Below are 120,281 nucleotides of genomic sequence, written 5' to 3' on the forward strand. Positions count from 1 at the left end.
GTAGGCCAAGTTGAGAGGCAGTTTGTGCCGCAGGGTCAGCAAGCGAGCTTCGTGGCGCAGTGGGGATTCGAACCCAGGGAGAAAGGGAGAAAGCTTCCTGAAGTGGCTCATTTTCCTCTGGCTGATGGAGGGGGCCAGGCTGGTCCCCCCACCCCCATGCTCACCACCTTGATTTTCTTCCAGGGAGACTGTTTCCGCTTCCCTCCCCCCTATGGCTGCACAAGCTCTGCAAGCACCCTGCTGTTTTGCACAGCTCCTCGAGGGCCGGCTGCTGGAAGAGGGCGCCGAATTGATTAATTAAATGAAGAAAGAATGGATGCTTTATTACTTTTGATTGCCGCAAATCAAAGCTATGCAACTGCAATTTGCATAACTCGCGCGGGTCCCCCAAGTTCAGCTCTCCTCGGAGCGAGATTTGGGTTACCATGGTGCGTAATAAGAGATTTTTCTTTCTTTTCTGAGGCTAAGTGGCTCGCCGCTCGCTGTGTCCTAGTGACCCACTTTTCAGGGTCGTCGTGAGAATGTCAGAAACAAGGGATGCTCTTATTCGTCACTCCCCCCACCCCACCCCCCGAGCTTTTGGGAAAAGAACCAGCTCTAAATCCTAAATATAATTATGGATCCCCCCCCCATTGCGCAAGAGTGAAGCCAGATGCTCCGCGATCCTTTAAATTCTGCCGCTTTCCCCGGCTAGAGGCGAAGGCAGATGTCTGTCAGGCAGGCTGATGAGAATGTCAAGCACTCAACCCAAAGAGGCAAAAATAGTTTTAAAGGGATCTCCAAGGAAGAGGCAAAAATGGCAACCCCCGAGGAATCCGGACCAGTGCTGTCAAGTATCCCGTTTTCCCCGGGATTCTCCCTTATTTTAAGCAGTTTCCCGCTGCTCTCCCTTATTCTTTATTTCCCTTAAATTTCCCGTTTTTAATGGAAGCAGCTCCTCCCCTGCTGGCCAGGGACTGGGTGGGAAGACCTCGCCTACTTGGAGAGAAAAGCCTCAGCCCTCAAAGCAAGTGGGAGCCGTTTCCCCATGCTTACAGGGGGGTGTATTCCTCCCCCTGCATCAGCCCCTATCCGTTGCCGCCGAGCCCCTCAGCCGGGCAATAGGGTTAGCTGGTGGGCGGAGCCTGGCTGCCTTTGAGCAGCTGCTGCTTCCTGTCCCGTTTTGATGGGATCAGACAAGAAGACGATGGGGCTCCATCGCGCGGAGCACATGGCTGCCCTCCTCTTTGCTCCGCTCCGAGCCCGAGCCCGCTTGGAGTTTACATTGCTGCTCCGCCCACTTTTGCTTCTGGCTCCGCCCACCACTGACATGTGACTGTCCCCGGGATAGGTGAGACTGCTGATCCCTTATTTTCAAATCCGAAAGTTGACAGCTATGATCCGGACAGGGTGTTAGATGAGGACTCGCTGTGGCACAAAATGCGCCCCTTTGAATTAAGATTTACAGGAGGTAGAATAGCAGAGCTGTAGAGTTGGAAGGGGCCCCAAGGGTCACCCCAGAAAGGAGGAAAGGGAATAAAAAGTGTTGTCCCTGCCCCCATACCTTCCATGCAGGGCTGGATTTACCGTAGGTGTGATGAGGCCCTAAGCTCCTGAAGGTAACGGAGCCCTTTATATGTCCAGCTGTCCTTTGCCAACAAGAAATTGTCACTGTTTCTGTGTGTGGAATATATGCTATATGGTAATTTATGGATCTAAAGCCATCTGCACATGTTGCCATGCAAGCGGTCCATGCAGAATGTCGGCACCCTATATATAGAAAGGAGCAAGGTAAAGGTAAAGGGACCCCTGACCATTAGGTCCATTCACGGACGACTCTGGGGTTGTGGCAATCATCTCGCTTTACTGGCCGAGGGAGCCGGCGTACAGCTTCTGGGTCATGTGGCCAGCAGGACTAAGCCGCTTCTGGCGAACCAGAGCAGCGCACGGAAACACTGTTTACCTTCCTGCCAGAGCGGTCCTGTTTATCTACTTGCACTTTGACGTGCTTTCGAAACTGCTAGGTTGGGAGGAGCAGAGACCGAACAATGGGAGCTCACCCTGTCGCGGGGATTCGAACCGCCAACCTTCTGATCGACAAGGCCTAGGCTCTGTGGTTTAACCCACAGCGCCACCCGTGTCCCTAGAAAGGAGCAAACCAGTGATATTTTAGGGAGCAGGCAAGCAGGCGGGGCCCCTTACTAACATCATAGGAGCCTACACAACACAAAACACTGTTGCTGTATGTAGGTTTTATTTTATTTGTTTTTTATCTTATATTTTGGAAATGCACATCCAGGTTTTTTCCTTCAATTTTTTTTGGGGCCCCCAAGAGATTGGGGCCCTAAGCTTTAGCTTGTCTAGCTTATACATAAATCTGGCACTGCTTCCATGCCCTACACTTCAACCCCCCACCCCTGAATTATGAAGGGTGGAAGAGGCTGTCTTTCCTTCACTGAATGCTTTTCAATAGTTGCGGTTGTTGCATCGCAGAGGGTTGAATTAGATGGCCCTTGGGGGGGGTCCCCTTCCAACTGGAAAGCTCTACGATTCCATGTGCAATTCAGATTTTTCGCGTCACTTTACATACGTTTTTCACCGAGCCGCGTTCGTCATTTTACCGAGGGCACTTCGGGGATATTTGTGTGTTTAAATGCAAAGATTCAGAAATGCTGCGTTAAAAAAATACCAGCCGCTCACTGCTCAACGAACAAAGGGGGGTTAATTCTTAGAGGGACACACAGGAAGGCGCATTCTGCCCCGGACACTGTGAGGTGAGCCGACTTCATTAAAGAGATAATTCAGTCAACACCTGTGGTCTTGAGATAAGGTTCTCAGCGCACATCCTCAACCGTTTCCCAGGGACCGATCAGTCACTTCCTCTGACAAAAAAAAGAGATTCCTCTCTGGGATGGAGCAGCAATTTGGATGCACTGAACGTTCCCCAGTTATCTGGGCTGTTCTAAGGGATTCGCACGACACCGATGCACATTCGTACTTTGATTAGCAGGAGCAAATTTGCATTTCCTTCCCTTCCTGCGATGGAACGAACCTTCAGCCGACAGAGAAATGGGACCCAACATCAGTTCAGAGAGGTTTAAGGCACCTGTGCAAATAAAGGTTTATAGCAGTTTCCCTGAGCTGACTGAGGTTCGGTGATGGAATGACTGAGGTTCGGTGATGGAATATCTGCTGTGCACGAAGAACGCACCAGGTTCAATTCCTGATGTCTCTAGATAAGGCCGGGCGGAAGCGACATATCTGAAACCCTGGAAGAGTCACTGCTGCCAGTCGGGGTTGACAATATACTGAGTCTGATGGACTGAAGGGCTGGCTCGGTCTAAGGCAGCTTCTGGCTGTGGCTCTTTGAGTGCATTGCAGTAGTCCAAGCGGGAGATAACCAGAGCATGCACCACTCTGGTGAGACAGTCCGCGGGCAGGTAGGGTCTCAGCCTGCGTACCAGGTGGAGCTGGTAGACAGCTGCCCTGGACACAGAATTGACCTGCACCTCCATGGACAGCTGTGAGTCCAAAATGACTCCCAGGCTGCGCACCTGGTCCTTCAGGGGCACAGTTACCCCATTCAGGACCAGGGAGTCCTCCACACCTGCCCTCCTCCTGTCCCCCCAAAACAGTACTTCTGTCTTGTCAGGATTCAACCTCAATCTGTTAGCCGCCATCCATCCTCCAACCGCCTCCAGGCACTGTAGGACTTCCTGCCCGTGGCTGTCAAGCCAGTGTACCACACTGTGATAAAGTATGAAAGGACACTTTCTTTTGTGGACCGGTAGAAAGAGACCATCAATTTCTGTTTGACATTGTTCTTACGCAAGACAAACTTGAGAGCAGTACACGTGAAAAGGATCTAGGAGTCTTGGTAGACCACAAACTTGACATGAGTCAACAGTGTGATGCAGCAGCTAAAAAAGCCAATGCAATTCTGGGCTGCATCAATAGGAATATAGCATCTAGATCAAGGGAAGTAATAGTACCACTGTATTCTGCTCTGGTCAAACCTCACCTGGAATACTGTGTCCAGTTCTGGGCACCACAGTTCAAGAAGGATACTGACAAGCTGGAACGTGTCCAGAGGAGGGCAACCAAAATGGTCAAAGGCCTGGAAACGATGCCTTATGGCTTAGGGAGCTGGGTATGTTTAGCCTGGAGAAGAGAAGGTTAAGGGGTGATATGATAGCCATGCTCAAATATATAAAAGGATGTCATATAGAGGAGGAGAAAGGTTGTTTTCTGCTGCTCCAGAGAAGCGGACACGGGGCAATGGATTCAAACTACAAGAAAGAAGATTCCACTTAAACATTAGGAAGAACTTCCTGACAGTAAGAGCTGTTGGACAGTGGAATTTGCTACCAAGGAGTGTGGTGGAGTCTCCTTCTTTGGAGGTCTTGAAGCGGAGGCTTGACAGCCATCTGTCAGGAATGCTTTGATGGTGTTTCCTGCTTGGCAGGGGGTTGGACTGGATGGCCCTTGTGGTCTTTTCCAACTCTAGGATTCTATGATTCTATGAAATTACAACCTCCTCTTGGAGAAAAGCTCCTCATTTATCGATTTGTTGTCAGGGAAGGAGAAGGAAGGAGTGACCTTTCTAGTGACCCCCACATCTCGGCTTAGCAATTCCAAATGGCGCCTGGTGCTTAGCTTTTAATAAGTGATAAGAGTGGAATGGCAGATTGACCATGGAAGGAGATAATAATGAATTAAGGACAGAATACAGTCAAACCTCGGTTCTCAAATGGCTCCGTTTCCGAATGTTTCGGTTCCCAGACGCCGAAAATCCAGAAGTAAATGCTCCAGTTTTTGAATGTTTTTCGGAACCCGAATGTCCGAAACGACTTCTGTTTTGAGTTTCCCTATTGAATTGAGTCTTCCGCTTTCAGTTTTCGAATGTCTTCCGTCCGAAAACCAATGCAATTTCCAGCATTGTGCTGCGCCAGTCCGGCCCACGGACGATCTCTGTGGGAGTGATCCGGCCCATGGCTGGTAAACCTTGCCAGCCCAATGTAGGACTATGAGTTCCCTTCATCTGTACACTAGATCTCTGTTGATGCAGCCTAGAATAGCATTTGTGGTTTTTTTGCTGCTGCACCACAATGTTAAGCTTGTGGTCTTCTAAGAACCCTAAATACTTTACACATGTACTACTGGCAATCAAGGTGTGCCCCATCTTATATTTGTGCAACTGGTTCTTCCTGCCAAAGTGCAGAACCTGACATTTGTCCTCATTTTGTGTCTCTTTAAAGAGAGAGCTGCCTGGTCAGATTGAGTTGCAGAAGGCGATGCTCATGGGAACTCACAGAATCCTAGAGTTGGAAGAGACCACAAGAGCCATCCAGTCCAACCCCCTGCCAAGCAGGAAACACCATCAAAGCATTCCTGACAGATGGCTGTCAAGCCTCCGCTTAAAGACCTCCAAAGAAGGAGACTCCACCACACTCCTTGGCAGCAAATTCCACTGTCCAACAGCTCTCACTGTCAGGAAGTTCTTCCTAATGTTTAGGTGGAATCTTCTTTCTTGTAGTTTGAATCCATTGCCCCGTGTCCGCTTCTCTGGAGCAGCAGAAAACAACCTTTCTCCCTCCTCTATATGACATCCTTTGATATATTTGAACATGGCTATCAGATCACCCCTTAACCTTCTCTTCTCCAGGCTAAACATACCCAGCTCCCTAAGCCGTTCCTCATAAGGCATTGTTTCCAGGCCTTGGACCATTTTGGTTGCCCTCCTCTGGACACATTCCAGCTTGTCAGTATCCTTCTTGAACTGTGGTGCCCAGAACTGGACACAGTCTTCCAGGTGAGGTCTGACCAGAGCGGAATACAGTGGTACTATTACTTCCCTTGATCTAGACGCTATACTCCTATTGATGCAGATAGGGATCTAGTTCTGACAATCGTAAAGTCAAAAACAAAGGCTTTGCTTCTGCAAGAACAGAAGAGCCTGATTTCTGGATTGGACCAAAGGCATGTCCAGCGTCCTGCTCTCACAGCGGCAAACCAGATGCCCATTATGGGAAGCCCACAAAAAGGCTCCGAGCACAAGAGCAACTCTCTCCAGCTGCCAGTTCCCTGCAACTGGGATTCAGGAGCATCCTGCGTCCGACAGTGGAGGCAGAGCTTAGCCATCAGGGTCAGCAAAGGTTGTAGGAGGAGGTTAGCGAGAGGATGAAATTGCTGACACTTATTGTCCATATCGTGTGTGTCTTAATGGGAATTCCCCCCCCCCACAAAGCCCCTGTTTTCAGTATCAGATGCCCTGCTCTCTTTCAAAATTGCCCAAAAAGCTGGTATGGGCAAGTGGTGGCTTGTCTGAGGCTTTTTCATTCTCAGCTCTGCGAGGCAACCCAGAGATACATGCGGGAGAGAACACCTCTTACTGAAGCGTTTTGTGAAACCTGGCAGGTGGCGTTTGCAATGGCCCGGACAGGCATCCTTTTTTTCTTGCTTCTGGGGGGCCTGGTGTGCACAGACTGATCCCTGCTGCTGTTTTCAAGAGCAGGGTGCCATTGGGCCAGTAGGAGCTCACGCTAATTTTCTCCTTTCTACACTTCATGGTTGCTTATTATGTGGCAGAGCAGAGCCTGCTGTTTACTGACACCAGAACAAATGACTGGCCTGATACGAGGAAGGAAACAGCAACCAGGTAGAGGGGTGTGTGTGTGTGTGTGTGTGTGTGTGTGTGTGTGTTCATGGCAATCCTTCAGCGGCTGCACGGTAAAGAGAATTTGACAAGCATCTTGGAAGTCACCTGTTTAAAAATGTTGTGCTGGCTCGCAGGATGCTTTAAAGCCCACAAGGAACAAATTCTTGACATGCAAAGAAAAATTCCACGTGCAAGCTGTCAAATTTGTACGGTTAGACTGTTGTTGTTGTTTAGTCGTGTCCAACTCTTCGTGACCCCATGGACCAGAGCATGCCAGGCACTCCTGTCTTCCACTGCCTCCCGCAGTTCGGTCAGACTCATGCTAGTCGCTTCGAGAACACTGTCCAACAGTCCAACCAAGGTTAAATTAGTAGTTCTCAAAGGGCGCAGCACGCCACACAGGTGTGTCAGGAGAGGTTGGCAAGTGTGACGGGGAGATTCAAGGACAATCAAAGAAACATCTAAACATTTCAGTGCAGTATAGTCTAGTAAAGTCTAAAGATCAGAAAAGAGAAAGGCTACTTTGTGCTGATGGGTTGAGTTTGTCTCAAATCAGACCTAATACAAATGAGATTGCCTGGCAAAAGCAAGCTCACACCTCTCAATGCGTTTGCATACGTTTCTAATTATATTTTGGGAAGGATTACGTAGCTGCATTGTTTCCTGGTTTCTGGATGCCCCATCCAGTTGTGTTCTATGGGAGCCAGTGTGGTGTAGTGGTCAAGAGCGGTGGACTCGTAATCTGGGGAACCGGGTTCGCGTCTCCGCTCCTCCACATGCAGCTGCTGGGTGACCTTGGGCTAGTCACACTTCCCTGAAGTCTCTCAGCCCCACTCACCTCACAGAGTGTTTGTTGTGGGGGAGGAAGGGAAAGGAGAATGTGAGCCGATTTAAGACTCCTTCGGGTAGTGATAAAGTGGGATATCAAATCCAAACTCCTCCTCCTCCTCCTCCTCTTCTTCTATGTTATAATAAATCAAGCGCTGGCGTGCATTGTTTCTTTTTGTTTCCCAATGTATTTCTTATCAATGAAAAATTCGGTGTGGAGCCAGCAGATTTTCATTCTGAAAGTGTGGGGCAGAGGACAAAGCTTGAGAACCAGTAGATCAGGTCAAGCCTTGCCTTTCCCAGAACAAGAGACCTCTTTCCCTTGGTGCGATTGAGACCTGGCAGGGCCCCCAAGAGAAAAAAAAGGGAAGTGATTTCGCCCCCCCCCCAAATGCTCCCAACCAACCACTTTACCGGAAAGTCTGACTGCCTTTTTGGGATGAATGCAATGGGGTGAAGGAGGAACAACCTATGAATAACCACCACCCTTCTTGCAGTTGAAGGAACACTTCAATGGAGCTGCATTCACAGAAAACCTGGGACCCAACCTAAAATTAAGATTTACATCATGGGTGGAGAACCTGGGGCCTGCAACTGGCCCGGCCCAGGCTCCAACTTGGCCTGAGAAGGCTATCTATGGCTACTAGCCACAGCGGCTATGCTCTTCCTCCACTGTCAGAGGCAATATGCTTCTGAAAGCCACTTGCTGGGAACCACAAGCGGAGAGAGTGGCTGTCGCACTCAGAACCTGCTTGCAGGCTTCGCTTGGGGGCACTTGGTTGGCCACTGATAGGAAGAGATGGTGCCTAGATGGGACATTGGCGTGGTCTAGTAGGGCTCGTCTCATGCTCTTCCTTTTGCGCTTGTGCTGAGGACAAGTGCATTTTCCCCCATGTGTTCGATTCCATCAAGCCAGAGCGAGAGCCGGAGAGAGCCACCTCTGACCCCCCTCAAATGAGCTGCCATGCTCCATTGCCCTGGCGGCCCGAAACAGCAACCTTGACATTTTGCGGAGAAGGAAAGGGACCGTTTCCCCTCCGCTGCCTCCTCGAAGTCAAACGGGTCGAGGCCTCCACGTTTGTTGCTGCTCAGGCAAAGCTCTTTCCTTTGTTAAGAGGCAGCTACGGGGGACACAAGGAGGGGGGTCACCCCCAAAGAAAGGGGGAGAGGCAAAGAGGCAATGTGTGACCAGGGATCAGTCTTTAAGAGAGAAGGCAATAATTGGAGGGACCTAGCGGCCACTAAAAGCATTATCTACCCCACGACCCTTTCGAGAACAGGGCTCTCGGTTGCAAAGGCACTTTGATAAAGGAAGTATTGGGCAGGTTCAGGTTTGACTCAGATCAAATCAGACCTTTGAGCTGTTCATTGTCTCCCTCCAATTGGAAAGATCTCTCCCGATTAGGCTTTCTTTAGTGTTGGTAGCTGGATCGGGAGCAGGACGTTTTCCCGTGCAAACCAGATGCTGGACATGAGAACATAAAATGACTCCGCCAGGTCAGGCCAAGGGCCCATCTTGTCCAGCATCCTGTTCTCACAGTGGCCAACCAGATGCATGTGGGGAACAAGAAAGCAGGACCTGATACTGACAAGCTGGAACTTGTCCAGAAGAGGGCAACCAAAATGGTCAAAGGCCTGGAAACAATGCCTTATGAGGAATGGCTTAGGGAGCTGGGTATGTTTAGCCTGGAGAAGAGAAGGTGAAGGGGTGATATGATAGCCATGTTCAAATATATCAAAGGGTGTCATATAGAGGAGGGAGAAAGGTTGTTTTCTGCTGCTCCAGAGAAGCGGACATGGGGCAATGGATTCAAACTGCAAGAAAGAAGATTCCACCTAAACATGAGGAAGAACTTCCTGACAGTGAGAGCTGTTTGGCAGTGGAATTTGCTGCCAAGGAGTGTGGTGGAGTCTCCTTCTTTGGAGGCCTTTAAGCGGAGGCTTGACAGCCATCTGTCAGGAATGCTTTGATGTTGTTTCCTGCTTGGCAGGGGGTTGGACTGGATGGCCCTTGGGGTCTCTTCCAACTCTAGGATTCTATGAAGCTTTTACAGATGTTGCAAAAGGCCCTTTATCACAGAGGCACATCATCTTGTGAAACGCCCCCCTCCCCAGCGAAAGTAGGATAATGCACAGCCATTTTTGCCTCGTGCACAGAGATTGGGGTGAAATCCTTGCCCCTGTAGGTGAAATCCCCAACTCCCAGTTTGTAAAGACACAGGCAAACAGCAAAAAACAAAGACCTAGGTATTTATTAGCAGGAGCTTTGCAGAGGTCGCACATCTCTCACAAGCTGGCTCTCTGATCTCCATCTTTGGTGGCGTCTATGAATGCAAACCACAGAAAAGCCTTAGCGTCAACCCAAGGGGGCGGGGGGCGGAACTTGCTGCACTACAACTCCCACCAGCCGTAATCGATGGGAGTTTGAGCCCAACAAAATTTGGAGGGGCCCTGCCTCTGCTCTAAGTTCATGAGGACGAAGCAGTCCTGATCTTTTGCAAACATTAAAAAATATATAGCTTACATCATCCAGGAAAGGCTACTGCATTTGGATCTAGGATCCCCTCCTCTTTGGTGTCCCTGCCTCCTGGGGAGGGGGGGACATTTGTAAAATAATGCTGACTCTCCTCTGATGGAAGGGGCTGCAGATATTGACACCACAACCGATATTGGCACTGTTTGCATATTTTCTGCATCGTGGCTGAGTGGGATTCTGAAAGCAGCACATGTTACAATTGCCGCCTCTTTCTCTCCCTGCGAAAGAACGAGGCAAAGATGCGCCACTGACAAGCGTGTTGAAACAAAAGAAGCCAAACTGCTAAAACCAGGCAGAATCCTTGAAAAACAACAACCTAGAGTGGTCTTAAGCTCCCACAATGTAGAGAGGGCAGCTGAGTCAGGGTTCCTCACAACCTGGGGAGTAGGGGTGAGGTGGAGGTTTGGACAAGAGGCAGGGCTGAAAGCCAATCAGATGCAAACAGCTTCAAGAGAGCAAGCTGCCCGCGAGCAAAATTATCCTCTTAAGTCCTCCCTGGCACAGAGGGGGGAAAAGGCTAATGCACGCACTCTTCAGCCCAAGGCAAGTTGATAAAAGATCTCCGCCTCAAGGTTCTAGTCCTCTTGAATGACCCTGCTGATAAAAAGCAGGTGCTCGTGTATGAAAACCAATACAAACCATAGAATCATTTTTTAAAAAGGGTGATTGTTCATTAGAAATAGGGGGGAAAACCACCCCGGTGTAAAATGGGACGGCACTGAGTGCAAAAAGGCAGGTTTCAAATTGCAGGCAGCTGTACTCTTAAATAAAACCAGAGACTTGAAATGAGCTCCCCTGGATTCTGCATTCAAAGGCAGTTAATATTTCCAACTTAAATGGCAAGAAGAGAATCCCTTGCAAGTTAGAGGAGTCTAGCTGCAGAGATTCTGGGACCCAAGTGGGGGACATCGCCAGCTGGAGTGGAACTTTTTGCTCTTCACCCGCAAACCAGACTTTTGCAGCAGGATGTTGCCATTCCCCTGGAGAACTGATGTTCCAAGACACAGCCGCGAATGCTCCCAGCTCCACCCGTCTCTCAGTCCAGCCTTTTCACCATGTAGGGCCCATCCAGTTCGTAGCCGATCTTCCTGTAGTAGTCCCTGGTGCCCACACCTGTAAGCAAAAGCGTGGAAATGGGTCAGTGAAAAGTGCAAGGAGTGTTTGCAAGAGAAGATGCTCCACGCAGGGTATCCGTCATGGACTGGTTGGATGCAGAGGGATGGTGGGAGAAGCCGGTTGGGGAACCAAGATGGGAAGAAGGATCAGAGCCCGGGGAGTGGTGGCGGGACAGTGATGAGCGGTCAGAGGGAGAAGAGGGAGGAGACTGGGGAAAGGAGACGTCGGAAGCAGAATGGATAACAGGGCTTAGTGAGCTGGGAGAGTCGGTGGCAGAGAGAAGTTCAGAATCAGAGGCAGCAGATGAAGCGGGAGAGGAGGCAGACCAAGAGGCGGAAATGAGTGAGGCTGGTGAAGAGTCACGGGGGTCTCTTGCACCCATCTCCCAGTGCCAGAAGAGGCATGAAAAGGGCAGAGGAGGGGTTGGCTTCATGCAGGCACAGTCTCCAATTGCCTGGAGAGGAGGAGACTTCGATGGCTGCGGGGAGGAGGGGACATTCAGTCTCGGCAACTGATTTCAGGAAGTAAGACCCACAGGGAATGAGCTGCTGTGCTCATTAGGTCTGACCCTTAGCCGAGTCTGCGGAGATGTTGCTTTTGCCAATAAAGAGGTAATTCCAACTTTGAGCTGTGTGGTGTACTAACGGGCGCGCTCTGTGACAGTATCCCAACTTGCACAGAGGGTGTCCCAAGAGGTGCTCCATAGAGACCATCCCAACTTACTTGAGATTATTTCCTGAAGCGGAAGATAAGCCATTTTGGAATCAACATGGCACCTGGCCCATCAGACCTCTTCCGTTGCTGCTCCCAACATGCAAACCCAACACAGTAATGTCTACTGCATAGCAGGGGGTTGGACTAGATGACCACAGGGTCCCTTGCAACGATTCTATGGTGCTCCAGTCTTCCCTAGCCTGCTGCCTTCCAGCTGTTTTGGACCACAACGGTGCTGCCTGGGGCTTATGGGAGTTGTAGTGCACAACAGCTGGAAGGTGCCAGGCGGGGGTGCATGCAGCTCTACTCTGACTGGCAGAGCCGCTTCCTAGATCTGCCGTGCGCTGCCACCCGAGATCTTTTAAAACTGGGAACTGAACCTGCGGCTTTCTGTGCCTAGAAGAATGTGCCCTACCACAGTTTGGGCTGACACATGCAAAAACACCCACCCGTTTGCAAGAAAAGGTGCCCTCTTTTTGAACTGCAAACCATCCAAATGCACATTCTGGGCTTCCACTGAGGGTAGGGGAAATGAAATGAATTTGGGGGGGGGGCAGGAAAGACTTGAACCCGGATTCACCTCTCGTTTCTTTTTAACAAAAGAAAAGGAGTGGCAAATCTGTGGAAGGAGCCTAGATGCAGAGATCATTACGGAGGACTGAAGAGGCTCTGTCCCAGTCCTGGCCTCTCCGGGGCCCACTTGGCTCATCCTTTATCTCCACTCCAGAAGCACTTCTGCGTTCCGAGGCCACAATTAATTTCCCCCCACCCACTCCTTGCGTGGGAAGGGGATTTGCAAAACACAATTGTCTCCCACAAAGGCTCCTTCCCTCCCTCCCACTCCTCTCCTCTGCTCCTTAATCAGATCCTGCCGCGTTCAAATCTTGGCTAAGCCCCGCTCTCTCGGTGGAGGAACAGCGGCTCTCCGTTAGCGTCCAGCGGAGAGGCAGAACCATTACAGGATAAACAACAGCTGCACACACCCCCGCCGGGCTGAAAGTGGCACAGAGTGCTTCCAGGACCCCTCGCTGGAAGTTTGTTCGAGAGCTTTATCCCGGCGGAGGCTGCACGGTCAGGGCAGAGAGGGCGCTGCCTCGCCAAACTCAGTCCACCTTCAGTCAGCCCCTGCCCTCCATCTTAGTTACAAGCCCAAGGCGTGGCAACGAACTCTCAGCTTCCTCTCCCTTAGGCCGCATTCGCAACACCCATTCCAGTAAATGCATTCCCACCGAAGAATTCTATGAACATGAGAAGGCAGGCAGGATTCGACCTCAGGAACAACTCTCCCCTCCTGTGGTTTTCCTCCTGGCTAGCAGCCACCCATAGTCCTCTCCTCCTCTGTGAATCCTCTTCTCCTTCTCCTGTGGGAGGGAGTTCCACTGACTATGACTTCGACTGGCTGGCTAAACCAGGGGCACGTAGCCGATGGGTCTCAAGCCCTTGGTGAGTTGGGGGCTTCGCCTGCTTGCAAAGACAGGCTCCGCCGGGTTGAGCGCATGAGACAGAGAGTAGGTCCAATCATCAAGAAGGTGGTTTCTGCACGTGCCGTACAGGGAAGCGAGGGGCAGGTGGGGCTTGTCCACCTGGAAAGGGAGCCCATCTAGGGAAAGGAGCCCAAGCTGGCAGACCAGGACCTCCACACACACTGCCCAGGCTTGTGTGAAGTGCTTCCTTTTAGCCATGCTGGGTCTTCCAACACTCAGCTTGATTGGGGAGCTGTAGTTCATTGAGAGTTTATTTATGGTAGACCATAAACTTGACATGGAACGTGTCCAGAGGAGGGCAACCAAAATGGTCAAAGGCCTGGAAATGATGCCTTATGAGGAACAGCTTAGGGAGCTGGGTATGTTTAGCCTGGAGAAGAGAAGGTTAAGGGGTGATATGAGAGCCATGTTCAAATATATCAAAGGATGTCATGTAGAGGAGGGAGAAAGGTTGTTTTCTGCTGCTCCAGAGAAGCGGACACGGGGCAATGGATTCAAACTACAAGAAAGAAGATTCCACCTCAACATGAGGAAGAACTTCCTGACAGTGAGAGCTGTTGGACAGTGGGATTTGCTGCCAAGGAGTGTGGTGGAGTCTCCTTCTTTGGAGGTCTTGAAGCGGAGGCTTGACAGCCATCTGTCAGGAATGCTTTGATGGTGTTTCCTGCTTGGCAGGGGGTTGGACTGGATGGCCCTTGTGGTCTCTTCCAACTCTATGATTCTATGAGACTTGTTAGAGACACCCCCCCCCCCCAAATTCTCCTCCCAGAGCTACAATTCCTAGAGATGTTGAGCAATCCATCTCTTTTCCCAGGGAGCTCTGGGAATTGTAGCTCTGGAAGGGGAATAGGCTGCAGGTTCCTCACTTGAACGTCTTGTGTGAGTGCCTGGAGGCGGTTGGAGGATGGATGGCGGCTAACAGATTGAGGTTGAATCCTGACAAGACAGAAGTACTGTTTTGGGGGAACAGGGGGTGGGTGGGTGTGGGGGAATCCCTGGTCCTGAAAGGGGTAACTGTGCCCCTGAAGGACCAGGTGCGCAGCCTGGGAGTCATTTTGGAGTCACAGCTGTCCATGGAGGCGCAGGTTAATTCTGTGTCCAGGGCGGCTGTCTACCAACTCCATCTGGTATGCAGGCTGAGACCCTATCTGCCCGTGGACTGTCTCACCAGAGTGGTGCATGCTCTGGTTATCTCCCGCTTGGACTACTGCAATGCACTCTACGGGGGGCTACCTTTGAAGGTGACCCGGAAACTACAACTAATCCAGAATGCGGCAGCTAGACTGGTGACTGGGAGCAGCAACCGGGACCACATAACATCGGTCCTGAGAGATCTATATTGGCTGCCAGTACGTTTCCGATCACAATTCAAAGTGTTGGTGTTGACCTTTAAAGCCCTAAACGGCCTCGGTCCTGTATACCTGAAGGAGCGTCTCCACCCCCATCGTTCAGCCCGGACACTAAGATCCAGCGCCGAGGGCCTTCTGGCGGTTCCGTCACTGTGAGAAGCAAAACTACAGGGAACCAGGCAGAGGGCCTTTTCGGTAGTGGCACCCACCCTGTGGAACACCCTTCCATCAGATGTCAAGGAAATAAGCAGCTATCCTATTTTTAAGAGACATCTGAAGGCAGCCCTGTTTAGGGACGTTTTTAATATTGCATAGAATCATAGAATCATAGAGTTGGAAGAGACCACAAGGGCCATCCAGTCTAATAATAATAATAATAATAATAATAATACATTTTTATTTGTACCCCGCCCATCTGGCTGGGTCTCTCCAGCCACTCTGGGCTGCTTCCATCAAATATTAAAATACATTTAAAATATCACGGATTTTTAAATGTATTTTTAAACTTCCCTATTTTTAAACTTCCCTTAAATGTATTTTTAAATGTATTTTTAAACTTCCCTATCACGATTAAAAAAACTTCCCAACCCCCTGCCAAGCAGGAAACACCATCAAAACATTCCTGAAAACAATACAATGCTGTATTGTTTTGGCATTCGTTTGGGAGCTGCCCAGAGTGGCTGGGCAAGCTCAGCCAGATGGCAGGGTACAAATAAATTATTATTATAGTATTATATGCCCTGAAATCCATTCCCTGGGATTTTTTAAGCAGGAAGGAGAACGGGCACTGCAATGTTGACCACCGGACTGCTCTCCAGTCGGTCAGGCTGCCTCTGCGAAGTGCAGCCACCAAAATTTTGGGGTCTCTGCTGGGTCACAACAAACCCTCCAAGCAAACCGCCACTCCTGGGAAGCTGAAGCTATGCCTGCTTTGAGTTGTGTTCATGCCAGGAACTGGCCTGCTCATCCAAGGTCTCAGAATCTTGTGGCTCAGCTAAAATGCAGAATTAGCTGGGAGTTAGGTATATTCGCCTCTCTGAGTGACGCACACTCGAGCATCAGGCAAAAAGTGGAGGTCAGTGAAAAGGGCATCCTATTACCCCTTTCTGTGCCTTTGTGGCTGCAATTCTCATTCAATATGTGGAAGAGGGTGCTTTTAATAGAAGCATGGAACTGTGGAGTAGCAAGGGAACCTCTATCATGTCAGCATACAAAGTGCTGTGCAATGAGCAGCTCGTCTTACCCTAACAACCCCGATGAAGTTTAGGGTTGTTAGGCAGTGAGAAGCTCAGGGTCCACCCAGAGAACTGTGTGGAACAATCACAACCACCTGAAGATGGTTCGCCCAAGGTCTAAGCACGCAGCCCCACTGAGATTTTAAATAATATGCAGTGTTGACTACCAGAATCCAACAGTTTATTTATCTTCCATTATACTGAAAGATGGAGCAAGCTTGTTTTCTCCTGCTCCGGAGGAAAGGACTCGAACCAGTGGCTTCAAGGAGATTCTGACTCAATATCAGGAAGAACTTTCTGACAGGAAGAGCTACTTGACACTGGAACGGATTTCCCTAGGAGTTTGTGGACTCTCCTTCCTTTGAGGTTTTTAAACAGAGACTGGATGGCCATCAGTCATGGGTGCCTTAGTTGAGATTCCTGCAATGCAGGGGGCTGGACTGGATGGCCCTTTAGTGTCCCTTCCAACCCTAGAATTCTCTGATTCCAACATCCTCAATCATTCCAAAACAGACACACCTCTCTCATTCTCTTTTAAGAACGAGTCGTGTTTAGTTTGAGGGTTGGTCGATGAGAACGTGAGAAGCGTCTGCCGGATCAGGCCAAGGGCCCAACTAGTCCAGCATCTTCCTTCTCACAGTGGCAAAACCAGATGCCCGAAAGGGAAACTGAGCGCAAGACAAGCGCTCTCTCTGCATGCGATTCACAGCAACTTGTATTCACAGGAATATCCTGCCTCTGACACGGGAGGGAGCACATCACCTTCTACTGCATGACCTTGTCTAATCCTCTTAGCAAGAAAGACTTCATTACAGAAGTCAGATTACTCTCCGGTTTGCCTACGTATTTATGTTTCGTCAGCATCAAGCACGTAAGAGATGCAAAGCCTTTTCTCCTGCTCCTGCTGCCCTGGATGTGCGCTCATGTGGGGTTTTCGTTATTCAGCGATGAGAAAAAAGTCTATCGGAACATGCTCAGAGGCATTCCTGAGAACGTACCGTATTTTTCGTTCCATAAGACGCACCTTTTTCCTCCTAAAAAGTAAGGGGAAATGCCTGTGCGGCTTTTGGAGCGAATGGTGGTCCCTGGAGCTGAATTGCCCAGGGGCCAAAAGAGGATCGTGCTTTTTATTTTACAAAGAGAAAAGGGAGTGTTGAAAGGACCCGCTCAGCAGCTGATCAGCAAGAGATTGGGAGAGAGATAAGAGTCCCGGCTCCCTTTCAGCCCCGCCCTCCTTTGTTGAATGTGCTGCAGAGGGAGGTTGTTTGTTTCCCCAGGACATGTGACTGGCTGATTAGATTATCTGTCTGGAAACTGTAGAAATGGCTCCCTTTCCTTAAGATTTTTCAGAAATGTGAGTTAAACCTCATAAAAATGGGGCTTTTCCTCTTTGCTTTTCCCCCTTTGCAAAAGGAGCTTTGCTTTTCCCCCTTTGCAAAAAAAGCTGCAAAACCTTTAGCTGATCCTCGGGGAAAAAACCCAGAGCTTTTGCCTTTGCAAAAACAGCTGCAAAACTTTTAGCTGATCCTCAAAAAAAAAAACCACACACAAAAAGGGCTTTTAGAGGAGGAAAACCAGAAAAATATTTTTTCCCCTTGTTTCCTCCTCTAAAAATGAGGTGCGCCCTATGGTCCGGTGCGTTCTATGGAGCGAAAAATACGGTAAGCAGAGCCAATAGGGGCGCATCTGGCCCAGCATCCTGTTCTCATAGCGGCCAACCAGATGCCCCAAGGGGAAACCTGCAGCAGGATCTGAGAACAATCTTCCCCTCCTGTGGTTTCCAGCAACTGGGATTCAGACGCATCGCTGCAGAGGCAGAGAAGAGCCATCCTGGCTAGTAGCCATCGATAGCCCTCTCCTCCTCCATGAATTTGCCCAGTCCTGTTTTCAACGTCTCCAAGTTGGTGGCCATCGTTGCCTCCTGCGGCAGGGAGTTCCATAGTTTTAACTACGCGCCGCGTGAAGGATTCCTTTCATCCCTCCTCCCATCTGTAGCTGAAAAAAGTCACCCTTGGTTCAAATTAAGCCACACTCGATCATTTTAGCGCTAAAAAGGACTCGATCCATTTCAGATTCCAAAGGAAAGGGAGGACACAACAGTTGCCGTTACTTGCATGCAGGTGGAAGCTTAAAGTGGCCCCTCTGCCCATCAGGGATTCTTCAGCTGCGAATCTTGCGTCGCAGGTTGTTGGGTATGTTTAGTCTGGAAAGGACAGGCGACATGAGAGCCACCTTCAAACACCTGAAGGGCTGTCGCATGGAAGATGGAGCAAGCTTGTTTTCTCCTGCCCCGTAGGGTCGGACCCGAATCAATGGCTTCAAATTATGAGAAAGAAGATTCTGACTACGTATCAAGAAGAACTAGAGCTGTTCGACTGAGGTTGTGCACTCTCCTTCCTTGGAGGTTTTTAAGCAGAGCTTGGATGGCCATCTGTCAGGGATGCTTTAGCTGTGATTCCTGCGTTGCAGGGGGGTTGGACTGGATGACCCTAGGGGTCCCTTCCAACTACAGTTCTATGATTCTAGCCTCCCTCATCCTCCTCTTTTCCCTACTGCAGCAGCAACTCCCCCCACCCAACTGATCTGCTTGGTGCAGCTGGGGGGCGAGGCGGAGCGGCTGCGGCGTCATTAATGAAATATTGCCGTCTCTCTAGGAGACCAATGAGATGTAATCGCTCCATCTGGAGCTCTGTGGTGGCTCCGAGATTGTTTTCAATGGCACAAAAGGAAACCTAATAGATGCGTCCGGAGCGGTGCTGATGGCAGACCCCCACCAAAATAAAACAAAAAGCCTAAGCGAGATGGAATTAGCCTGCAGATGGGCAAGAACACCCAGCCTCCCTGACGCCCAAATATTAATGTCCGGATGCTGATCATTAAGCTGCCTTTTAATGAAGTAGAAAATTCGAGCGTAAACTGTTTGCCATTTCAAAATCCATACCATACGTTTCCATCATTAGCTCTTCCTTCTTGCAGAGGGGGCTTATTTCTATTTATTTGCCTTTTATTTATTGCATTTCTAGTCCACTTCAAAGAGGCTCAAGATGGCGCATATCAGGGTTTCCCAAACTTGGGTCTCCTGGCATTTTCGGACTACAAGTCCCATCATCCCTGACCACTGGTCCTGCTAGCTGGGGATGATGGGAGTTGTAGTCCGAAAACAGCAGGAGACCCAAGTTTAGGAAAGCCTGGGGTATATGGTCCTCTGCCCGCCCCTGTTTAATCCTCACACCAGCCCTGTGAGGTAGGCCAGGTTAAGAGAGGCAGTGACTGGCCCAAGGTCACCCAGTGGGTTTTGTGGCTGTGCGGGGATTTGAACCCTTGTCCCCAGGCACTAGCCTAACACTCTAACCACTACACCACGCGGGCTCTTATGCCAACTTTCCTCCCATTGAAATGTCTCTCTGTGTGTGGACAGCATGAAGATACTGTAGCCTGTATTCCTGGCTCAGGTTTGCAGCATAGCTGTCAAGTCTCCCTTTTTTTGCGGGAAACTCCCTTATTCCAAGCCGTTTCCCGCTGCTATCCCTTATTGTTGATATCCCTTAAATTTCCCTTATTTCCGGGAAGGAGAGTTGGAGTCCGGGGACTCCTCGGGTCCCTGCATTTCTCAGCCCTGCCTGCCTGCCTGCCTACCTCACAGGACTGTTGTGGGGATTAAATGAAGACTAAGACCAGGGAGCTCCTTGGAGAAAAAGGTGGAATATAAATACCTAATAACAAACAGACAGACAGACAGATATATAAAGAAGAAGATAAAATAGATGAATGTTTCTCGGCAACAGGTTCTCAGATTAAGCATTGCTGCCCCTAACTGGAGGCAGAGCAGAGCCAACCTGGCCAGAAGCCATGAGTGGTCCTCTCCTCCTGCATGAATTTGCCTAATCCTTTTCTAAAGCCATCCAAGTTGGTGGCCGTCGCTGCTCCCTGTGGCAGGGAGTTCCAGAGGTTAACCGTGTGCTGCGCGAATAAGTGCTTTCTTTTCTCTGCCCTGATTTCTCTTTCCTGGGAGCTCTTTCCTGGTGTAAATTAATTTGTAGCCTGGGGGGGATTACCGTGGCGTGGACTGTGCCTGAGAACCGTAGACTGTCCCCGGGACGGGAGAGGGTGCTGGTGCCTTATTTTCAAATCCGAAACTTGACAGCTATGGTTTGCAGAGATGCTCAGTAATTCCTCCGCAAACATACCCCTCTTGGATACCCAATGCACCCAGCCGCTTTCCCTTTTGCAGTTGCAGGACAGCCACCGTCCTTCCAGCGCCTGCGCATGGAAATCATCGCCTCTGATGGCATTGCAGGTCTAAGAGAGGAACAGGGGAGTGAAAGCAGGAATCTGCTCCGCGTGCGGAAGATCCTGGGTTCGATCCCCATTTTAAAAGGGATCGGTCAAGCGGAGGAGGCCCTGCAAAGCCAGTACTGGGTAGAAGGGACAGCGAGGAGTAAGGCAACTGAATGTGTGCTTCGTCATTCCATGGGGAGTTACGGGGACGGACTCAGCAGGAAGGGAGCCTCGCAGGTAGTCAACCCTGACGTGCAGGAGTGTCTCTCCGCGGTTTCAGGTAGTACTTCTTTACACATTGCGTAGTTGGAACTATGGAACTCCCTCCCACAGGAGCCAGTGATGGCCGCGGATGGCTTTAAAAAGAGGACTGGAAATTAAGGCTATCAATGGCTCCTAGCCACAGTGGCTATGCTCCACTTTTATGGACAGTGGCAGCCATGCTTCTGAAACCCAGCTGCTGGAAAGCACAGGAGGGGAGGGTTGCTCTTGGATTCGAATCCTGCTCGCAGGTTCCCCAGAGGCACGTGGTTGGCCGCTGTGAGAACAGGATGCTGGACTAGATGGGGCTCCCATTGGGCGGATCCAGCAGGGGTCTCTGCATGTTCTTATGTGGAAGATTTCTTCGAACAGAGGGCTTGTGGTGTGCACAGCACGCCTCCCTTTGCCCCCCCCCAACGAACACAGAATCACAGAATTGCCGTGTTGGAAGGGGCTGCAAGGGTCATCTAGTCCAACCCCAATCTTTTGCCCTACGTGGGGCTCGAACCCACAACCCTTGAGATTAAGAGACTCGCGCTCGGCCGACAGAGCTGCAGATATTCTGAGGTTCAACGGCAGGGAGGAGAGCCGAGTCCCCAGTCCCGCCGCAGCTCAATTTCCCCCCCCCCCTTTTGTTCCTCAAAGGAGCTGGCCAACGAAGGGGCGGCCAGCTCGGACGTCATCGCTTCCCGGACTCCTCCCCTCCTTCCCAACCCCGGCGGCTGAAGTGCCCACTCAGGCATCCAGCATTTCTGGCCTGTGTCCATGTTAATTTTCTACTTGACGGCACACAAATCGAAATCTGGTCTGGGGGAAAGCTGATCAGCCCCGCTACGTGGTAATTAATTCGCAAGGCGGGCCCCCCTCCCTCCACCTGCCCCAACGCTGCCCCACAGGAGAGGTGGGACGTCACTGAAATGACGGTGAGCGGGGGGGGGGAGGATATTTTTATCTCCCCTCCCCACCGCCACTGGCTCACGCACAGACCCCACATGAAATAGGAAGGCATTAAACATCTTAGAAATGACTAAGGAGCATGTTGCAAACATTGCTGGACCTAAGTCTCTTATCAGGGAGTGATGGCATGCCCAGAGCATTTTTCTTTCAGTGGGGAAGGGGGAGAGATCGGGGGCAAAGGGGAGTCCTGATCCGTGCCTGGCTGCTCCTTTTGGTTATCCTTTCAGCTGGGGAGTCCTAGGGGCTGGGGAGTTGCAGAAGAAGCCTACGGGAGTAAGGGGGCAAGGATCTAGAGCAGCATTAGGCAAGGGGGGCAGGATTAGACAACTCCAGGGAGGAAAGGGCAATCAATGCAGGGGCGGCGGGGCGCCCCAGGTTCCATAATGGAGGGGGTGACAAATTATCAAGGAACAATTTTTTTTGGGGGGGGGGAGGAATTGATTTTTTTTTTTAAATGCCTGCTCCGAAGTTCTTATCTTACTATACTAGGGATTATATAGCTATATAGGAAATTTCATGCCTATCGGTTAATATCTTGACCCTCCTCCACCAAAATAGCTGTTCACTTGGCTGTTTTCCTATGTCGTGAAGGCTGACATTTCAGTTCGGGAGCACTTACTGTTCCCAACCCTAACCCTGTGGAAAGCCATCTAATTAGACTTTAATTTGATTTTGAGATGTTTTTAGGAGGTAATTTAATTATTGTTTGATTTTATACCAATGTTATGTATCTGATGTTAGCCACCCTGAGCCCGACTTCGGCCGGGGAGGGCAGGATATAAATAAAAGGTTTTTTAAAAAAATTATTACTTGTTATTATTCCTTTGCAAGAAGTTATGAAATAACGTAAAACCATTTTTGCAGGGGGGGGGAATCAATTGGGGGGGGTTGACAAGAAATTTTCTGCACCGGGTACCACCTGACCTTCCTATGCCTCTGCGGGGGGGGGCAATTCCCCCCCCCCAGGTACCAATTTACCTTGCCACGCCCCTGCATCAATGGCTACTAGCCAGAATGGTAGGGGCAGATGGGGCTCGTCCACCTGGGAGAAGGAAAACTCGGAACATCTTTGGGGAGAGGAAAAGGCTAAGGAGTAAACCCTACACAAATCATAGAATAGAATCATAGAGTTGGAAGAGACCACAAGGGCCATACAGTCCAACCCCTTGCCAAGCAGGAAACACCATCAAAGTATCCTGACAGATGGCTGTCAAGCCTCTGCTTAAAGACCTCCAAAGAAGGAGACTCCACCACACTCCTTGGCAGCAAATTCCACTGTCCAACAGCTCTTACTGTCAGGAAGTTCTTCCTAATGTTCAGGTGGAATCTTCTTTCTTGTAGTTTGAATCCATTGCTCCATGTCCGCTTCTCTGGAGCAGCAGAAAACAACCTTTCACCCTCCTCTAGATGACATCCTTTGATATATTTGAACATGGCTATCCTATCACCCCTTAACCTTCTCTTCTCCAGGCTAAACATACCCAGCTCCCTAAGCCGTTCCTCATAAGGCATCGTTTCCAGGCCTTGGACCATTTTGGTTGCCCTCCTCTGGACACGTTCCAGCTTGTCAGTATCCTTCTTGAACTGTGGTGCCCAGAACTGGACCCAGTATTTCAGGTGAGATCTGACCAGAGCTGAATACAGTGGTACTATTACATCCCTTGATCTAGATGCTATACTCCTATTGATGCAGCCCAGAATTGCATTGGCTTTTTTAGCTGCTGCATCACACTGTTGACTCATGTCAAGCTTGTGGTCTACGAAGACTCCTAGATCCTTTCCCCATGTACTGCTCTCAAGCCAGGTGTCACAAATCCGGAGTGGAGTCCTTAAGGGGGATGGATGGTGCCTTGTACGCCTCCTTACGGCAACTCTTGCAGCCAGGCTGGTGCCCAACATCTTTCTCTGCTTTCCTCTGGAGCACATCAGCCAGGGTGAGAGGGGGGTCATCTGGGAAGCCCAGGACCTCCATGCGCACTGCCCAGGCTTGCACCCCGGGGGGGGGTCAAGTCTGGTGCTCCTAATGCAGTTGCTTGACTTCACCCCTGGAGGTGCTCTCCATTGTTTCTCAAGACGTACAAATACCGATGACAACAACAACCTGCAGGATGGCTATGCTTTTCCTCCCTGGCGGGAGGCAGCAATGCTTCTGAGTACCAGTGGCTGGAAACCACAGAAGGGGAGGCACCAGACACAGGTTGGAGGGAAACATTTGGAGCCGGGAAGTTACCCCAAAGGCTTGCCCCCGCCCTCGTTTTAGATTGAACTTCCTACTCTCAGAGATTTCTCCTCTGGGTTTCCACCCAAGCATTCTCTTTCCTGCTATAAAAGCGCAATTTCTACAGCTTCCTTAATCTCCTCTTTCTTGGAGAATGCCTAGGAAAGGGTAGATGGAAATCTGTCGGTGGGATAGCTTTGTCTTAGGGCAGAGGTGGGATTAGAGGGTCTCTTGAAACGATGCTAAACTAAACGTCACAGCGCCACCCCCCCCCTCCAACCAACCGAAGCTTCGGCAAAAGAATGCAGCTTTTAAGAAACACTCAAAGGGGAAAGCCATGCCTCTTTCCAGCCCAGCGCTAAGTGCTAAGTGCCCCCCTCTCTCCTCCCACAGGATCCACCAATTTGGCAAATCGCCGGCTGAGAGAGAGAGAACGAACTTCCATTGCCTGATGTGTGGCTAAGTTAAGAACTTAAAAGACTTCACGGGGGTCTCTATCACAATGCCAGCCCACGCAAGTGTCACGCTGGTTCAATATGGGCTCTTAAGCTCTCAAGAGCTTCCTCTTATTTGCTTCTTTTATGGAGCAAATGAGATACAATTACGAAGGATAACCACTTCTTCGGCATCTTTGGAAGAAGTCGAAAAGAAAAACACAAGTTTCCAAAAAATGGCACTTCGGGAAAGACGGTCTCCGAAGTCCAAATGGTGGGGAAAGATTTACTCCGTTGTCAGCTCCATTCACGAACAGCTAGTCCAAATGGGCAATGGAGATCCCTCAGCTTGCATCGCGCCTGGGCATTCCCCAACCTGGTGCCCTCCAGAAGTTTTGGACACCCACCATCCTTGTCTGGGGCTCATGAGAGTGGTAGTCCAAAACACTTGGAGGTCCCCAAGTTGGGGAAGGCTGACCTATAAGCACGCAAGAAGAGTCTGCTGGATCAGGCCAATGGCCCATCTAGTCTAGCATCCTGTTCTCACAGTGGCCAACCAGATGCCCCTTGTGAGAAACCCAGAAGCAGGGCCCGAGAAGAAGAGCACTTTCTTCCCCTCTACGGTTTCCAGATTTTACTTTCTTGGGTTCCATGATCACTGCAGATGGTGACAGCAGCCACGAAATTAAAAGTCGCCTGCTTCTTGGGAGGAAAGCAATGACAAACCTAGACAGCATCTTAAAAAGCAGAGACATCACCTTGCCGACAAAGGTCCGTATAGTTAAAGCTATGGCTTTCCCAGTTAGTGATGTATGGAAGTGAGAGCTGGACCATAAAGAAAGCTGATTGCCGAAGAACTGATGCTTTTGAATTCTGGTGCTGGAGGAGACTCTTGAGAGTCCCATGGACTGCAAGAAGATCAAACCTATCCATTCTGAAGGAAATCAGCCCTGAGTGCTCACTGGAAGGACAGATCCTGAAGCTGAGGCTCCAATACTTTGGCCACCTCATGAGAAGAGAAGACTCCCTGGAAAAGACCCTGATGTTGGGAAAGATGGAGGGCACAAGGAGAAGGGGACAACAGGAGTGCCTGGTGTGCTCTGTCTGGTCCATGGGGTCACGAAGAGTCGGACACGAGTAAACGACTAAACAACAACAACGGTTTCCAGCAACTGGCATGTTCTTGTGTTCTTAACATCTTAGTCCCGATCAGGGTGGATTTGATTTAATTCAAACTGATTTAAATCATGATTTAAATCACTAGTCAGTAAGGCTCAGGGTGGATTTAAATAAAAAAAATCCGATTTAAATCAGATTTTTTATTTATTTAAATCCACCCTGAGCCTTACCGACTAGTGATTTAAATCGTGATTTAAATCAGTTTGATTTAAATGAAATCCACCCTGGTCCCGATGCATAAAATACAATGATCTGCAGTCCCTCCAACAGTCCCTGCAGATTACCACCCACCCAGCCGACAAATTAAATAGCTGACAAAATAGCTGACAATTTGCATTGTTTGTAGCACACACCAAGGAATCTAACAGGCAAGGCAAACTCTCTGCAGGGGAGACCAGCACCATGCTCCTGGCCAAGCAGATCTGGCTGTTTTTCAAAGGCAGGATGGAGATGAAGGCTCCATACCTCTCTGTACATACATATGTATATGTATGAATCAAGACTTCCACTCCTGCTGGCTGGTGAGGGAGGCCACGATAATTTCGCTGCTGCATTGTGAACGCTCAGAAAGGTGGTTTGGAGAAAGGAAGGAGGAAAAGAAAATATCCCATCCCACCCACCCGCCTCCTGAAATTAACAAAGCCAGATAATCTCCGCCAGCGCAAGAAGTCAACCCTGCCTGCATTTTTATTTGTGATAAAACCCCACAGATGAAGTTGAGCGTTTTAGATTGCATTTCCCAGGTAACAGCTGGAAATCCTCTATTCTTGGAAAGCTCTTTGACCGACTCTCTTTCCCTTTTCTTTCTTACAGCCCAGTTCTGAATCCCGATAGCTTCGGGGAGGAAGAGAAAACGCAACCGTCTGGTTGGGAATATTGCGCTCGCTCAAAGAAGCAGGCAGCTAAAGAAGCCCGCTCAACACAGAGCTCACACTGCGGCTGCATCTCCCCGCTCCCCAATCGGGGAAGAACAACGTTCCCCTTTTACATTTCCCACTGGTGCATGCTCAGGTTGGCGATATTAGCATTGGAACGAGACCCTTGCCATGCCTATAACCCTCACAAGGAGAGAACGGTTACCCAATTTCCACCCGGTTCATTCAGATACAGTCTCAAATTGGCGTCAACGAGCCCTTTCGCTTAACAGCTCCTCTCTACTTTCTGTCACGGTGTGCTTTTTAGCCAAACGGAGCGTTCTCATCCCCAATAGAACTCATCGAGCGCAGCGGCCGGGTTAGGAGGGAGGCAGTCTCCCTGCTCGCCTCATCTTCAATCTTCTGGAGAAGAGAAGGTTAAGGGGTGATATGATAGCCATGTTCAAATATATAAAAGGATGTCATCTAGAGGAGGGAGAAAGGTTGCTTTCTGCTGCTCCAGAGAAGGGGACACGGGGCAATGGATTCAAACTACAAGAAAGAAGATTCCACCTAAACATTAGGAAGAACTTCCTGACATTAAGAGCTGTTGGACAGTGGACAGTGGGATTTGCTGCCAAGGAGTGTGGTGGAGTCTCCTTCTTTGGAGGTCTCTAAGCGGAGGCTTGACAGCCATCTGTCAGGAATGCTTTGATGGTGTTTCCTGCTTGGCAGGGGGTTGGACTGGATGGCCCTTGTGGTCTCTTCCAACTCTAGGATTCTATGAGTACCACTCATGAAACTCATGGAAAGGATCAGAACAGGCCTTTGAGGAAAGCTTCAGGCAACCGCTTGTCGGGATTCTCCTGCTCTGGAGGGTAGGACTCGAACCCATGGCTTCAAGTTACAAGAAAGGAGATTCCAACTAAACATTAAAAAAAAAAACTTTCTGACAGTAAGAGCTGTTTGGCACTGGAACAGACTCCCACGAGAGGTGGTGGGCTCTCCTTCCTTGAAGGTTTTTAAGCAGAGGTTGGATGGCCATCTGTCATGGATGCTTTAGCTGGGATTCCTGCATTGCAGGGGGTTGGACTAGATGACCCTCGGGGTCACTTCCAACTCTTGTGATTCTGTGATTATTATTTTTCTTCCTTCTGCTCTTGCCGAAAAGGACAGAGGCCTTCCTGAAGTCACAGGAAAACAGCAATAGAAGGTGCATTACCTGGCCTGCACCAATGTAACACCATTTTAAGATCTGACTTTAATACATGCAATGGTTTAAAATGGCAGATTTGGACAACATAAATTGTATATTGCGTTGTTTTTCATGTTGGCTGGAGAGCCAGTGTGGTGTAGTGGTTAAGAGTGGTAGACTTGTAATCTGGTGAACCGGGTTCTCTTCCCCGCTCCTCCCCATGCAGCTGCTGGGTGACCTTGGGCTAGTCACACTTCTCTGAAGTCTCTCAGCCCCACTCACCTCACAGAGTGTTTGTTGTGGGGGAGGAAGGGAAAGGAGAATGTTAGCCGCTTTGAGACTCCTTCGGGTAGTGATGAAGCGGGATATCAAATCCAAACTCTTCTTCTTCTTCTTATTGCCGTTATATACAGTGGCAGACCAGATAGATGCCTTTGGGAAACCCGCAAGCAGGACCTGAGCACAAGCGCCCTCTCCCCTTCTGTGGTTTCCAGCAACTGGGATTCAGAATCATGGAGGTCTCCAACTGTGGAGGCAGAGCCGAGCCATTGTAGCTAGGAAGAAGAGTTTGGATTTGATATCCCGCTTTTCACTACCCGAAGGAGTCTCAAAGCGGCTAACATTCTCCTTTCCCTTCCTCCCCCACAACAAACACTCTGTGAGGTGAGTGGGGCTGAGAGACTTCAGAGAAGTGTGACTAGCCCAAGGTCACCCAGCAGCTGCATGTGGAGGAGTGGAGACACGAACCCGGTTCCCCAGATTACGAGTCTACCGCTCTTAACCACTACACCACACTGGCTCCATCCATAACCCTCTCCTCCTCCATGAATTTGTCTACTCCTCTTTTAAAGCCGTCCAGATTGGTGGCCATCACTGCCTCCTGTGGCAGGGAGTTCCACAGGTTAGCTACATGCTGCGTGAAGGACTTTTATCTGCCCCGATCCTTCCAAAATCCAGCTTCATTGGATGCACGCGAGTTTTAGCATTATGAGAGAAGGAGAAAAGGCTTTTCGCTATTCGCTTTCTCCATGCCATGTATAATTGTATAAACCTCACCTCCTACTTGACTTCTCTTGATACGAAAAAGCCCCAAACACTGCAAACTTTCTTCACAGGGGAGTTTCTTGCTCCCTTTTGCCCTTTTCTGAACCTTTCCCAACGCTGCAATATCCTTCCTGAGGCGAGGCAACCAGAACCGTACTCGGTATACCAAATTTGGTCACGTCACAAATTTGCACGACAAGATTTAAATTTGTCTTGGCCAGTCTCAACAGGAAGAAGTAATAACAATTTGAGACTTTGAATAACCACAGACCAAAAACAGATTAAAACTCGCATCCACTTTCTAAATGCCTGGGTGCACTTGCCTAAACAGGAATGCTTTTAGCAGGTGCTGGACAGTACAGGTAAATGACCGATTTGCTCATGCCCAACTGGCGAGTGACTGCGCATGTGTGCATTGCGGCGACTAGGAAGTGGCTGGAAAAGGGGTCGGAGGGCGTTACGCATGCTCCGCCATTGTGGGCGATGACCGGGAACACAATTCCTGTGCAAATCGGGGATTGCAAATCAGGTGCCTGCCTGATATCAACAGTGTTCGTAAAATAAAATAATCAAGAGTGAGGTATAAACAGTCTCGAGAACCGAAACGTTTACAGGAGTAGGAGAAAGTCTTTGGAAGAGTTTGAAGAAGAAGAAGAGTTTGGATTTGATATCCCGCTTTTCACTACCCGAAGGAGTCTCAAAGCGGCTAACATTCTCCTTTCCCTTCCTCCCCCACAACAAACACTCTGTGAGGTGAGTGGGGCTGAGAGACTTCAGAGAAGTGTGACTAGCCCAAGGTCACCCAGCAGCTGCATGTGGAGGAGTGCAGACACGAACCCGGTTCCCCAGATTACGAGTCTGCTGCTCTTAACCACTACACCAAACTGGCTCTCGAGGGCGGGCAAGGGAACCAAATGGGAGGGGGGAGGAATGGAGTGTGCTGCAAGGGGGCAGCGTTGAGCCAGAGCGCGACACCTCGCGCAATTTTGCTGCAGGCCCCCCCCCCCCCGTTGTTAAAAGTGGGAGGCAAATTTGCCTGGCGTACCTGAAATGACGGCGATCTTCCACGACCCATGCTCTTCCTTAGCGATTCTCTCCGCCTCCTCCATCAGCAGCATCCCAAATCCCTAGAGAAGAGGAAGGAAGGCAGGTGAGTGTGTGTTCCAGATTGCAAGGAACTCGTAATTTAGGGATTAGCAGGGAGTTTGTTTGTTTAAAAAAGCTCTTGCTGGTGGAATGGGGGAACGGAGGTCACAGAAGTACTTGCGGGCGGACGTGAAAAAGGCAGCGTGACAGCAGAGATGATTAATAAAAAAAAACCACTCCAAATATTTCTCTTTTGTTTCCCAAGTAATCTTGAGGTGGTTTTGCTGGGACATGCCAGCTTGCAGTGCAGGAAACCTCTGAATGCACAAATGGAGTCTGGATTTTAAAAATTTATTTAAACAAGGGTTGGGTAACCTTCGAAGGGCCAGGCCACCTGGCCCCCAGAACCCTCCCCAGGCCACTCCCTTCCCTGGCTGGAATGTGCTTTTAAATTCCCATACTGCTTCTCGCTTGTCTGAATGGGGGACAGAGAAAGGTGTGTGCGGAAACCAGCCTGCTGTACAGACATAACATTAGCAGCTGTGGCTCCGCCCACTTCCCCCTCTGGCTCCACCCACCTCTGACACGTGGCCCTTGGGAGGTTGGCCAGAAGGAAATATGGCCCTCAGGTTCGGAAAACGGTCCCTGCCCAGCTTCAGCCGAGGCAGCTTTTCCCATGCTCCAAGTTTTAATCGTATTAGCGTTTCAAAAGTCTTAGTTACAGGTGGGTAGCCGTGTTGGTCTGCCATAGTCAAAACAAAATCGAAAATTCTTTCTAGTAGCACCTTAGAGACCAACTGAGTTTGTTCCTGGTATGAGCTTTCGTGTGCATGCAAAAAAGCTCATACCAGGAACAAACTCAGTTGGTCTCTAAGGTGCTACTAGAAAGAATTTTCGAAAGTCTTAGGTTGCTATTAACTCTACTCCTTGATAAATTTATTGTTTTATCCTTCCTCTTTTCTGCAAACTGCTTTGAGGTTTCTCCCCCTTTCTCCGTCAAGTCTTGCAAAATAAAAACAAGGTAAATAAAAAGGCACCCCGAACGGGACTTGCCGTAAACCCGCTTTCAGGAGAGTCTGGCGTTTGCAAACTACCGCCCGGGGTGTTTGCACAATTTGCGGCCAGCTTGCCTAAAATCTGGAGGCACTCGGGCTCCTGTTGCCTTTGCGGCTGCCTCCCAAGTGCAAAAAAACGGCAGTGCGAATCGGCCCGGGAAATCCTGCAAGCCGCAGCTGGGAGGACGATTTGCAAAGTCTGCCTTTGCTGCGTCCACAAGGACAGTCGGAGAGGGTTTCTGAAGTGGGTGCAACCGTGCCTCAAACAAAAACGGGCCCATCTGCATGGAACAAGAGCATTATTCTCGCACACGGGGGGGTCTCTCTTATGCGAAACATACCAGCCTCTAGTATACAGCTTTGGGGAAGAAGTGAGTGTGTGTTTATTTGTGTGTGTAGTGTGGGGAATATTCATTTTTAGGGTACTGATGGCTGCCCCCCCCCCGCCAATAAACATTCCTTCAGCCCACATTTGTGCGTCACGCGCCCAAGTCTCCATTTCCAATCTATTTCAATTTGTTAGCGCTGGGCTCCAGTCAATTGATTTTCCTCCCCCTTCCACCTTCCACGTGCGTCAACCATTTTTCCGCTGCCGGCTTTAGAAATTTCGCTTTCAGGAGGTAAGCATTCATTTTCTGCTCTCTCTCTCTCTCGCTCTTCTCCTCCACGCCTCTCTCCCCCCCCCCGGCCAAACGCGCAAATTCCATTTTACCGCTTCTGCCTTGTTGCCCGGAGTCATTACTATCAAACACAGAAGTTGCATCCTAATGCACATGCAGCAGGCGGAGAACGCTTAATTTAAAACAAAACCATTCAAAAATAAAAATAGAAAAAAACCCACACGAAGACAATAGTGAAATTAAAACATCAGCCCCGGAGGATTCAGGTGGAAAGGAAACAAGGAGCGTTCCTCTACTCCACCATCTAAAATTATTATTTTGGTAATTGTATTTATTTACATCCTGCCTTGCCCGCCTGAGACGCAAGGCAGCTTACACAAATTAAAACAAGACAGATAAAATGCGGAAAGCGTAGAAAAGCTTGCAGTCAGAAAAGCAATTAAACTCTAATGGAGTTAAAATAATATTAAAAAATATTTATTAAAATACATTCAATAAAAACGGGGCAGCACTATTAAAAGACCTTCCCTTAACAATACAGTCAGTTCCCAAAGGCCTGCCGGAATAAGACCGTCTTCACCTGCCCGTTGCAAGTACAGCAAAGAAGGAGCCAGTCTAGCATCTCTAGGAAGGGAGTTCCAAAGTTCCTTGGAAGGAGCCACCACAGAGAAGGCCCTCTCCCGCGTCGCAGCCAAGCAGACCTGTAAGGGGGGGTGGGACTGGGAGAAGGACCCCCCCCCAGACCCCAAAGACTGGGCGGGTTCATATGGAAGAATATTGATAGAACTGTGGAGTTGGAAGGGGACCCAAGGGTCATCTAGTCCAACCCACTGCAATGCTGGAATCATAGCCTGGGCCTAAAAGCCCAAAGGGCCTGGCCACTGAGGATCATATTCAAGCAGTACCTGTGCTTTGGGGTGTTAATTGTGGCATATTTACTCATCTGTGGTCCATGTCTGTGTTTTAATAATTTTTGAAATATTGTTTTAATTCTATTGGAGTTTGATTCCTTTTTAAACAATTTTATATGAATTTTACCTGGTTTATTTATTTATTGGTAAGCTGCCTTGAGTCCCCACTGCGGAAAAGGCAGGATATAATGAATATAACAATGATTTTTATCACTAACATGCTTTCCACCCTGGGCTCCTTTGGGAGGGAGGGCAGGATATGAATGAATGAATGAATGAATGAATGAATATCCAACCCTCTCTGGAGCATAGGAGATACCTGGGGCCACGTCTCAGAGCAGTGTTTTTCAACCACTGTTCCGCGGCACACTAGTGTGCCGCGAGATGTTGCCTGGTGTACCGTGGGAAAAATTGAAAAATTCAAGAGAATTACTTTATATATAGTCAATATAGGCACAGAGTTAAATTTTTTAACATTTTCTAATGGTGGTGTGCCGCGTGATTTTTTTCATGAAACAAGTGTGCCTTTGCCCAAAAAAGGTTGAAAAACACTGTCTCAGAGGACAACCTTGAGGAACAGGCTGATTCCTTATGGGGTGCTCGGGCTCCAAGCCACCGCTTCAAACTGTGCCTTGTGAATTATGTTTATTTGCTGGGTTAGGGTTCTCTGGGTCCCTCCTGCTGCCAATGAGGAAGGGATTGACCCCAGATAGCGCCCTTGGGTGCTGTGGTGCCCCATATCTGGAATATTCACCCGTTACATTCACTTGGGTTTTTCCTGGCCTTCGCATGCGCCAAGATCAATGTAGTTTCTGCCGTTGAAATTTTTTTTTTACCTGTCCTGCTTTTAAATTGGTTTATTTCTCTGTTTGCGCGTGTTCGTTCTTCTTTGAAATATAACAAGATTTTTATGGCCCACTTCTCTCACGGGCTGAAAAGGGGCGTTAAAAGGAACGTGGTATAAAATAAATAACTGGAAGCCAGTGAATCCTGAAAAATGCCAACTAACTACCTAGCTGCTGTGCCGCCATATCTGAATATTCTTCAAAGACATGCAATGCATTGCGCAAGAAAATAAGGAGAGACTGCTGGATCAGGCCTGGGGCACAGTGGCCACCCAGCTGCACATGGGAATACTGCAAGCAGGATTCGAACACAAGAGCAACTCTCTCCCCTCCTGTGGTTTCCAGAAATTGGCATACAGAAGCATTGCTGCTTCCAACTGTGGAGGGCATAGCAGAGCCAACCATAGCCCTCTCCTCCATGAATTTTCACCTGGCGCCTAAAACTACTGGTATATAATGAAGGTGCCAGAGGGACCTCCCTGGGAAGAGCGTTTCATAGAAATAGACCACCCCGATCTAGTTAATTTGAAAATTATATATATATATAGGGAGGCTTCAGGTACCTGGTGCTGGAATTTCGAGGGGTCCCGGCTGCTGACGGGGACCACGCTCCCATAGACGTGAAGCTCTCGGACGATGGAGACGCCCCCCTTCAGCTCCGCGCGGAACGTCTCCTCCGAACACTTCCGCAATCGCAGCAGGCCGATCAGGATGTCCTGCTCTGGGTCCTCATAGGATAGGAAGGTCTCCCATCCGCCGTTGGCCACGTAGTCTCTCCGGATCAGTTCAACCTGTTCGAAAGAGAGGAAGAGGAGGAGAAAGGCCTGAGAAGCTGACTAAAAAAATAAAATAAAATTGAGGTGGCAACCATGGGGGTGATCGTAATTGTGCAGCCCTCGAAGGAGCCCCAAGTCAATTTCACGGCCGTGCAGGCAATTGTCTGCGTGGGGCTTTGAGCGGAGCGTGTGTGTGTGTGTGTGTGTGTGTGTGTGTGTTTGTGTGTGTGTGAAATCGCTTCACATTCGTCCGCCTCGCTGCAGATGGATTTTCAGCAGCATCAGATAAGAGCTGAAGGTGAGATTATTGTATTTTCACACAAGGGAAGCTGGTGTTGGAACTTTAAATGAGAAAGCATTTGTGGAAATCACACACCCATGCTTCCCAAAGACCCTTGGCAGGTCAGGCATTCAAGGAAGAACGTCCTGAACATTGCCAACATTAAAAGAGAGAGAGAGAGAGAGAAGAAAAAACAACAACCGAAGGTCCAGACCATAAGACCCTCCATGGCCTTCCAGGATCAATTATGCTCGATCAATCTTGCACAACTTTGTGCACTCCAGATGTTTTGACTGATTGATCTGCATTTATTTCACCTGTTTCTATGCTGCTTTCCACTCAAACGAATCCTAAAGCAGCTTACAATCAACGATCAGCAGCAACATAATGAAACGTCCAGTTGTTGTTCAGTCGTGTCCGACTCTTCGTGACCTCATGGACCAGAGCACGCCAGGCACGCCTATCCTTCACTGCCTCTCGCAGTTTGGCCAAACTCATGTTGGTAGCTTCGAGAACACTGTCCAACCATCTCATCCTCTGTCGTCCCCTTCTCCTTGTGCCCTCCATCTTTCCCAACATCAGGGTCTTTTCTAGGGAGTCTTCTCTTCTCATGAGGTGGCCAAAGTACTGGAGCCTCAACTTCAGGATCTGTCCTTCTAGTGAGTACTCAGGGCTGATTTCTTTGAGAATGGATAGGTTTGATCTTCTTGCAGTCCATGGGACTCTCAAGAGTCTCCTCCAGCACCATAGGAGTAAATAGGAAAGTAAAATAGGATTGCTTAAACTGATTTCATATGTGTGTATTTGTTGTTCAGTCGTTCAGTCGTGTCCGACTCTTCGTGACCCCATGGACCAGAGTACGCCAGGCACGCCTATCCTTCACTGCCTCTCGCAGTTTGGCCAAACTCATGTTAGTAGCTTCAAGAACACTGTCCAACCATCTCATCCTCTGTCGTCCCCTTCTCCTTGTGCCCTCCATCTTTCCCAACATCAGGGTCTTTTCTAGGGAGTCTTCTCTTCTCATGAGGTGGCCAAAGTACTGGAGCCTCAACTTCAGGATCTGTCCTTCTAGTGAGTACTCAGGGCTGATTTCTTTGAGAATGGATAGGTTTGATCTTCTTGCAGTCCACGGGACTCTCAAGAGTCTCCTCCAGCACCATAATTCAAAAGCATCAATTCTACGGCGATCAGCCTTCTTTATGGTCCAGCTCTCACTTCCGTACATTACTACTGGGAAAACCATAGCTTTAACTATACGGACTTTTGTCGGCAAGGTGATGTCTTTGCTTTTTAAGATGCTGTCTAGGTTTGTCATTGCTTTTCTCCCAAGAAGCAGGCGTCTTCTGATTTCGTGACTGCTGTCACCATCTGCAGTGATCATGGAACCCAAGAAAGTGAAATCTCTATGTGTGTATAGTATTTATTTATTCATTCATTCATTCAGCTGTGGGCGATTGCCAAATCCAAGCTACGCGTTGGTCGATGGAACTGCTGGGCTAAGCTGGCTAAGCTGGCTCTGTATAGTTTTATTTGGATTAATATTTAATTGTTTTTAATGATTGTTTTTTTCCGTATGTCACTAGTGATTCTTGCTTCTATCTGTAAGGTGCCTGGAGTCAGGGGAAAAGGTGGGATATAAACAAACTGCTACTACTAGGAAGCTACCTTATCCCGAGTCAGACTATTGGGTGCATCCAGTTCCATATTGTCGACCCTGACTGGCAGCAGCTGCCTAGAGTTTCAGGCAGGGAATCTGTCCCAGTCGTACCAGAAGATGACAGGGTCCCATGCAAAAACAGCTGTAGTTTGACAGGGGCTTCTCAGCTTATTGCTGGGTCATGCTATCGCGTGGAGCGTTCTGCAAGAACCATGTGGGCCAAAAAAAAGGTCACTTAGCAGCGCTTGGGTCATCAGGTGACTGACAAGTGGCCTGCTCCGCCCACCGGCCAAACTTGGCCTGCAACTCCCCACCCATTTTAAATGTTACAACTGAAATACGTTTGTGGCAGTTCTGTCAAGTATCCCATTTTCCCCGGGATTCTCCCTTATTTTAAGCAGTTTCCCGCTGCTCTCCCTTATTTTTTATTTCCCTTAAATTTCCCGTTTTTAATGGAAGCAGCTCCTCCCCTGCTGGCCAGGGACTGGGTGGGAAGACCTCGCCTACTTGGAGAGAAAAGCCTCAGCCCTCAAAGCAAGTGGGAGCCGTTTCCCGTGCTTACAGGGGGGTGTATTCCTCCCCCTGCATCAGCCCCTATCCGTTGCTGCCGGGCCCCTCAGCCGGCCAAGGGTTAGCTGGTGGGCGGAGCCTGGCTGCCTTTGAGCAGCTGCTGCTTCCTGTCCTGTTTTGATGGGATCAGGCAAGAAGACGATGGGGTTCCATTGCACGGAGCACATGGCTGCCCTCCTCTTTGCTCCGCTCCGAGCCCGCTTGGAGTTTACATTGCTGCTCCGCCCACTTTTGCTTCTGGCTCCGCCCACCACTGACATGTGACTGTCCCCAGGATAGGTGAGACTGCTGATCCCTTATTTTCAAATCCGAAACTTGACAGCTATGGTTTGTGGTGGAAACTCGCGGAATATCTTTGTAATCACGAGCAGTCAGGTGGCATATCCTCCTCCCTTTTCCACCCTCAGTCTTGAAATTAGCAAAGTAATGCTTATCTATGGTACATGCCGAAAGGAAGATGTCCAGCTGTAATAAGTTGCTGGTGAGGAAGATACAATTAGTTGAGAACACCTTCAGCTGCCAATGATCTTAGCCAAGCCACACCCAGGTGCCTGACCAGTTGGGAATGGTACCTGATAGCCAGGTGGAATCAATCAAACCTATTAAGTTAACTATATAAACAAAGGAATGGAGGGGACCGATTGGGCTTCGCCACAGACCAGGTACTGTGGGTTTCCTGGCGTGGGGGTCTCTCTCGCCGCTCCTTTGGGGCCCCGGGTGGCAGGAGGGGAGATTGTGCTTGGGCTTTTATCAGGTATGCTACATTTGTCTGCTGTTGATTGTATCTAGAAATAAAAGCATATTTGTTCTTCTTCCATTGGTGTGTTCATTGGATCCAGACTCCAAAAGAACCCTGCCCCTTGGCGGGACAACATTCACTGTTTTTTGGACTAACAAGCTGACTCGGGGAACTGTATTTTTTGACATAGATTATAGGCAAACCCTCAAGAGTATGGTGTCCAGGTCAAGGGAAGTCATAGTCCCTGGAGTCCTGTGTCCAATTCTGGGTGCCACCATTTAAGAAAGGTCTTGACAAGCTGGAAACTGCGCAGAGGAGGGCGACCAAGAGGATCAAGGGTTTGGAAACCAAGCCTTATGAGGAACAGTTGAGGGAGTTGGGTGTGTTTAGCCTGGAGCCATGAGATAATAGTCATCTACTAATATCTGAAGGGCTGACACGTGGAAGATGACGCAAGCTTGTTTTTTCCTGCTCCGGGGTAGGTGGATTAAAATGACAAGAAAGGAGAACTTTTGGGGGAACCTTCTGATGGTAGGAGCTATTCAGTGGTGGGGACGCACTTCCTCAGGAGGTGGGGGACTCTCCTGAACTGGCGGTTTTAAAGCAGAGGTTGGATGGTCCATCTATCAGGGAGACTTTAGCTGCGATTCCTGCATTGCAGGGGGTTGGACTAGATGACCCTCGGGGTCCCTTCCAATGCTACAATTCTATGATTCTTGCTTTCTTGGTCTCCCTGTCTCAGTGTTCACAAAAAATAATTTTGATGTGGTTTTGTGAAAAAATCACAGAGAGAGAGAGAGAGAGAGAGAGAGAGAGAGAGCAAGGCCTGCTGAGAAGGAACAAGTTTTACCTGATAAGGTCTCACTTTGTGATGAATCTCTTGAATTCCGACTTCTCTTGTCCTCACATCGCGACACTAGGTGGGGGGAAAGGAGAGAGGCGGGTGGCAATTATGCAAGAGAGAGACAGACAGGATAAGGGACACTGCACTCCCCATAATCACCTCCAGAGTTTAAAATGAAGTTGGGATAGACTTCTTAACCCGATCATTTCAAATGGGGAGGCTTCAAAATAAAAATGCTCACCGATCCGTCCCTAATGCATCTCTGGGAAAAACAAAAGCCCAATCCTTGGTGTTTCAAGATGCAAAAAAAGGACATACTGATTGGCACCGGTTTCGCTGAGCAAATATGCATCTCAGGAGAAAATGTGCCATTTGATGTAAAGCACCAAGGCACAGAATGAGGTGCTAACTCTCACTGTGTTCCATGCTGGAGAGAGATAGAACCGGAAGGCAGAGCAGTAATATAATGATCTGCAGAGAAACTCTTGAGCAAGTTCCTTCGGAATGCAGGAGGGGGCTATTAATGACAATTTCCAGGCGCAGAAATCTGATGTGAGTAAATAGGGAGGGCGTCAAAAGAGTCCCCTATCTAGAACACCTTGACCTTGACCTATCAGGCCAGGCAAACCACCTGTCCTTGGTACCTAGACGTGTGACATCTTCAAAGTATTCTGGATAGGCATGGACAACTCTCACCAGCCCCGACTACTGGCCATACAAGCTGGCAGAGATGGCAGTTTGGGTCCGAAAACATCTGGAAGGACACATGCTAGCCATCCTGCCTTAAAAGATAAAGTTCACAGCTTGGGAATTAGTTCTGACTGTTCAGGTGATAGATCTGGGCCACAAAGGACACCAGATGTGACCCTTCTGGGAGAGAGAAAGTCTGGCCACTTGTAACCTGAAGGTTTGCAGAACTTGAGTAAGACCGCTGCAGTGCTTTGTGTGTTGGGCTGCCCTTGAAGACCAACTAGAAGTTTCTGGTGGTCCAGAACTTCACTGCAAGAGGCTTGATTAGGATTGGTCCAAAGGGTCATAACATATTAGGCCAGTTCCTAACGACCTGACAGTGAGAACTTCCTGACAGTGAGAGCTGTTCGGCAGTGGAATTTGCTGCCAAGGAGTGTGGTGGAGTCTCCTTCTTTGGAGGTCTTTAAGCAGAGGCTTGACAGCCATCTGTCAGGAATGCTTTGGTGGTGTTTCCTGCTTGGCAGGGGGTTGGATTGGATGGCCCTTGTGGTCTCTTCCAACTCTAGGATTCTATGACCTGGAGCAGGTCAAAGGGTTGGTTTAACCAGCATCACCTGTCCTCACATGCCTCAGGTGCTGCTGTCTCTTGGTCACGACCCATTTCACCCCACGGGAAGGATTGCCTGTTGAACTCTGGTCTCGGGAGAGCCACGCATGGGGCAAGCCTTTTATCCTTCCAGCGCCAGGCGAAGAACCTTTTCATATTTATCCGAATCTGTTATCTGCTTTTTTTTATGGCCGCTGCCATTTTCAGCTGCGCCATTATAGTCTGATGACGCTCTTGTTGTTTTATTTCTAATTGCAAGCCATTCCGAGAGCTTGACTGTGAGCCGGTGGGCAGGATATTCATCTTCATACGCACATAAATGAATGAGGATGCAGGAGGAAATGTCTTTGCCTGCAGAAAACCAGATGGAGTGAAACCAGTGTGCGGACGGGATCTGTGATCTAAGGGGGTCTTCCCCAACCTGGCGCCCTCCGGAGGTTTTGGGGTACAATCCCCATCAGCCCCAGCCACCAGAGCTGTGCCAGGGCACCAGGGTGGGGAAGGGTGACCTTAAGGAGAAAGGACACCTCCCCACATCAAAACAAGCAAATATAAGTCATGTCCAGAACTTCTCATGTCCAAAATGTATGAAGTGGCAGTTTAACCAAACCTAGCTGTGTTGAGAAGTCTGTGGATTCTCACTGTGCTGGGCAGACCCTGCAATTAAGATCTAATCTCTGATGCACCCACACACCAGTTCTGCGTTCTTGATCTGGAAGCTGCAGCGAGTGCAGAATTGTTGTTGTTGTTCAGTCGTTCAGTCGTGTCCGACTCTTCGTGACCCCATGGACCAGAGCACGCCAGGCACCCCTATCCTTCACTGCCTCTCGCAGTTTGGCCAAACTCATGCTAGTCGCTTCAAGAACACCGTCCAACCATCTCATCCTCTGTCGTCCCCTTCTCCTTGTGCCCTCCATCTTTCCCAACATCAGGGTCTTTTCCAGGGAGTCTTCTCTTCTCAAGAGTGCAGAATGCTGCAGCGCAATTGCTGACGGGAGCGAGGTCTCGTCAGCATGCAACACCTGTGCTCAGAGGTCTGCGCCGGCTGCCGATTTGCTACTGGGCCAGGTTCAAGGTGTTACAGGTGAAACTCGAAAAATTAGAATATCGTGGAAAAGTCCATTTATGTAAGCAATTGTTTTCATTAGCTACTGGAGTTCCAGTTACAGGTGGGTAGCCGTGTTGGTCTGCCATAGTCGAAACAAAATAGGAAATTCTTTCCAGTAGCACCTTAGAGACCAACTGAGTTTGTTCTTGGTATGAGCTTTCGTGTGCATGCACACTTCTTCAGATACACACTTCTGAAGAAGTGTGCATGCACACGAAAGCTCATACCAAGAACAAACTCAGTTGGTCTCTAAGGTGCTACTGGAAAGAATTTCCTATTTTATTAGCTACTGGAGTTTAATATATGAGATAGTCTCACGACATGCAAATCGAAATATGTCAAGCCTTTATTTGTTATAATTGTGATGATTATGGCGTACAGTTGAAATTGTGAATTTGGGGTTCTCATCAGCTGTGCGCCATAATCATCACAATTATAACAAGCAAAGGCTTGACATATCTCGCTTTGCATGTCATGAGTCTATCTCATATATTAGCTTCACCTTTTAAGTTGAATTACTGAAAGAAATGAACCTTTCCACGATATTCTAATTTTTCGAGTTTCGCCTGTACTATGAGTATGCAAAGCCCATAGCAACTTGAGATCAGATCACCTGCGAGATCCTCTTGCCCCACATGCACCCATTCGAAGCCTTTGATCTGCGGAACTGCCGCCGTTAACAGGTACCACGCAAGACCCGTTCTGCATTTGCAACATCTTGATCTTCTAGTGTGGCAGCACCTACACTTGGGAACTCCCTGCCTCTTGACACCAGGCAGAGGCCTTCAATTTTTGCCTGCAGAAAACATCCTTGTCTAGACAAGCCTGCCTAAATGTTTTAGAAAGCTGGTGCGAGTTTTAATCTGCTTTTATAGTCTACTGTTATTTTAACTTCTCAAAAACTCTTTAACTGTTATTTCTTCTTAGTGACAATTTTACTGTTTCGTTTTTTTCCTATATTGCTTTGAGGTTTTTTTTGTTTTGTTTTTACAATTGAGTGTTGCATAATTTTTATGAAATGAACAGACATGCATGTCCGGATTTGATCAGCAGAGACTTCTCTTCCAATCGTAAGAGCAACGAGCCATCATAGAATCCTAGAGTTGGAAGAGACCACAAGGGCCATCCAGTCCAACCCCCTGCCAAGCAGGAAACACCACCAAAGCATTCCTGACAGATGGCTGTCAAGCCTCTGCTCAGGTGTCCCGGCTGAGTTTGAGGGGGGGGGCAAGGTGGCGTAGTGCCCAAAAGACCATGCAAAATTTGGAAATGTTTCCCTGCCCCCTGCCCACAAGCTCTTGTTGGGTGGGGGGCTGCAGCCCTACTCCTGTGCCATTCCTGGGAACAAAGCACACTTCACACGGGAGTCAGTTCATCTCTGGAACAGGCAGGAAGGAGACATCAGAGAAGATCAATTGGAACACCACATTTTACCTCCGTCCCCAGGTCTTTCATCCTGGCCAGAGCGAGTTCCCTCAAGTTACCGTGCTCTACTCCAGAACTGACGAGAGGCATCGGAATATCCCTGAAAGCAAGACAGTTAAGAAAAGGATGACAAACAAGGACAAACCCACAAATCATTGACATGTTTTCCACCGGCAATAATAATAATAATAATAATAATAATAATAATAATAATAATAATATTTCTACCCTGCCCTTCCCAATCCAAAAACCGGGCTCAGGGCAGCTAACAACAAATATAAGACAATGATTAAAACAACTTTAAAAACAGCATAAAAAACAAACATCAGTGGGATCACCAGGGCTAACTGGCCAGGTTAGTCATGCTAGGCCAGTAGGGAGACCAAGGAGGAATTTTAATGTGGGGACCCAGAAGGGTTTCTTCAGAAAAAAGGGAAGGGGAAAAGGAATAGGGGATCAGGCTAGATTGAAGGCCAGGCGGAATAACTCTGTTTTACAGGCCCTGCGGAAGGAGGTCAGGTCCCGCAGGGCTCTAGTCTCGTGGGACAGAGTATTTCACCAGGTTGGAGCCAACACTGAAAAAGTCCTGGCCCTTGTGGAGGATAACTCGCTCTACGCGGGGCTGCCCCTGAAGCTGACCCAGAAACTCCAGCGGGTGCAGAATGCCGCGGCGAGGCTCCTTACCGGGTCTTTGCCGCGGGACCACATTCATCCAGTGCTCTACCAGCTGCACTGGCTCCCGGTGGAGTACAGGGTCAGGTTTAAGGTGCTGGCTTTGACCTTTAAAGCCCTATGCGGCTTAGGACCCTCGTACCTAAGGGACCGCCTCTCCTGGTATGTCCCGTGTAGGACCTTAAGGTCCTCAAATAATTATCTTTTGGAGGTCCCAAGCAACAAAGATGCTAGGTTGGCCTCAACTAGGGCCAGGGCTTTCTCAGTATTGGCACCAACTTGGTGGAACAGTCTATCACAAGAGACCAGGGCCCTGTGGGATTTGGCATCTTTCCGCAGGGCCTGCAAGACGGAGCTGTTCCACCGGGCCTTTGGGTTGGTTTCTGTGTGATACTTATGCTTCATTCTTTTATTGGTGGGCTATTTGTAAATGAGACTGCAGTTTTAATTTGTATTTTAAATTGATTGTTTTTATGTTTTTGCTGTGATTTTAATTAGTGTTAGCCACCCTGAGCCTGGTTTTTGGCTGGGAAGGGCGGGGTATAAATAAAATTTATTAATATTAATATTAATATTAATATTAATATTAATATTATCTGGCCTCTTTTGGGCCTGGGAAGTATGCCAATGAATGGCAGCTGCTGAGCAATAGAAGTGGTTCGAGCGCACTTGGGTTACACTTGGGTCCTGCTTGCACGCCTCCCTTTGAGCCACCTGGTTGACCACTGGGCCTGACGGACTCTGGGCTCCATCAACAGAAGTCTAGTGTCCAGATCAAGGGAAGTCATAGTCCCTCTCTATTCTGCCTTGGTCAGACCCCACCTGGAATCCTGTGCCCAGTTCTGGGCACTGCAATTTGAGGAGGATATTGACAAGCTGGAAGGTGTTCAGAGGAGGGCGACCAAGAGGATCAAAGAATCTGGAAATCAAGCCTTATGGGGAACGGTTGAGAGAGTTGGGTGTGTTTAGCCTGGAAAAGCGGAGGCTGAGAGGGGATATGAGAGCCAGCTTTCAAATATCTCAAGGGCTGTCACATGGAAGAGGGAGCAAGTTTGTTTTCTCCTGCTCCAGAGGGTGGGACTCGAACCAGTGGATTCAAGTAACAAGAAAGGAGATTCTAGCTAAATCTTAGAAAGAATTTTGCGACCGCCAGAGCTCTTTGACAGTGGAACGGATTCCATGGACTATATGGAACTCGCAGAGGTGACCGGGAAACTTTGTGACCAGAGGGACGACGCAGTGGAAGAAGAGTGGAAGAAATTAAAATTGTATTAAAAAAATTATTGTATGATTGAGAATTAGATATAACTAGGAGGAAAGCTAAGCTGTAGATCTAGAGTAAGGTTAAGTGTTTAAGATAGATGATTATAAGTTAAGAAAAATAGATAATATTGAATATTTAAGTAAGTTTTATATTAAAATATGATTTGGTAAGATGTTTAGAAATTACTAAAGATGATAGACAAGGAACGCAGGAGGAGGAGATAGGAGGAAGTCTATTACAATGTGAGGAAGAAATATCAGGTATAAGATATATATGTATGTTGTTACGTTTGTTTTTGTTAGTTTTAAATATGTATGTAGGTATGTTTATTTTATGTGTTAAAAACTGTCAATAAATATAATTATAAAAAAGACAGTGGAACGGATTCCCTCGGAGGTTTTTAAACAGGTGCCATCTGTCAGGGATTCCTTAGCTTTGATTCCTGCATTGCAGGGGGTTGGACTGGATGACCCTCAGGGTCCCTTCCAACTCTGCAATTATGTGCTTCTATGACTTCCCCAAGCCTCCATCTTTCCATCTGAGCCACTGCACAAGTGATTCTCACAGCTGCAAATAAATTGTATAAAGATCCCGGGGAAGCCAGTTGTTAGAGGCCAACAACTTCCTAAGTTTGCTGGGGTCTCCCTCAACTTGTTGCATGTTTCGTTCCGTCCCAAGGACAAATCATCTAATTCCTATGTTCTCTCTCGCTACAGCCTTGGCTTGTGGTAAGTCGATTTTACTTCTGACTCACACCAGACTCCATGGAAGCAAGGCACAGGTCTATGGCGCTCTAGAATCAAGACGGACACAGACAAACCTCCCACTTGTTATTCAAACCTCTTTTCTCCCTACTTGTAAAGCTCTTTTAAGTGGATCATTGTGAAGCAAGGCGCTCCCGAACAAGGCAAGATGTCCTGATGCATTTTTAAGACTCTTCTCCGTGACAAAAACACTGGCTGAGCATTAGTCTGGGGGACAGCTTGACAATTGGCAAAAGGACCCTCTACTCACAGTCAGCAGAGACTGATGGAGGAGTTGAGGGTAACAGCCATTCGCCGGCAAATCATTAGCTTAATCGCTTTGGGGCAGCGGTGAGTGATAATTTAGGCTTCACAGACGTTATAAGTGTGGAAGAAGAGAACATTTGAGGCTGCCGGGGGGACGGGGGAAAGGACTCAGCACCACTTCTGGCTGCTCGCAAGAAATCAGGCCCAGCGGTCCACCTCATCCCAAACTCTCTTCTCTCAGTGACCAGCCAGATGCCTATGGGAAACCCACAAGCTGGATTCAAGCACAAGGGAATTCCTCTTCTCCTGTTGCTTCCTACAACTGGTATGCTGACTTCAGAGGCATTCTGCCTGCGGGGAAACTTGTCAGTGTGCATATAAAGGGAGGTAGGACAGAGCCATTCCCTCTCCTCCTCCATGAATCTGTCTAATCCTCTTCTAGGTGGGCGGCCATTGCCGTCTCCTGTGGAAGAGAGTTCCACAGATTAACTATAAACTGTGTGAAGCCCTTTCTTTTTTTATTCAGTTCTGAACATTTCCAACATTCAGATTCATTGGGTGCCCACAAATTCCAGGGCGATGAGAGAAGGAGAAAGAACTTCTCCTTTTCCAATTTCTCCACGCAAGGAATAATTTTATAATCTTCTGTCACGTACCCTTCTTACTCACATATTCCCCCCCCCCAAAACCCCTATGAAGTTCCAATTGTTGTAACCCTTAGTCACAGAAGAGAATTGATTATTTGTGTTGCCTCTTTCTGAACCTTTCCCGACTCTGCAATATCCTTTCCGAGGTGACGCAGGTGGAACTGTTAACAGTATTCCAAACATGGTCACACCGTGATTTGTATAACGGCATGACAGTATCGGCAGTTTTCTTTCCAATTCCTTTCCTAATGATCCCCGACGTGAAATTCACCTTCTTCGCGGAGATGCGGCACACCGGGTCGGCATCTCCATCGTGCTCTGCGCGGCAGCCCCAAGGGCTCGCTCCCGGTCTGCCACCGCCGGCTCAGACCCCGTGAACGTAATATGTGAAATTAAGATTTCACTTGGAGTTGCATTTGCTGTTTTACTGCCCATTCGCTCCATGCAGATGGGTCCTTTCGGAGCTCCTTGCAAGCCTTTTAATTTCAACCGTGCTGAACGATGTGATGTTGTCGGCAAGCTTGGCTACTCTCCTGCTCGCCCCTGACTCCAGGCCATTTGTGGAGAAGGTAAAAAGCACAGGTCCCAATGACAATGCCAGCCTGGAGTCGCTGGCAGAGCGGCCGGCCTCAGCCTGGGGTCCCCTGGTGCTGCTAGACTACAACTTCCATCATCCCCAGCCCACCCAGTCAGGGATGATGGGGGTTGTAGTCAAACGACTTCTGAGAGCCCGAGGTTGGGGGAGGCGGATAGAGAGCACTAGGCTTGATCTGAGGAAACCTGGGTTCAAACCCCGGCTTGTCCTTCAGCTACTCGCACACACACCTTAACCAACCTCACAGGTACAGGTAGGTAGCTGTGTTGGTCTGCCATAGTCAAAACAAAATAAAAAATTCCTTCCAGTAGCACCTTAGAGACCAACTAAACTTAGTTGGTCTCTAAGGTGCTACTGGAAGGATTTTTTTAAAATTTTTTACTTTTGTTTTGACTACCTCACAGGGTTGTTGTGAGGATTTTTGTTGTTGTTTAGTTGTTTAGTTGTGTCCCTCTCTTCGTGACCCCATGGACCAGAGCACGCCAGGCACGCCTGTCTTCCACTGCCTCCCGCAGTTTGCTCAGACTCATGTTGGTAGCTTCGAGAACACTGTCCAACCACCTCGTCCTCTGTCGTCCCCTTCTCCTTGTGCCCTCCATCTTTCCCAACATCAGAGTCTTTTCCAGGGAGTCTTCTCTTCTCATGAGGTGGCCAAAGTCTTGGAGCCTCAGCTTCAGGATCTGTCCTTACAGTGAGGATAATATGGGCTAATTGCATCTATGCTACTCTAAGCTACATATCAGTGTTTCCTGAACGTGGGTCTCTCATCAATGCTAGACAGCTAGACCAATGCTCAACAATTTGCAGGTTTGTCTTAAAAAACCTCAACAATTTTTGGGGTTTTCCCCCCTGGTTTTTACTTTCTGAAATATGGCAACCATAGATCTATGGCAACCTAATTTGTCCACAGACTATTTCAGTGGGTCCTGGTTGCAGTAGTTTCACAGAAGCATAGTGTACCAACTGAGCTATCCCAACTGTTATCAACTCATCAACCCAGAAGGCTTTAAAAGAGGAACAGGCAAATTCATGGGGGAGGAGAGGGATACTGATGGTTACTAGCCAGGATGTCTTGGCTCTGCCTCCATGGTTGGAGGCAGCGATGCTTCTGAATATAACAGTTCCTGGAAACAGCAGGAAGGGGGCTGTTCTTCTGCCTGGGTCCTGGCTTGCAGGTTTCCCATAATGGGCATCTGGCTGGCTGCTGTGAGAACAGGATGCCGGACTAGATGGTCCATGGCAGCAGCTCTTCCTAGGTCAGGGGTGCCCAAACTTTCTTCAAAGAGGGCCAGATTTGATGAAGTGAACATGTTTTTGCAATTTTACCCCAAAGTTGTTGAGCTTATAGAATCATAGAATCCTAGAGTTGGAAGAGACCCCAAGGGCCATCCAGTCCAACCCCCTGCCAAGCAGGAAACACCATCAAAGCATTCCTGACAGATGGCTGTCAAGCCTCCACTTAAAGACCTCCAAAGAAGGAGACTCCACCACACTCCTTGGCAGCAAATTCCACTGTCCAACAGCTCTCACTGTCAGGAAGTTCTTCCTAATGTTTAGGCGGAATCTTCTTTCTTGTAGTTTGAATCCATTGCCCCGTGTCCGCTTCTCTGGAGCAGCAGAAAACAACCTTTCTCCCTCCTCCATATGACATCCTTTGATATATTTGAACATGGCTATCATATCACCCCTTCACCTTCTCTTCTCCAGGCTAAACATACCCAGCTCCCTAAGCCGTTCCTCATAAGGCATCGTTTCCAGGCCTTGGACCATTTTGGTTGCCCTCCTCTGGACACGTTCCAGCTTGTCAGTATGCTTCTTGAACTGTGGTGCCCAGAACTGGACACAGTATTCCAAGCTTCTCTTGGATTGAAGTTGTTGAGCATTTTGGGGGATTTTATCCCAGGAAATAAACTGCCACAGGGGCTGGATTAGGCCTCCGAACATGCCTGTCCTAAGATCTTATGAAATGGTGGGTTAGGGGATCATGGATCTGCAAAAGGGGCAAGAGAGGGGTGGTACTGCAGAAGGGGTCCCGGGAGAGAATTTACAGGGTATAGGGGGCAGGAAGAGAGATTCTGCAAATTTCTCCTGAAGTTCCAGCTGCCTGGGTGAAATCTGCTCTTCCTGGAATGAAAAGCGAACAATACAGATTGCAGAGCCTGGGGTGTAAGGGCAAGGATGGGGAGGAAAGGCAAGAGGCTGAGCTGGCCTGATGGCTTTGTGGCAGGGCAGTTGAAGCAGATGATCCTATCAAAAGGGAATGCCCCCAAGGCTCAGTGGGTGTTTAATTCCCGTACCCACTGCTTTCTCCTGCACTGACTCCGCCGCCCAGCCCCTTCCCCAAACCACAATAACTACCCCCTCCCTCGCTAATTTATTCAGCCCGTTTCCGAGAGTAAATACAACATCATCAAGCCGCTAACAGGTTTCCGAACAGAAGCAATTAGAGGCAATCATCGTTTCTCTGCTCAGCCTAAAATAGGAGACACCGGAGGGGAACGCGATCTCTCCGCCTAGGCACGTCAGGAGCAAGGCTGTCGGAGGAGAACCCTGCTTCGTCCCAATTACCAGAGATTTCCAGAGGGTCCAGAGGCGGCTGGGCGATTCGCAATGAGGATACCAGCAAGAGCTCTCTGCCTCCCTGGCAAGAGGCCTACATTGCGATATCCAGCGGGGCGAGTCTTGCCATCTCTGGAACAGTGACACAGGGCACTAGGGTGCCGAAGGACGTGCCAGTAGGATCACCTGCCGTGTGCTGACAGAATGTGACAGCACAGAGGAATGCAAATTTGGGCAGTTTTGCAGGCATGACTCAAGACGGAGGAAAATCTGCTCTCCCCACATCCAACTTAGCTAAGGGCAAATGTTTCGAGATGCCCTTTGGGAGTCCCGCCTCCCTGCAGGGTCAGGTGAAGCTTAGAACGCGACAAGTTAGGATGCCGAGCTGGCCATTATATATCTATTTTATTAGCTCATTGCTTGTATATCCCACCCTTTTCCTCCAAGCAGCTCAAGGGGGTGTGTATGGTTCTCCTCACTTAATCCCCACAACAACCCTGCGAGGTAGGTTAGGCTGAGATGCAGTGTGACCGGCCAAGGAGCTTCATCGCCAAGTGGAGGATACCGTGTACGGTTCTGGTTTCTTCATCTCACAGAGGATATTGTAGAGTTGGAAAAGGTTCAGAAACAGCAACCAAACTGATCAAAGGGAGGGAGAAACTCCCCTATGAAGAAAGTGTTTGAGATAATAATAATCATAGAATCCTAGAGTTGGAAGAGACCACAAGGGCCATCCAGTCCAACCCCCTGCCAAGCAGGAAACACAATAATAATAATAATAATAATAATAATAATAATAATAATAATAATAATAAAATTTATTTATTTATACCCCCCCATTTGGCTGGGTTTCCCCATCCACTCTGGGCGGCTTCCAACAAAATATTAAAAATACAGTGGTACCTCAGGTTTCATACGCTTCAGGTTACAAACTCTGCTAACCCAGAAATAACGCTTCATGTTAAGAACTTTGCTTCAGGATAAGAACAGAAATCGTGCTCTGGCGGCGCAGTGGCAGGTCCCATTAGCTAAAGTGGTGCTTCAGGTTAAGAACAGTTTCAGGTTAAGAACAGACCCCCAGAACGAATAAAGTTCTTAACCCGAGGTACCACTGTACATTAAAACATCAGTCATTAAAAACTTCCCTAAACAGGGCTGCCTTCAGATGTCTTCTAAACGTCAGATAGTTGTTTATTTCTTTGACATCTGATGGGAGGGCGTTCCACAGGGCAGGCGCCACTACCGAGAAGGCCCTCTGCCTGGTGAGCAAGCAGCGACATGACAGGTGTTTTAAAAATTATTCCTTCCAGTAGCACCTTAGAGACCAACTAAGTTTGTTCTTGGTATGAGCTTTCGTGTGCATGCACACTTTTTCAGATACCTGGGTATGAGCTTTCGTGTGCATGCACACTTCGAAAGCTCATACCAAGAACAAACTTAGTTGGTGCTACTGGAAGGAATTTTTATTTTTATTTTGTTTTGACTATGGCAGACCAACACGGCTACCTACCTGTAACTTAAAAATTATGTGTGGCATGGAAAAAGGTGGATAGAGAAAAGCTGTTCTCCCTCTCTCCTAAGACTAGAACGCGTAGACACCCAGTGAAGCTGAATGTTCGGAGATTCGGGAAAGAGAAGAGGAAGAATTTCTTCACTCAACGTTCAGTCAAACTGTGGAACTCCATCCCACAGGAGGCAGTAACAGCCACCAACCTGGACAAACTCATGGAGGTTATCGATGGCCGCTAAGCCATGATGTCTATATTCTGCGTCCAAGATGGAGAAAGCAATGCTTCTGGAAACCCCAGGAGGGGAGAGTTGCTCTTGGCCTCAAATCCTGCTTCCTGGTTTCTCATTGGCATCTGGTTGATCACTGTGAGAACAGGATGGTGGACTAGATGGACCGTTGGCCTGATCCTGCAGGGTCTCCTAGCATTTATGGAAGCTCTTCTCTGTATCTTCTAGCCTGGGGGGGGGGGGGTCACACTTTGTCTCAAGTGTAGAAGCTAAGCTTGGACGATCATACCTGTTCAGACTTGCACAGCGCTGTCCTAAAAACGGTTTACTTTGATTCTGGTCACCTGATGGGCAAAGATGAATTACTTGGTAATGGCATCCCTTCTTTTGATTAACTGCCACCCTCAAGCAGGCCAGCTGTTATTAGAAACGTTTGGCTGTGACAATTACAAATTGGGTATTCTTCCCTCGCTGGGTAGAAACGGGTGGGTGATAAATGTGGGGTTTAATATTGTGCAATGTTATCGGCCGGCCACTGGTGCCTTGGCTAAAGTGGGACAACGAATTGCTTTTCTGGCTAATGAAAGTTGTTAAAAGGTGGGTGGGATGTGAGAAGATATGAGAACGCCACAGGTACATTTGGGACATTACGCACGAACATAATAACAGCCTGGTGGATCAGGCCAAAGGCCTATCGAGTCCACCATCCTGTTCTCACTGTTGCCAAGCAGATGACCCTGCATGCAGGACCCGAACACAAGTTCGACTCTCTTAAAAAAACAAATGTCCTGAAACCTCAAACATTCAGTTTCATTGGGCGGTGGTTTTTCTCTGTCCACTTTCCCCAATGAAGAATTTTATAAACTTCTGTAAGTTGTCTCTCTCTCACACACACATTTTCCCTGAACTAAAAGGTCCCAAACACTGCAACCTTCCTTCATATGGGAGTCGCTCCATCCCTGTGATGCAACAGGACTGGGGGTGGTCCCCTCTATATTCTAGAGCAGACTTGGCCCATCTGGTGCCCTCCAGATATTCTGGATTACAACACCCATCACCCTTTGCTTTGTATGCACATGCTTAGTAAAAGGTAGAAGGTAAAGGACCCCTGGATGGTTAAGTCCAGACAAAGGCGACTATGGGGTGCAGCGCTCATCTCACTTTTCAGGCTGAAGGAGCTGGCATTTGTCCGCAGACAGCTTTGCGGGTCATGTGGCCAGCAGGACTAAACTGCCTCTGGTGCAACAGGACACTGTGACAGAAGCCAGAGCGCATGGAAATGCTGTTTACCTTCTCGCCACAGTAATACCTATTTATCTACTTGCACTGGTGTGCTTTCAAACTGCTAGGTGGGCAGAAGCTGGGATAGAGCAACGGGAGCTCACCCTGTGGCAGGGATTTGAACCGCCGGCCTTCCGATCGGCAAGCCCCAAAGGCTCAGTGGCTTAGACCACAGCGCCACCCGCGTCCCTTCCCCAAAGTGGTAAGCACCAAGGCTACCCCCTCTGCCCGCCCAGAGCCCCTCCTTTTAATGACGCTGTGTGTGTAATTGTGAACACATCCGCCGCACAACTTATTGTAATACCTTTTCTTGGGTCTATATAATCGAAAAGGTGAACTGCGGCAACACTGCCACTTTTTATCACCGCTCCCCAATGGGGAAGCACCTGCCCAAAAGGCAAGAGGTCACGATCTACGGTGATTCACCAAGTGGCAACGGAGTCTAGGAGCAGCACATTATTGAATCATCAAACAGCATCTGCAATTACCATGTGATTAGCCTGGCCTGTGAGCGCACCCTGAATCACATGAAATAGCTCGACGTTCCTAATGAGAATTAGAAGTGGATGACAACACAGCAGGCTGGGCTGAGCCAAGCAGGGAAATGAGGATTGAGAAACGGAAGGAAGTGAGGGCTAGGCCGGGGGGAGAGAGAGAACAGCCTGCTGGGTCAGGCCAAAACAGGCTCATCTCGTCCAGCACCTTGTTCTCACAATGGCCAACCAGATGCCCCAAAGGCAGGACCCGAGTCTGTGTTTACCAGCAACTGGGATTCAGCAACTGCTGGAGGCAGAGAATAGCCACCATGACTCTCTTTCACTAGAGGTTTCTAAGCAGAGGTTGGGATGGCCATCCCATCTGTCATAGATGCCTTATTGAGAATTCCTACATTGCAGGGGGTTGGACTAGATGGTCCTTGGGGTTCCTTCCAATCATTCTAGGGTTCTACAATTACTAGCTATCAATAGTCCTCTCCTTCTCCATAAGAATCATCTTCTCAAGCCATCCAGGCTGCTGGCCATCACTCCCTCCTGTGGGAGCAAGTTCCATAGGTTAACTATGACCTGCGTGAAGAAAGACTTGGAATCGTAGAGTTGGAAGGGTCCCCCAAGAGTCATCTAGTCCAACCCCCTGCAATGCAACCTTGGGCTCGAACCCCTGACCCTGAGATGAAGAGTCTCATGCTCTACTGACTGAGCTATCCCATCTCCTTCCTTCTGTCCTGAATCTGCCAACGTTCAGCTTCACTCGACCCGTCCATGAGCTCTGGTGTTAGGAGGGAGAAAAACTTTTCTCTCTCCACTTTCTCCATGCCATGCGAAATGCTATAATTTTCCATTGGCTTTCCTCTAATCTAAAAAGTCTTGCCTTTCTTCATAGGGGAACCACTCCATCCCTTGATCATTTTGCTTCCCCTTTTTGGTAACGGTAACAACAACAACAACAACAACAACAACAACAACAACAGCTATTTATTATTTATACTCCACCCGTCTGAGTGAACTGCCAGAAGGCCCTCGGAGCTGGACCTCAGTGTCTGGGCTGAACGATGGGAGTGGAGACACTCCTTCGGGTATACTGGACCGAGGCCATTTAGGGCTTTCAAGGTCAGCACCAACACTTTGGATTGTGCTAGGAAACGTACTGAGAGCCAATGTAGGTCTTTCAGGCCCGGTGTTATGTGGTCTCAGCGGCCGCTCCCAGTCACCAGTCTAGCTGCCGCATTCTAGATTAGTTGCAGTTTCCGGGTCACCTTTTCCAACTCTAAAATACCCTTGTTGAAGTTTGGTGTCTGGAACTGTGCAGAGTATTCAAAATATAGCCATGCCATAGATTTGTATAATGGCACTATTATTGGGGGGGGGGGGATGCAGGAGCTACTCCAGTGATTCTGATATTCAAGCCTTCAGAATGTTTCACAGTAAGTGGCACCAGGGATTTTTTAAAAAAAGTGAAAACAGACTGGTACTCACCATGAAGTCGTTACAGTAAGTGCCACACTTTTAACACTGGGGGTGGGAGGTGGCAGTACTGCGTACCCTTGAATGCCCCCCTCCCCCAAAGCACAGAGTGGCACCATCTGACTGCAAGCATCTTTACCTCTGCACACGGTATACTCGCGTCCACGGAGGCACGAGAGCCAGTATCCTCGCCACCAAATCCACGAGGGTGCTCGGGGGGTAGCTCTTGTACCTCCCGGTCTTCCAGAGCTCGTACAAGCCGGTGCCACGGATCACGAGGGTCGGGTAGAGCTTCATGCCATCGGGGCGAAAGGCGGGATTCTCGAAAAACTCCTGGGGGGGGGGGAACAGGATAGACACGAGATGAAAATGCGAAAGGTTTACGGTGGTGCTTGAGTTCAGCAGCTCTGTTTGCACGCTGGGATATACCGGTAACTGAAGCTGAAAGTGGCCATATGGAAGAGACAAAAGAACATAAGAACAGCCTGCTGCTGGATCAGGCCAGTGGCCCACCTAGTCCAGCATCCTGTTCTCACAGCGGCTGACCAGATGCCCCAAAGGGCAGGATTCGAACACAACTCTCCCCCCTCCTGTGGTTTCCAGCAACTGGTATTCAGAAGCCTTGATGCCTCTGATTGTGCAGGCAGAGCAGAGATGTCCTGGCTAGTAGCCACCGATAGCCCTCTCCTCCTCTGCAAATTTGTCTAATCCTCTTTCAGAGGCAGCACTGCGTCCTGTGGGAGGGAGTTCCATAGCTTAAATAGGCGCTGCATGAGGAAGTACCGCATTTTTCGCCCCATAGGGCGCACCGGACCATAGGGCGCACCTCATTTTTAGAGGAGGAAACAAGAATTTTTTTTTCTGGTTTTCCTCCTCTAAAAGCCCTGTTTTTTTTGAGGATCAGCTAAAAGTTTTGCAGCTTTTTTTGCAAAGGGAAAAGTCCTGGTTTTTTTTTTTTTTTTTAGTAACAGCTAAAAGTTTTGCAGCTTTTTTTGCGAAGGGGGAAAAGCAAAGCTCCTTTTGCAAAGGGGGAAAAGCAAAGAGGAAAAGCCCCGTTTTTTATGGGGTTCAACTCACATTTCTGCAGCTTCTGAAGGAAAGGGAGCTGTTTCTACAGTTTCCAGACAGATAATCTAATCAGCCAGTCCCATGTCGCTGGGGAAACAAACAACCTCCCTCTGCAGCACATTCAACAAAGGAGGGCAGGGCTGAAAGGGAGCCTGGACTCTTATCTCTATCCCGATCTCTTGCTGATCAGCTGCTGAGCGGGGTCCTTTCAACACCCCATTTTCTCTTTGTAAGAAAAAAAGCATGATCTGCTTTTGGCCCCTGGGCAATTTGGCTCCAGGGACCACCATTCGCTCCATAAGACGCACAGATATTTCTCCTTACTTTTTAGGAGGAAAAGGTGCGTCTTATGGAGCGAAAAATACGGTGCTTTCCGTTTTCCCTTTATCCACCTTCCCCGACCCTGTGTCCCTTCCAGACGCCTTGGGCTGCAGCTCACCTCTGCCCCAGCCAGCCCAGCATCAGGGTGGGGAAGACTGCTCTAGGCCAAAGCTGACAGGAGCACTTGGGGGGGACGGGGCGGCAATTGCCTTTGTTTGCTGAAACGGCAGGCCTCGAACAACAAGAGCGTGACTTTCCGCTGCAGAACCAAAGCCATCAAGTGTCGCCTGCTGCTCAAAACGCCGCAGGTCTGGCAGAGTCTGAAGTGGGGCAGGGGGGGGGGCAGGCCTCGCTTTATTTCAGCGGGCAACCGCTGCTCTATGAATTGCAAAACAACAAAATGCCAATTAAAAACCCAGCGGCGCACATTGTCGGTGCGGCAGTCAGACACGCCAGCCACGACACGCATTTTCTAGGAACAATAATTGATTTCGCTAGCAGAAGTTCTGCCTCGGAAAAGGGAGGAGGGGAGACGTGCCTTGCTGTTATTAACACTAATGGCGTTGACAGGTTCCCATTCATTCACGCCCTTGTAAACCTGCAGCTGGCATAAATAATCAGGAGGTGATTGGTATAAATTAGTCATTTCGGTGCCAGGAAACTGCTGCTTTTTCATCAAGGTGGAAGGGGCAGTTACTCAGCTGTGTAACAGCTGCCTCTCCTCCAGTGCAATTCAGTGGCCTGGCAAACAGGTCGATTATCTTGTTTTAGCAGGAGAAATATCATCGGAATTGGTTACCTCTGTCAAGAGGTACTGGAGAAAGGAAAGGTGCCCTTTGGCAGACAAGTTGACAGAAAACAAGCAACGCGCCCCCCTCCCATGAATTCAGGGAAAAGTGACATCATCCAGAATAGTGTTTTTATGTAAGATCCCCTGCTGTCCACCCACATCACTGCGTGAGATGAGATAGGCTGGAGCAAGAGGCAGGACCTTTTTAGTGGTGGCGCCTACACTGCGGAAGAGATCTGCAAGGCTACATTTTGTTGTCATATGGGCTGAATGCCAGAGGCAACCAGGGGCCCAGCAACGGATGCAACTCTTACCTATGCCAAGCAGGCTGCATCTGAGGCAAGAAGAAGAAGAAGAAGAAGAAGAAGAAGAAGAAGAAGAAGAAGAAGAAGAAGAAGAAGAGGAGGAGGAGGAGTTTGGATTTGATATCCCGCTTTATCACTACCCGGAGGAGTCTCAAAGCGGCTAACATTCTCCTTTCCCTTCCTCCCCCACAACAAACACTCTGTGAGGTGAGTGGGGCTGAGAGACTTCAGGGACGTGTGACTAGCCCAAGGTCACCCAGCAGCTGCATATGGAGGAGGGGAGACGCGAACCCAGTTCACCAGATTACGAGTCCACCACTCTTAACCACTACACCACACTGGCTCCCATAGAACACAACTGCTTTATAATATGCTCACGGGGCATCCAGAAACCATGAAACAATGCAGCTACGTAATCCTTCCCAAAATATAATTAGATACGAGCCTTTTCCATATGTACCTTTAGCAGGTATGCAAACGCAATGAGAGGTGTGAGCTTCCTTTTGCCACACTGGCTCTCAGACATTTTCACCAACAGATGCACACACCCCTTTCCCTCCTCTAATTCAAGGAAATGCACTCAAAGAAGGTCTTCAGCTGGGCATGGTCCCAGGGGCCGCCTTCTCGTTGCACAGGTTACCCACAACAGATGGCAGATCAATTTTGCGTTCCTAATCCAGGAGTGCACAGAGCAGATTTAAACTCTGCAATACTGGCTTCCTTGTTCACTCCTGCATTCTTAGGAAGGTAATGAATAGCAGCAGCTGAGATTAACACTTCAAAGCCACGACTGCTTTTGCCAATTGTCTCCAAACCTCCAGGGCATAAAACAGTCCCTGGGCTGTTGACACATACAAATGCCAATAATTTCTGTCGCTTTCCTATGAGGATCCAGCATTAAAAGTCTACAGGGGATTAGATTTTCTCTCCCCCCTCCCCATCCCCAAATCATACAAACACTCGCTCTCCTGGACTGCGTGATGAACCCTGAAGATTAGCGTAAGAACCGTTGGGAAAGAGGGGAACAAATACTTTTCAAGAGTGCCGTCATCATCTGCTCAGCACGTGAGAACAACACAGAGCACGCTGCCACAAAATAACTCCCAAGTTTCGGTGCGAAAGAATATGAGCTATCGAGAGCAGCAAGCATCACGGAGAGGTTTAGGGAGCAAAACACCCCATACCAAAGGGATTGGAAGCCAGAGCGCACGGAAACACCGTTTACCTTCCTGCCGCAGTGGTACCTATTTATCTACTTGAAGTGGCGTGCTTTCAAACTGCTAGGTTGGCAGGAGCTGGGACAGAGCGGCGGAAGCTCACTCTGTTGCAGGGATTCGAACCGCTGACCTTCCGATTGGCAAGCCCAAGAGGCTCAGTGGTTTAGACCACAGCGCCACCCGCTCACTCAACTGCTTCGATCCACAGAACTGGCACAGCTGCAGGTGCTACGTTAATCCCATTTTGAATTTGTAAGAACTTGTTCAGTGTGGCAGTACCTAATCTTTGGAACTCCCTGCCTATTGATATCAAGCAGGCACCTTCACTGCATTCCTTTCGGTGCCTGCTGTAAACATTCTTGTTTAGGCAAGCCTACCCAGATGCTTAGAAAGCTGATGTGGATTTCAACCTGTTTCAGCATTCTAACTTTTTGTATGCTGTTTTAATTTTTGTTGTAGCATTTTGTGAACTGCTTTGAGGTTGGTTTGTTTTTTTACAATTAAACAGTTTATCCGTGTCTACAGCCACAGCAGGCGTTGTAACCTTCCAATAGTCTGACTTCACCCACAAAGGCACAGCCCTCCATTGTAACCCGAGACAGACAGGTGCCAACAGCAATATAGTCATTTGTTCCCCATAAATTTCAATCCTTGGTGAGGTCTACATTGAAAGAATACATGACTGAATTTGGATTGGTTGAGGTTTGGCGCATATTGTATTGTACAAAACATGGCTATATATTTTTTTTAATCAGTTCATCACAACTGTATGAGAATAGAATACAAATAGAATGTTTTCTGGCACCTTCTCCATTATTACAGCATGCTACAACACGCTGAATCGGTACAATTGCTATTTCAGATCATGCACTATCTTGCTAGGCAGTTATCTGATAAGGTGAAAACTTCTGGCATGTGGTGTTTAAATATCTCACTCTTGGATGATGAGAATTTTGGAACACAGGTGCGTGCTGACCTCCAGGAATTATTCTTATTGCTCATGTGAGCTGATGTTGCTTTCCTTTTTCCTTTCTGTTTTATTTGCAAAAAATACACCACCACCCCACACACAAATACACCCACCCACCCACCCACCAAGGACAGCATTTTGCAATAGCAGCAAACAGAAGAGACATTCTGTGCCAGCAGTTTTAGCATGAAAAAAAAAGAAATTGGGGGTCTAGAATGTTGTTGTTGTTGTTGTTGTTGTTCAGTCGTTCAGTCGTGTCCGACTCTTCGTGACCCCATGGACCAGAGCACGCCAGGCACGCCTATCCTTCACTGCCTCTCGCAGTTTGGCCAAACTCATGTTAGTAGCTTCGAGAACACTGTCCAACCATCTCATCCTGGGTCTAGAATAGGCTTGCCATATGTCCAGAAAATTCTGGACATGTATGGAAATCGGACGCTTTTAAAGTGGTGACCGGGGGGGATTTTAAGAGATGTCCGGAATTTTCCGCACATATGGCAACTTAGGGCTTTCCCCCCCTCCCTGTTTTTGTTTGTGTGTCACTGAGGCTTTCTGTCCTGCTTTGGCCGCCACCGGCTTCCCTTTCGGCCCTGTACTCTGCTTCCCGGCACTGGCTCCTCCCGCCATATTGCAGCCCACAAGCATGGGTGAGGCAAAGCTCTCGGCGGGCATGGAGCTCCTCCCTTCCTCGGGTACGCCCCCTCTGGGCTCCCAGGGTGGGCGGCGAGGGGGTTGTCTCCCCTCCTTCAGGACCTCTTCAGTTCTTCTCCCCTGGAGGTCTCTGGGTCTCCCCCTCACCTTCGCACCCTGGCAGGGCAGGCCTCTGGCGGCACTGCTGTGGAAAGGCCTTTGAGCTCCATCCCTTAAACGTGGGGTGGGGGATGCCACCTCAGGCTGGGCGCGGGGATCTGATGAGGCTGGGGCTGTATTCTGAACCTCATCACCATCATTTTATTGCAGGGTGGATTTGATTTAAATCACTAGTCAGTAAGGCTCAGGGTGGATTTAAATTTAAAAAATCTGATTTAAATAAAAAAAAATCCGATTTAAATAAAAAAAAAATCCACCCTGAGCCTTACTAACTAGTGATTTAAATTGTGATTTAAATTGTGATTTAAATGAGTTTGATTTAAATCAAATCCACCCTGTTTGTATGCCACCTTTCCACAGTTAAAACAATGCTCAAGGCGGCTTACAATATGCAAGGGAAATGTAAAGGTACCCCTGACCATTAGGTCCAGTCATGTCCGACTCTGGGGTTGCGGCGCTCATCTCACGTTACTGGCCGAGGGAGCCAATGCACAGCTTCCGGGTCATGTGGCCAGCATGACTAAGCTGCTTCTGGCGAAACCAGAGCAGCGCATAGAAACGCCATTTACCTTCCCACCAGAGCGGTACCTATTTATCTACTTGCACTTTTGATGTGCTTTCAAACTGCTAGGTGGGCAGGAGCAGGGACCGAGCAACGGGAGCTCACCCCGTTGCAGGGATTCGAACCGCTGACCTTCTGATCGGCAAGCCCTAGGCTCTGTGTTTTAACCCACAGCGCCAACTGCGTCCCTACAATATGCAAAGATTTGCATAATTACAAACATAGCAAAGTAGTCACAAAAACAAATAAAACACATTGAAAACTACATAACCAAACTGAACAATTTCCACATAAAAATAAAGATACAAAAAATTAATATCAGTAACAACAGCAAAAACTCCCGAGACTTTCCCCAAAATACCTCAGTCCTTGCTGGGCAGCAGCTGCAGCAGCAGTACTTATGAGGCAGAGGTCGGCAACCTCCAGCCCATGGGCCGGATGTGGCCCACGAAGGCCGTTTTACTGGCCCACAAGCCGCCTGCCAACCGAGCCGCCCGCTCGGCAAGCCCCCTGCGCGCTGTGCTAAACCGACACAGCATGGTAACTTGCCAAGCGGCGCTAGAAATTGCGTCTGCGTGTGCGCAGATACTGCAAATTGCGCCTGCGCATGTCCAGGCGCCAAAAATTTCCGGCATCGCAGATATACGCAGAAGCAATTTTCGGCGCCGCGGACATGCACAGACGCGATTTCCGGCATCATGCTGTGCGTGGGCTTGATCCAGCCCATGGTCGGATAACCTTGCAGACGCCTGTTATGAGGCCTGTCAGGCCCCGCCCTGGGCCAGATGGAGAGAGGCAGGAACATGCCCCACTTCGCTTAGGAAGTTTCCTTTAAAAAGCTTAATAACTACTTTGGGGGGTATCAGAAATTTTACTTTTTGAAATATAGCAAGCCTAGTCTAGGATGCAGCTAGGAAAGGAACACCAGCTATTGTGGCAAGGTCAGGGCAGTAAGATTTGCAGGCACCCTTGCCTCTCTCCAGAGACACAAGAACTTTTCACGCGTGAGGATGCTATGGGAGATTGATGGCCAGCGAGAGGACCAAGCTTCAGGCTTGGGGATCAACATTATATTGGAATTTGGCCATTTGCAGTTGGGTTCAGAGGTAGGGGCACAATTAAATGAACACGGTTGACTTTTCCTCTTGCAGTTATTTAGCATGTTTGAAATGTCAGGGATGCAACAGAAACAATTAATCCATAGGCAGAATGGAGGCGAGGGCTGCAAAGGTTCATCGCTCAGACCTCCAAGTTGCCCTGTGAACTACGGATTCATGATTCATAAGCAGACCTTGCCGGCAGGGTGAGGGTTGGGGAGTTTTGTTGATTCTGAGTTGCAAAGAAAGAAAGAAAGAAAGAAAGAAAGAAAGAAAGAAAGAAGCAGCAACAGACATTTGTCAATTATTCATAGAATGGCTAGGGTGTTTTGGCATTGGAGGGGGGGATAAGCCTGCATCACAGTGTCCAGAGCATCGTGCTTGGTGCTGTACAGTGTGAGCAACACACGAGCGCCGAGATCTAGGAAAACAGTCTAAAAATATTTAGTGCCTCGCTGCCAAGTTGCTTACTTATCAAAAGGAGAGGGTGTGTGTGTGAGAGAGAGACACACAGAGAGAGATCAGCCATTAAGTTGTCCATAGTTCAGCTGACTGCAATTTGTCTGCAATTGAAAGCGATTATTTCAGGCACTTAGGGAGCGCTGAACAGAGCTCTAGAAAGCATTTTCAGAGGCCTGATCACCTAAATACCTTCTGGCCTGACCTTGATAATGTGCCCGTGGGGAAGTCACAGGACGGTTTTGGCACGCAGTCAATGCTGCCTGCCAAGAATGGCAGGTTTTCGAGGGACGGGAGATTTAGCAGCATCGGTTTAAAAACGACTCGGGATCAAGTTGTCTTGCTCGTGCAAGGATGGAGGGAAAGGAACTTCCTTCCTTCCTTCCTTCCCTTTTATTTCAAGTTTTTAAATCCACTTCTACAGATCTACAGCACAGGGGTGGGCGACATTTCTCAACACGAGGGCCGCATTCCCTTTTGCGCAGCTTTCTGGGGGCCACATATCAGTATTGGGCAGGGCCAGAGGCAGAAGCAGGCAGGGCAACAAATGTAAATCTTACCTTTGTACAGGAGGCTAGTTTCTACGCACACTCCTTCTCTCCTCCATCCTAGGCAAACCTCAGCAGACACACCCCACAGCCAGGGCAAGAACATGGTGCTAAGCAGGACCAGTCAGGGTGTGTGACCTGTGGAGGATCCTGGGGGCCAGTGAGGGCTACATCTGGCCCCTGGCTTGAGGTTCCCCACCCCTGCTGCAGTAGAAGCGCCAGAGGCCTGAGGGGTTCATTGGCCGGTTTGAGATGTTCAGGCACATCCTGCCCTACTGTCTAGATGCCCTTCTAGTCCCACAACCCTCCTAACCCCTTCCAAAGAGAAGCAGCCCTTTCCTCTGTAGCTCTCCACACCGCCTCCGCTTCAGATCTCCTCTTTTCTCCAGGCACCCATTTCCCGAAGCTCTCCTTTCCCTGATGCTCGTCTCCCTTGACCTCCTATGCCCTGTTCCTTCTCTGCAGCCTGCCCAGCAGATCCCCTGCACAGATTTATGATGGGAAGGGGGATACAGCCCGAAACTGCAGCCCTGGCCTAAGAACATGAGGAGAGCCTGCTGGATCAGGCCCATGGCCCATCTAGTCCAGCATCCTCTTCCCAGATGCCTGTGGGAAATCAGCAAGCAGGAGCCGAGCACAAGAGCATCTCTCCCCTCCTGAGGTTTCCAGCAACTGGTACCCAGAAGCATTCCTGCCTCCGATTGTGGAGGCAGAGCACAGCCTTTGTGACTAGTAGCCGTCGCTAGACCTCTCCTCCTCCATGAATTTGTCTAATCCTCTTTTTAAACCATCCAAGTTGGTGACCGTCACTGCCTCCTGGGGAAGTGAGTTCAGTATACATGAAGGATCGTCTACACCCCCATCGTTCAGCCTGGACACGGAGGTCCAGCTCCGAGGGCCTTCTGGGGGGTTCCCTCATTGCAAGAAGTGAGGTTACAGGGAACCAGGCAGAGGGCCTATCTCGGTGGTGGCGCCTGCCCTGTGGAACGCCCTCCCATCAGATGTCAAGGAAACAAACGATTATCTGACTTTTAGGAGACATCTGAAGGCAGCCCTGTTTAGGGAAGCTTTTAATGTTTAATGCTGTATTGTGTTTTTAATATTTGGTTGGAAGCTACCCAGAGTGGCTGGGGAATCCCAGCCAGATGGGTGGGGTATTATTAATACAGAAGAAGAAGAAGAAGAAGAAGAAGAAGAAGAAGAAGAAGAAGAAGAAGAAGAAGAAGAAGAAGAAGAAGAAGAAGAGTTACAGGTGGGTAGCCGTGTTGGTCTGCCATAGTCAAAACAAAATAAAATAAAAAATTCTTTCGAGCAGCACCTTAGAGACCAACTAAGTTTGTTCTTGGTATGAGCTTTCGTGTGCATGTGTGTATCTGAAGAAGTGTGCATGCACACAAAAGCTCATACCAAGAACAAACTTAGCTGGTCTCTAAGGTGCTAATAATAATAATAATAGTTTAACCATGTGCTGTGTGAAGAAGGACTTTCTTTTATCCGTCTTCAATCCTCCAACATTCATCTTTGTTGGACACCCATCAGTTCTGGTGGTCCTCTCTCCCCCATCCCCTTACTTAAAGGTTTAGGCTGGCCTTTGCTGACATGGTGTCTTTCAGGTGCTGCTGGACTCCCACTCAGTCCCAGCCAGCATGGCCAATGGTTAGGGAGCGATGGGAGCGGCAGTCCAAGACAAGTGGAGGGGGGGGGCCTTGCGTTGGCGACGGCTGGCCGAGGCAATTCGCTTTGACGGGCCAGCAGGGGAGTTCATAAAACGATCAGATTAATAGCTGGCATAAATCAAGTGCTCGGCAGGATTAATGAGGTTTTTAACAGAGCCTGCACCCCAAGACCGCATCAGGCAATAAAAAAGGCACACTCGTGAGTGGTCGTCACTTATGAAAAATGAGGCGACCCAGGGGGGGTAGACGGATGGAGAGAGGCAAGGAGTGTGGGGTGGGGGCGGAGATGATCCATGAATCACGCTTGTTGTTCGGAACAGAACTGAGAGGAGAGACAAACGCAAGAAAAGACGCGCTCGGGATCCCCCCCTCTTTTTGCTGCATTCTGATGTCAGGCAGCTCCCGAAGCCCTTTCCATGCAGACAGGCCTATGCAGCTGTTTACTCTTCTTCCATCATTCTAATGATCGTTCTGTTTTGTTTTTACGGGTGTCTTGCCATATATACCCTACACACTTCTGAGATCTTCATTGTTAAATAGATTAGACGGATTAGAAATCTTCTAATAATAGACATGACTGTATCTGAAGAAACAAAATAAAATAAAAAATTCCTTCCAGTAGCACCTTAGAGACCAACTAAGTTAGTTCTAACTTAGTTGGTCTCTAAGGTGCTACTGGAAGGAATTTTTTATTTTATTTTGTTTTGACTATGGCAGAACAAAACGGCTACCTACCTGTAACTAGAAACGACTGTATTATTATTACTACACTGCCTGGGTATTTTATATGAGTTGGTGGCATATATATACTTTGATTAAATTAAAATAAATAAATCCTGGGGCATGGGGAAGAGTGGCTTCCAGCAAGTGGCATTCAGAAGCACTGCTCCCTTCAACCATGGAACAGTTTATCTTAATATCTAAGAGGTCCAAGTACATCAGGCTAGAGGAATAAGCTGCCTCTAGCGCAGTGGAAAACTCCCACTTCTAGAAAAAAGCAAAACACAACTTCCAACACTGTCAGGAAAGCAGCATTTCCCCTCTGCTAAGGGTAACAGTTGACGCGGCTCCATTCTCGATCTCACATCCTTCAAGCGGTACACAAAGAACCGAAACCCCCGGACACGGCTATTGATCCGCTTGGCAATTCCAGGGAGAGAGATTACCAAGGCGCTCCATCTTCAGATTCTCATTATCGCAGAGATAGATGATGAACTAAATGAAGCCTCAACACAAGACAGGAAGCATTCAGGCAGCCGGCGCTATTATTAGAAGATTTATAATCCGTCTAATCTATTTAACAATGAAGATCTCGGAAGCAATGGGACCTCTCCGCCGATTCTCAGCAAGGATGGTTAACTGAAAGACCACCAGTCCCTGTCATAGCATATATACGGTAGCATCACACAGATCAGGGATGGAGAACCAGAGCTGCAACAGGTGATGTTCGACTGTAACTCCTATCATCCCTGGGCATTGCCCATGCTGGCTGGGGGTGATAGGAGCTGGGAGTTCAACAGCAGCTGGGCAGCCACAGATGTTCCCCCTCCCTGGCTTAGATGTATGATGATCTCTGCCAACAATACCTAGACCAACTATGTATCCCAAAATGGAAACCGGAGATAGAGGTCATACGCTTCCTATTCCTTCAGCTAATGTTCAGCTTCTCTCCATGGCAGAGCAGCATTGGTTGCTGCCCATGAAGGCTGTGCCCTGCCTCCATGTACAAAGGTAACAATGATTCTGGGTATCCGTTGATGGAAATCGCAAGTGAAGAGGGCGCCCTGCTTGTGGACTTCCCTTTGGAGCATCTGGCTGGCCACACTGAGAGCCAGTGTGGTGTAGTGGTTAAGAGCGGTGGACTCATAATCTGGGGAACCGGGTTCGTGTCTCCTCCACATGCAGCTGCTGGGTGACCTTGGGCTAGTCACACTTCTCTGAAGTCTCTCAGCCCAACTCACCTCACAGAGCGTTTGTTGTGGGGGACGAAGGGAAAGGAGAATGTTAGCCACTTTGAGACTCCTTCAGGTAGTGATAAAGCGGGATATCAAATCCAAACTCTTCTTTGAGAGCCAGAGTGGTGTAGTGGTTAAGAGCGGTAGACTCATAATCTGGTGAACCGGGTTCGTGTCTCCGCTCCTCCACATGCAGCTGCTGGGTGACCTTGGGCTAGTCACACTTCTCTGAAGTCTCTCAGCCCCACTCACCTCACAGAGTGTTTGTTGTGGGGGTGGAAGGGAAAGGAGAACGTGAGCCGCTTTTCAGACTCCTTCGGGTAGTGAAAAGCGGGATATCAAATCCAAACTCTTCTTCTAGATGGGAGCTCTTCAAATGTTCATGGTACAGTGGTACCTCTGGTTACGTACATAATTCGTTCCAGAGGTCCGTTCTTAACCTGAAATCGTTCTTAACCCGAAGCACCACTTTAGCTAATGGGGCATCCCACTGCCACTGCACTGCCAGAGCACGATTTCTGTTCTCATCCTGATGCAAAGTTCTTAACCCGAGGTACTGTTTCTGGGTTAGCGGAGTCTGTAACCTGAAGCGTCTGTAACCCGAGGTACCACTGTACCTCCTTGAATATGGACCTTTTGCCTGAACCGGGATCAGTGTCTACAAGTTATCCAGGATCCTGATAGAAAAGGGAATCTGGGGGTTCATGGGGAAGGGACCTTGGTTACCCTTTCACCCCTTCAACCTTGACTCTGAACTGTGTCTTCCCCCAACCCCAAGAAAGACCAACGGAACAGCAGCCGAAATGAGTTCAAACAGAAGCAACCCGTGCCTTGAGCAACTCTTACCACAAACTGGTCGATGTCTCTCTCGAGTCCCATGTTGGGCAGGTCTGGCATCATGTGTGCCACCACTTTGAACCCGGCGTCTTTGGCTAGGTGGAATGATTCGCAGACAGCCTTCACCGTATGGCCCCTGGAGAGGAGGAAATGGGGGTTAGCAACGTGGACGCAAACTCAGAAGCAAGCATCTCATAAGAACTTAAGAGGAGCCTCCTGGGTCAGGCCAATGGCCCATCTAGTCCAGCATCCTGTTCTCACCGTGGCCACCCACTTTCATTTCATTTTTTTTCTCTTCCATAGTGGTAATTTTTCTTCAATGACAATGTTTATTTATTTGGCCATAAAAAATGTTACTTGACAAAACCTTTAAAAAGCAAAACCGGACAACTAAATTTCTTAGCACAACAAAATAAAATAAAAAATTCCTTCCAGTAGCACCTTAGAGACCAACTAAGTTTGTTCTTGGTATGAGCTTTCGTGTGCATGCACACTTCTTCAGATACACTGAAACGGAAGCCACCAGTGTATCTGAAGAATGCACTGACCCAGTGTATCTGAAGAAGTGTGCATGCACACGAAAGATCATACCAAGAACAAACTTAGTTGGTCTCTAAGGTGCTACTGGAAGGAATTTTTTATTTTGTTTTGTTTTGACTATGGCAGACCAACACGGCTACCTACCTGTTTCTTAGCACACTTAAAAAACAACTCCCCCCCCCCCAAATACTTATTCTCTCATTTCTCCATCTTCTTCTTCCACACCCCTAATATAAAGGGCATTATTGCACCTAATCAGAACTTCACCAAGGTGTCAAGAAGAAGAAGAAGAAGAAGAAGAAGAAGAAGAAGAAGAAGAAGAAGAAGAAGAAGAAGAAGAAGAGTTTGGATTTGATATCCCGCTTTTCACTACCCGAAGGAGTCTCAAAGCGGCCAACATTCTCCTTTCCCTTCCTCCCCCACAACAAACACTCTGTGAGGTGAGTGGGGCTGAGAGACTTCAGGGAAGTGTGACTAGCCCAAGGTCACCCAGCAGCTGCATGTGGAGGAGCGGAGACGCGAACCCGGTTCACCAGATTACGAGTCTACCACTCTTAACCACTACACCACACTGGCACCATCAATATATTGTTCTGTATTTGCAAGCTGCATGTTCATGTAGCCATTGGCAGAGACGAGGTAGCCTTTGTATTCACCATCACTGGCTTCCCAGGCAGACTCACAGCAACCAGACCAACCTAAGGGCGGCTGCGGCTGCGGCAACACAAAAATTGCTCGCGAGCAGCGCATGAGCCCTCCAAAGCTCTAAAAAGAAAAAGCCACACAGTGGCCATCCAGATGCCTGTGGGAAACCAGTTAGCAGGATTCGAGCACAAAGGCAACTCTTCCCTCCTGTGGTTTCCAACAACTGGGATACAGAAGCATCGCTTTTCTTTTTGGGTCTGATCCAGCAAGGCTCTTCTTAATGTTCTTATGTACTATAACCAAGTCTTAAGCCCTAGGCACCACGTAAATGAAGACTCCTGCCTCCAACAGTTTTCTCCTCTGCGTATTTTTAAAGATTTGTTGGCATCTCGGGAGCAGGGACCTGGCTTCTCATTCTCTCCCCACCCCACCCCCAATTCATATCTATATCTATATAAAGCCATGAACAGAAGCAGAACGCTCTAACCAAAACCGAACAGCTGGGACTTGTATTTTGCACCATTTGAAAGCAAACAAACAGATACCGAACCTCATACCCTAATGGCTTTCATTTCCTTGAACGACTGAAGCATCGTTATTGCCCCACGGATAATATGCCGTGGCGGGCTTTGCAGGAAGGCTGCCTCCCGTTCGCATTGTTACAATTCCCACCTACCCTAAATTCTGTGGGCTAGCCAGCCTCATAGAACCAGTGTGCTTAAGTCTAATTAATGCATGAAGGTGTGAATACCATAGAGTAAATTGCTCTGCTAGACTTAGCTGTGTCCACTTCCCCTCACCTTGGGGACGGGGGGACGGGGACGGGACTATTCTCTCTCAGTCTACCTGACCAGCTCACCGTGTGAGGAGGCCTGAGATGGCTGCTCCAGTTTAGAGTGCATGGCTCTCACAAGCCACTCTTGAGTTCCCATACAGATAATTTAGAAACTTTCACCACTTTGGAACTAAACCTAGTTTTACTTCCTGTGCAATTTTTCTGAACGCTGCATGGAAAAGCACATGAATCTGACGTTTGGGGAGTTTGTAAGTAAACCATTTTTAACTTACCAAATGTGTGGTCTTTTTCTGAGATAGGGAAAACTTTTGGAACTCACTTTAAAGGACATATTTTAAAGGTCTAAATCCTATATTTATGTACACCACTTAAGAGAGGTTCTGTACACCAAGAGGTTCAGAATTATTTTTAAATAAACATAAATAAAAATCATGTTAGAGATTTCAAAGTGCCTACATGCAGAAAGTCAGCTATCTACCTCTGACAATTAACTGTTGGCTGAAAGCCAAGATCTACTCTCTCTCTCGACCCTTAGTAACGACCCTGTGATTGGTTAAGGAGTTCCTAAAGAGATGAGCTCTGTGTGGGGTTGGTGTGGTAGTGTATAGTGTGGTTTGGCTAATGAAGGTTGCGAGAGTGCGAGAGAGAGAGAGAGAGAGAGGTTTTGCTTTTGTTTCTTATATTTTCCTAAGTCTGTACATAGTAACTTCTGGATACTTGTTGCTCCAATAAATACTGTATATAGTTATCCAAGTGAAGTTGTGAGTTCCTGCGTCGTGCTGTCCAGTCAATGCTCTACAGCCAGAAGCTTCCAGAAAACCTGCTTTCACTCTGCTGTGTCCAGGACTACGCTATTCCTGACACTAAATCTTAATAAATCAGTACATGTTGCCACTATTAGATAGATAGCTAGTTATAACAAGTGTTAAATGTATTTCTCTGCTTTCCTTTAGATCACATCAGTGAGGCCAAGGGGGGTGGGCTTGCACCCTGGGGAGCCATGCACACTGCCCCGGCTTGCACCCTGGGGAGGTCACTTCAGTGCTGCTAATGCAGCAAAAACAACGCGGGAGGCAGCAGTTATGAGATACAGGTCTCTGCAGCCACAGCAGGCGCTATGATTCTCCAATGGTTTGAATTCACCCCTGGAGGCACTCTCCAATGTCTCTTGAGGCAGACGGAGGCCAACAACAACATCTTTTCTGCCTGGAGTTGTTTGCTCCCCATATTCTGAACCTTCCAGAGGGCAATGATTGTGATGCAAGAGGGTTTTTAAAAATAAAAACAGGAAATTGCCTTACACTAGATGTTCCACCACTGAGCTATTACCCTTCCCTACTGTATTATTACAATACACAAGCAATTCACGGGACAATGCAGCGCTTGGAAATGACTGCGCCTTCCTGAGCAAAGTTCCCTGCTCCCTCGTTGGTGCCTGCATCCTTAGGGGCGTATGAAAAAGGAAAGGGGAAGGCGTTCAAATGGAAACACTCACAAAATGGGTAAGTGCACAGCTTGTTAAGTAAACAAAGGCAGGAACAGAGGCTTTTCATATCGGTAAGAAGAAACGCCCTTTCCACAACGGCAGAGGTGCCAGAAGCCTGGTCATCAAAGGCACAGATGTGAGCCGCAAACATTTCGCTCCCTGCCCTTCGCAGCTGCAGATCCTGCGCAAGGCTCCTGTTTCTTTGGAGAAACTTAGCAGCAATTTGGCACAGGCGGGACAGTGTGAATTGGCTGCCACTGAGAAGAGGTGGACCAGCTTGACCCCACCTGTCCTGAGAGTGAGTTTCTAGGGTGGGGTGGGGGGGGGAGACAAAGCTAGAAACGGTGCGGGCATCAATGAAGAAAAATCTTAGCAGTGAGCTCGCTTGCTCCTTACCCTTCCTAGCTGAGGCTTCTTCTCTCTAAGACTAATTTTTAGCACTCATTTGCTGGTGATTTGGTATAGGTGACATGTGCGAATGAGCCCATAGATCCAGTTACAGGTAGGTAGCCGTGTTGGTCTGCCGTAGTCAAAACCAAATAAAAAAATAAAAAAGTTCCTTCCAGCAGCACCTTAGAGACCAACTAAGTTTGTTCTTGGTATGAGCTTTCGTGTGCATGCACACTTCTTCAGATACACGCCCACAGAGGCAGGACAAGAAGAGTCTACCTATTCTGAGGGTGTGTTTGGGGATGGGGAGAGAGAAGCCAGGCCCGCTGCAGGCAGGGGGCTGCTCAGTGGGGCGAACCTCAAGGGATGGGGTGGGGGTCAACGACTGCAGTCATATGAAAGCGGCAGATAGGCCCAGGTACGAGATGGGGAAGTGGAGATCTCGTGTTGCCACCCTCCAGACCTCTTGCAGAGGGAGTCACAAAGAACAATGATCACAGGATCCAGGTCAGTTCATATGGAGAGAGGCAGTCTTTGGGACATTGCGGTACTAAGCCGTTTAAGGCTTTATAGGTCAAAAACAGCACTTTGAATTGGGCCTGGAAATTAATTGGCGGCTGGTGCAGTTGGGCCATCATTGCGTCGTATGCTTGAACTGTCTTTCCCCCGTGAGCAACCTGGTCGCTGAATTCTGTACCAGCGGAAGTTTCCTAGCTGTCTTCAGAGGCAGCCCCACATGATGCAGTACTCTAACCTTGCCGACAAAGGTCCGTATAGTTAAAGCTATGGTTTACCCAGTAGTAATGTACGAAAGTGAGAGCTGGACCATCAAGAAGGCTGATCGCCGAAGAATTGATGCTTTTGAATTATGGTGCTGGAGGAGACACTTGAGAGTCCCATGGACTGCAAGAAGATCAAACCTATCCATTCTCAAGGAAATCGGCCCTGAGTGCTCACTAGAAGGACAGATCCTGAAGTTGAGGCTCCAGTACTTTGGCCACCTCATGAGAAGAGAAGACTCCCTGGAAAAGACCCTGATGTTGGGAAAGATGGAGGGCACAAGGAGAAGGGGACGACAGAGGATGAGATGGTTGGACAGTGTTCTCGAAGCGACTGGCATGAGTTTGGCCAAACTGCGGGAGGCAGTGAAAGATAGGCATGCCTGGCGTGCTCTGGTCCATGGTATCACGAAGAGTCGGACACGACTGAACGACTGGACAACAACAAAATCTAACCTTGAGGTTTTTTTATTGGGGAATGTAACATGGGTCAGGAAAGACTTCTACCTGCTGTCAACAACTTGGGGGGCTTATCAAAGCTGTCCCGCCCCCCCTTCTCTGAGTGCTCCCTTAAGACGTTCTCTTCGGCTCTGTATATTCTTCCCATTTCCATTTTATGCCTTGCCATTTCTCAATATTGCCACGCTTAACTGGCTTTTCAAAGGTGCTGCATTTTATATGCCTGAATTATGAAGGAGTTGTTATTCGGCAATCTTGCGTAGGCAGGAAAGGTACGGCAGCTTCATAAATAAAAACACGCTCTTCAGTGGAAATACCCAAACTAAATCCCGTGTGATTTAACAGTTGGGAGTGTTGGGCTAGGACACGGGAGAGAGACCAGGGTTCGAATCTCCACTCAGTCCCAAAGCGACCTAGGATTAAGGTTGCTGTCCCTCAGGCCAACCTACCTCACAGGATTGTTGTGGGAGTCAAATGGGGAGGAAGGGAACCATGTTGAGCTCTTGGGAGGAAAAGGGGCCATATAAATGCAATAAAAAAACAAAACAAAACCCATAAACTCACTTAAATTTACATAAATAAAAATTACTCTCCTTTTAAAGGGGGTTGTCCCATCAGGGCAAGAAGAGTGTTTGGCTAAAAATCCCACTAGTTGAGGGAACCAATGGCAGGGGGGTATCTCTTGGGCCTCCCTGGGGAGGAAGAGGAGAAACTCAGAGAGGAAGGCAGCTTGAGGGGAGAGTTAGGCGACTAACAGCACAACTGAGCTGGTGTGCCAGTCACTGTGCAAAGGCCTTTCATAAGCCCCACAACCCACCCTGCATGGACACGTGTGGGTGATGGGGCTTGTTCTGTTCCCTGCTGGTGGGAATGAATGCCGTTGTCCTTCTCACTGTAATACTACTCCATTGACAGAATTTAACTCTACTGAGTTCCCTGAAACCATAATGGCTATGCTCTGCCTCCACAATTGGAAGCCGCAATGCTCCAGAACAATAGTTGCTGGAAGCTGGAACGTGTCCAAAGGAGGGCAACCAAAATGGTCCAAGGCCTGGAAACCATGCCTTATGAGGAATGGCTTAGGGAGCTGGGTATGTTTAGCCTGGAGAAGAGAAGGTTAAGGGGTCATAGGATAGCCATGTTCAAATATATAAAAGGATGTCATACAGAGGAGGGAGAAAGGTTGTTTTCTGCTGCTCCAGAGAAGCGGACACGGGGCAATGGATTCAAACTACAAGAAAGAAGATTCCACCTAAACATTAGGAAGAACTTCCTGACAGTGAGAGCTGTTGGACAGTGGAATTTGCTGCCAAGGAGTGTGGTGGAGTCTCCTTCTTTGGAGGTCTTTAAGCAGAGGCTTGACAGCCACCTGTCAGGAATGCTTTGATGGTGTTTCCTGCTTGGCAGGGGGTTGGACTGGATGGCCCTTGGGGTCTCTTCCAACTCTATGATTCTATGATTCTAAGCTGCAGAAGACTCGTGGTCACAGACCAGGGGTCAGCAAACTTTTTCAGCAGGGGGCCGGTCCACCATCCCTGAGACCTTGTGGGGGGCCGGATTATTTTTTTTGGGGGGGGAGAAAATGAATTCCTATGCCCCACAAATAACCCAGAGATGCATTTTAAATGAAAGCACACATTCTGCTCATGTGAAAACACCAGGCAGGCCCCACAAATAATCCAGAGATGCATTTTAAATAAAAGCACACATTCTACCAATGTAAAAACACGCTGATTCCCGGACTGTCCGCAGGCCGGATTTAGAAGGCGACTGGACTGGATCCGGACCCCGGCCCTTAGTTTGCCTACCCATGGCATAGACAGACCTTTCCTCCCCCAAGAATTTGCCCAATCCTCTATGTTGGTGGCCATCAGTGCCACCTTTGGGAGCGAGTTCCACAATTTACCTGTGTGCCTCTTTACACGTCCTGCATGTCCTGTCCTGGCGAAAGCGCCTGAGCAGAGATGGGGGCAGGGAGCAGCCTGGGGCCGGAAAGAGATTCCTGGAGGGCTGCATCTGATCCGTGGGGCTCAGGTTCTCCACCCGCCTCACAGCTTGAGGCACACAATGTGGGCCAGTTCTGTCACTAGTTCAATGCTCCCCTTTGGCCCACTGATGGCTGCTCAATCAGCTTGTCTAGCAAGGAATCCTTTCTTTCCCCATCAACAGGCTATTATCCAAGAGGAAGAAGTGTTTCCACTTCATCAAACACACTTTATCTCTTTCTTGGACTCTGAGAAGGTGAACAAATCCGCTCCCATTTTTTTCTGAACTGCATCTTCCCGGAATACAAAGGACGCAACGGACAAATGCCAATTCCATCCTCCGTGGCGTTGCAGAACTAATCTCTTCCATTGCCATTCCGTGGAGAGCTTTAGCCCAGGAATTTGGTCAATGTGCAGCAACCCCCCCCCCCCAAAAAAAAAACCCAAGCTACCTTATCGTTAATTAATTCAGCATCATTATGACTAACGCCTTCCTGTGTACGTTTCATAATCCTTATTTACTTTACTCTTTGGGGCTCTGTGGCTGAAACGCTTCGGAAAAGGGCAACCAAAATCACCAGGTGGCTGGATCAGCTCCTGTTATGAGGAAAGGTTGCAACATTTGGGTTTTTCAGGTTAGAGAGATACAGTCATACTTCGGGTTACAGCCACTTCAGGTTGCGTTTTTTCAAGTTAAGAATGGGGCAAACCCGGAAGTGTTTGCCCCCAGGTTTCGTCACACGCACATGCAAAGAAGTGTTCTGAGCGATTCACGCATGCGCAGAAGCGCTCAATCGCACTGTGCACATGCGCAGAAGAGGCGTTCTAGTTGCGGACTTTTCGGGGTGCAAACGGCACCCCGAAACGGATTAAGTCCGCAACTAGAGGTACCCCTGTATCTGGAAGGCTGTCACATGGAAGTTGCAGCAAGCTTGTATCCTGCTGTTCCAAAGGGTAGGACCCAAAGCAATGGCTTCAAGTTACAAGAAAGGAGATTCCGACTAAACCTTTGAAAAGAACTTTCTGAGGGCAACCAGCTGTGGACTCTCCTTCATTGGAAGTTTTCAAGCAGAGGTTGGTTGGCCACCTGTCCGGGATTCTTTATCTGCGATTCCTGCATTGCTGGGGGTTGGACTGGATGACCCTTGGGATCCCTTCCCATTCTATGATTTTATGTGGTGCAGTCATGTGTAGCATTTGCTGTGGCTTTGAACTGTGTTTTTTCCTTGGTATCACACTGATGCATTAAAAAGCTTTTGGTAGAAACTGCTACCCGATCTCAAGTTCAGCGAGAAGGAGCCGGGGTGCAGAGCCGTCTTAAGGGGATCTGCCGCCCTGGCGCGGCTATCCCTCCGGCGCCCCCGCCATGCCGCCTCTCCGCCACCTCCCTCCCGCGCTTGCCGCCCCTTGGGAGGGGGGTGGGCGAGCGGGGGGTGAGGGGCGTGGCGCTGGAGCGGCACGGGGCTCTGCGTGCCCTTCCAGCGCTTCCGGGATGGGAGGCGAGGGCGGCCGGCTCGCGCTCCGCGCGCAGCTGGACGGCTCGCCTCCCAGAGCCCCAGCTGGAGTGCTGGAAGGTCGCGCAAAGCCCCACGCCGCTCCAGCGCTCCAGCTGGGGCTCTGGGAGGCGAGGGCGGGCGGCTTACAGCCCGCCCGCCGGCGCGCGAGTGCCCGCCTGCCCGTGGGGGCGGGGGCGGGTTGGGGAGGAGGAGCCCGGTATGCCGGCGGGCTCGCGGGGGCGCCCCTGGGGCGCCCAGCGCCCTGGCGCACCGCGCCACCGGCTTCTATGGATGAGACGGCTCTGCCGGGGTGTCTCCTTTGAAATGCCCCCCCCCCACAAAAGCCCCCTCTCTTTACCTGTTTGTGTCTCTGGCCACATCCTCATAGACACTCTGCACGCCAATCTCCAGCCTCGTGCATCCATATGACAACATATCGCTCAAGTGCCGTTTCAGGCAGTAATCCGGCCGGGTCTCTATAGTTATGCCAATGCACTTTGTAAGGCTTCGCTCGGAGTATCTGCGAATCAGAGACAGGGGGTGGGGGTTGCAGAAGAGAGAAATATAAGCAAAGTCTCTGCTACATTGAGCCAAGGCGGTTAAAATTTCGGTCCAAAAAAAACAAAGAGCCCCCAAACAGGAGACGTGTCACAACTGGCAAGGCTGGGCGCTCGTTGAAACAGTTGGGATCATAGCATATGGTTGGCAAATTGTGTTTACGACAATTGTGACGGATCTGCATTCAGAACCGCCTGATTACAATACAAATCTCCCATCATCTGGGCGCCCTGTAAGCAGACAGCTTTCGCTGACGGACAGGCTGGCAGCCGATCTCACCAGCAGATGGCTGTGGCATCAGAGAACATTTTGAAATTCTATCTCCTGGAATGGCTGTGGAGAGGGAGGGTATCTTCTTGGGCATTTTTCTTTTTGAAAAAGATGCCCCTACGTTGGCCAAGGCTGCTTGGTGCATCCTGTTCCGCAGAAGAATTAAACATACTCTGCAGGTCTTTTTTCCCCCTTTTCATTTTATACAGACAAACAAAGATACTGACTGTTAGTTAGTGCAGAGACTTCCACCTACACAGTGGGACTTCCTCATCCTCTCCATGCCCTGCTACCTGACCCCCACATCCCGCAATCTGTTCCAGAGGGTTGGAGAAAGAACAGATTTTGTGGAAGAGGGGAGAGGAAGTCCCATATGGTTCAGTGCAGCCTTCACCAACCTACAGATCCTCTTGGGCAGGGGTCCCCAAACTAAGGCCCGGGGGCCGGATTTAGAAGGCAATTGGGCCGCATCCGGGAATCAGCGTGTTTTTACATGAGTAGAATGTGTCCTTTTATTTAAAATGCATCTCTGGGTTATTTGTGGAGCCTGCGTGTTGTTTTTACATGAGTAGAATGTGCCCTTTTATTTAAAATGCATCTCCAGCTTATTTGTGGGGCATAGGAATTCGTTCATGTTTTTTTCCCCAAAATATAGTCCGGCCCCCCACAAGGTCTGAGGAACAGTGGACCGGCCCCCTGCTGAAAGTTTGCTGACCCCTGCTCTTGGGTGTTAACTTCAGCATAAGGGTTCCACTGTGCTCAGAAGTTCAGGGTGCCGGTGGTCAGGATGGGGCATTCTCTGTGGCAGCCTCTCCACAATGATGTGGAACTCCCTCTCCATAAAGATGTAGCTGACACCATCACTCTACAGCTTTCGGTGAATGCTGAAGACACAGCTATTTATGCTGGCCTTTATCACCTGACATGTATAATGTTAGAACCAACCTTATTTTTGTGCCTCGAAGTCAAGAGGCAAATGGGGCTCATCAACCTGGGAAGGAAGCTCATCTAGGAGAAGAAAAACTCTGTCCTAAACCTCTGCTGCCTTGCGGGATATCTTTAGGGGGAAGAACAGGCTCAGGAGTTGTCAGGGAACTGTCCCCGACTCAGCGTAGGATGGTGGAAGGGCTCTCGGGATGTTATAGAGAGCCTCAGCAACACCTGAAAAGCAGCACTTCCTCGTCTAGCGGGAGCAGCAGCGATGCCTCAGGTGGGGAAGGGGAGGTGATGCAGGGAAGTGGCAGCCGAGGCTCTGGGGAGGTTAGAGAGACCTCGCACCCCTTAGGCGTAGAGGGAGGGACGCCACTTCCATCCCCCCAATTGCGCAGAGGGGTGCCACGTAGGGAAAGGAGGAGGGGGTTTCGCATTCCCAAACTCTATTGCTGGGGGAGAAACCGGAAAGGGGCACTCCCGGATTCTGCCTAAGGATGAGACGGACGTGAATTTCAGCTCTGCACTGTAAATAGTTTGCACAGTAAAACTTTTAAAAAGGAAACGACGGAGTCTGGCTGGTTACTCATGAGCAACTAACGGAGGACCTTACAGGAGTGAACCCAACACAAATCCAGAGTGGAGTCCCTAAGAGGGTTCGGTGGTGCCTTGTACGCCTCCTTCCGGCAACTCCAAGCAAATTGCTCTGTTTTCCTTTGGAACCCAACAGAGAGGACCTCCACTTTGGTGCTGCTAATGCAACAACAAGCAGCAACCACACAGTTGTTTTAAACTGTTTTAATGCTGCCTTTTGAATCGTAGTAACCTACCCAGGGACTTTAGGGTGAAGGGCGGGCAATAACAACCCCCACCGAGTGCTGTCCAGCTGTTTTGGACAACTCCCATCAGCATCATAAAGCCTTACCGGCCGGGGCTGCTAAAAATTGTCATCCAAAAGGGGTGGAACATACCAGGCTGGTTTGTCATTATTTGCAAACTGAGCTATTATTAAGAACTTGCAATCACTTTGCGACAATTTTGGGAATCTGACCCACGTATTGGTTAGCTCACTGTAAATCATTTTTTAAAATTGCAACCCAGGGAAAACTGATATTCCTCATAAACTTGCCAGGATTACCTCCGTGAGAACAATCAGTAATAGAGGGTGCTTTACAGACATCTCTTTTTAAGGGAGAGGCACAAAGCCCATCATTTTGCACTGGCTTTGGGGGAACAGGGCTGCTCTTATCAGACTCGTTATTTTGCTATTTTGGCCGAGTGAGAGTTCATATTGTACTCTTACACTTTTAATTGGTTTTTATATTGCCTCCTATAAGTTTCGAAGTCTGCCAGCAGCTGTGTAGGAGGAAAAGTGGAGTCTCAGGCAGGAAATCCATAGGGGAGGGGCCTTCCTTGCACCCCAAACCCTGCTCCGATGCTGCCAGGTGAATCTTCATTTGAAGAGCAAGCTCCAAGTGCTACAAACCACCATGAAAGATCCTGTGCTGTTTGGCCACCCGGAAAGGAATTCTCTGCTGGGATCTACTAAAAGCAAATGCTAAGATCCTGCTGGAATGTTTTTTCTAAATGTACAGTTTTCTATGTTTGAATACATAACTTGCATCCTAATAGCCCCTGGGTACAGAATAAGCACAGTCTTCCTCTTTGGCTACCCACCCAACATCTTAAAGGTAAAGGTAAAGGGATCCCTGACAGTTACCATATTTTTCGCTCCATAAGACGCACTTTTTCCCTCCTAAAAAGTAAGGGGAAATACCTGTGCGTCTTATGGAGCGAATGGTGGACTCTGGAGCTGAATTGCCCAGGGGTCAAAAGAGGATCATGCTTTTTATTTTACAAAGAGAAAAGGGGGTGTTGAAAGGACCCCGCTCAGCAGCTGATCAGCAAGAGATCGGGAGAGAGATGAGAGTCCCGGCTCCCTTTCAGCCCCGCCCCCTTGCCCAGGCCTCCATTGTTGAATGTGCTGCAGAGGGAGGTTGTTTGTTTCCCCAGCTACATGTGACTGGCAACTGTAGAAAAGGCTCCCTTTCCTTTAGAAGCTGCAGAAATGTGAGTTGAACCCCATAAAATGGGGCTTTTCCTCTTTGCTTTTCCATCTTTGCAAAAGGAGCTTTGCTTTTCCCCCTTTGCAAAAAAAGCTTCAAAACGTTTAGCTGATCCTCAAAAAAAACCAGGGCTTTTCCCTTTGCAAAAAAGCTGCAAAACGTTTAGCTGATCCTCAAAAAACAGGGCTTTTCCCTTTGCAAAAATAACTGCAAAACTTTTAGCTGATCCTCAAAAAAACAGGGCTTTTCCCTTTGCAAAAAAAGCTGCAAAACTTTGAGCTGATCCTTAAAAAAGGGGCTTTTAGAGGAGGAAAACCAGAAAAATATTTTTTTTCTTGTTTCCTCCTCTAAAAACGAGGTTCGCCCTATGGTCCGGTGCGCCCTATGGAATGAAAAATACAGTAAGTCCAGTCGTGAACGACTCTGGGGTTGGGGCGCTCATCTTACAGGCTGAGGGAGCCAGCGTTTGTCTGCAGACAGTTTTTCCAAGTCATGTGGCCAGCATGACTAAGCCGCTTCTGGCGAAACCAGAGCACCGCATAGAAATGCCGTTTACCTTCCTGCCAGAGCGGTACCTATTTATCTACTTGCACTTGACGTGCTTTCAAACTGCTAGGTGGGCAGGAGCAGAGACCGAAGCAACGGGAGCTCACCCCATCGCGGGGATTTAAACCGCTGACCTTTTGCTCGGCAAGCCCAAGGCTCAGTGGTTTAGACCACAGTGCCACCCGCGTCCCTTAAAATCATCTTAGATGAGCTTAATTAAATTAACAGACAAAAAACAAAGCAAGAGGGATATTTTCTGAGATTCCCTGATAAGAGTCCACATCCTTCCTCTGTCCCCAAAGAGGCTGAGGGAGCCCTACAAGGTGTCTTCAGACTTCTCTGCATTTTCTCTTTTCATATGCCCCTTTCCAAGGGACAAGAACCCAACAGACCAGCCATCTATATCTGGGTCACTCATTTTTCCCAGCTCAGCCTCCCAGCCACCAGGACTGCACCTTTGAAACCGGGAAGCTCGATTCTTGCTCAGTCTCCATATCTAAGCGGTACTATCTAAGTACTGTGCTAGAACTCAGGATCCGCTTCAGATCGAGGACTGTACTTAGAACTAAAACCTCCTTCCAGAATTTTGCAAACATCCTGCATCCCCCGGAACAGACCTCCCCCTACAGCATCACATCTCCAGCAATTGTCTGAGGTCGGGAGGCCTAAGGGGTTTGCTGTTCAGTCGCTCAGTTGTGTCCGGCTCTTTGTGACCCCATGGACCAGAGCACGCCAGGCACCCCTATCTTTCACTGCCTCCCGCAGTTTGGCCAAACTCATGCCAGTCACTTCGAGAAACACTGTCCAACCATCTCACCCTCTGTCGTCCCCTTCTCCTTGTGCCCTCCATCTTTCCCAACATCAGGGTCTTTTCCTGGGAGTCTTCTCTTCTCATGGACCAGAGCACGCCAGGCACTCCTGTCTTCCACTGCCTCCCGCAGTTTGCTCAGACTCATGTTGGTAGCTTTGAGAACACTGTCCAACCATCTCACCCTCTGTCGTCCCCTTCTCCTTGTGCCCTCCATCTTTCCCAACATCAGGTTCTTTTCTATGGAGTCTTCTGTTCTCATGAGGTGGCCAAAGTACTGGAACCTCAACTTCAGGATCTGTCCTTCCAGTGAGTCTAAGGGGTAGCAGCAGGCAGGTAGCCAATGGATGCCGAACAGTATTTTTTGCTGCAGGGATCACCAACATTTTTAGGCCCTGGGCACATTTGTTGAGAGAATGCAAAGCCTCCTCTGGTCACCTTTGATCCCCTCCCGTAGATCACTACTCCCAAGAGTGAAAAGTATGAACACACGGTACTTCACGTTTCCAAGGGATCTGGGTAAACGTCAGAGAGCTGGAAGAGGAAGCGGGGAAGAGTGTTGTTCTTCCAACTTCAGCTCTGCGTACTTTTTCCAGGGGAGAGAAAGGTAACCAGCTCAAGACCAAGGGCTCAGAGACTTCATGGATGCTTGGAGAGGTAGGATGGCCCCCTGTCAGGGCATCTTTAGCTGTGATTCCTGCACTGCAGGGGGTTGGACTAGATGATCCTTGGGGGGGGGGAGGTCCCTTCCAACTATGATTCTATTCAACACTCCAGAGAGCCCCATCCCACCTTCTCTCTTTTTCACGGCTACCGCCACCCCCGCCTACTCTCTCTCCTCCATGAGATCCAAAACACAGGCTTTCAGCTTCAGCCAAGTCCAGCCTTGCAAGACAGAAGCAGGTTCCAGATGCCTTTCTGTTTTCAGTGAATGAATGATTGAACGCTAACCTTCAACCGATGACTAATACACAGCGCGTGCACACACCCCAACAAGGCGGCTGGAGGCAAAGGGTAATGTTATTGGATTCGAGTCTAATCATATTACTTTGAAGTTGTAGGAGAGGTACTTTAGGAGGAAGAACACAATTAAGGCTCCAAAACGACACAAAATGTTTTTTTATATATTATTATTCATGCATTAATCATAATTCCACTTTCAGGCATCCATCTACTCACCGCTGAAACACTGCATTGCAGTAACTGGTTTGTCGGAACAACACTATGCAGCAGCTGGAAGAAATAAACTTAGCAGGACTGCACTGGGGGGGGGGGTGTCACTGCTGGGCTGCCCCCGCCCCAAATAAGCTGTTGTGTGCCTTGATGCTTTTCTAGACTTGGACTACCAAGCAGATCTATTTTTGAGGGGCACGTTTGGACTGGTATCCCACTCTATCCCTTTGACTCCAGACAGGAGAGTCAGTATGGTGTACTATGCCGTACTATGACCTGAAAGACCATGGTTCTGAGTTCCCCCCCCCCAACCCTCCAGAGCAGAATTGGGTATAGTGTGGGCAGAGGGAGGAGAGGAATTCCTGTTGCACCCATGGGAATCTTTGTGGTGACTTCTGCCAGCGCTGTGGGTTGGCTGAACGCAGCCCAAGGAGTTTGAAGCGTCACTCCCACTACTCAGGCAGTGACTGTTAACAAACGTGAGTCAAAACGTGGCCACCGAACAGCTTCCAAAGTGGCTTACACAACACACGTTACTACCAGAGTTTCCAAAGGTTCTTCCAGGGAGTAGTATGTTAGAGATTTCAGAGTTGCCTACGTGCAGAATTGCAGCTGTCTATCTCCAAGCAATTAACTAGTTGGCAGAAAGCCCAGATCTGCTCTCTCTCAGACCCTTAGCAACAACCTGTGATTGGTCAATGAGTTCCTAAAGACTGAGCTCTGTGTGAGAGCTTTGTGGTTAGTGTGGTTAGTGTTGGTTGTGTTAAGAAAGTGGTCAGTGTAGAGAGAGAGAGAGAGACAGAGAGGAAAAGATTTTATGTTTTGTTTCTTTTATTTTGTAAAGTCTGTAAATAGTAACTTATGGATACTAGTTGCTTCAATCAATAAATACTGTATATAGTTATCCAGTGAGTTGCTGAGTTCCTGCGTTGTCCTGTCCAGTCAATTACACAACAGCCAGAAGCTTCCAGAAAAGTCTGCGTCTAACTCTGCGGTGTCCAGGAATACGTTATACTCCTGACACTAAATCTTAAGATAGTATCCTGACATCCTAAAGCTGTGTTCTTCCAGTGTGGTGTAGTGGTTAAGAGCGGCAGACTCGTTATCTGGGGAACCGGGTTCGCGTCTCTGCTCCTCCACATGCAGCTGCTGGGTGACCTTGGGCTAGTCACACTTCTCTGAAGTCTCTCAGCCCCACTCACCTCACAGAGTGTTTGTTGTCGGGGAGGAAGAAGGGAACGGAGAATGTGAGCCGCTTTGAGACTCCTTCGGGTAGTGAAAAGCGGGATATCAAATCCAAACTCTTCTTCTTCTTCTTCTTCTTCTTCTTCTTCTTCTTCTTCTTCAACGTTGGGTTCCAAGATGGTGTCGGCCAGCAACCCCATCGCCCACGACCAATGAGACAGGATGATGAGAGTTATAGTCCAACAACATCTGGGGACTCCAAGTTGAGGAATAGCCTTTCTTCACCTGCTGCCCTCCAGACAATGCGGACTACAACTCCCATCGTCCACAGCCAGATTAGCCAATGGGGCAGGATGATGGGAGCTGTAGTCCCAACAACATCTGGGGACCTAAGGTTGAAGAACAGTGTCTCTACATTACTTTGCACTGTTGAGTACCAGCACTCGATATGTAGCATAGCTGCCCAAGCCGGGGCAGTGGGACTCTGTGGTGATGCCACTGCCCAGGGCTGGAACACAAGGACCCATAGAAACCAAGCGCCCCTGCGGCACCTTGAAGGCTGACAAATGTATTGCCGTGTAAGCATTTGTCAGGCGACTTAGGCTGAATGTAGTATATTTACGGTGACGCATGCCTCTGCTGAACTGGCACCCTCCTCTCCCTTTGGCAGCTTTGTCTGCATCTCAGGGTGTTCTTGTGAAGATAAAGAAATCGGAAAGATCTTCCCGGCGCTGAAAGGAGCTGCCAGAGCAATGAATACGGAAAGCCGCTCTTAAGGTTAGCTGGTTAATGACTGAATTGGACAAAGGAGGGGTGGCCGACAGAATTGCTGAACCCCCTTTTGTCATGCAGGCAATCGACAGAGAAATAAAAGAAAGGATTCTGATGGGCTTCCCAAAGCCAAAAGGCACCAGCATTATCGGAGTCCAAGGACTCACTTTCCAGGAAGGCATAAATGTTTAAGGTTGTGAGGATCTGAAAGGGTTACACACAGATCTAGCTACGCCGTCACACAGGAACTGATGTTATGTTATGCTTTGTAATATGAGACTTCTATAATTCTTAGACCGAGTCTGAAGTCTGTGTGAGAAGGTTGCTTTCGTTTTTGCTTGTACCGGAGAGGAGCCATGAACGCCTCATCTCCGGGCATTTGATTTATGCTACGCTGTAATAAATCTGCTTTGCTGACAGTGGAGGAGTCAGTGTACGTTTGTTAAAGACTACTGATTAACAAAGACGATATTGCAGGGGGTTTCGCTTCATGAACGCTGTGCATTTAAACTCTGCTATGAAGGTGAAAGTATTTTGGAACTGCGTGATCGGGAAGCCTGCCGGACCCATTTTGGTGATTTATGGCTTCTGAATGCAGGGGCTTTATTGCTCCTGACCCCTCGCAACACAAAAAAGGTACCATGCAAAGCAGGGCTGGAGAGGAGTTGTGGCCTGGAGAGCCCTGGAAGGGCACATTTGGCCCATGGTCCTGAGGTTGCCCACCCCTCAAGTAAAAGAATGTACCACAAACATTTGACACACCTAAGGTCAAAGCTTATTACAGATACGACACAGCTTATCCGCCACAGGGGGGTGGGGGAAGTAGCTGATGGAGGAAAATGTTTTAAAGAAAGCTGGTTTGCAACAAATGCAGAATTGCAACCCTGACTCCTCAAATAAGGGCAGACAGCACTGAAGGCCACACAGATCTGTCAGCCTAAGAACAGCCCTGCTGGAGCACAGGGAAATGGCCCATCTAGTCCAGCATCCTGCTCTCACAGCGGCTAACGGGATGCCCCAGCGGGAAACACGCAAGCAGGGTTCAAGAACAAGAGCCCTTTCTCCCATCGTGGTTCTAACTGTGCCTCTAACTGTGGAGGTTGAACACAGCAGTCATGGCTACTAGCCTTTGACAGCCCTCTCCTCCTCCATGAATTTCTCTGATCCTTTTTCCAAAGCCATCCAGGTTGGTGCCCATCACTACTTCCTGTGGCAGGGAGTTCCATAGTTTTAACTATTTGCTGCAGAGAATCATAGAGCTGTAGAGCTGGAAGGGACCCAGGGGGTCATCTAGTCCAACTCCCGGCAATGCAGGAATCTCAGCTAAGGCATCCATGACAGAAGAAGTATGAAGCAGCACTTTCTTTTATCTGCCCTGAATCTTCCAACATTCAGCTTCATTTCATGACCACTTCCAGTGTTGGGAGAGAGAGAGAAAACTTTTCTCTATATATGTTCTCTCTCTTTATGTATAATTTTTATTAAATTCTGTTTTACATTTTAGAATATTCATTTAAACAGCTTTAAAATGACTTCCCTTCTTCTCTTTCCACGGTTCATTTTGCATAACATAAATCCCTGCATATTTTATATAAACTAAACCATTCAGTATTCCACTATTACATCCATCAAAACTTATCTACACTGTTGAATTTATCTTAATGCTGCCAACGTTTTCAACTGTACACAATTTCTCCCCATGTATTCAACAAACACTTTCCGGTCTTCTTTAAACGTATATTCTTCTTGTTCTCTTATTCTATATGTCAGGTCCGTAAGCTGCGCATATTCCATCAGTTTAAGTTGCCATTCTTCTTTAGTTGGGACCTCGCCTGTTTTCCATTTTGGGGCTAACAAAACATGGGCTGCAGTAGTGGCATACATAAATAACCTTTTTTGATACCTGGGAATTTCCATCTGCATTGTCCCCAACATAAAGGACTCTGGGTTTTTTTTTTGGAAAAGTACTTTTAAACATTTTTTTCAATTCATTATGAATTATTTCCCAATACTCTTTTACCCTTTCACAGGTCCACCGCATACGACAGAACGTACCCTCTCTATATACTTTCTCCATGCTATGCCCAATTTTATAAACATCTATTGCGTAGCCTCTTACTCGCCTTTTCTCTAACTGAAAAGTCCCAGACGTTGCTGCCTTTCTTCAGAGGTGAGCCACTCCACCCCCCTGAGCATTTTGGTTGCCATTTTTTGAACCTTTCCCAACTCTGCAACACCCTTTCGGAGAGGCACGGAAGATGATTCTGGCTTCCCGAGAGCAGCCGTTTCCAAACCCCGAGGCAGCTGCAGCACAACAGAAAAGCCCACATTATTGATTGAAGCTATCGTTTTGGCTGATCTCGGCAAAGAACTCTGCAATCGCCATCTGCTTCAGGATTAGCAGAACCAGCCTGCTTGGTTGAAATGTCACACTGCACCTAATGCTCAGTGACAAAGACCCAAGACAAGGTGTGCACTGAAATTGCTGCAACTACGCAGAGGGGGAGAATTCCCACTCCTACCTTGATCCCTGCGAGTCACGGCAAGTGGAACTAACACAACAGCTGGGAAGGTCGTTCTCTTGCAGAAGCGCAGCAAGGATGTTGCAACTTAAGCTCCTGCCCTATGTACCGGGTCTGAGTGCTGTCAAGGTGCTTAATAATCCTATAATGCGGTTGGTGCTGTGGGTTAAAAGCAGAGAGCCATGGGCTTGCTGATCAGAAGGTTGGCGGTTCGAATCCCCGCAACGGGGTGAGCGCCCGTTGCTCAGTCGCAGCTCCTACCAACCTAGCAGTTCGAAAGCACGTCAAAGTGCAAGTAGATCAATAGGTACCACTCTGGCGGGAAAGTAAATGGCGTTTCTGTGCACTGCTCTGGTTCGCCAGAAGCGTCTCTGTCATGCTGGCCACATGACCTGGAAGCTGTACGCCAGCTCCCTCGGCCAGTAAAGCGAGATGAGCGCCGCAACCCCAGAGTCGGACACGACTGGACCTAATGGTCAGGGGTCCTTTATATCTGAAGGCCCCATAGGTTTATCACAGTTAGGCTTAGAACAATGTCCTTAGGTAGACCAGCGCAGGCTGGTCTCAAGGGTCATCAAGTCCAACCCCCTGCAATGCAGGAATTTCACCTAAAGAATCCCTGACAGATGGCCCCCCAGCCTCTGCTTAAAAACCGCCAAGGAAAGAGAACCCACCACCTCCCATAGTAGCCCATTCCGCTGTCAAACACTTCTCACAGCTGTCTTGTCATCTGCACACCTTCCAGCTTGTCAATATCCTTCTTAAATTGTGGTGCCCAGAACTAGACACAGCAGTCCAGGTGTGGTCTGACCAAGGCAGAATAGAGTGGGACCATTTCTTCCCTTATTCTGGACACTCAACTTCTGTTGGTGCAGCCTAGAATTGCGTTAGCTTTGTTTTCAGTTCCTGGAGCTCTGAAGCAGGGCTGGAGCCAGGAGTCTTCACAGCCTGTTGGAACTATCCATGGTCTGGTAGATCTGTGTCTGACCCAAGCTTTTCTGTCTGTCTGGCCCCCTCCCTGCTCCTTCACTCTCTGGCTAAAGACTGCCAGCTTAAGTGCCACCTGCCGCTGCTGGCTGCCATCCATCCACCCACACATGTCACAGCCAGGCTTCAGAGGACCTCATCCAGCACCCGCAGGTCAAAACAGGACCAGATTATATGCACCTGCCCATTACTGTCTTCAGCAACCTCTTCACTAGCAATTAAACAAAACTACTCAAGCCACGTTGCAGATACAACTTCAGGACTTGGCAGGTCTTGCCAAGCAAGACCTTTGTGAGTTTGGCATTAAGTAAAATCAACGCTTGTGCTGACAAGGCAAAATGGTAGCCCAGTGTCCTCCGTAATCCATCTCCAGTTCCAGACTGCCTTACTGAAATCATGATACACTATGTCCACAGTATCCCCCTGATCCACCAAACCTGTAACTCCACCAAAAAAAAAGAAATGTGATTTGTCTGGCATGACTTGTTTTTGAGAAACCTACGCTGGGTCCTTTTCTAAGTGCTTGCAGAGCAATTGTTTATCTGTTGTAGGACTTTTCCTGGTATCATTGTCAAGCAGACCAGTCACTAGCTACCTGGGTCTTCTCCCCCTGCCCTTTTGAAGGTGGGGACAACATTTGCACACCTCCAGTCCGCAGGAACTGAATCATCCAAGATTATAGACAGAGGCTCTGAGATTACATCCGGAGGGAGGGTCCTTTAGTACTCCTGGATGCAGCTCATCAGGCCCTGGAGATTTGAACTCATTTCAAAGTAATTAGGTTTTCCATCACTACCTCTTTCCCTATCTTAGGCTGCAGCTCCCTCCTTACACCATGTTATCACCAGGTTGGGCATCACTTTCTTTTTTGGGTGAAGACAGAGGGCAAAGTAGGTGTTGAGCATTTCCGCCTTCTCTCTGTCGCCCAATAGCATTTATCCATCTTCTCCATGCAGAGGACCTACCACTTGCTTGTTCTTCCTCTTGCTTCTTGCTTCAAGCAGAGCCAAATAAACTTTTAAAAAATTATTTGTAACCCCTCTCACAAGCCTGAGCTCATTCTGAGCTTTTGCCTGCCTGATCATCTCCCTGCAAATAACACCACCCAGTTACCTGTTTTTTTGGAGTTAAGAACTGGAATCATTGCCAATTTATCCAGGGTTTTATCCCATTAATAAGTGTAACCAGGAAAGGACTCTGCTTTTCCTCTCAAGTGGCTTTGACCAGCCAAGACAGGCAGATGCAAGAGCAGCTAAGAATAATTTCTTCACAGCTGCCGCAGCACAGTCTTATAAAATGATCTGTGCTACAATCAGCTGCCTTAGACACAGGACTTCATGTTCTTAGCACAGTGCAAAAACAGGCTTGATCACATTCCACGAGTACCTCCCACCCAGCAATCCCCTGCAGGTGTAGGAAGTTTAACCTGCTGTCTGCATGATGGGGGCTGGCATGGACAACGTGAGGTGGATGTGACATAAGATGATAAGCAGAGCCCTGCAGTGGCTGGATCAGGCCAAATAGGGCCCAGCATCCCCTTTCACACAGCGGCCAGCCAGAAAATGAGACCAATTCATGGAAGCTAGTCATGACGGATGGCTATGCTCTGACTCCACTATCAGAGGCAGCAATGCTTCTGAATACTAGTTGCTGAAAACGACAGGGGGAGAAAGTGTTCTTGTACTCAGGTCCTGCTTGTGGACTTCCCATTTGGGTATCAGGTTGGCCACTGTGATAACAGGATGCTGGATTAGATGGGCCATTGGCCTGATCCAGCAGGCCTAGGGCTTTGTGTTCTGCTTGAGAGCAGCCCTTTGGGGCCACAGGCAGAGGACTGGCTCCCCAAGATCATTGAGTCCAGAGGGTCTCCTGCATGAGAGGCAGGTGTTCGACTGCTGACCAATGGTGCCTCCTTGCATCACTTGGGAAGACAGGCGAACTAATGCCAGTGTACTGTGTTGTAAGAATTTTAAGGTATTTTATTTATATATAATAATTGTTATTAATGTACCAAAACAAATAAGGCCACATGTCTGAAAACCAGCACAGGAAGACAGGCCTCACTCCCAACTGACCAGGTTTTTCTTTTTCTCAGGAACAAAGGGGGGGTTGCCCCTCCAGCTACTCAGCAGCCCTCTGCCTGAGTGATAATCTCTGGCATCCTGATACCTGTGTCAGACAAAAGGGTGTGATTAACTTGGCTGGGAGATTGTTGTTGTTCAGTCGTTCAGTCGTGTCCGACTCTTCGTGACCCCATGGACCAGAGCACGCCAGGCACGCCTATCCTTCACTGCCTCTTGCAGTTTGGCCAAACTCATGTTAGTAGCTTCAAGAACACTGTCCAACCATCTCATCCTCTGTCGTCCCCTTCTCCTTGTGCCCTCCATCTTTCCCAACATCGGGGTCTTTTCCAGGGAGTCTTCTCTTCTCATGAGGTGGCCAAAGTACTGGAGCCTCAACTTCAGGATCTGTCCTTCTAGTGAGCACTCGGGGCTGATTTCTTTGAGAATGGATAGGTTTGATCTTCAGCAGTCCATGGGACTCTCAAGAGTCTCCTCCAGCACCATAATTCAAAAGCATCAATTCTTCGGCGATCAGCCTTCTTTATGGTCCAGCTCTCACTTCCGTACATTACTACTGGGAAAACCATAGCTTTAACTATACGGACCTTTGTCGGCAAGGTGATGTCTTTGCTTTTTAAGATGCTGTCTAGGCTGGGAGATAGGGAAATGTAAATATCTTTTGTTTCACCTGATGGGTTTTGGGTGGAGGGCGAGAGGAGACATGGGGGCAGGGTCCAAGATGCTACCAGACCCTCCCAATTTGTGATGTAATTCTAATGTATGGAGGGGTGGTCTTGAGCTGGGGGGGGAATTTCAAAAGTCTATATAGGAGCTTGCACACCTTTGTTCGTGGTCTTTTGCTTGCAAAAGCACCCTGCTGCAGCAGTTCTAATAAAGGGCAACCGCCTTGCTTTGGGAGATTCTGTATCATCTCTATTTTATTCATAAGTGCTCTTGAGAGGAGGGGAGCCCTACTAAGGCTCTTCCCAGGGTTCATGGACTCCCTTCTGGGGTTGAACCTACATTTTTATTACAACTGGAAGAAGCAAAGGTCATCAGTTGTCAGGAAGCCATCAGAACCCAGCGGGGTGGTGGAAGGGCTCTGCGAGGCTGAAGGTTCCCAACACCACCGGAGCAGCAGGGAGACATTCTGCGGGAGCGACAGGCAGGATGAGAGCTCCGTGGGGAAGGGGCTGTGGGATGCCCCAGGTTCCCAACACCGACCAAGCGGCTCAGTGGAGGAGGGGGCAACGGCAGTTCCGTCGCCCCAATTGCGTAGAGGGGTGAAACGCAGGGATGAGAGGAGGAGACTTGGGGTTCCCAAGTTCTTTTGTTGGGGGCGCTCTCGAAAAGCGCCACTTCCGGGATCTGAGAGTGACTAAGACGGTCACGGAATTTTGAGCTCTGCAATGTATATAGTTGTACAATAAATCCTGTAAATAAGAGGATCTGGAGTGAGGACTCTTTACTCGTAAGAAGCCACTACAGAAACCTTACACCAGTGTTGGAGCAATGGTTCTTCAACATCAACTTCGTTGGACTGGACATGTTGTGTGGATGCCTGATTATCATCTTCCAAAGCAACTACTATATTCCCAACTTTTAAATGGTAAGCGTAATGGTGGTGGTCAACGAAACAGGTTTAAAGACTGTCTCAAGGCAAATCAAAAAAATGTAGTATAAACACCGACAACTGGGAAACACCGGCCTGCGAGTGCTCCAATTGGAGAATGGCCTTTACCAAAGGCATCATGGGCTTTGAAGACCCTCGAACTCAGGATGCAAGGGAGAAATGCGCTAAGAGGAAGGCACGCTTGGCAAATCCACACCATGATCAACTTCTGCCCGGAAACCAATGCTCAAGAGCTCTATCCAGTTGCAAACAACATACCGGACCATGATCCAATTCAGACGTCAATTTTCTTGAAGAGTTTACATTTTAAAATGCTCTTAATGGGTTTGAGAACTCACAACAGCAAAGAACGTAGTACACTAATAGAAATGTAAATGTGTACCCAAAATCACAGTGAAAGGCAATTCAATCCAACACACCTCTGTTTAAAGGTAAGAGAATTGCTTTTGCTCCATCAAAATGTCAAGAGCAAACCCAGGCGCTGAATGGTGAGAGGTCAACCCTCCATTTCAGCATCACCTCTCCTGGTGACTCACACCTTCCCTATCTTTGTTTCGCCAGCTGCACATCAACAAATGTTTACCAGGTGCAAATATTTGCAGTGAGCTGCTCGGATCAAAATGCGGCACAGAGGACAATGAAGAGACCAATTTTGGCAAGTGAACTATTATTCTTGCACAGGGGTGAGGCTGTAGCTCAGTGGTTAGAGCATCGGCATGGCATGCGGGAGGTGCCAGGTGCCCTGATGGCATCTTCAAGTAAGACTAGAGTGAGATGCCTGCCTGACACCCTGGATAACTTCTGTCTGTCAGTGTTAACCAGGGATGGGGAGCCTTGAGGAACAGGAGTCCAGCAACACCTGGAGGGCCACAGATTCTCAGTGCCAGAGCAACTACTTTGCAGGAAGTCAATCCCAGGTTCAATCCACAATGGCATGTTCTGGTAGGGCTAGGGGGGAGATCCCCTGCCTGAAATCCTGGAGAACCATCACCAGTCATTGTAGACAACTCTGAGCTGGAAAGACCAATGGATCCTAGAGCCTGCTGGATCAGGCCAGTGGTCCATCTAGCTCAGCATCCTGTTCTCCCAGTGGCCAACCAGATACCTGTGGGAAACCAGCGAGCAGCACATGAGCACAAGAGCCCTCTCCCCTCTTCTGGATTCCAGCAACTGGGATTCAGAAGCATTTCTGCTTCTGGCTGTGGAGACAGAGCACAGCATTTCTGACTGGCAGTCATCGCTAGACTTCTCCTTCTCCATCAATCTGTCTAATCCTCTTTTAAAGTCAGCCAAGTTCGTGACAATCCCTGCCTCCTGCAGGAAAGAGTTCCCTAGTTTGACTACGTCCCTATATTTCATAGATGGGGAGGAGAGTCTGAGCGTAACTGCATCCATTAAGAAGAAGAAGAGTTTGGATTTGATATCCCGCTTTATCACTACCCGAAGGAGTCTCAAAGCGGCTCACATTCTCCTTTCCCTTCCTCCCCCACAACAAACACTCTGTGAGGTGAGTGGGGCTGAGAGACCTCAAAGAAGTGTGACTAGCCCAAAGTCACCCAGCAGCTGCATTTGGAGGAGCGGGGACGCGAACCCGGTTCACCAGATTACAAGTCTCCCACTCTTAACCACTACACCACACTGGCTCTCCATTAAGGACTCAGAGACAGCTACCTTGATACCAACACTGGATAAGCCATATATATCAGCTTCTTAGGGTCCTCACACCCCTTTGCCAAAGTTCTTGATTAAGCCACTGATCCCTTCCGTCGTCTTCTCAAGAAATGAATTGCGTTCACTAACAGCAGCTCTCTTATTGTTTGAAACACGATTGATTGTTAAACACCACGAAAAGAAATGCATAAAGGGAGGAAGCAGATCAATACCTCTTAATCTTGCTGGGAGTCTGTTCATCCTCTTTCAACTTACTTTTCACTCATCCCACTGAAGATGGCAGCAATTCAGAACTAGAAATGAGTCCTGCACCTGCTGCCCCAGGATGACAGGTGGCTTACAATCAGAATTCACCAGCCTGGTGCCCTCCAGATGTTCTGAACTACAATGCCCATCAGCTGCTTCCAGTGCATTACAAACCCACCACCTTTTCCACCAGGAGCTCAAAGTGGCACACCTGGTTCTCCCCCTCTTCATTTAATCCCACAACAACCCTTCAAGGCAGGTTGGGTTGAGAGGTCCAAGGTCACCCAGTGAAGTTCACAGTTCAGTGGGGATTTGATCCCTGCACTCACCCAGGTCCAACACTCCAACCCAGGCGGACCAACCTTTCATACTAAGTGCGCTGCAAGAGTGCTTTGACACGGAACCTGCTGGACACAGTGCTTTGTTACAGGGGCAGGGGCGTAGCAAGGGGGGCGGGGGGTGGTCCGCCTCAGGTTCCATAATGGAAGGGGTGACAAATTATCAAGGAACAATTTTTTTTGAATTTTTATTTATTTATTTTTTAATGCCTGCTCTGAAGGTCTTACCTTACTATACTAGGGATTATATAGCTACCGTATATACTCGAGTATAAGTCGACCCAAATATAAGCCGAGGCACCTAGTTTCCCTACAAAAATGTGGGAAAGCTTATTGACTCAAGTATAAGCCGGTTCACCTTTGCCACTGTGGTAGAGGAGGAACGAGCAGCCCAAAGCAGCCCTTTGGGCTGCTCCTTCCTCTTCCTCCTTTGCTGCTGTGGAGCTCACCCCGTCGCAGGGTTTCGAACCGCCATTCTTCTGATCAGCAAGCCCTAGGGCTCTGTGGTTTAACTCACAGCGCAATGTTCCCTTGTGTTATACAGAGATGGCTGGGATCCTGTCCTGTTTAAGCAGGAGCCAGGGAAAGTGAGCACCTGTGGGGTTTTAATACTTTCTTAACTTTCTGCCTTCTGGGGTCTAAAGTTTGCATTTATGCGAGCAGTTCAGGAATGGAACAAGCTGCCTGGGGAGAGTAAAGAACCACCGTTCTTGTACACTTCTTAAGGAATGGTTGACTTGAGTATAAGCCGAGGGCAGCTTTTAAAGCACAAAAAGTGTGCTGAAAAACTAGGCTTATACTCAAGTATATACGGTATATATGAAATTTCATGCATATCGGTTAATATCTTGACCCTCCTCCACCAAAATAGCTGTTCACTTGGCTGTTTTCCTATGTCATGAAGGCTGAAATTTCAGTTCAGAGAACACTTACGGTACTGTTCCCAACCCTAACCCGTGGAAAGCCATCTAATTGATTTTATACCAATGTTATGTATCTGATGTTAGCCACCCTGAGCCCGACTTCGGCCGGGGAGGGCGGGATATAAATACAAGTTTGTTATTATTATTACTTGTTACTATTCCTTTGTAAGAAAATATGAAATAACATAAAACCATTTTTGCGCGGGGGGGGGGAATCAATGGGGGGGTTGACAAGAAATTTTGCGCACCGGGTACCACCTGACCTTCCCATGCCGGGGGGGGGGGGTTGACAAATAATTTTTTTGCCCCCGGGTACCAATTTACCTTGCTACGCCCCTGCGCAGGGGGAAGCATGGCCAAAATATGGCGTCACCACCCATGCCAGACCTTGTGCTGTCTTCCCAAAGCCAGGTGAGCGAGGGGGCAGGGTTTTGGGAAGGAGGCACAAAGCTCTGACAGGAGGATGGAGGACTCTAGGACCCTGTCAGAACCCAGCATCTCATTTACACAGCTTTGAGAAGGCAGCAAGAAGAGATGGAGACTTTTATCGTATGTGGTGGGCGTGTGACAGAGTAAAAATGTTTTGGGAATTGATCTGTAATGAATTTAAAAAGATGTTTAGATATACTTTCCCAAAAAAAACCGGAAGCATTTTTGCTAGGTTTGATGGGAGAGGAAATTGCGAAGATAGATCAAAGACTATTCATGTATGCCACAGTTGCAGCGAGAACTTTAATGGGCCCAAAATGGAAGTTTCAGGAGGTACCCAGGATTGTGGAGTGGCAGGCGAAGATGATGGACTCTGCAGAACTGGCCAGACTGACCTGCAGGATTCGAGACCAGGACGATCAAAAATTTCAAAGAGATCGGGAGTAAATTTATCGTATATTTGAATAATAATTGCAAAAATCTGAAAACACTAGCAGGATCGAAATAAATCCTACAATGTGGACAATGGAAGTTAAAGAACTAAATTGTGAGACAGGACTTGAAAGCGGAAAACCTGCTGAAGGGAAGGAGGGAAGTCATATGCTCGGCAAAGCAAAAAGTTTTTGTGTTTGTATTCTCGAAAATATTGTTTAAGGAGGAAAATAATAATAATTTTTTTTTAAAGAGAAGGCAGCAAGAAGACTTGGGGGAGATGTCAGAGGTTGCTGAGGGCCACCGAAAAACATTTCAAGGGCCACATGCGGCCCTTTGTTCACGCACTGGACCACCCTGGTCTTACTAATGCAGTGCACTGGCAGTCTTTGGCTGAAAAGACATCTCCCCTTCTCCTGCATGGCTATTACTATTATTCCGTGTATCTGAAGAAGTGTGCATGCACACGAAAGCTCATACCAGTAACAAACTTAGTTGGTCTCTAAGGTGCTACTGGGAGGAATTTTTTATTTCATTCCAATATTGGTTACTTTTGTATTTTCGTTTTACAATTTCAGTTGTAATATTTTTGTAGCCCGCCCTAGGGTCATTTGGTGAAAAGGTGGGGCTATAAAACCAAACAGCAAATAAATAAACATGAACTGGGTAATCCCGAAGACGGAATATCGATCCGGGAACTCAGAGAGAAGACACAGACACACATCTTTGAAGTGCAACAGTGGAAGAGCTTCCCCAATTTTAATATGGCGGTGGGGGGTGCATTCTGGCCAAGTTATCAAGAGTTCAGGAAATACAAAGATGTAAAATAACACCCTGCATCTCCTTAAAAATAAAATAATAAAAAAATTGCTTGGATCTTGTGGCAAGATTACGATGCAGCAAGAGCGGCGCCTCATTTCCATTTAACACCTATAATAAAATGAAAACGGCGGAACTAGCAGAATGAATATTGTTTCAAGATGCCGTCAGCACAGCAGTTGCGTCAAGGGAATAGCGATGCAAGAAGTGGCACGAAAAGGGCAGTCAAAGAGAGACAGTGTGGCGTAGTGGTCAGAGTGTTGGACCTGGGCGACCGAGGTTCAAACCCCCCTTACTCAGCCATGAAGCTCCCTGGGTGACCTTGGGCCAGTTAGTCTCTCAGCCTGACCTACCTCACAGGGCTGTTGTGAGGATAGGATGGAGGAAGGGGGAGAACTATGCGCCCCACCCTGAGCTCCTTTGAAAGTGGGATATAAACACAATAAAAATAAAATTTAAAAAATGCCCTTCCAGTAGCACCTTAGAGACCAACTAAGTTTGTTACTGGTATGAGCTTCCGTGTGCATGCACACTTCTTCAGATACGATAAATAAAGTACAAGAAGACTGAAGGTAGAATATAATCACGGAACCGTAGAGTTGGAAGGGACCCCCAGAGATCATCTAGCCCAACCCCCTGGAACCACTGGAACCACGGCCAAAGAGTCCCTGACTGATGGTCATCCAACCTCTGCTTAAAAGCCTCCAAGGAAGGAGGGCCCACCTTCCCACCCCTCTGAATTCATAGAATCATAGAGTTGGAAGAGACCACAAGGGCCATCCAGTCCAACCCCCTGCCAAGCAGGAAACACCATCAAAGCATTCCTGACAGATGGCTGTCAAGCCTCCGCTTAAAGACCTCCAAAGAAGGAGACTCCACCACACTCCTTGGTAGCAAATTCCACTGTCAAACAGCTCTTACTGTCAGGAAGTTCTTCCTAATGTTTAGGTGGAATCTTCTTTCTTGTATTTGAATCCATTGCCCCGTGTCCGCTTCTCTGCAGCAGCAGGAAACAACCTTTCACCCTCCTCTATATGACATCCTTTTCTATATTTGAACATGGCTATCCTATCACCCCTTAACCTTCTCTTCTCCAGGCTAAACATACCCAGCTCCCTAAGCCGTTCCTCATAAGGCATCGTTTCCAGGCCTAGGACCATTTTGGTTGCCCTCTTAAAGAAGGGCGGTCACATATATATGTTGGACACCACAGAACTAAGCTTTCGACAATCGAGTCCTCCAACCTCTGCAAAATAAGCCCAGCGCAGCTGAAAGATTTGCCCTCCATCTTCCAATTCGTTTGGAAGCCTCTTAAGCCTCTTTGAAGGGTGCCTAATTGGAAGGCAGCTTTATCCTTCTTCCCTTTCCCCTGCCAAAACTTGCCCGCAACTTCACAGCAAGTTCAACTTAACTTCGCTCCGTTTTTTTTTTTTTGCAGAGGGTGAGTCACACAATGGGATCGGTGAGTCAGAGGGGGGGGGGAAGCGAGAGAAAGAGAATTTGCACCTAGGATTTAAGCCCCTCTCTGGGCTCAAACATCTCCCCCCCTTCACAATTCCCCAGCGGAATGCAAAATTCTGATGCCTACAGGTGTAAGCCTTTCTCCAGAAGAACGAGGGGGGGGGAGCCGACAGCAGAAAAATGGCTCTTCTGCCATACAGACAGCTGTCCTCCCACGAAGGGCTGCTCTCTGCCTTATCGCCAAGTCCCTCCCACCTCCTTGTTTGATAAAGATCCAGGAAATGTTCTGAAATCCCCTTAATGCCTTGTGTTCTCAAGAGATAAAATTAAAACTTCGCTCATCAGCAGTGACAAGGAAAATCCCTTGCGGTTGGGTGAGCGGATCCTGCACCCCTGCCAGCTCCCCCAAGTATCGATGCTTCCTGATGCAATGCCCCCCCCGTCCCCCCCAAGAGAGAAAGAGCTCCAGCTGGAACTTTCCACTGGCTGGCTACCTGCTACCTTGTCAGAAAGTCCACAGAGCAGCAAGATCACTCTGCGAGCGCAGGAACCCTTCCAGCCAGAGAACATGGCACCCAGGAGATTCTGCGTCTCCACAAAGAGATCAACCACAGCTTGGCAGCCTGCGGATGTTGACAGATGAAGTCCCCACTACCACATACACATACTGACCAGGGTGTGGGGCTGGGCAGGATTTGCAAAGGGCAGGGACCTGCTTTCGCACTCCCCACCAACTGGGTGCTTTTAAATTTATTTTACAAACAATAAAGTGCTTCACGGCTGATCTTCGGCAGGAGCATCGTTTGTCATTCCCTGAATTGGCGAGCCTCATTGGACAACAACAAGTGTCATCGGCCCAGTCCTGTGGAACTCCCTGCCAATAGAGATTCTGCGGGCACCTTCCGTTCCAACTTTTAAACGCTTAAGCTTTTCTTTTCCACCAGGCTTATGCAGGCAATTAGGAGTATGTTCTCCCACAATGGTTGAGTGATGACTGTTTTTAACCTTTTTGTGGTTTTTATTGCACGGCCTTTGTGTTTTATTGCTTTGTGTGTTTCTTAAGACATAGCGGTACATAATTTTTTTAAAATAAATGAATAAATAAAATCAGTAAGACAAAGCAGAAGCGAAACACAAAGTACAAGGTGAGCTCCTTTGAAATTGTAATGGCATGAGGTGATGGGACACCCTCACCCACCTGCCAAACTGCCTGTTGGGCAGTGGAGGTGGGGTGGATCCAGGCTACTGATTCCAAATTCCTAGTCTAGAGAAAAAGCCAGGGACATTTTTATTTGAGGCTGTATCCAACATTAATCATAGCACAGAACCACTTAAATTAATAGGCATGTTCCACTTGATCAGCTCTACCCCCCCCCCCCAGGCTGGATCCTGATTCTCCTTACCCTTCTGAGGGCCAGGCATGACAGATGGGTAGGGCCAACCTCCTGTCAATCATCAGACGTCAAGTGACATTTCCAGGAACTGTTTCCCCCCATGCGGTGCTTTGAAGCCCCAACAATCAGCTGGGGCTTCAAAGCACCGTGCAGGGTTCTATGCAAGCTCCAGCTTTGGCAGATGCCACCAATCAAGTGGTCAGCAGCACCCACAACCATGTTTTTTGAACAGGCCAGCCGCATCGGTACTTTCCCCACACACAACATGATGTCAGGTGTAGGGCAGGTGGACGTGGCTTGGCCAAAATGGCCTCATGGGCCAAACGGAGAGGCCTGGTGTGGCCAATTAGGGCCAGAGGTTGCCTGTGAATTAGGCCTGTGAATGGGAGACACCAGTCTGCAACATGTCAGTTTGATGCAGCACCACACAGCCAGTGGTGTGGGCTACTCACCAGGCAATACTTTTGCTGCATGGTTGCAGACACTTAAATGACTAATGGGGTGCGGGGGTGCCATCTCACTCCTGAACAGCAGCGTAATATGAGGAGGCGCCTCAAGCAAGAAACATCAGTGAACGGAACGGGAAAATATGTAAAGGGATATTTTAAGTATGTGCTGCCCTCCAGAGGAAGAGCCCTATGAAAAACTTAGGCTGAACACTGGGCCTGATACTGTTGCGCAGAAAGATCTGGACCATAAAGAAGGCTGATCGCCGAAGAATTGATGCTTTTGAATTATGGTGCTGGAGGAGACTCTTGAGAGTCCCATGGACTGCAAGAAGATCAAACCTATCCATTCTCAAAGAAATCAGCTCTGAGTGCTCACTAGAAGGACAGATCCTGAAGCTGAGGCTCCAGTACTTTGGCCACCTCATGAGAAGAGAAGACTCCCTAGAAAAGACCCTGATGTTGGGAAAGATGGAGGGCACAAGGAGAAGGGGACGACAGAGGATGAGATGGTTGGACAGTGTTCTCGAAGCGACTGGCATGAGTTTGGCCAAACTGCAGGAGGCAGTGAAGGATAGGCGTGCCTGGCGTGCTCTGGTCCATGGGGTCACAAAGAGTCGGACACGACTGAACAACAACAACAACAAGAAAGATTTGTGGCTACGGAAGCCTGGCTGGTTCAGTGAGTAGACAGTTGGGCTCATTTCAATGGGTCTACTCTTAAGTAGGACTAATGTTGGATGCAACCCAGAGCTTTAATGATATACTCCTCAAACGCTTCTTCCACATGTGCCCCAATCCCACCCCCGCACAACTATCAGAGAGGCACGGTCCTCTGCACCAGGTAACCCCAACTTCCGCTATCCAATAAGCTTCTGAAAAACCACCTCAGAGAAAAACCAATTCAGTACTGGAAGATTCATCCTAAGCAGCTGGATAAATCTCCCTTGACAACGAACCTTTTTGGCCAGACTTCACCTGCCTAGTGCTCTCCAGATGTTCTGGACTACAACTCCCATCATCCCTCACCACTGGCCATGCTGGCCAGGGCTGATGGGAGTTGGAAGTCCAGCCCCTAAACACCGGAAGGACACAAGGCTGATGAAGGCTGCCTTACGCCGCGTAGCTTCTCGATGCAAGAAAACCAAGCCAACCAACCACACAAAAAACGAGAAGAGCCATGCAGAGCCTGCAGCCAAGGGGGCACCTTACCTGACAGCCTCTGCCACGTTGTTGGAGGTGTGGCCCGATAAAGCGTCGTGCAAGTTGCGGATAAAATAATCCCGGTATTCTTCGGGAAGCGCCATGAACGTCCCGCCCATCACAATGAACTCCACTTTGTCCACACTGTGACCCAACTGCTTCAGCTGAAAAAAGTAAGATGAACACTGAGACACTGCCTCCATGCCTTTCAGAAGATGGGGAGATGCAGATACTAAAATAATAATTTTCATTTATTACCGTATTTTTCGCTCCACAAGACGCACTTTTTTCCTCCTAAAAAGTAAGGAGAAATATCTGTGCACCTTATGGAGTGAATGGTGGTCCCTGGAGCTGAATTGCCCAGGGGCCAAAAGAGGATCATGCTTTTTATTTTACAAAGAGAAAAGGGGGTGTTGAAAGGACCCTGCTCAGCAGCTGATCAGCAAGAGATTGGGAGAGAGATGAGAGTCCCGGCTCCCTTTCAGCCCCGACCCCTTGCCCAGGCCTCCATTGTTGAATGTGCTGCAGAGGGAGGTTGTTTGTTTCCCCAGCGACATGTGACTGGCTGATTAGATTATCTGTCTGGAAACTGTAGGAAAGGCTCCCTTTCCTTTAGAAGCTACAGAAATGTGAGTTGAACCCCATAAAAATGGAGCTTTTCCTCTTTGCTTTTCCCCCTTTGCAAAAAAGCTGCAAAACCTTTAGCTGATCCTCAAAAAAACAGGGCTTTTCCCTTTGCAAAAAAGCTGCAAAACTTTTAGCTGATCCTCAAAAAACTAGGGCTTTTCCCTTTGCAAAAAAAGCTGCAAAACTTTTAGCTGATCCTCAAAAAAACCAACAGGGCTTTTAGAGGAGGAAAACCTGGAAAAAATTTTTTTTCTTGTTTCCTCCTCTAAAAACAAGGTGCGCCCTATGGTCCGGTGCACCCTATGGAGCGAAAAATACTGTATTTGTGCCCTGCCCATCTGACTGGGTTGCCCCTGCCACTCTGGGCAACTACTGGAGGGGAAAACAATCATTGGGCACCCAGGTCTCTCCATTTGGCTCCTGAGGCCATTTTAGCCAAGACACACCTTACAGCTGACATCATATGTGACATATACAACAGGTATGGGGCAAGTAAAAACCTGGCTCAGCTGAAAGGGTGTTTTTGCAGGGACCGTCATCCATGAGGGGTGCCTGAAAAGCACTTCACAGGATAACTCTTTGAAAGGGGCTTCACAAGACCCGGCAACCAGGACAACCCTGGAAGGTGCTGGACTCTCCTCCATTGGAAGTTTTTAAACAGAGGTTGGATGGCCATCTGTCAGGGATTCCTTAGCTGCAATTCCTGAAGCTAAGATAACCATCGGGTTCCCTTCCCACTCTACAATTCTATTATTCTTGCAAAGCACCATCGTATGTTTTGCAATGTTTAGGGAAGCTTTTAATGTTTAATAGACTATTGCATTTTTATATTCTGTTGGAAGCCACCCAGAGTGGCTGGGGAAACCCAGCCAGATGGGCGGGGTATAAATAAATAAATAATAATTATTATTACAGTTACACGTGGGTAGCCGTGTTGGTCTGTCATAGTCGAAACAAAATAGAAAATTCTTTCCAGTAGCACCTTAGAGACCAACTGCGTTTGTTCTTGGTATGAGCTTTCGTGTGCATGCACACTTCTTCAGATACACTGAAGTGTATCTGTCAGTGTATCTGAAGAAGTGTGCATGCACATGAAAGCTCATACCAAGAACAAACTCAGTTGGTCTCTAAGGTGCTACTGGAAAGAATTTTCTATTTTGTTTCAATTATTATTATTATTATTATTATTATTATTATTATTATTATTAAAAAGCGCTTGGTAGGACGCCTGCAAGAAAGCGAAGTCACCTGTCAGATGGATTGACAGGTGTAGCCGGCTCCATCCACATGTCAAACCTAGCCTGCAAGGGCGATCCAGCGGCATGGAGAAGAAAACGAAAAGCTGACAAGGGAACCCCAAGATTCCACCAGAAGTGTCTGGCTCCTTCACACATTCCCATCTCCTTGTTTCACCCTGGAGAGTTGTTGTTGTTGTTTTAAAATAGAGGCTTCTTTTTTTGTATACTGCTTTGAACAACACCTCTAAGAGCAGCCTCACCATGGGAGAACGTTAAGGTATCACTGTGAGTATCCCGTTATTGGCACCATGTGCATTTTTAATAGTATAAAACATTTATGTCCTTTTTCTGAAGCAGCGTTTGCTCTGGCTCTGGTTTTTTTTTTATAAGCAGGTTGATGCAGTGGCCAGGAGTCTCTTTTATCAGCTCCATTTGCCAAAAAGTCTCCCTCGCTTCTTGGGTCAGATAGGAACTTGTAACACTAAGCCATGCTCTTCTAAGTCTCCCAGCTTGACTTCTACTATGGCCTCGACCTGGGGCCGCTCGCGAAGACAACTCAGGAGCTTCAGTGACCAGAAAACTGATCCCGCCATGTGGAAGTGGGGCACCATGACCATAGTCAGCCAATTTATTCCAACTGCACTAAATGCCAACGTGCTTGCAGGTTCAGTTCAAGGCACTGATGCTTTCCTATAAACACCTTCACGACAGTCACGTATCTCAAGCAACACCTGCCCTTACACTAAAGCTAGCATTACGGGAGGCGATATTCCCACATCCAGCTCCAAGTCTCAAATTCAGCCAAAGTAAGAAGCAGAGCCTTGGTGTGGTGTAGTGGATAAGAGCAGTAGACTTGTAATCTGGTGAACTGGGTTCGCTTCCCCGCTCCTCCACATGCAGCTCCTGGGTGACCTTGGACTAGTCGCACTTCTCTGAAGTCTCTCAGCCCCACTCACCTCACAGAGTGTTTGTTGTGGGGGAGGAAGGGAAAGGGAAATGTTAGCCGCTTGGAGACTCCTTCGGGTAGTGATAAAGCTGGATATCAAATCCAAACTCTTCTTCTTCTTCTGTGGAATGACCTTTGTCCCCCCCCCCCCCCCCGAGGTTCAAATGTTCCTCTCTTTACTGGCCTTGCTGGGGCTTCGGGGTAACACAGTTACCAAACTTGTCCCATGTACTAACTTGAACGCTCAAAAGGTGACTAACAAAAAGTTTTAAAAGAAATAAATAGATATCCTTTTTGGAAAAGAAAACAGAATTATGGCGAACAAGAGCATGGCCATCTTTATAATCAAGGAGACATTGACACATTCTTCCTGTCATAGCAAATATTTACCTGCTCAATGCGGTGCCTGGTCTGGAGATACGGGTCATACCTGGCACGGATGGCTCTCATCGAAGTTGGCTGCCGGAAGCAAGGAAAAGTGCATTATTTCAATTTAATATTTGTAGTCTGCTTTTGCAACAACAACGGATGAGCTCGAGAAAACTCACAACAATCACAACAGCATTAAAAAACAAACATTGCAATCACTAGATTATCAAACACAACAACAAATTCATCAAAACAATTCAATAAAGTCAGAAGAATTCAAAGTTATTTAAAGAGCATTCATCAATACGATAAGCCCACAAGTTACGTACATTCAGCTTTGCATGCATAGCATTAAAACAAAATGTCAAGGGTCAGAAAGGGAGCAGGATTTCTGGGGGAAATGACTTTGGCAATCCTAGCCACCACTGAACCCACTGAGTTTTGACTGGAAGATTTTGGCTTTAGGTGCAATCACCAGAACGTAACCCTGGCGTAAGCAGCAGGCTTACTCTATGCAAGAAACAGACAAAGCCAGTTAGAAAGGTCTCAACACCGCCCTGACGCCGTAATGTATTATATGATCAAGGGCTTAGAAAGAGTAGACAGTGAATTAATTTCAAAGGAGCAAATTGAGGTCATGCTCCCATCAGGGTCTCTGATTCATGGTGAGCATCCCAATACGATTTTGGCTTTCATCATAAGCAAGTCTCCACCTAGTGGCCATTCAATTTATCAAAGGCCTTTAATTATTATTTTTCCTTGGTTTACAAAAGTGTCTCTTTTTGCGGGTTGTAAGGTCTTTTCTACAGACCAGTTACATTTGTTATTTTTTTAAAAAAGTATTTTTTATTAAAGATTTTCTTGATTTACAAAGGCATGTGTAATGTCTCTTTCGTATTTTTTCCATGTAACGTTTTTACAAATCGGTTTCGTTTGTTGAGACATTAGGAAGAAAAGGGGGAAAGAGGTGGGCGGGGTGGGGAGAAGGGTGCGGTGGGGTGACGATGTTTCTATTTTACTTAATATACAGGTAAAACTCGAAAAATTAGAATATCGTGGAAAAGTCCATTTATGTAAGCAATTGTTTTCATTAGCTACTGGAGTTTAATATATGAGATAGACTCATGACAGGCAAAGCGAGATATGTCAAGCCTTTGCTTGTTATAATTGTGATGATTATGGCACACAGCTGATAAAAACCCCAAAGTTGAAATTGTTAATTTGGGGTTCTCACCAGCTGTACGCCATAATCATCACAATTATGGCAAATAAAGGCTTGACATATCTCGCTTTGCATGTCATGAGTCTATCTCATATATTAGTTTCATCTTTTAAGTTGAATTACTGAAAGAAATGGACCTTTCCACAATATTCTAATTTTTCGAGTTTCACCTGTTTGTAGCGTTTGGTGTCAGCGTTGTTTGTGCAGGTTCTCTGCTGTTTGCTTGTGCTCCTTTGGTGATGAGAGAGGTGGGGTTGGCATAGAGTTACATTAGTTATGAGAGATTAGTGCCGAGTACTGTATAAGGTTGGGGAAGAAGAGGGGGGAGATGAGGGGTGGGGTGGGGTGGTGAAACTTATATTCTTTTATATAGTGTACATGTGGGGCTTTGTGTCAGCGTCAACTGGGTAGGTTCTCTTTCTATTCGCTCATTACATTTCCTTGGTAGTGAGAAGGATTGGGGGAGCCCAGAGTGGGGTTTGTCTGCATTTGTGAGGGTGTGGGGAGGGCTTGCTGGGTCAAGTAACCCAGATGGATTCGTATGCTGTCGATGGGTTCTTGTTGTCGTCTTGTTGGGCTGTGTATATGATAAAGGGGAGACATACTGGGGTGAAGGCATCCTCTTCTATTTGACCCTGTGTCAGTTTCAGTTTGTTGGTTAGCTTTCCTAGTAATGCTGTTTCCCCTACAATTTGGTACTACTGGTCCCTGTTCACTCCTGACAGGTCTCTCCAGTGTCTGGCTATGAGGCTTCTGGCTGCTGAGAGGAGCGGGGTTATAAGCTTTGTATAATGTGAGTGGTCATTAGGATCTTGGAATTGAAAACATTGTTATGGGTAGATATGCAAGTGATTAGGAGAAGGTCTGCACACCCTTTCAAGCCAGTTGAATGTTTTATACTGGGGGTTGGCTGGGGCGGCAGTGGCATTATGGTGCAATGACACTGAGGTCTAAGTTCGACCATGCTGACTGCCCTTTTGGACACTGGGGAGCATATACAAGTTTAACAATTTCACCTAGAAACAGGGCAAGGTCCATATTTAAAAGCCTATGCCATAATGCATTTTCGAGGTCTCTAAATACTCTGAGCCCCTTCATGCTTTTGCTAGAACAGATAAACAAGGCTACCCCTTTATAATTTAAGTCCATATTTGATGAAATTTAGTTGGGGGGCCAGGGCAAGAGAGGACCTGCAAGATCATCATGAGGTGAAGCCTAGATGCTGGTTTGTTGTTGTTGTTCAGTCGTTCAGTCGTGTCCGACTCTTCGTGACCCCATGGACCAGAGCACGGCAGGCACGCCTATCCTTCACTGCCTCCCGCAGTTTGGCCAAACTCATGTTGGTAGCTTCGAGAACACTGTCCAACCATCTCAAACTCTGTCGTCCCCTTCTCCTTGTGCCCTCCATCTTTCCCAACATCAGGGTCTTTTCCAGGGAGTCTTCTCTTCTCATGAGGTGGCCAAAGTACTGGGGCCTCAACTTCAGGATCTGTCCTTCCAGTGAGCACTCAGGGCTGATTTCTTTAAGGATGGATAAGTTTGATCTTTTTGCAGTCCATGGGACTCTCAAGAGTCTCCTCCAGCACCAGAATTCAAAAGCATCAATTCTTCGGCGATCAGCCTTCTTTATGGTCCAGCTCTCACTTCCATACATTACTACTGGGAAAACCATAGCTTTAACTATACAGACCTTTGTTGGCAAGGTGATTCTCTGCTTTTTAAGATACTTTCTAGGTTTGTCATTACTTTCCTCCCAAGAAGCAGGCGTCTTTTAATTTCGTGACTGCTGTTGCCATCTGCAGTGATCATGGAGCCCAAGAAAGTAAAATCTTTCACTGCCTCCGTTTCTTCCCCTTCTATTTGCCAGGAGGTGATGGGACCAGTGGCCATGGTCTTAGTTTTTTTGATGTTGAGCTTCAGGCCATATTTTTTAGGGCAATTCAACTCTTTAAAAACCAAGCATTTACCTGCCTCTCACCTAGTGTCACACATGACATCGCATACAAACCACCAGTGCCACATGTACTGAAAAACATGCACATGTGACTGCTGGTTCCCCCCAGTAAAATTTCTGACATCACCCCCAGCACTGAGTAAACATACTTTCCCTGAAGAAGGGCCCACAGACTCTTTAAAGCAGTACCTCGTATCCGGTGTAAGACTGTGTTGAATACTCAAAGTCAGAATCGGGTCCCCCTGGACAGTACCTGCATTTTTAAGAGAAAAACAGAGTCAAGCGGAGGCAAACAGTTTAAGCCAGCCTTCCCCCACCTTGGTGCTCTCCAAATATTTGGGCGATGTAAGGTTGCTCATGAGAAACCAGGCAAACTCCAGCTGTTTCTTTAGTAGTTTTATTGTGCATACTATGTACAGTGCAGAGCTAAAAAGTTCATGTCCGTATCAACCGTCTGCAGAATCCGGGAGTGGCCCCTTCCGGTTCTGACCCCAACATAAGAGTTTTGGTATACAAAATCTCCACCTCCCCTCTTTTCGTTTCACTCCTCTGCGTACTTGGGGTGACAGAAATAGCGTGTCTTCCTCCTCGCCCGCTGAGCGAGAGGAGTGCAGGGTCTCTCCAACATCCCCAGAGCCTTGGCTCTCCAGCTCCTGAGCCCTTCCACCACCCTGCGCTGAGCCGGGGACAGTTCCCTGACAGGCTATGTGTCTCATAATTGCCAACCACAAAAACCTCTGCTGGCTGGGGCTTGATGGGAACCAGCAACATCCAGAGAGCACCCGGGGGGAGGGGGAAACTGGTTTAAAGCTGGTGTGTTCTTTCACAATCTGGAGGCAGCAGGAGATTCTGCCCATTTGTAGGGCCCAAAAGCAGTGAGGGAAAACCCTCAAGGTGTGCACCCCCCACTGAAAGGTGCTTGTGTTACCTACTGGCATTATTACATTTAAATCTCACCTTTCCTCCAAGTGGGGTACCTAGTTCTCCCCCTTCCCACATTTAATACCCACAAGAACCCTGTGAGATAGGTTAGGGCTGAGAAGCAGTGACTGGCCTTAGGTCACCCAGTGAACTTCATGGTCAAGTGGGGATTTGAACCCCGGTCTCCCAGGTCCTACTCAGACACTCTGACGCCATTAAGCGAGTGTTCACTGGACAACTCTACTTAATCTTGGATGAAACCTCCAGTTAATTACTGAAAGCCAGTGTGGTGTAGTGGTTAAGAGCGGTAGACTCGTAATCTGGGGAACCGGGTTCGCGTCTCCGCTCCTCCCCATGCAGCTGCTGGGTGACCTTGGGCTAGTCACACTTCTTTGAAGTCTCTCAGCCCCACTCACCCCACAGAGTGTTTGTTGTGGGGGAGGAAGGGAAAGGAGAGTGTTAGCCGCTTTGAGACTCCTTCGGGTAGTGACAAAGCGGGATATCAAATCCAAAGTCTTCTTCTCTTCTGTGCATTATTGTACAACTGGCTAGGGTCTATTTCTCTTTAAAGTGATGAGTACAGATCTTTCCTTAAACAGTTGGGTTATTCGTGAAGATTTACTTCCCGTTCCACTTTTAAGCAAGGGAGATGAACAGTAGACCAGAACGTTATTTAGCTGCAATTGCTGCACTGCAAGGGGTTGGACTGGATGATCCTTTGGGTCCCTTACAATACTACTGTTCTGTGATTCTATGGCAGGCATAGGCAAACTCGGCCCTCCATGTGTTTTGGGACTACAACTCCCATCATCCCCAGGTAACAGGACCAGTGATCAGGGATGATGGGAGTTGTAGTCCCAAAACATCTGGAGGGCTGAGTTTGCCTATGCCTGTTCTATGACATATACCTCCTCTGCCGGAGACAGCGGGAATTACAAGCGAAGAGCACTGCTATTTCACTTAGATCCTACTTGAGCACTTCCCATCGGTGGATTTGGTTGGTCAATGTGAAAACATGATGCTGAATTAGATTGGTCTCTATGGGCCTGATCCAGTTCAGGTTCTTACATTTCGGTTGTCTACAACGCAACCCGTCAACATTTCTGAATATTCCAAGGGTCTACTTACACACAAATGTTTCCTGTGAAGTTAATGTGTGGACATCTGTGCGGCTTACACATCACTGCCACAACAGCAATCTGAAAAAAAGGAGAGAAGCATTGCAGAGAAGTTATCACAGAATCTTGAGTAGAAAATAACACAATCATTACATTTAAAGGAACAGAAATATGTACGTACTTCACAACCGCCTGCCCTATGTAGAGTACCCTGTAACAGAATGAGTGTCCACCCGAGTCATTTTTAGGAACATGGGAAGCTGCCTTGGGAACAAGAGAAGATAGACAATAAAGGTGCCGGATGAGTCTCCTTGGGGGAGAGCATGCCACACACAGGGAGACATGGCAGAAAAGGCCCGTTCCCATGTTGCCACCCTCCGGGCCTCTCATGGTGGAGGCACATGAAGAAGGTCCTCAGATGATGATCACAAGGTCTGGGTTGATTGTTGTGAGGACCTCTCCTTATTGAGGGTATGAACTCCAGGCATCTGGGTTCACACCCCACAACTAGACCACTAGTCCACATTACTGACTGATGACAAGGGAGATAATCAACGTGGCCTCCAGATGTTTTGGACTACAGTGGACGCTCAGGTTGCAAACGCGATCCGTGCGGGAGGCGCGTTCACAACCCGCAGCATTCGCAACCTGTGCTGCTGTGTCTGCGCACGCACGGGATGCAATTTGGTGCTTCTGCGCATGCACAAAACGCGATTTAGAGCTTCTGCGCATGCACCAAAACCCGGAAGTAACCCGTTCCAGTACTTCCGAGTTCGGCTCGTTCGTATCCTGAAAACGTGCAGCCCGAGGTATGACTGTACAATTCCCATCATCCGCGACCACTGACCACACTAGCTGAAACTGATGGACATTGCAGTCTAAAACACCAGGAAGCCCCCTTATCAAACAACGAACAGGCCTACCCCACTAGCAGTGCGGATGGGCTTCGCCTTCAGCTTGGGAACCAGCACTCTGCGATACTGGGGTGGCACCGCAGCAATGATGTCCACGAGGCGGGGCTGTGCCGAAAGCCCATACTTTGCAGCTGTCTTGGTCTTTATCCTGGAAAAGAAAAGATCATGATTTAGTGAGGTGCTATACAGGGAGATAAAGGGCATGCACAAACGGCAGAGGGCAGAGAAGAGCAGGAGACAGCGGCCAGCTGGCCAAACTTACTTGTTCAAGTTGACATCTTTACCCTGGTCATGAGCTTCGATGAGCTGCTTGATGACGTCCGCGATGGTCATCATCATCAGCTCTGCCCGGCTGAGGTCTCCTGAAACAAGAAGCAATAATAATAATAATAATAATAATAATAATAATTTATTATTTATACCCCACCCATCTGGCTGAGTTTCCACAGCCACTCTGGGCGACTTCCAACAGAATGTTAAAATACAATAATCTATTAAACATTAAAAGCTTCCCTAAACAGGGCTGCATTCAGATGTCTTCCAAAAGTCTGGTAGTTGTTTATTTCCTTGACATCTGATGGGAGGGTGTTCCACAAGGTGGGTGCCACTACTGAGAAGGCCCTCTGCCTGGTTCCCTGTAACTTTGCTTCTTGCAGCGAGGGAACCGCCAGAAGGCCCTTGGCACTGGACCTCAGTGTCTGGGAAGAACGATGGGGGTGGAGACGCTCCTTCAGGTATACTGGACCGAGGCTGTTTAGGGCTTTCAAGATCAGCACCAACACTTTGAATTGTGCTCGGAAACGTACTGGGAGCCAATGTAGGTCCTTCAAGACAGGTCTTATGTGGTCTCGGTGGTCGCTCCCAGCCCCCAGTCTAGCTGCCACATTCTGGATTAGTTGTAGTTTCTGGGTCACCTTCAAAGGTAGCCCCACATAGAGCGCATTGCAGTAATCCAAGCGAGAGATAATTGGAGCATGCACCACTCTGGCGAGACAGTCCGCGGGCAAGTAGGGTCTCATCCTGTGTACCAGATGGAGCTGGTAGACAGCTGCCCTGGACACAGAATTAACCTGCGCTTCCATGTACAGCTGTGAGTCCAAAATGACTCCCAGTCTGCACACCTGCTCCTTCAGGACCACAGTTACCCCATTCAGAACCAGGGAGTCCTCCACACCTGCCCGCCTCCTGTCCCCCAAGAACAGTACTTCTGTCTTGTCAGGATTCAACCTCAATCTGTTAGCCGCCATGCATCCTCCAACCGCCTCCAGACACTCACACAGGACCTTCGAAAGCAAAAGGCCGCCAGTTGCTGCAAAGTGCAGGGGGCGAAAAAGTGCTGCATTCGCACTCGGGTCCTGCTTGGGAGCTTCCCACAACAGGCGCCAGGGCTTTGAACTCTGCCCGGAAACAGACCCATAGCCAGCGGAGCGCAGCCCCGTTCTCCAGAGCAGCATCACAAAGGGGCCGGACTAGATGACCGTCTGGGACCCTTCCAGCTCTCCTCTTCTGTGGTATATAGATCTATGAAGCCTGCTCCCTATTACCAGCCCTGGGGTCAGCAACCTCTTTGGGGCAGCCTGGTGTTTCTGCTTTTCAGAGGCAGCCCCCCCGAGCCTAACCGGAAAAGGGCACAGCGAAGGCACCCGCCCGCCCGCCCACTTATCATGAGGCAGGGAGTCCCGAAGTTCTCCCCCCACCGCTGGGTCCCTCTTTCCCTTCTCCTCCCCAGAGCAGCATCTGAAGGATTTCTGCCTGATCCTGGAACTGTTGGGGGGGAGGAGGAGGGGGAGGGAGACCTGCTGCCTCTTTCACGAGGTGCCCCCCCACTGAACTGAGGGGGGGCCTCAGAAAAAGACCCCACCCCCCAAAATCCCCACAGAAAGTGGGGGTGAGAGAAGAAACCGGCCCCTCCCCGTCCATACCTGACGCCCACCCCCCACCCCCCACTGCCAAACGCCTTTACCTTTCTTCTTTTGCTTCATAGCGACGCTGCCCCCTCTCACGGCTCCCCACAAGTTGACTCTCCGGCCGGCCGTCAAGCGCCCTCCGTCTTCACGACGCCGTCGCGAAAGAAGGGCGGAAGAAGGCACTGACGGGATCGCGCCCGCCCGCTTCGCTGCCGTAAAGCGGTCCGCGCACGCGTACACCTGCCCGACCTGGGCCTTGCCTTGCCGAGTTATCGAGCCAATCCGACTTTGGCTCCGCCTCCCAGGCGAGGGATTGGTGGAGGGCGTTCCATCCCGGCCCTTTTTGATCTGACTTTGGCTCCGCCTCCCGGCCAAAGGGATTGGTCGAGAGCGTTCCATCCCGGCCCCTTTGATCCGGCAACAATTTAAAACTGGATTTCAGCTGTCAAAAACTCGCACGCGGTATCCTGAAGACCATGTGCCGTCTTCAGCGCGAAGTTCCAGATTCAACGTAGTAATTTAGAAGATTTGTTTTATTATTAAGCAAACAACACCCACACGCCGAGTTTAGCATTCTCTATAGAACACTTAATTTACAGTCAAAACAAAATAAAAAATAAAAAAATCCTTCCAGTAGCACCTTAGAGACCAACTAAGTTTGTTCTTGGTATGAGCTTTCGAAGTGTGCATGCACACTTCAGATACACTTAACTTAAAGGCTTGTGTTTAAGATTCTGTTCGTCTTTAAAAAAAAATAGTAATATAGATCATCATGATATGTGTGCAAAGGGGGCTGCAGAATAGGAAAGAGCAGGCATAGGCAACCTTTGGCCCGCAAGATGTTTTGGCCTACAACTCCCATGATCCCTAGCTAACAGGACCAGTGGTCAGGGATGATGGGAATTGTAGTCCAAAACATCTGGGGATCCAAAGGTTGCCTATGCCTGGGAAAGAGGATGATACATGGAAATAGGGGTAGTCTGTGTGCAAGGGAGAGTTGAGAAAAGTGAGGAGGGGGAGATAAAAAGGGTGAAGGTGAACAACGGGGGTACAAAGGGGGTTGCAAAAAAGGAGGGAGTGGGAGGCATAGGGATGGGGGTGGAGATGAAAGCAGGGGCACAAAAGGGTCTGAAGAATTGATGGGGATGGGGGCGTTGTAATTGGTTGGGAGGTGAAAAGGTGTTTGTTTCTTGCAGTGTACGGAAGGAGGAAGATACAGGTTTCTAAGTGGGGGGGGGGGAGGAGAGAGACCTGGGCATGGAGGTGAAAATGGGTGCAAAGCAGGCCTGCGGAACAGAAGGGGCTTCACAAATGGAGTTAGGAAAGTGAAAAGCAAGCTTAGCAGCTCCATGCAGAGCTTTTTTTCAGCAGGAACTCTCTGAAAGTGAATTCTGGGCTCCTCTTAGGTGGGCGCCATCGCCATTATAAGACAACAAGAGAGATGTTGATGGCAAGTTGTTGCACCTCAATCGCACTGGATGGGGTGGGAAGGGGGAGCTCTTGGGGTGTTGAGGCTGAGGGGTGGGGTTGAGTCACAACCCCTAGTTTCTGCATAAAAGCAGTTAATTTAGCTTTAGCTATTCCTGTTTCAGCCAAAGCAGCCAGATGTTTGGGTGCATATTTTCCCCCCCAATCAGAGCATTTCCAAAGGAGAGGCTTGGAGGATTTGTGAAGGCTTCCGAGGAATGCGCAAGAGGGATGTCTGGACTTGTTGGGTCTGGCAGCTTCAGGTGGGATTTGTAGCTGGATTATGCTGCAGTTTAAGGCCTTAAGGGATTTACGGGGTGGGGGTACTCATGAAGAATGAAGCCAGTGGAGAGAAAGCCAAATATGTGCTGGGTGGATGGGTGGGTGTGGGGAGCAAGAAGTACAAGAGCACCAAATGAAGGGGGGGCGGAAATCCAGGTTTTTTTTGGCAGACCACTGAAGGATGAGATACGTAACTCAGGCGAGTTCTTGGCTTCCATCATTGTCACCAGAAGTTCAAGTGGCATAAAGCATCTTTTAGCCACCTAGGCTGGTATCCCAGTTGTCACTCTATGTAATTTCGTGCACGCACACGAAAGCTCATACCAAGAACAAACTTAGTTGGTCTCTAAGGTGCTACTGGAAGGAATTTTTTATTTTATTTTGTTTTTAAGGGTTGGACTTAGATGCGGGACAGAACCAAGAGGCCAAATTCAGTTGTCAGTGTACAGTCGTACCTTGGAAGTCAAAACAGAATCCATTCCGGAAGTCCGTTCGACTTCCGAAAACATTCAGAAACCAAGGTGCGGCTTCTGATTGGATGCAGGAAGCTGCGGAAGCCCTGTTGGACGTTCGGGTTCCAAAGAACGTTCGCAAACCGGAACAGTCACTTCCGGGGTTGTGGTGTTCGGGAGCCAAAATGTCTGAGTACCAAGATGTTTGGGATCCAAGACACGACTGTAGTTAACTCTTTATTCAAGGAAACGGCATGCAACTCATCAACACTTGCTAGTAGGTCTTGCCCTTATGGAGCAAGTTGCCAGGACTCAAGGTCCCTGCCTTCCACCCCTTCTAAGGCTCCTCCTCTCCCAGATGTTTCCCAAGCAACTTCAAACTGTGCTCGCACACCTTTGGCCTCTGTTCGGCTTTCCTCATTATCCTGGAGCTTGAGAGAGAAGCAAAGCTAGAGGGAACCAGGCAGAGGGCCTTCTCGGTAGTGGCACCCACCTTGTGGAACACCCTCCCATCAGACGTCAAAGATATAAACAACTACCTGACATTTAGAAGACATCTGAAGGCAGCCCTGTTTAGGGAAGTTTTTAATGTGCGACATTTTAATTGTTTTTAATCTTTGTTGGAAGCTGCCCACAGTGGCTGGGGTACAAATAATAATAATAATAATCATCATCATCATTCCCAGGATTCTTCAGCAGTCTCTTGACCTCCGTCCTCTGCTTCAGCCTTGGAGTCTGAACTGCTCCCGTCACAGGTTTCTCCTGCTCACCAAATCTTGTTGTCGCTTCAATATCCAGTCCCTCTTCCCAATCTTCCCCCTCTGACCTCTCCTCTGTGACCCACCACCATTCCCTGGGCTCCTAGCCTTCCTCCTCTGGGATTTCCTTTGGGGGGTTCCCTGGCTGGTGTCCCCCACCACTCCTTGTCCAGCCAGTCCAAGGCCACAAGGTGGAAAATCAAGCTGCAATTATACACGCTAGAGCAGCCTCTGCCTTGGGTTACTGTTAAGTTGTGGGTGGACACAACAGACGACACAGCGATTTCCAAAACGGGGCAAACGGCGGTAGAGGCACTAGTGTAGCCATGACTCCGATGCCGACGTGGTGGGCGATGGATGGAACACAGTGCTCTAGCCAGAACGGGCAGCTCTGAGTTGGTTCTCTTCAGTGATTTCGCTCAGCGTTTCAGCTCAGTGATTCAGCTCAGTGATTCAGCTCAGTGATTTGCCCTTGCGCTGACTGGCTGTGTGCTGTCTGTGTTCTGATGTCCATGATCCCACCCTCGTCGCCAGTGTTAAGTTGTGGGTGGACACAACAGACGACACAGCGATTTCCAAAACAGCTCTTATTTATTTGCAGGCTGGAACAGAACTGAGCTGGAGGCCTCAGCCACCAGCTTATATAGAGCTCAGCTACAATGTAACAGTAACAACATTCTGCAGCTAACCAATCCCTGAGTGTCAGTTTCTAATCCTTCATTTGCATAAGCTGACCTGAGTGAAAACCGCAGCAGAATAAACTATATACACACACCCCTGGTGGCCAAGGTGAGAACTTCAATACATAACAGTTACCATCATGCTTTACAAGTGAGCCTGCCTTGGGAGGGATGGTTCAGAAACTGCAGGTGATGGAAAATATGGCAACAGCTGGGACCAGGCGTTCTATGAACCCATCACACCACTTATTGCTTGCTTGCACCAGCTTCCAATTCAAGGTGCTGGTTTTGCCTTATAAAACTCTACAGAGCTTCAGACCTTTGCACCTAATGGAATGCCTCCTTCTAGACAGCCTAGATGACTGACAAGCAAGCGAATATAATTCCTTTCTGACTTTAGGGTGACCCACTCACACACAGAGCAGAAACCTTATTTGCTCTCAGTTAGCTGAGCGGGAACTTGCCACAAGCCACTCATGTAGGAAAAAAGATGAAAAACCCACCAATTTATTTTTATCAAATAAAGTAACACTGTCCCTTTCAATTGCCCTGGCAATGCACAGAAAGTGAAAACGGCTTCAAAGCTGGGAATATTGTGGAAATGAACTGGAAAGACACTAAGAGCTGTTTGACAATGGAACGGACTCCCTCGGGAGGTGGTGGACTCTCCTTCCTTGGAGGTTTTTAAGCAGAGGTTGGATGGCTATCTTGTGATGGATGCATTAGTTGCAATTCCCGCATTGCAGGGGGTTGGACTAGATGACCCTTGCGGTCTCTTTCAACTCTACATGATTCTAGGAAAAAAGGAATTCCTAGGCATCTAGGGTGGTGCCCTCTGAATGTTATTGGACCATGGCTTCCATCATATCTGAGCACTGGTTATGCTAGCTGATGCTGATGGGTGTTGGGAGTCCATCTGGAGGGCACCAGTTTGGCTATCCTTGCTCTTAAACTGTAGGCGAAGTCACTGGGGACATGGGGACATGTCTACCAGGTGCTGGAGGGGAAACTGTCTTTCTCTGGTGGCGGGATGAGCCTGAAATTTCAAATTTTATTGAATACAACTTCTAACGAAGCAGGCAAGATGGTTGGCTGTGCAGCACCAGCCGACCAACTTATGTATGTCCTTGGACAGTCCAGCGAGGCTATGTTTTCTTCTGTAATGGCTGCTAAGCTTGCTTGCTGTAGTTCATTCTTTCTGCTTTTTAAAAAAAGAAGTAGTAGTAACCAAAATAAGAAGCACAGGAAACTGTTAAGTTTTTGTTTTGGCAGTTTTATTAAAAATTAAAAAACAAAACAAAAACATACCCCAAAATACTTAAATTGATGCTATGTAATCCATTTGTACACTCACAGTTAAGGTGCTAAAACAACAAAACCGAGCAGGACACGGGGGCACTGTAAACGAGGAGATCAAATATACGAGGAGCTTAGTGCAATTTGAACCAGTTAGCAGTAGAGGTCAGGAAGCATGCTAGCAATGCAAGTGTTTCTGCTATAGGTGAACCTTGCACAAACACAGAAGTGTTTTTTCATATTTCAGAGAGATAGCAAACCAGAAAACCTGAAACAAGAGACATGAATCAATCCAAGCAATAATGGGAAAGGGGGGGGGGTGGCGATGACCAGAGGTTCTGGTTCCCTAAATACAGCTGTTAAGAGCGGAAAATCCCATTTATATGAAAGAGGAAAGGGGAACCAGTCCACATCTGTCAGGATTCTCTGCCATTTTGACCTCTTACCCCTCGGTTGGATCCTTCACTGACCAGGAGAGAGCCCACATCCACTAGCTCGCGACATCCAAGGCAGTACTGAAAAATACAGCACTGAAGGGTCAACTTGCTTAGAGATCAGATCTAGTTTTCTTTGAGGCCTACAGTGGATGGATTTTGCTACCTGCATGGAATATAAGGAGGAATGTGGATTAGTCTTCCCCAACGTGGTGTTTTTCAGATGCTCTGGGCAACAGCTCCCATCAGCTCCACCCAGAATGACCAGTGGTCAGGGATGATGGAGGCTGCAGTCCAATATCTGGAGGTCAACAGGGTTGGGGAAGACTGGTCTAGATGGCTAGGCTACATTGTTCTGAACTCCATGGGAGCTGAAGCAAGGCGATTTTTAAGTCTGCTAGGAAGAACGAACTGTGCCCTCCACAAAATGGAATGAATTCAGAATAAAATGGGATTTGAGGCTCTCTCGGCCACCCTGGTGGCAATGGAGAGGAAACATGTGCTGTTCTGCTGAACTGATAGAAATTAGGATCCAGGAAGACCTCAACAGATTACAATTCTATCATTCTATGATTCAAAAACTGGACTTTGATTAGGGACAAATGTAAGGTTCTCCATTCAGGCACGAATGATCAGATGCACAAATACAGGATGGGGGACACCTGGCTTGACAGCAGTACATGTGAGAAGGATCCAGGGGTCTTAGCAGATCACAAGGTTAACATGAGTCAACAGTGTGATGCAGCAGGGGGAAAAAATCTAATGCTATTCTAGGCTGCATCCACAGAAATCTAGTGTTCCAATCAAGGGAAGTAATAGTACCATTCTAATCTGCCTTGGTCAGACCACACCTAGAGTCCTGTGTCCAGTTCTGGGCACCACAATTTAAGGATATCAAAAAACTGGAATGTGTGCAGAGGAGGGCGACTAAAATGGGAAACCCAGCCTTAGGAGGAACGATTGAGGACGTTTAGCTAGGAGAAGAGAAGACTGAGAAAAGATATGATAGCCATCCTCACATATCTGAAGGTCTGCAACATGAAAGATGGAGCAATCTTGTTTTCTCCTGATCCAAGGAGTAGGATCCAAACCAATGGTTTCAAATTGCAAGAAGGGAGATTCCGACTAAGCATTAGAAATATATTTTTGGCTACCTTGGAAGTGGTGGGCTCTCTCCTTCATTGGAGGTTTGTAAGCAGTGGTTGGATGATCATCCGTCAGGGATTCTTTAGCTGTGATTCCTGCATTGCAGGGGGTTGGACAGACGCCTTTTGGAGTCCCTTCCAAGTCTACAATTCTTTGATTTTAGGGGAGGAGAGAAGAAAAACAACAGCAATCTTCTTCACATCAGTGTGCCCCTTTTATACCCAGGACTACAGCTAAAGATTGAAAATAACAAAGTTTACATTAAAAAACCCTGCTCTTTTGTACCTCATCACACTTGACAGAAGAATTATTGCTGATGCCTGAAGCTATACCCATTTAAGCCAAATCTAGTTACACTCCAATGGCATTTTGCAAAAGCCAAGGGGGGTGGAACCCTTTGCAAAACTAAGTATCAATAAACATAATCCCTTTGCTGTTACAAAAAAAAAAACACCCTCCTATTCTGATTTACTTTAATCTCTGCCCCAAGCAGTAGAGGGTTTGGCTTTTTATGAGCCTGTGTAGCTAAAGCAGAGCAGCTTCTCTGGCGAACCAGGAAGTGGTACATGCTGCAGAGCTGGCCTAACAATCTATCCACTTCCCCACAGCCAGAGCAGAACAATGTGGCAGAGGCATTTCAAGCAATTGGTGGCTTTGTCCTAGTATTTTAGGCATGCAGTCCAAGGACTCAACTATACAGCTGCAAATAAAACGTTTTAAGTAAGTGTGTTTCAAATATACAATGTGACACTAGATGGCGATAGTAAGCCTTATGGAAAACCCACTGTATTTTTAAAAACACCTTTTTTAAAAAAGCATTTTCAGAACATTTTTAATATGCGTGTAGATTCCACCCAAATTTACTTGGGGGCTGGTGCAAGCTTAGGTTGCACCTCAGTTGTGCATTTATGTAGAGGGTGCAGCAACTGTAGAAGTGCAATGCCACCCAGCTCCACCCCTTGTGCTGTCTTTTTAGTAGCATCAGGCTTAGGAGAAGGGCAGAAGAGGTGGTGGGAAGCTAAGACAGGTTAGGGCAGGGGTCAGCAAACTTTTCCAGCAGGGGGCCGGTCCGTTGTCCCTCAGACCTTGTGGGGGGCGGGCGGGCTATATTTTGAAAAAAAATAATGAACGAATTCCTATGCCCCACAAATAACCCAGAGATGCATTTTAAATAAAAGGCCACATTCTACTCATGTAAAAACACTCTGATTCCCGGACCGTCCGTGGGCCGGATTTAGAAGGTAATTGGGCCAGATCCGGCCCCCAGGCCTTAGTTTGCCTACCCATGGGTTAGGGGCTTATAACACCACATTTTCTACCTCCATGCTCACCAGAGTATGCTTTTCTGTTTTGAAAGATACTGGATTAGCATCTTATTTTGTTGAAATAGGTTAAATTATTAGTAGAAAAACAGTGTGTGGGGGGGAGGGAGAGAGAAGATGAGAAAACTAGTATTTGATTTGGAGAGTATATGTGTTATTTGAGGAGGAGAAAGGGAGGCGCAAAGAAGTCTCATTGCATCAGATAAACTTGCACCTGCTGCTGTTTGCCCGGTCGCCCAGCATCCAGCCTTAGTTGGGCTACCCATTTCATTTGAGGAAATGAGAAGCTCAAGCAATTTCAGATTTTCCGAAAGTAGCAGTGGGGTGGTTTCTTATGAGGCAGCAGTTAAATACCAGGTTCTCCAAGGTTCCCCCTCCTCCACCTCGTGTGCAGTTGCTCCGGGGAGTGAAGTTCCCCCACCTTCCACCCACACCCGCTTTCTTGCAATACTATCAAATGTTAGGAACCACAAATTCTATAAAAACGAAACAATGCTTTGTCACAATCCTTAAGCACTAGCATCGAAGTGTAGGCGTTTGGCATGTTTCCTGCACATCATATAGCAGACACAGATCAGATGGGTGAAGCATATTAAGAGAAAGCAAATGTACATTTCCCAGCAATTGTGTTATAGAGCAATAGGTGAGGTAGGTTCAAACCAGTGCTTCCTTGTGGCAACAAATCAAACACTTGCCAATAGCTGCCTTAGAAAAATCAAGTCTACGTCCCAAAAGTGGTGTGGACAACGTTTTCAGCAAGGACTGTTAATTTGCATATATGAATTACTCATTTGCATATCATTCACAGGAGTGCACAAGTACATAGCCAAAGCTGGTGGGCAAGTCATACTTAAAACCAGACCCCATGCACATTTTCTCAGAAGCAAGGCCCCCTCTGTCCAATGGGATTTACCAGCTTGTATGTTTAAGATGGCAATCTTAATCAGATATCCCTGTTTTGAAAGCGCAAACCCCAAGGTTGGGAAACTCAAGCTGCCCCTTGAATCTTGAATTTTTCAAATAAAAGGGGGGGGGCGGAGTTGAAGCCAGCTTCACATTTGGGCAGGGATTCAAAACGCCACTTGAGGTTCACTCACAGGATTGAGGACCTTTGCCCCTTAAACAGCAGCGCCCCCCCCTTGCCGTATCCCACGTTGCTGTGAGAAAGTTCCCTTATTTTCCAGAGCTGTTTGGCATGCTCTGCGGGAGGCTGCTTCTGCAGGAAGCACAAGCCCCAGGTCCCCTTGGCTGCAGGGGAAGTGCAGGTTTTGGGATCTCAGCCCCTGCGATCTGCTTCTCGCGTCAGAGTCTTCGGTGCACTGATGGCGCCTTGAATCCAGGAAGGTCACCATCTCCACAGCTATATGGACTAAGGTTCAACCTAAGAACCCTCCTTCTCCCTCGAATAACCCACATGGAAGTCCCGAATAAGAAGTGCTTAGGCTGTCATCAGCTACCCCTGAACTACTAAATGCATGGTTCGAATATGCCTGCCTTCAGCACCCGCACCGTCAAAGATATCCTAACAACATTTTAAAAAGGAAGCTAAGCGCACTCCGCAAATAATTCCCTCAGCCCTATTCTGAACCTGATTTTAGGAACCGGGTGGAGGAAGCCTCATTTCCTCTGCATGTCTTCCACCTCCCTTTCCTGAGCCTGGCAAGCAACGAGCAAATTCAAACTTTTTCTCCTTAATGACTGTTCTCAGGCCTTGGCCAAAACACACTTCATTAAACAAGCCAACAGTTTAGCAAGTGCATGAATGGGTCCACTTGCCCTTCCCCTCTCAAACAGCACCCCAGTTCCCATTATGTCTTAATAGAGGTCATTATCCCCCCCACCATAGAATGCCCTAGATACAGCAGGAGCTGTTCAAGGCACTGAGGCTGAAAGGGGTCAGGGATG

The 120,281-nt window shown here is 48.4% G+C and overlaps 1 protein-coding gene across 1 annotated transcript; it reads right to left on the bottom strand.

The window, feature by feature from the left end:
• Nucleotides 1-10,509: 10,509 nt before the first annotated feature.
• On the bottom strand, nucleotides 10,510-110,614 carry ELP3 (elongator acetyltransferase complex subunit 3). The gene is made up of 15 exons (XM_033145196.1): nucleotides 110,596-110,614; nucleotides 108,895-108,994; nucleotides 108,642-108,780; nucleotides 107,729-107,799; nucleotides 105,869-105,932; nucleotides 102,525-102,593; nucleotides 99,333-99,487; nucleotides 74,808-74,969; nucleotides 65,883-66,009; nucleotides 53,398-53,591; nucleotides 41,542-41,632; nucleotides 37,709-37,774; nucleotides 33,400-33,627; nucleotides 29,365-29,446; nucleotides 10,510-11,114 (listed from the first exon to the last, which is right to left on the bottom strand). The coding sequence occupies exons 1-15, from the start codon at nucleotides 110,612-110,614 to the stop codon at nucleotides 11,038-11,040; spliced, it is 1,644 nt and encodes a 547-aa protein (XP_033001087.1). The 3' UTR covers nucleotides 10,510-11,037.
• Between the last annotated feature and the right edge of the window lie 9,667 nt (nucleotides 110,615-120,281).

This window comes from Lacerta agilis, chromosome 3, assembly GCF_009819535.1.
Source record: "Lacerta agilis isolate rLacAgi1 chromosome 3, rLacAgi1.pri, whole genome shotgun sequence".
Lineage (NCBI taxonomy): Eukaryota > Metazoa > Chordata > Lepidosauria > Squamata > Lacertidae > Lacerta > Lacerta agilis.

Coding starts and splice junctions, on each gene's coding strand:
- ELP3 (XM_033145196.1), bottom strand. Junction 102,594..105,868: donor AGTCTTACACCGGATACGAG/GTACTGCTTTAA, acceptor TGCTTCCGGCAG/CCAACTTCGATGAGAGCCAT. Junction 99,488..102,524: donor CCAGGCACCGCATTGAGCAG/GTAAATATTTGC, acceptor TACTTTTTTCAG/CTGAAGCAGTTGGGTCACAG.